At 42.2% G+C, this 118925-nt stretch overlaps 5 protein-coding genes and 1 long non-coding RNA gene across 8 annotated transcripts in view; 3 read left to right on the top strand and 3 right to left on the bottom strand.

Annotated features, from left to right (window-relative positions):
- Positions 1-10442: 10442 nt before the first annotated feature.
- LOC141008584 (uncharacterized) lies at positions 10443-12484 on the top strand. Its single transcript, XR_012180088.1, has 2 exons — positions 10443-10703; positions 12237-12484. It is a non-coding gene; the product is annotated as an uncharacterized lncRNA (long non-coding RNA).
- Positions 12485-17025: 4541 nt separating this feature from the next.
- pak4 (p21 protein (Cdc42/Rac)-activated kinase 4) lies at positions 17026-50887 on the top strand. Of its 2 annotated transcripts, none has more exons than XM_073482551.1 (11): positions 17026-17202; positions 34953-35189; positions 35705-35907; positions 35996-36200; positions 36474-36707; positions 37316-37774; positions 38152-38285; positions 38711-38837; positions 42741-42866; positions 42973-43107; positions 44746-50887. In XM_073482551.1, exons 2-11 carry the CDS (start codon positions 34989-34991, stop codon positions 44899-44901), a joined length of 1980 nt encoding a protein of 659 aa, XP_073338652.1. In that variant the 5' UTR covers positions 17026-17202; positions 34953-34988; the 3' UTR covers positions 44902-50887. The 2 variants fall into 2 exon arrangements, with proteins under 2 accessions (XP_073338652.1, XP_073338661.1); XM_073482560.1 differs by lacking the exon at positions 17026-17202 and adding an exon at positions 24718-24967.
- Positions 50888-53809: 2922 nt separating this feature from the next.
- On the top strand, positions 53810-68261 carry LOC141014368 (sushi domain-containing protein 6). Of its 2 annotated transcripts, none has more exons than XM_073488118.1 (5): positions 53810-53973; positions 60807-60913; positions 62830-63033; positions 65730-65874; positions 66059-68261. In XM_073488118.1, exons 2-5 carry the CDS (start codon positions 60820-60822, stop codon positions 66387-66389), a joined length of 774 nt encoding a protein of 257 aa, XP_073344219.1. In that variant the 5' UTR covers positions 53810-53973; positions 60807-60819; the 3' UTR covers positions 66390-68261. The 2 variants fall into 2 exon arrangements, with proteins under 2 accessions (XP_073344219.1, XP_073344211.1); XM_073488110.1 differs by having other exon boundaries at positions 53816-53973; positions 66056-68261.
- Positions 68262-71080: 2819 nt separating this feature from the next.
- hif1al (hypoxia inducible factor 1 subunit alpha, like) lies at positions 71081-86902 on the bottom strand. The gene is made up of 15 exons (XM_073462629.1): positions 86769-86902; positions 79909-80093; positions 79056-79213; positions 78081-78165; positions 77324-77439; positions 76064-76248; positions 75782-75888; positions 75365-75512; positions 75040-75269; positions 74770-74933; positions 74564-74656; positions 74228-74379; positions 73002-73113; positions 72623-72746; positions 71081-72397 (listed from the first exon to the last, which is right to left on the bottom strand). The coding sequence occupies exons 1-15, from the start codon at positions 86798-86800 to the stop codon at positions 72330-72332; spliced, it is 1959 nt and encodes a 652-aa protein (XP_073318730.1). The 5' UTR covers positions 86801-86902; the 3' UTR covers positions 71081-72329.
- Positions 86903-101099: 14197 nt separating this feature from the next.
- LOC141015053 (WD repeat-containing protein 20) lies at positions 101100-109606 on the bottom strand. The gene is made up of 5 exons (XM_073488956.1): positions 109346-109606; positions 108749-109194; positions 104006-104188; positions 101817-103226; positions 101100-101306 (listed from the first exon to the last, which is right to left on the bottom strand). Exons 1-5 carry the CDS (start codon positions 109422-109424, stop codon positions 101259-101261), a joined length of 2166 nt encoding a protein of 721 aa, XP_073345057.1. The 5' UTR covers positions 109425-109606; the 3' UTR covers positions 101100-101258.
- A 1306-nt stretch (positions 109607-110912) lies between these two features.
- LOC141015045 (mitogen-activated protein kinase kinase kinase kinase 5-like) overlaps positions 110913-118925 on the bottom strand; it is a 27657-nt gene continuing 19644 nt past the window's right edge. The window contains exons 14-32 of the mRNA XM_073488945.1: positions 118674-118726; positions 117741-117787; positions 117602-117646; positions 117338-117361; positions 117198-117243; positions 116588-116750; positions 116088-116188; positions 115788-115829; positions 114758-114836; positions 114589-114665; positions 114243-114303; positions 113891-113993; positions 113713-113771; positions 113361-113464; positions 112499-112676; positions 112269-112337; positions 111991-112077; positions 111768-111894; positions 110913-111531 (exon numbers count right to left, since the gene is read on the bottom strand). Of these exons, the coding sequence (XP_073345046.1) occupies positions 111435-111531; positions 111768-111894; positions 111991-112077; positions 112269-112337; positions 112499-112676; positions 113361-113464; positions 113713-113771; positions 113891-113993; positions 114243-114303; positions 114589-114665; positions 114758-114836; positions 115788-115829; positions 116088-116188; positions 116588-116750; positions 117198-117243; positions 117338-117361; positions 117602-117646; positions 117741-117787; positions 118674-118726 (1562 nt within the window). The 3' untranslated portion in view covers positions 110913-111434. The remainder of the gene's footprint in view (positions 111532-111767; positions 111895-111990; positions 112078-112268; positions 112338-112498; positions 112677-113360; positions 113465-113712; positions 113772-113890; positions 113994-114242; positions 114304-114588; positions 114666-114757; positions 114837-115787; positions 115830-116087; positions 116189-116587; positions 116751-117197; positions 117244-117337; positions 117362-117601; positions 117647-117740; positions 117788-118673; positions 118727-118925) is intronic.

Below are 118925 nucleotides of genomic sequence, written 5' to 3'. Positions count from 1 at the left end.
TTTGCTTGGATTTCATTCAGTATTGGATTTCATTCAGTATTGGATTTGTTTGGATTTCATTCAGTATTGGATTTCATTCAGTATTGGATTTGTTTGGATTTCATTGGATTTGCTTGGATTTCATTCAGTATTGGATTTGCTTGGATTTCATTCAGTATTGGATTTGCTTGGATTTCATTCAGTATTGGATTTCATTCAGTATTGGATTTGTTTGGATTTCATCAAGTATTGGATTTCATCAAGTATTGGATTTCATCCAGTATTGGATTTGATTGGATTTGCTTGGATTTCATCCAGTATTGGATTTGCTTGGATTTCATTCAGTATTGGATTTCATTCAGTATTGGATTTGTTTGGATTTCATCAAGTATTGGATTTGTTTGGATTTCATCAAGTATTGGATTTGTTTGGATTTCATCAAGTATTGGATTTGTTTGGATTTCATTCAGTATTGGATTTGTTTGGATTTCATCAAGTATTGGATTTGTTTGGATTTCATTCAGTATTGGATTCTTTTTGGATTTCATTCAGTATTGGATTTTTTTGGAGCAATTAAGTATTGGATTTGTTTGTATTTTATTAAGTATTGGATTTGTTTAGATTTCATTAAGTATTGGATTTGATTAGATTTCATTAAGTATTGGATTTTTTTGATTTCATTAAGTATTGGATTTTTTTTTAGATTTCATTAAGTATTGGATTTGTTTGGATGCCATTAAGTATTGGATTTCATTAAGTAGTAGTAGTAGTAATAGGACGTGGGATCTATCGGGACGTGGAATCCATTGCATAATAGGACGTGGGATCTATCGGGACATAGAATCCATTGCATAATAGGACGTGGGATCTATCGGGACATGGAATCCATTGCATAATAGGACGTGGGATCTATCGGGACGTGGAATCCATTGCATAATTGGACGTGGGATCTATCGCATAATTGGATATGGGATCTACTGGGACGTGGGATCTATCGCATAATTGGATGTGGGATCTACTGGGACTTGGGATCTATCGCATAATTGGATATGGGATCTACTGGGACCTGGGATCTATCGCATAATTGGATATGGGATCTATCGCATAATTTGATATGGGATCTATTGGGACTTGGAATACATTGCATAATTAGACATGGGATCTATCGGGACGTGGAATCCATTGCATAATTGGACATGGGATCTATCGCATAATTTGATATGGGATCTATCGGGACTTGGAATACATTGCATAATTAGACATGGGATCTATCGGGACGTGGAATCCATTGCATAATTGGACATGGGATCTATCGCATAATTTGATATGGGATCTATCGGGACTTGGAATACATTGCATAATTAGACATGGGATCTATCGGGACGTGGAATCCATTGCATAATTGGACATGGGATCTATCGCATAATTTGATATGGGATCTATCGGGACTTGGAATACATTGCATAATTAGACATGGGATCTATCGGGACGTGGAATCCATTGCATAATTGGACATGGGATCTATCGCATAATTTGATATGGGATCTATTGGGACTTGGAATACATTGCATAATTAGACATGGGATCTATCGGGACTTGGAATACATTGCATAATTGGACATGGGATCTATCGCATAATTTGATATGGGATCTATCGGGACTTGGAATACATTGCATAATTAGACATGGGATCTATCGGGACGTGGAATCCATTGCATAATTAGACGTGGGATCTATCGGGACGTGGAATCCATTGCATAATTGGACATGGGATCTATCGCATAATTTGATATGGGATCTATTGGGACTTGGAATACATTGCATAATTAGACATGGGATCTATCGGGACGTGGAATCCATTGCATAATTGGACATGGGATCTATCGCATAATTTGATATGGGATCTATCGGGACTTGGAATACATTGCATAATTAGACATGGGATCTATCGGGACGTGGAATCCATTGCATAATTAGACGTGGGATCTATCGGGACGTGGAATCCATTGCATAATTGGACATGGGATCTATCGCATAATTTGATATGGGATCTATCGGGACTTGGAATACATTGCATAATTAGACATGGGATCTATCGGGACGTGGAATCCATTGCATAATTGGACGTGGGATCTATCGCATAATTGGATATGGGATCTACTGGGACTTGGGATCTATCGCATAATTGGATATGGGATCTACTGGGACTTGGGATCTATCACATAATTGGATATGGGATCTATCGCATAATTTGATATGGGATCTATTGGGACTTGGAATACATTGCATAATTAGACATGGGATCTATCGGGACGTGGAATCCATTGCATAATTAGACGTGGGATCTATCGGGACGTGGAATCCATTGCATAATTGGACATGGGATCTATCGCATAATTTGATATGGGATCTATCGGGACTTGGAATACATTGCATAATTAGACGTGGGATCTATCGGGACGTGGAATCCATTGCATAATTGGACATGGGATCTATCGCATAATTTGATATGGGATCTATCGGGACTTGGAATCCATTGCACAATTAGACGTGGGATCTATCGGGACGTGGAATCCATTGCATAATTGGACATGGGATCTATCGCATAATTTGATATGGGATCTATTGGGACTTGGAATACATTGCATAATTAGACGTGGGATCTATCGGGACGTGGAATCCATTGCATAATTGGACATGGGATCTATCGCATAATTTGATGTGGGATCTATCGGGACTTGGAATACATTGCATAATTGGACGTGGGATCTATCGGGACGTGGAATCCATTGCATAATTGGACATGGGATCTATCGCATAATTGGACGTGGGATCTATCGGGACTTGGAATCCATTGCATAATTGGACATGGGATCTATCGCATAATTGGACGTGGGATCTATCGGGACTTGGAATCCATTGCATAATTGGACGTGGGATCTATCGGGACTTGGAATCCATTGCATAATTGGACGTGGGATCTATCGGGACTTGGAATCCATTGCATAATTGGACGTGGGATCTATCGGGACTTGGAATCCATTGCATAATTGGACATGGGATCTACTGGGACTTGGGGTTTGTTGCATCATTGTATTTCTTGTATTATTGCATTTTGGGTTTGTTGCATCATTGTATTTCTTGTATTATTGCATTTTGGGTTTGTTGCATCATTGTATTTCTTGTATTATTGCATTTTGGGTTTGTTGCATCATTGTATTTCTTGTATTATTGCATTTTGGGTTTGTTGCATCATTGTATTTCTTGTATTATTGCATTTTGGGTTTGTTGCATCATTGTGTTGTATTATTGCATTTTGGGTTTGTTGCATCATTGTGTTGCATTATTGCATTTTGGGTTTGTTGCATCATTGTGTTGCATTATTGCATTTTGGGTTTGTTGCATCATTGTGTTGCATTATTGCATTTTGGGTTTGTTGCATCATTGTGTTGCATTATTGCATTTTGGGTTTGTTGCATCATTGTGTTGCATTATTGCATTTTGGGTTTGTTGCATCATTGTGTTGCATTATTGCATTTTGGGTTTGTTGGATCATTGTGTTGTATTATTGGGTTTTGGGTTTGTTGGATCATTGTGTTGTATTATTGGGTTTTGGGTTTGTTGGATCATTGTGTTGTATTATTGGGTTTTGGGTTTGTTGGATCATTGTGTTGTATTATTGGGTTTTGGGTTTGTTAGATCATTGTGTTGTATTATTGTATTTTGGGTTTGTTGGATCATTGTGTTGTATTATTGTATTTTGGGTTTGTTGGATCATTGTGTTGTATTATTGTATTTTGGGTTTGTTGGATCATTGTGTTGTATTATTGTATTTTGGGTTTGTTGGATCATTGTGTTGTATTATTGTATTTTGGGTTTGTTGGATCATTGTGTTGTATTATTGTATTTTGGGTTTGTTGGATCATTGTGTTGTATTATTGTATTTTGGGTTTGTTGGATCATTGTGTTGTATTATTGTATTTTGGGTTTGTTGGATCATTGTGTTGTATTATTGTATTTTGGGTTTGTTGGATCATTGTGTTGTATTATTGTATTTTGGGTTTGTTGGATCATTGTGTTGTATAATTGTATTTTGGGTTTGTTGGATCATTGTGTTGTATAATTGTATTTTGGGTTTGTTGGATCATTGTGTTGTATTATTGTATTTTGGGTTTGTTGGATCATTGTGTTGTATTATTGTATTTTGGGTTTGTTGCATCATTGTATTTTGGGTTTGTTGCATCATTGTATTATTGTATTTTGGGTTTGTGGTATTATTGTATTTCAAATGTATTATTCATTTATTTTGTGCGTCTTTGTGGAGGTTTTGTGCGTCTGTGGTTGTTTTATGTCTCTTTGCAGTTGTTTTTTGTCTTTGTATGCCTACTTATACCGTTGTTTTGTACAAACTTGTAAGCACACCTGGTTGTAGTGAAGTTGTTCTGTGCACGTCGCATTTGATCAACTACATAAACCAACAACACCTCTGTTATGACAACAGAACCATGGGTAACAAAAAACTAAGTGCGACATGTTTTTTGGACAACCTCATAACTTCCTGTTAACAAAGAGAGCAGACAATGTTAATGGGAAAGTGTTAACAGAAAGCAAAGATAAACAGAAAGGCAAGGAAGGGCAGTGTGCATGCATTAAGGAGGACAAACAACACTGTGTAATTTAGGCATTCTGTTAAACTAAATCTGTTGAAAGATAGCTGATTTTTGAGTCTCATTCTCAGGTCATCAAATACCGACCCCTGCCTGCCACAGGTACACCCCACTATCATTTTCACTTTCCAGGCTACTAGCAGGATTCATGGAGGGTTGAGCTGGTTGACAGTGAGGAAATGGTTTTATATTTTTTATATGTCAGAAGTTTTTATATTTATTTGACATATTTTTAAATATCTATATTTATCCTGTTGCTGTTAAAACTTTCCTTTAAATCCTGCTGGTTTTGAGGTGGGGCCTAAGCTTGCTCTGATTGGTCAGTGAACATAGGCCTGAGCCACCACATATTAACACGTCTCCGGTGAGTTCTACTGGTGTTTTTAGCTCTCAGTTTGCTGCACTTCTACCATGAATATGACCACAAGAACTGCTTCTAAAACTAACCAACAACCACTGAAGAGAAACCTTTCCCGGGTTGCACTTCTTGAAAGAAGGATATATCTGCGATCCAAGGGAGTATGACCTGAGGAACATGACAAAGCTGGAGGCCAAGTTGACACCTTGAGTTCTTTGTCACGTTCCTCTGGTAATACTCTCTTGGATCGCAACTTGGCCACCAAATTCTCCAGATGCCGATCTGATCAGGTGTCCATGGGGAGTGCCGGAATAAATCCAATCCATTGAGTCCACACGGTGAATTAGACTTGGATCTGACCACTCATGAGGCCTCAGTGTGTAGTGTGTGGGTGTGGGTTGCAACATAAGTCTGCTCTGACATGTCAGTTCACACAGGCCTGAGCCACCACAAATTAACACGTCTCCGGTCAGTTCTGCTGGTGTTTTTAAGCTCAGAGTTTTCTGCACTTCTACAATGAGTATGACCACAACAACTGCTCCTAGCCAAAAACATCACCACAGCAGAATCGCATGTCAGAGAAGTTATATGATTCCTTATTAGTGGCCTGCTGGGCAGTGAGACAGAGGCTAATGTTACAGCTTCATAATGATCTTTGTATGGTGTTATCAAGCAGGATGCTGTGTTTTTAATCAAAGTTGCATACAGCTGCAAAGCAAATGAATTCCTGCAATATGATCTCTTTTTTTTTACTACAGAGCTTCACCATTATCTTCAAGGCAAAGGCGTCCACACTACCTTGTTACTGGGCTCGCTGGTGAACCAACACTAGCGACAGGTGAGGGCAGTGACTCAACTGCTGGCGTCAGGCTAGCTTCTACCGTGGCCCTGAGCTTGTCCCTAGCCAGGCCGACATGCTTCCACCTCGGCCCGAACTAAACACGCACACTTCAGGCACGCTTCTACCAACAAGGCCTCTGTAACCAGAGACTCTGTATGCTGGCGGGAATGCACGAGGGCTCATAGGATACGCTATTACCAATACCAGTCAGCTGATCAAAGCTCCTGCTTCTGCCATTGCCTGTGTGGCCACAGCTTACAGCGTAAAGGACAGCTCAAGGACATTTGCCATGCAAGATAACAGAACTCCAGCCAAGCTAGCCTGTAACTAACAATGATAACACCAGGTTTGCCCAGCAGACCACTAATGTCTGGATTGCCGTTACTGAACTTTTGCGCCTAGAACTCTACAGCGGTGAGCTGGTTGTCGTAGCTTGCCGGGCTAACATCGTTATCTGAGATGCTCCATACCACAAAGCCTCCGACAGATAGGAATGATGAGCATAATGTACAACAATCGAAAACAATCCTTCAACACACTCAGACGGACAACAACAAACTAACAAGCACTTCATGAAAGAAGGATATATCTTTGATCCACAAGAGCAGAATACTTGGAGGGGCAATCAAGGAGAAACAGACTTGTTTCTGAGGGCATCTGGGAAAGTCATGGTTCTCAAAAGAGACAATAAGCTAAAGAAGACGGGAGTCTCTCTTCAGTGGTTGTTGAGGCTGTCCACCAAAAGAGTAAAGAGCTATTGCCAGCCACATAAGCTGCACAACAATACAGCTGTTAACAACCCCTGAATGCTTTTATTTTATCTAATTTAAGTATGTAACATGCATTTACCAGCCACAACATTAAAACCACTGACATGTGAAGTAAATAACATTGATCATCTTGTTATAATGCCACAGTCTACTGGGAAACCTTGAGTCCTAGCATTCATGTGGATGCCTCTCTGACATGCACCACTCACCCAAACACTGTTGCAGCCCAAGTACACCCCTTCATGGCAGTGACACGCCCCTATGGCAGTACCCCCCCAGCAGGACAGTGCGTCTGCAACACTGCAGACCTGGTCAGGAACGACCCGAGGAACCTGACAGAGAGCTTAAGGTGTCGAACTGGCCTCCAGATTAACCAGATCTCAATCCGACTGAGCATCCAATGGATGTACTGAGCCAAGAACGATCCATGGGGGCCCCAACATGGATGGGACTTGGCTCTGGCACATCCCGCTGATGCTCAATTGGATTGAGATCTGGTTAATTTGGAGGCCAGTTCGACGCCTTGAGCTCTTTGTCACATTCCTCTGATCATTCCTGACCAGGTCTGCAGTGTTGCAGATGCACCGTCCTGCTTGGGGGGGGAACTGTCATAGGGGCGTGTCACTGCCATGAAGGGGTGTACTTGGGCTGCAACAGTGTTTGGGTGGGTGGTGCTTGTCAAAGAGGCATCCACATAAATGCCAGGACTCAAGGTTTCCCAGCAGAACATTTGATTGCAACGAAATGATCAATGCTCACTTCACCTGTTAGTGGTTTTAATATACTCTAACAATATAGCAATACACTGATTAGTATATGTTCACAAAAACATGTGATTTATATATGATCTTTTTTGGAATGGCTGGTTTACCTATTCAAGATAATATAATTTGATGCTGAAATGACAGTAAAAATGGTTGAGAACATTAAGTTATGCACAAATTCTTTCTCGTCAGGATTATGTGACGGTTTGTCATTTTAAAATTGTTTGGGAACCACTGCAGTTAAAGACACTGAATTGCCTTTGTATGTATGAAATGTGCTACACAAATAAAATTGTCTCATCTTGCCTAACATAAACTACTGTATCAGTCCGGCTGTCTCAACAGTGACACTGTAGCAGAGTCTGCCAACCAGAACTGTCAGTATTCAACAACCTGTGAATGAGACTCAATCAACTATCCTCCAGAATTACTTCCTGATCCTTGTGTGTTTATTAACAGCAACTGACGAATCTTGTGTGCTCTGCCTTTATTTTGCCACTTCCACAAACACATCCTCTACCAGTGGGATCCACTGCAGGCACTTACCTCTGATTGCCACACAGGTCAGAGTTCGAGCCACTTGAAGCTGCTTCTTCACCGGCTTTCTGTGCAGTTCTGAACACTACAGTCATCATGCCAGGGCTCACAGGATCACAGCAGACAAGTCCCACTGTTCACAGAGGGAGAGAAGAAAGCACTTTAATATAACATCACGACTACATGTCTCTACATCAATCAGAGATGTATTCAGGCCTGACAACATTTACTGCTTTATAGACAAGTAATAAGATTTTAAAGTATATGCTTCCTATCCACACAGAAAGCCAGTGCAGTGCATTAAAAACACAATAAAGCAGAACTTCTGTCTGAACTCATCTGAGACAAACACACAGAAACCGTTCTGTGTGGACTACAACAAAGCTGCACATTGTGTGTAAAAACTACTCTTGCTGCTCAAAATGACATTATACCTGTCTGCTTCGTGATTTTGCACATTTGGTTCCCTCGTCTCAAAGTCTATGAGATTTTTAAATTTTTTTAGGTTACATGCCTGAATCAGAAATACTTTATTGATCCCCGAGGGGCAATTGCTTGCGTTACAGCTGCTCCCATTCAAAGTCTTAGAAATATGCAGAAAAATAAAAACTATATATAAGCAAGAATAATAAAAATAGAATCAAAATATAAGAAATATACATTCTACTAGAAATATATTTATATGAACAGAAATAAGATCTGTGGTTACCACAGGCTTAAGATATTTACCCATTTTGTTTTATGACCTAAAATACATCATTAAATGTCCCACAATTTAATTTGAAGCACTTACGTGCCTTAAAAAAACAGTGGTTGCTAACAAGTGGCTGAATGAGACTACAGATGTTATCACTGACATTTGAAATAATTATTATATGGACAGCTTAGATTACAGCTTTTTCCTCCCCTTCATGTCCAGTGAAACCACCATATCTCCACATAAAATAAATAAAGTATTCAATACCCCTCTTGAATTAGCTGGAGAGTGCATGATCAAAACACTGAAAACAGGCTGTATTCCTGACTTTTTACAGATATGCGTCTCTCCCATTGACCTACAAACACATGATCTAAAACGCTGACAATTCATAGATAACAACACGGAATATTTTAATGATATATCGATCCTCTTGGTCACCTTATATTCAGAGTTTTTTTCCAGATATTCAGGGCTAACGGTGGTGTCATTAATGTTATACAGCAAGGTCACGGCTACACACGGACACACACACAGCTCAACTGACTATTTAGCTAACAAGCAAACCTGTTTGTAGAAACACGAAGGGGAAATAACTCAAAACAGCCCTTTACACTGTCAACACCCTGTTCATGTGTCCTTACTAGTTATTAAAAGCAGCTGAGCCGCTGGTTACGGGTTTACCAAACCCCACAGTGAAACTGCAACAACTTTAAAGGCAGCTAGCTAACAGCGATGATAACAACTCCATCCCTTCACTTCAAACTTTACATTCAACATTAACCAGGTTTCACGCCGACTTTACCAAAACGAGCGACTGATTCGGGATAGTGCCCCAAATTGAATTTAATGTGGCGTAATTCATGTAATAAACACGGCAGAAAAACCAACAAAATCACAATGGAGGTTTGGTGTCCTGAAAAAACAGCGTTTATCACCGACTTTATTACGATGTGTTTAGAGGATCATGTACAAGCCGAATTTACCTTAAACACTTTACAGTTTGATGAGAAGTCTCCAGCTTCATGTTCAGAGTCAGTCACATTTAAAGCGAAAACAAAACTAAAGATATGAGAGTGAGGCTGTGGTAACAGGAGGCGGAAGCACCGCAGATACTGTAAATTGTTCAACTACCTGGTTTAGCTCAGGTAATAAGCCAATTAGTGCAAGCTCACTGTCAGTAAAAGCTAATGTTAGCTTAATGTCACCTGTACTTGTTACTTTGAGAGGGGTGTAAACATGATCTAAGCCTTCAGGACTGGATTCACTGGACTCCAACTCCCACACAGAAATACATGTAGCTTTCCTGAGCAGGTAACTGTACAAATAAACCACATTAACACAGCAAAGTTTACTCACCTCAGGTCCTCAGACAGGCACCGCTGGATCCGCCGGCACAGCGGCCATTTTGGTATTTACATTTTTGGCGCCAATTGTCTGCCGTAAACCCAGAGATTGAAATTTTGGCGCGAACCGCCCGTTGTTGCCACTGAGCCTGTGGGCGGGGCTTACTTTACGACAGCACCTGAGTGACTGTTAATACTGCTAATTATGACTATTAGGCAACGTTAATTGTCTTTGGCGCCACACGTCTCATAAACTGATGATTAAGAAAGTTTTCCTTGACTTTTAATTACGACTAACGAATAGTCGTATGACTAATTAATTACGTTTTTTTTTTTTTTAATAATCCGCGGTAGAATGACATCATAATATCAGGATCCCCCCCCCCCCCCCCCCTTCAGTCTCCACCACATTGGACTATCCCATCTTACTGCGCATGTGCAGAAATGATTCAGTTAAAACTAGCAAAACAAACCGCGCGAAAATGACGTAAAGAGCTGCAGGTAGACGGAGGACGCGGGAGGAGAAAATGGAAAGTTTGTGGCAAAAACCACCGAAGATGAATAACGTTTTCACGTCGGCCACTTATGATGACAACATTCCTGACCAGCAGTAAGAAGCGGGCGCTGCTTGTGTTAGCTTAGCACTAGCGATGCTAACAGCGTCAGCCTAGCTAACGTTAGCAGGAAGGCTCGACTGGAGATGCTAACACAAGTGCCGCGTTCACTACATGACAACAACAACTAGTAAGTATTAAAACTGTCGGAATGGTAAATTATACTAAATATTGATCTATATTCACATTCTTTGATTAAGTGAGAGTACTTATACCACACTGTGTGAACATAATCCACTACAAGCTAAGGTTTTGGCATTCAAAACCCAACTTAAGTAAAAGTATGTAAGTATTATCAGCAAATTGTACTTAAAGTATGAAAAGTAAAAGCACTCATGCTGTAAAATGGTCGCTTAGTGTTTTTATATCTGATGATTAATATTACTGCTGCGTTCACGTGTGTGTCATCTTCCTGCTGTAGATGTTTAAGGTTGAGCTCATTTTAACTACTTTATCTAAGAAATTTAAATGGGGAAAATGATTAAAGACATTTTAATTTGGTATTTAAATATTTATTTGTCTTTGTAAGAATTCAAAGTACATATTTAAAGCACACAGATCAGATGCCTTTTTCTATTGTCAGTTGCTTCCTCTGGCCAGCAGGTGTCACTGCTGTCATGCTGGAAATACAGCACTCAGCTCTGAGTCACACTTTGGGCTTAAATTTCCTAAAAGACAGTCTTTCTTTCTCCGAAGTCTTTGAGGTTAAACTGGTACCATTAAGCTTATTTCTTATCATCTGGTGCAGGTTTGTTCAGGTTGTTTTTAATAATAACAATACGTGTAGAAACAAATGAGTCAGAGCATTCAAACAAAGCTCAATAGCCTTTAAAAAAAAAAAAAAGCAATATACTAAGGACAGGATTGAAAAATAATATAAAATCAGATACTAAAGCATCCAGATAGAAGTACACATGGCTCATACAAATAGAGATTAAGACCGTAAGAGTAAAATTTACAAAGCAGTCTGAAGGTAAATCCTCACACCGGCCTCTTTAGATTTCATATTATGAAGTCATGTTTTTTCCTCTGTTGCTGCACCTCGGTCGGATCATTGGGAGAATTACTCACACTTACTGAAGTAAAATGATCAATAGCACAGCTCACACATACTCTGTTACAATTAAAGATCCTGCCTTCAACAGTAAAAGATCAAACCTATGAGAATAAAAATACACAAAGTACAAAAAGTATTCATCATGCAGAATGGTCCATTTCAGAGTCATATGTATTAAATGACCAGATTACTGTTATTGATGCACTGAGGTGTATTTTAACAAGTTTACAAACTGCCAGGTTAATCCATTAATATCATTATTCATTTGTTAATAATATTTTAAATCTGAATCAAATGAATTTAGTTGAGTAAAAAGTACAATATTTCCCTCAGATATGTAGGGTAACAGTATATAGTAGTGTTAAGTAGAAATACTCAGTACCTCAAAGTTGTACTTAAGTACAGTTCAGTACAATACATTTAAATTTCACCACTAAGTATTTTTTTCCACTTGTATTTCATGATATAGTCTTTTATCCCTTTTAATAGTTTTGTTTTAATAGCTAAAAACTGCACTCAGTGATTATATTAGTTTTGTTTTATTTATTTATTTTGTTTGTTCTGTTTACATTAGTCTCTTCTGTCTCCTCTGTTGTTGTCTTTCAGGACAGTGTCAGTGAAGTTTCAGTGAAGTCAGCTTTCTTCTTCCATTTGGGAACATCTCTCACCCCGCTGTGTGTAGCTCCGCCCCGCCGGCCCGCCGCGTCCTCAACACACAACAAACCTCCACCAGAGACGCAGCTGCATCAAGATGGCGGCACTCAGCGAGGACCAGAAATACTGACGCATTCAAAATAAAAGCCACAAATAGGAAGTATTGAAAATCTGGAAAAAAATAAAGTTCTTCAAAATTCTTTTTGGTTTTATCATCAGTTTGTCAACCGTACAATCGAGTTTTGGAAAGGGGCTTCAAATGCTACATTAAAGCAGAACATTAGAATGATTTCAGTAAATAAAAGGTAAGATAAGTTAAATGTGCACATTAAACACAGTGTAAGATGCACTAAAGATGCACAAGAAATGTTCTGTTTAGATTTTGACATAGTCATGAGATACTACCAGGAGAAAACAAACTAATAAACTAAATATAAGAGCATTTCTTGTCTGCCAAAATGGAGAAAACCAGACGTCTGTTTACCGCAAATGGCTGTTGGCCATGGCAATGTGGATGTAAAATTCACCAAAAAATGGTTCGGCAGATCAGCAGCTGTATTTAATGGCAAATAGACATTACATTTTTTTGGTCATAACAATTATTGAATGTGAATATAGATGAATAAATAAACTCATTTCAAAGAACATCACGTTACTTTGTGGATGTATAGTAACAACAGATTTACAGTAAAGTCATTAAACAGATTTGTATTGCAGTTTGTCACATGGTATTCAGAGCTATAACAGTTTCTTATCTTCTTAAAATCTGTATGAAGCTTGTATGAGCCGCTGTCTTTCAGAATGATGGTTCTGTATACACAACCTGTTTTTTTGTGAAGTGGCTTGTTTTAAATAGAGAAAAAACAAATGAAAGAAAAATATAAAAGGCAGCACTATTTCACAATGACTGACACTGTATTGACTCAGTTAACCAGGGAACAGTCAATAAAATAACAGCTGTCCTGCTGACCTACAAAGGCAAACAAAGCATGGAAGGGGGGCGTTGTTGAGTTGTTTTTACCCATTAACATGATATCTAACGTGGTGTTAGCGGTAACAATACTCACCTAATAAATTATGACTTTATGACTTGACTAGATTTTATTCCTTTGACTTTGTTCTTTCTACAGGCTTTATAAAACAGTCACTCCAATTTCCTCATTACACTAATGCTCAGTCTGTGTCAGCACCCTCGCCATCATTGTCAGCTTCATCCTCAAGCAGCAGCTCCTCCATGTCAGAGTCTGATTCCTCCCTAAAATCAAGTGTCAGCTCAGGAGCGGTGTAACGATGAAACGCCCTGAACATCTTACAGGAGCCTGGTGCCCTGACAGGGCTTTGTCTGGTCTCTAAGAAAGGTCCCCCAACAGCTCTGTCCTTATGTGACAACATAATAAGCTCTCCATCCTCCAGGAAACATTTGTTCCTGAGCACCAAGGGGCTGGACATGAAGCACGGCTGCAGAGATTCAACAGCAGACTGACAAATGTGCAGGTTCTCACTGACCACAAGGTAAGGATGTTCTGATCTGGACTGGAGCAGCAGCTGTCTGAAGGACAACCATCTCCAGAAACCACTGAGAGGTTTGTTTGTTTGGGATTGGTTTGGAGAAGTTTTAGAGGTGTTTTTCCTCTGCAGCCAAACAGAGAGCCACCTTCTCCAGACTGTTCTGACTCTCCAGCCTAGTTGAGAGTCCGGTGGCTGCTTGGCGTCGCTTCCTGTAGAACGCTTTTTCTTCAGGATGGTAAGCATGCTGTTGCAGTTCTTGTCCTCCTCCCAGGCCTAAACTGGCAGAGAAGCAGCGGGTTGGGATGACTTGAAACTGATACTGAACTGTTCCTCTCTCCTCCCCAGCTTCAGAGGGCTCGTCCTGGTTGCATCTTTGTCTGATCAACCCATCTTACGGACTGAGAAGCCACTGCTCCTGCTCATCTTCACTGGGCAACAACATCTGCTTGATCTCTCTGCTCTTCCTCAGCTCCTGCACAAGGAACCACTCCACAGCGCTGCAGCATATACCAGAGGGAGGATTTCACGATGATCCACCAGCTCCACGTCTACTCCATGCATGACCTTCAGTAGAAGTCCAAAATATCTGCTCTCAGAGGTCAGTAGGGTGGTCCGTTCATCTCCTCTGGTCAGTCACCAACCAGTCCTGACCACTCTCCAGCTGTGACAGTGCTGTTTAATTAGTGATGGTAGAATAAAAACCTGACACTTTGTGGAGGAACTCATATAGTCAAGTTTTAGTCCACTGCTGATCCGAGTGTGGTCCTTCTGCCTGAGGAAGATAAATGATTGTCTTCTTGCGTCAGTACAGCTGGATGCCAGTCGCTCATGGTACTCTACTAATCTGTAGTTTGCTGTTATGTAGCGCAGCACTTGACACTGTACAGCAGATTGGCTCTGTGAGCGTATGTGGGGTGCAGGGTCAATCTATCATGGGACCTAAAAACAAATTGATTAGATGGAAAAGATCCCCAGGCAGATTCTGACCTCTGATCCTCTTTAACCTTCTTGTGTTAGTGAGTGTTAAAGAGTGTTAAAGCCAGAAGGTCACACTCTGAATGTGCAACTTTGTACAAAATATTCAAACTTAAATAACATTTTAAATGAACGGTTTTTCATTTGAAATAGTGAATGTCTGTTGGTGCACACCTTGCATAATCCTTGCATCAGTACACTTTATTAACATAGCAGCCTATGATGTAATACAACTGGATGTGAACTTGTTTGCTTCTTGTTTTCATGGTTTTACCTACAGACAGGGACGTGGATAGTCATACTCAATCCCAGGACAAGATGATAAGCTAAGGATTAATAACTACCAACGTTTAGTTTCTGTATCTGTGTTTGTTTACATCAGCAGCATGGAGCCTAGTTGGTCGATTCAGAATAATGCTGTTGCTCCAGCTAACTTAATTTGATATCAGTTGTTAAGCTTGCTAGCTTACTAGACAGGTGGGGTGTAGTGCCGAGAAGAGACTGCTTGCCGAAAAACGACTGCCCCCGACGGGAACGCGCATCAGTTCAGAGGAAGTGGGCGTAGGTCTACTACGGGTCAGCTGGCAGAGCAGCACCGAGAGAAATGTTTTCTTTACTGTGCAGTCCTGTAGCCCAAGTGAAAAGGCTACGGAAAAAGAACGGCGCAGATAAACAAAGTAACCTGATGTTTCCATAATGTAGGCTAGTTGTCAACAATTGATGGGGGTAGATGCTTTACCTTGCCACTTTTATTGTTGTTGTTGTTGTTATCGTTGTTGCAATGTGATTTTACACCGCTTTGATCTATAAATGAAGTCATAATTCAGTAATTTTATAACGAGGATTAGGAAATCAATGCAGAAAAGAATGCAGGAGTGTTTCCACGTCACATTAATTACATAACAAATAATGAGGAATTAGTAAGTGCTATGAGAGGTGGGTAATAACGATTTACATTTACTTCATTACATTTACTTAAGTAACTTTTTGGATAACTTGTACTTTTAAGAGCATAATTATGAATACAATAATGCAGTATATATAGAACTGTAGGCTGACTGTAACGGATTGCCTTTACATTCTGCATAACATTCTCTGTGTTTGCCAGGTGCATGTACAGTGAATTTGGTCAATATCACTCCTTGCAATACAGAGTTACAGTTTCCTCTACTATTAATGCTGAAAAGACAGAGAATGTAACCCCTCCCAATCCAGAGTTACAGGGTGCAGTCACTTTTCGGCAGGGCCTGCCGAAAAGTGACTGCACCCTGTAAGTCCGTATTGCAAGGAGTGATATTGACCAAATTCACTGTACATGCACCTGGTTTCCTCTACTATTAATGCTGAAAAGACAGAGAATGTAACCCCTCCCAATCCAGAGTTACAGGGTGCAGTCACTGCACAGTGACACAGTGATATTGACCAAATTCACTGTACATGCACCTGGTTTCCTCTACTATTAATGCTGAAAAGACAGAGAATGTAACCCCTCCCAATCCAGAGTTACAGGGTGCAGTCACTGCACAGTGACACAGTGATATTGACTAAATTCACTGTACATGCACCTGGCAAACACAGAGAATGTTATGCAGAATGTAAAGACAATCTGTTACAGTTCGCCTACAGTTCTATATATACTGCATTATTGTATTCATAATTATGCTCTTAAAAGTACAAGTTATCCAAAAAGTTACTTAAGTAAATGTAATGAAGTAAATGTAAATCGTTATTACCCACCTCTCATAGCACTTACTAATTTCTCAGTATGTGTTATATGATTGCTATCTAATGTGACGTGGAAACACTTTAAACGCATTATTTTCTGCACTGATTTCCTAATCCTCGTTATAAAATCACTGAAACAGGGATATTGAATTATGACTTTATTTATAGATCAAAGCGGTGTAAAATCACATTGCAACAACGAGTAAACAACAACAACAATAGTAGTTGTTGTACAATAGTACAATGCAAGAGTGATTACACTGTTCTGTAACCAGTGTTTTATATTGTAAAGCGTATAGTTTCTATGCTTGAACATAAATATAAAGTACATGTAGAGCATATTTAGTGTTTGTGCTTTGCGACCTGATGCTAACTCATTACATAAATGCTAACTCATTACATAAATGCTAACTCATTACATAAATGCTAACTCATTACATAAATGCTAACTCATTACATAAATGCTAACTCTGCCCTCTTTCCACTTTCTGTCCAGCGACCCGTCGCTGACTCGGTTGCCATGGTGCTTTGCTGCAGTTTCCCGGATGTAGTATTTCCCCCCGTTCAACATGGCGTCGGGAAAGTGAGACTTCGGCTAATGTTACACAGTTTGCCCAAAGTTAGTTCGCGTCTGCCCTTTTTAAAAAGAGGAAAGTTTATTTCCATACCGCAGTGGCGGCGGAGAAGCGTTTCCCCTGGGAGTTTCTGGGTGAGTACGCACATTCGGTCACAATAATTGTAGTTAAAGCGTGATGTGCGCTAGCTTGTGGCGCGTCTCAGCTGCCCGTTTAGTTGCTAACAGTGGCTAACGTTAGCTAGCTGCTTTCAAGTCTGGCCAGTCTGGGTTTAAGGGGACCAGAGTCACCTCATTCGGTCTGGTCTCTGTGTGTTATGTGAAGAATGCCTTACAGTGAGGTGCAAAGCGTGCAGTCTTCAAGGTATGGCCGAGTTACAAGTTGATGAGTCACTTGTGAAAGTCGATCAACAATTAAAAGCCGCGGCTGTGGCTGTCTAACCAAGCTAAGTTTACGTTAGGGCTGTGTTTCTTTGCTAAGACCCTGAGCTCAGTGCACGGCTTAATGGCAAATCCACGAGACAAGCTGGTTCTGGTAACATTGGCTTTTCTTACTGTCTACAAGCTACGAGACAAGGAGGCCAACCTGTCTTCACTCCCATTTCTCTATTAGTGATATTACAATGCTGAGGTGCGGGTAAGTCTAGCCAGTTCCTGTTAGTCACGACCATGTTAAACTTTCATTTTAGCCGTGGAAACCGGAATGGGGTTGTCTCAGCCTGTCTGGTCAGACTGTAGCATGAAAGGATATTGTCTGTCTTGAAGTTTGATTAAGTTGCTCTGTCCCCTCCTTGACCCCACTTTTGCACAAGTCATTTCTCCTTATCCTCTGGTCTTTAATGCCCCCCACCCCTTTCTTTCCTGTCAGCTGGCAGATATGTGCATGTGTGTGCATGAGAGAGTGGAAAAGAGATGTTGCGTGCAGTTAGTTAGTCAGCAAGGTTGTGTGATTAGTGCTGGGCACACCACACATTCCTGGGATGCCAGAGCTGTATGGAGGGGTCACTCTTCTCTCTCCCATACACACCATACCCCAGCACCCTTATCAAAATCAGCCTCCAGCTCTACATCATGCCCTGCGAGTTATTCAGCAAGGATACCTGTGTTAGGAAGGAAGTGGGTGTCACCGTGAACTACAGATTATATGACAAAAGTTGCAGTTGTAGATCGACTATCTCTAGTAGTGGATTAGTTTGGAAAGTTATGCATGTGTCAGGTAATTTGCCCTGCTGTTGTTTAGCTTATTGGGGAGTTGCCATTTTTGCGATCCTATATTCTAGGAATATGGTATAACATCTAACAAATTAACAACTAAGTGGGAGATGGACCCCTTAAGGATGGAATATGTGATGATTTTGTTAAGATTGGTAAAATGTCAATCTCTTAATCCAGTTTTACACTCATGAAATAAGTGTTAAATGCGATAGTGGTAAGAAAAACTAAATGAGTCAAACAGGAAAAACAGGCTGGCAGGTTTTCTTTCTCACTAATGTAGGCTATATAAAATGGATGTTTCATAAACCAAATTGTTATCTGTTACATATGCATTCAGTATCTGGCTGCTTACTGTCAAACAGATGGAAAAAGTACTAACTCTGCTAATAATAGACATAAGGCATATCGAGTCTGGATGAATGAGTATTAGGCAGCATGCTACTGTTTATTTTTTTTGCATTACCACATATTGCACAGGACACTGTGCATAAATGAGGGCAATATTCTTCTTTTACGCTCCTCCTTCTAAGAGGCTTTCTGCGCCCCTCCCTGCTCTCTAGAAACTAACAGTGAAGGGATCTGTGGTACTCTGGAGGCTGCAGAATGGACCTGAAAGTTTAAATGACACCTGTTGCTAGCAGTTGTAGCCAATCGCCACAAAATAGGCCTGTCACTTTTTATTAAAAATTTTAAGTTACATTTATACATGTGGTAAATTACTGTATGCCACCCTATTTTCTTTATAATTTCTCTGCAGGATTTACTGTGTTCACATTCAGGGTGCAGTCACATAGTACGACTGAACAACAGCAACATCCAAAATCCACTCAGGTTAAAGAGACCGATCGCAGCTGATTTTGTTCTTTAAAGTCAGCTTGTTTTGGAAACCTGTGTTTGGATCACAGTAGGGAAGAGGAGTCATTTAGGCTGAGACAATCAGGAACTGCTGATGACAGTTGACAGATGTGTCCAGCAGGGGGTGGAGCTAATGATGTGATGGATGTTGTTAGTCTGATACAAGCTGACCTGAGGGGTCCCTCAGAGAGTGAGAGAGACAAACACAGCTGCTGTTTGGGCATCTTCCATGAACGCAAAACAGCTTCCACATCGACTTACAAGGTGACAGCTAGAAGCTGAAGCTGTGAATGATCATGTTGGCCATAATCATTGTAAGCCAGCTACATCACCCTGCACATTTGGTTGCCTGTTACGTCTGCAGCCCAGTGTGGTAATTTGTTATCGAGCATTAAATTGTAAGTTTCATTTTCTGTGTTGGTTTGCTTGTTATTGAGAGACTGCTGAAAGAGAAAAATCACTTTCTGTTGTGGTCTGAGTGATGGGAGAGTAGAGGTTTATTTCCCCAAAAATCAATGATTAGCAGCCACTATGTTTCCTGCTATGAGCATATCCTGAGGTTTAGATTTTGTAAATTACTTTTTTCATATCAACCATATCAAAACACTAATAGGACACACAATACGGTATGTTCTAATATAGATAGAGCTGCAATGATAAGTCGATGAATGGATTAGTCAAAAGAAAGTTTATTGCCAACTGTTTTGTCAGTCGATTCATTGTTTATGTCAATTTTCAAGCAAAACTGTCAAACATTTGCTGGTAACAGTTTCGTAAATGTCAGGATTTTCTGCTTTTCTTTGTCACTTCTGACTGTAAATGAAGATTCTTTGGGTTTTTGACTGGTTGGAAAATTTGAAGACTGGATAATTATTTGATTAATTGTGATAATAATTGTCAGATTAATCTATAATTAAAATAATCATTAGTTGTAACCCTAAATAGAAGACATCCAGTTGTTAGTAGTAGTTCAGTTTTTGGACTGGCTGATATTCTGATTACATTTATTAAATGTGATGACATGAGGAGCATTAAAGAAACTAGAAAATGTGTTTGTTGTAATTGGTTAATTTATAAAGATGCAAGCAGTTAATTTTGTATCTATCAGTCATATTTGCTAGTTACAGCTTCAGAAAGCCAAAAGCTGCTTGTCTGCCGGTCAGACTAGCCATTTATGATAATTTATTACTGTACACTAACTTTTTATCATGTGAATGATACTTTTTTTTATGTGATTAAATTGATAATGAAAATCATCATTAGGTATAACTGGTTTGCTGTGATTTGTACCCTCCCATTCATTTTCTTCCATTTTGTTCTATCCTCTTTGTGTCCTTGCTGGTCGAGTTTATGCTGTAGTGGGTGAGCAAGCATGCAAACATTAAAAGTCTCACCTTTCTCCTGCTATCGGGTGTCTCAGAAAAAGATGGCATTGGGTTTAAAAAGACGGGGGGATGGACTGAGAGTGAGAGAGAGCGATGAGTCAAGTGATATGAGAGGGAGAGAGAGCAAAGATAAAAGAGGATAGTTTTTTTTTTGCAGCCAGGTAGGTCTGGGTGTTTGTGGACAGTCCAGAGACAGAGTCTGTGAAGGGGGGAGTCGAGAGAGAGCAAAGATAAAAGAGGATAGTTTTTTTTTATGCAGCCAGGTAGGTCTGGGTGTTTGTGGACAGTCCAGAGACAGAGTCTGTGAAGGGGGGAGTCGAGGTGCAGAGCCAACAAACCAAACAACCAGATCTGCAGAGAAAACACAGCAGTGGATTACTGCAAGTAAAACCCCCCGACTCCACCTCATATCAGTGATGGAGGGAAAAAAAACTGGAAGAGAGAACAAGAAGAACTTGGAGTGGATGAACTTTTATTCTCTGTTCTTGTATTTTTGGCTATTATCTCATTAAGTCCTTGATTTCTTTCTGCTTTTTCTCATTTTTTGACAGAATAGTTTATCAAACATACATAATAAGTTTTTTTTGTCTGCAGAAGCAAGAGGACTTCATGGAAAACAGCTACAGTTGCTCATTGACTAAAAATTATTCACAGACTGTAGCATTCAACCCCTCAAAAAAAAAAAAAGCTTAAAAGTGTCTGGAGACAGAAGATCAAGCTAAGCTGTCTGGATTAAATAAGCCCTGGGTGGGGAAGAGAAGGAGTCGGAAAAAAGAAAAACATGCTGAGGGTCATATCAGAGCCTACATTATGATTCTTCCCTGTAACAGGCAGAAAGGGCCAGGCTTATTGCCTTAGAGGAAAGAAAATCCTCTCTGGAATGACTGCAGCAGCCAACATCAACACAGCCCTCTAGGTGCTCAAGAACAGAGACAAGAACACCGTATGAATAAAAGAAATATTCAATTTCATAACAATAGCCTATTTTTGAGACTTAGTTCGAACCATTTAGTCTGGGTTTCAGGCCAGCTTTGTGTACCGTGTAAAGAGCAGTGGTTCTCAAACTGGGGACTGCCTGGAGGGCGTGGATGCCCAGGGGAAAAATCTAGAGTGAAACTAAGTTGAATTAATTTATGTAGGGAAAATAAACAAATCAGAGTTTGCTGATGCTATCGTGCTGACCTTAAATTAGAAATCCAGTATCGGGCTGGCTCTGGTAGCTTTTATCAAGGCCAAAGAATGACCAAAATAACAACTAAGGTTTTTCCAAGTTTTTCTCCGGAACATTTTTGTTCAAAGTCTTTAAACTTTTCCTCTTCTTCTCATTTTTGTTTCTGTCATCATACTTTGATGTTTATAGTTCATTATATGCCCTGCTTTTAGATTAATTAATCCACATGCAAAAAAAACGCAGCAACAGAGTGATTAGTTTTGTTCTTGTGTTTGCACGTACAGTTGGTTTATTCACAGCTGAAAAAATCAAGCTTGGGCCTGTACGTTCGCAGAGATATGGAGGTTTCACAAACACACTCACGCACACACACAGACATGCACACAATACAAAGATGGTTCTGGATGGAAGCGCCATGTAACCTCAGTAGCACTGGTGTTGCAGTGCTAGTGATTGGCAGTTTGTCATAAAGGCAGGTAAAACGAGGAAAAAAGCTGCATTTTTATTGATGATTTTTGCTTTTCCTTGATACTGGAATAGTCTGGGTGACACAGGTAGGACTGTTGTCTCTGCTCTCTAACTAAGTACAGATGCAGGTATTGTCTCTGGATCCTAACCCTTCGTGAAGTTTAAGTTTAAATGTTATTTTATTTACCTTTTTGTATAGAAAGTTATAGTTTTCTAAAGTGTAGTCCAAGTCATTATTTCTTAGTGACCCAGTGAATCAAGCTGGAATGTTTTTTGGGGTGAAAAGTCCAAACTTTGATGACAAGCCTTCAGTAGCTAATGAGCAACAAAGTGGTAAATGTTGTCACATCACTTTCATTGCCAATATTTTTACAGCTGATTACAGTTACATGGGTATTTACCAGCAGTCCATCCGATCACAATTTCTTATCTCCACTATGTTTCTAGTCTGAGTAACAGTCACTAATCTGCTGTATTTGGCCGAACTGTCGTGCAGACAGTAAATCTCAGAGCAGTTGATGGAGAGATGATGACTGGCCTCACTGATTACAGGGCACATTGATATGATGTTTGACTTCTTCACAACAACATCACCTCATTGTCTGTGTTTAGGACAACATGCCATCACCATGTAATGATGGTGCCGCAGCTGAATCATGTTTTACAGTATGCTTTGATGTTTGAAGTAACACTAACATTGTGCAGGAGCACCAACAAGTTATCATGGGAGTAGTTGAGTTCAAAGTAATGTAAAACTCAAACTCACAGAGCACAAGATCTTTGCATTTATTGTTTTGTATACTTGATCACTCTCTCTCTTTCACTAGATCTATGTAGTGTTTTTGTGTCTGCTGACCTTTGACACTATCCTTGAACTTGTAGGTAGCTCATGAACTCCTCGTAGTAAACATGACGTAACATTTGTGTGTGTCTGCCAGTCAGCGCAGGGGAAGCAAAGGTCTGAAGGTCCTGTGCTCAGTCGAACTAGCTGCTACTATGTGTGCTGAAATATGTGTGCGCTCTACGTCGTGCTCTCTCTGCCGTCTTTATCATTGACCTTTCCACATTCCACAACCTGCTCCTGGAAGTGAGCCCTCATTGGCTGCAACACTGCATGCTTTGTTTGAATTCGGCCTCGGCATTGGCAGGTTTGTGTGTATCTGGCTGGGATACGTTGAGCGGACCTGTTCCTGTTGTATTTTTACTTACAAAGGAATGTCACCGGGCCTTTTCCTGATTGACCCTGACACCTTGAAGTCTTTTACATAGTAGATAGATAAGGAAACAAAGACTCACTCAGACAGCTGTTATTAATTGATCCGATATTTGGTGTAAAATAGCTATTTTCTGTGGTATTAGATTTGATTTAGGAAGCACAGTATAAAACATGGAAGATACGTCTGTGTAATCAGTTTCAGGCATCTTGTGTTCACAATAATTCTCTAATATTCTCTGAAACAAGCATTTATTCTGTTTTTAAACTATGTAACTATTTGTGCTGTTTTGATTGGCAACAAGAGTAAGTAACCAACGCACAGCAGCGTGTAGGTATATGGCTAAAACAACATTGCTGACACAATTCATCGGCCATTGTTGCCCAAAGTTATGTTGCGTTTTTGTCAATTAGCCTTGACTCAGTCGTCTGTAATGTCTTTGCTGATGGACATGTTTATATTAGCATGCAGACATAGTATTTCACAGTCGCTTGTCTTGATCAGACTGCTATGAATAGCAATAATTTGAGGCATGCCGTCAGAGACTGTTGTGCTAAAATGAGTCACAAGCGAGTCATGTGCCAACAGTTGTGCTGCAACTAACGATTACTTTAATTCATCTGACGATTACTTTCACAATTAATCGTTCGGTCCATTAACTGTCAAAAAATTGTAAAAAAAAAAGAAAAAATGCTCATCATAAGACTCATTAACCGACATAAATGACAAAGACAAACAGCAAATCCTCATCTTTAAGTAGCTTGAAAATGTAATTGGCATTTATTTTCTTTCAATTGACAAAAAGATGTAAAGTTGATTGTTAAACTTTAACATATCCAGCCTCCAATAACCATATTTTAGGGATCATTGCAATATGTCGGACAGAATTATGACATTTATCGCTACTTTCTGACATTTCATGTTCATATTCATCAGTAATTTGAAAAAAAAAAAAAAAAAAAAAATCGGTGGATTAATTGAAAACGAAAGCAGTCACAGCCCTGAAATCATCCCAGAAAAAGGGAAGTGCTGCAGTCAGGAAGAAAACATCACCTGACAGGTGACAACATGCACACCGTGACGTCACGTTCATTGTGTGACAGGGAGGAAGGAGCGAGAAAAAGACTCGAGTGTCTTTTTTGTGTTTAACTTTTATTTGACATCACATAATGATGCTAACAGATCCGTGCTACTCTCTCGCTCTCCCTCCCTCCCTCCCTCCCTCCCTCCCACCCTCTCTCTCTCTCTCTCTCTCTCGGTGACGTCATGATACTGGGCCGCGTTTTGCTGAAACCATAGGAATGCGACACACTTTGTATTTACAGCCCGAAGCTACAACACTTTGATTTTTCTCCTGTGTTTTTGTCCGCTATCCGTCGCCGTGTCCGTGTCCGTGTCTTCAGGAGGACGTAACGACGCCTCCGACGGGTTGAACTGAGTTGAATTTGTTCGCGGAAACAACTTTGTTGCTGCAGGGAGTCTCTGTGTGTGTGTGTTTTTTTTCCCCCTCCTCGTCCTCAGCTGCGTTTCCGACATGAGATCAGGTGGATAGTGCGTGTTGCTGCTGGCTCGAAGAGTACCTGCGACTTAAAGTGAGTACTCCCGACGGAAAATAGATGTTTTTTGCACACGTTTAAATCGTCGTGTTGTGTGTTTTTTTTTTTTTTTAACTCGTAAGGAAAGTTAACACAACTTGTGGTGTGGCTGCTGCGTTTGCTGGCACCGAGCGAAAGTTAATCTGGGCCACAACAATAAAACTCTGTTGTTAAAATCTCACAGCAGGGATTAAACTGTGAGTCAGAAAAATGCATAATAACTTTATTGTTTGGCTTGTGTGAAAGCAGGCAGCCGCAGTGAGGGATGATTTTGTGTTTTACAGACAGCCCTGGGCTGCTGGGAACCGACTGACTGTGTGACTCTTATCTCTCCTCCCTCCTCCCTGACTGTTTCCATTCAAACCTGTTACTGACTGCTCATATTTGTGACTGTCAGGACAGCTGTTACCCTCAGCCACCCCGGTCATCTGTCTCTCTGTGCACAAGTGTTGGTGACACATGGAGACGAGGGGGAGACACTGATTTATTATTATCTCTGTAGGAAGTTGGCTACTTGTGCTCAGATGTGCACAAAGTTAGTTTTGTGCATTTAATGTTGTTTTGCAGCAAGTCGTTTGAAGTTCCTAGTCTGAGTTGTACAGAGAGAGTGTGCATTGTCGGTGCCTGATGTGCTGTTTGTTCACTTTTGAACAAGAGAAGCTTGTGAAGAATAAAGATTTTGGTTTAGATATTTCAGATCGTGTTTGTTATTGTAGGACAGAAAGTGTCTCAAAGCAAAAATCTAAACTGTCTTGCCAAACTTTCATATTAGCTCTTTCAATTTCAATCTCTATTTTAAGTTATTTTTATGTCATTAATGTTACTTTTTTAAACTAAAATTGATCTGATGAGCAATGGATGGGATTCAATAAATCAAATTTAAATACCACAAGTTGCAGTTATAGTTATTACAATATACAGTGTGGTTGCAGCGGTACACCGTGGTGTGAAAAGTGACAGCTGTCATACCATGTACATTTGCTTATGTACAGTATTAACTTCCTATAATAGAGCATTTGTTCAACTAAAGGGCTTGCGCCTGAAACATCACACATGGAAGTAATAAACATTCATTGGAGCATAGTGTGCAGACTCTATTTTTGTGTTTTTTACTTGTGCTTCTGTCCAGTACCCACTGTTTGACAGGCTTGGATGTGCAGGCCTCTATACTCACTGCAAATAATGATAATAATAATAATAATACTGTATGATGTCATACTGTGAATCTTTGAGAATGCAACTTTACGATAGATTAACTGCTGTCAAGTTTAGGCCAGAGTTGCTCACCTGTGTCGGTTGCCTCCAGTGTTGTGATTTCAAGCTGCTCCTCAGTGAGTGTTATATTTTCAGATGAAACTGTAGTGATTTAATCACAACCGCTCCTTCAAATGATAAGCATTAAACATACTCAGGGATTCACTTTTTCTGTCATAAATGTAGTTTTTGATATGCAGTGCGACCCCGATGTCTTAAGTCAAAGAGTGATAGCCAAAGAAAGCCTCAAGGTCTAACTATAGTGAGACTGAAACGCATTCTGTGTACACAAACTGTAAGAGGCAGGACATCCAGATGATCATAAGTGTAATCCATCAGAACAGTGTGACATTTTGTTTTGACCCGATTGAATCTGCTGTTATCTGCTGTAACATTTGAGATCTCATAATATAAACATCAGCTGGTTGTGCCATGGGAAGGAAGTGTAACAACCAGTTCTGTATCTACCTAATTTACTGTAATGGTGTACAGATGTAAGCAGACCCTGAGAGTGACACACACACACCCACACACACACACACACACACACAGTGCTGTGAACCAGCGGTGTATCAAAAGCAAAAGTATCCTGCATTAAAATGTCCCTTATGAGTTATGACATTATCAGATTGTTTGTTTGTTTGTGAAGCAGCTTTTAGTTTCGATGCTCCGTACCTGTGGAACCAGCTTCCTGAATACCTGTGGTCTCAGGGCTTCAAACATAACTGTTTAATGTGGTTTTACAGTTAGTTAGATATGAAATCTCTTTATAATCTGTAATTATTTATTTGCCTGCCTCTGTTATTGTTGTTTTAAAAGCAAAATTGTTAATTTATTTCCTGATTTACCGAAGTCCTAACAAAGCATGGCATTGGTGTACGGTTACAACCCGGATATACGAACAAAATCATACAATCAAAGTTAATATGAACAGCTGGTAAAATAAACAAGTGAACGTATAGATTGATTGCTGTGGGTATGTAGGAATTCTGTATATATTTTTCGCATTTTAGATGTGATAAGAAAGGCTGGACATTTTGTTCAAGATATCTTAAAGGTGCCTGAAATGTACTTAAATTTTACTTTTAAAAATCAGTATGAACCCTGAACTTAAGTACAGTACTTAAGTAAATTTACTTAGTTACTTTCCACCTGTGTTGTGAACAGGCTGATGGTCGTTAGAGCAGTCAGTAGCTCCAAGGTCATGTTTGCACAGCTCAGTATAAATCTGGGAAACGCTGGGAGAGAGGTGCTGTCCTGAATGTCTGTGTGATTGTGTGTTTGTGTGTGTGTGTGCGAGGTTGTCTGTGTTTGCAGTAGTGAAAGAACAGGCTATTAATTATCACCCCTGATTCAGCAGCAGCAGGCTAATGTAAGAGCACCACAACAACAACAGTGACCTGAGTACAGGTCGGTCTGCATCTCACTTTTTGAATCAGAAGCTCTGTGGTCTCTGTCACTGAAGAGCTACTACATGAGTATCTATTTGTTAGCCTTGGATAAGAAGAGCCATTAGGTATGTAGCATGTGTACATGACAGTTTCTATACATTAGTTAAACTTATTCCAGTGGTACAAAAACATAATTTTTGCATTAGACACAAGGGTTGGGCGATGTCTATGGAATTGCCATATGGCGATGTCCACGATGAAACATCGTGATGGACAATGACATTGTTGTTTTTGTCCAACTGTCCCACCACACCAAGACAACTGTCCTCTGTCACCAGTGAAGGGAGCATTCAGATCGACTCTCACATCCCTGCCGGGCAGGTGACTGACACACACCCCACATACTGCAGCGCACTTGTCAGATACTTAGGCTGCGTTCCAGACAACTTGGATCTTGTAAAATTCTGATCTCGTATTACAAAAGGTTCAATGGCAAACCGCTCAGAAGTGGGAATTCCTACTTGTTAACTTGGCAAAATCAATTTACGTCGACTTCACGAGGGAGCAGTTGTCTGATACAACAATGACAGCGGCCATGAGGATGTGAAGTGTTCAGACTATTGAAGTTAAGCGTCAATATTCATGTTATGTTTTGAAATATCAGAACTTGTAATACGGGTATTTTGTTAATATTTGTGCTCATGTGGAAGGGATGATTTGCTCAGCAAGATCTTGACTAGATGGCCGTTGCAGTAAAGATTTATTTTATTTATTTATTTTAAGTTTACTTGACCTTCTCAACCCCTGGGTGTTGTTAGTGTCTTCTTAGGGAGATAGTTATGCAAGGTATGCCTAAGTTGAGCCGCAGGCAGAAAATCATTATAGTGGAGAGAGGAAATATGTAACGCATGCTCTCTTTGTAGTGTGTGGTTTTCAAAGTAATGGTGTCTTATGCAAGATTATATTGCATTTATTTGCAACTGTTTTAGTGGAATTGGTAATACTTGCATTTGATTTTAACTGTAAAGAAAACAAACATCAAAATTACGTGTTTTCTGTACCAAACAAGCACGATTTGAAGGCCGGGTCATCTCTGTAGCACCACAAAGCTTCATTCATAATATTATGTAATGACAGTATACCATTTCTCAATAAATTGCAGTTCCTGTGATTTGGATACTGCACCTGGCCACATTGTGATTTTTTGATAATATTTGTTAATTTTTCCTAATAAATTCACAGCCTTTATAAATTTGGATCTGGATCCAATTCAGAACTGTTTCATACTCGACTGTATCATCGCAGCTAAATAATGTTGTTGTGGCTGGCGGCGTCTTTCAGAGAGTGGACCACCCATGTACAACACTTGAATCAGGCCAGAGACAGCAGCTTCACCCAGAGCTCATCAGCCTGGCTCTGGCCCACTAACCGGACAGGCTTTCTCACTGTTCAGCCAGGCATGCATGGGCGGCAATGGAGCAATGTGAAGGGAGAGAGTTGGGGAGAGAGGGTGAGTCGAGGAGAGAGAAAGGAAAAGTTTGGGGGATGGTGGGAGAGTGTTAACGGGGAAGGAGAGCAGAGGGAGTTTGAGAGTAATGGTGGGGCGGTGGAGGAGGGACAGTGATGAGTTAGTGATGGATTTTTAGTAGGAGGGAGGGGAAAGAACAGAAGAGCTATAACTACAGTGATTGTTGTGTTCAGGGAGGGACATGCTTGTTTTACTCTGTGAGAGGAGGGGCCCTTTTATAGCTTCTGGTGTTTCTGTGTGTGTGTGTGTGTGTGTGTGTGTGTGTGTGTGTGTGTGTGTGTGTGTGTGTGTGTGTGTGTGTGTGTGTGTGTGTGTATGTGTGTGTGAGAAAGAGAGAGCATTAGAGCGGATGGTGGTGGGTGCAGCAGTGTAGTTCGTCTCCTCAAATTAAAAGCCTACGATAAGATTTCTCTGTCCAAAGCCAAGTCCCACTTGCAAGACATAATTTATACCTTGACTCGAGGTGGGCACACCTTCATCTTTGAGTGTTGACTTTTATTAGCAGAGATGTAACAGTAATATTCAATAATAACTTTAACTTGATGCTGTGACTTTTTTTTGGAAGCATTTAAGGTTTGTTATTAATTCCTTGTTTTACTTCATCAGTGTCAAGTGGCTGCAGTAGTTGGAACAGGCTGTGTGCAACTCTTAACAGGTGTCATAGGGCTCCAGAGGAACTTTTTCCACTAGTATCACTGGAAATTTGTAGGAGTTGAAATGTAGGAGTTTTTTCCATATCAACGGTATTACTGAAGTGTTTTGTTAATAAATAGACAATCTGCTGTTCCTTTTTTTAGATAGTGCTTTAAGAGAGGCTAATTTTTCATGACCTTTTAAACACGGCTGCAGCACCTCCCTAAAAATAGTTTTTATATAAACCATCAATTGATAACAAAAAGTTTAAACTGTGTTAAAACTATAGTATTTAGAGTGTTTTGTTTTATTCTGTGAATTTTCTTTTTTTAATTATAACTGTGGTGGCCATGGCAGAAAAGTTATTAACGCAAACTCTGGTGCTTTTGTTTGATAGTTAGTCGTTCTAGTTCTTGAAATCTAACTGGTTGCATTGTCACACTCTTTCCACTGTTTTATTTGTGGGTGACTCTCTCTGACATTTTTATTTGCATGTAAAAAGATGTTCACAGGTCTTAAAAGTCATAAACTGAACATGCAGATGAATTCAACCCTGAGAAAAAAACTGGGAGTTTAGTCAGCTCTAAAACCTGTTAAATCTTTCTTTGTGTTTCCATTTAATTCAATGTTCCATATTTCATAAAAGCTTTACATAAGACAGATCATCCAAGGTGGTGAGGAGGAGCAGACACCTGTTGCCCTCATCCTCCTGTGGTTCTCACACAGTGTGTCCTGTTTTATGGCACTGGGATGTGGAGGGGGAGTGTGCTCAGTTGAGCCCCAGGTGCTGCCTGGGTCAGGGAGGAGTGACCATACACCTGCTGCAGCTGTTAATCACTCTCCTTTCACTGTATGCCTGGTGCTCGCCTGCAGCTCACCTGTTCCCTTAAACACCTGTCTGCCTCTCTGTCTGTCAGTACTGTCTAGTAATAATCTTCAATCTGCACTGATTCACATTCTCATTTTTAACAATGTGCTAGGCTGTAATTTTCTTCACATCTCTTTATTATTTCCTGAAACTGCATGTGCATTTATCATCCACTGAGTAGTATACCCAGGCTCACATTGTGAGTCAAAACCCTGCATTTGCACCCACACAGTTGTATTTATTCGTGTTACAAACAGTCAACGACATCATGCCACCTAGTGAATGAAGTTCTCTCAGATCAAACAGGATCTTTGAGGTCAGAGTAATCTCTCTGCTGTTTGTTTCACTGCCTCTGTTACATTTAAACCTTATCGTGTCTTGGCTCATAACAGCAGCAGTAAAATCTTGTTTTTCACTCGGAGCCCTTGAGCTAAGAGTCCCAGATATCTCCAGATGAAGGAAAGGGCTCAGGATTTGAAAGCCACAATCCTCCATGATTCACAGCCAGACCGCTGTCTGGGAAAGTAAGACACTCAGTGTCATTCTTAATCCCCACATGATGATTTTTGTCCTGATTTACAGCCTGTTGAAACTCTTTATGCTTTCAATAAGTTTATTACGACCCAGGTCATAAAGTAACGGCTCTAACTGTTCCCATCAGTAGATCTACTCATAGGGTGCATGTACATATTGGTTTATATTATTCTGTAGGTGATACTATAATGTCTCCAGCCACCTCCTCCAGTCTTCATTAATCTCACTCTTCCTTAAGGCAGTAGTTACTATCTGTGGCCCAGATGCATTGATTGACCGTATTGCTGTTTCAGCCGAACACTAATGATGGGCCTCTACAGTGATTTATTCGCCTCTTCTCTGTTGTCACCAGACTCATTAGGACTGGAAAGAGGCATTTATCACCAGTGTTGCAACCTCACTGTTATGAGTTGTACTGACAGTTATAAAATCCAGAGTTGGTAGCTGGGTGGAGACGAACCCTGTTGTTTTTTGTTTTGTTTCTTTCCAGAGAAGTCAGTGAACATGTATCTTACTATGGGACTAACTTCACTGCTCTATGGTAGCATCTTTTAGTGCTGATGTCACTTTCAAGTATATCCAAGCCAAAAAGACCAGGGGCGAAGGTGAAAATTAGCATAACAGGAAACAAACAGACAGCTCGAACACTGCGGAGCTCCAATATCCACATTTTTTAATGCACCAAGGTACCAAAGTTAATTTGGTGCATTAAATAATTTGGATATTGGAGCCCTGCAGTGTGTGAGTCGTCTATTTGTTTCATGGTGATTATATTTTTGTCCTTTGTTCTCATTAAAATGCGATGACAACAGATATAAATTTATAAAATAAAGCTATTAGGTTACACAATAAACACTATGCCTCAGGATAAGAGCTCTGCTGTTTTCTTCCATCCTAACCAGTTTGATTTGCTTGAAAAAGCATTTGGGTACTTGTGCATGAGTGCAGGGCTGGTAAAACAATATTATGATTTAGACATGTGGGAATTTGTATCAAATGTATACGTTTTACTGAAGAAAAACTATTAAATCGATGATTATGTGACATTTCTGGGGATCTATTCCAAACAAACATGTTTTCTTACATCTAGAGAACAGGATTTGTAGGGCAGGACATCTCTGCAGCACTACAGTATGACATTAGTATCCTGTGTTATATCAAAAAATTGTATCCTCTTGAGTTTTCGTTAATGCCCTTGGCCATACTGCAATTTGTTGTTGTTTTTCACTCTCCTGCTGGCTTTGCACCACGTTGTAAATTACACATAAATATCCATTTTGCCATTTTATCCTGATGTCTTTGCACTGTTAGCAGGAGAGTGTTGTGTTGTGTTGAAGTTCTGTGTTGGTGCAGAGGCTGTGTGTGAACTTGGCTCTTCTTGGTGTGTTCCTGGGCGGGTCCTGCTCGACTTCAAACACTCCTGCTGTGAAAGGCTTTATTAATACTGCAGATCGTGAGCTCGGCAGCATGACTCATGCCCTCTAACTTATGACCCACCCAGATCGCCCTCTCACTCAGCACATCAACCCACTGTCCCCTTCTGGCCTTCACATTCCCTGTATCTTTTAATTGCTTTGTTTTTAACTTTCCTTGTTGTTTTTGTTTTTGTTCTTTTCTTTTCTAGAGTAACTGGGCTGAGCTGGGTGCAGTGTTTTGTAGAAAAACAAGAAGAGAAGGCTATGGCAGACTTTAGCAGGCCAAATGCCCCACCACTCCTGTTGCCCCCTCTGGTCAGCTGCCCAGCAGGGCCTGGTCCTGCTTATAGCACACTGATCAGTAGCAGGCGAGCTTCTGTTTGACAACTGGGAGTGTCTCCTTTGATACCCACCGACAAAGCAGCAATGTCGAGAGGGAGATTGTTCAGACCCACGTTAAAGTAGTGAGCAGTGTTTCAGAGGATAGTTTGGAAATCTGTGTTTTTCCAGGTTTTTGCAGGGTTTTTAGTCCTGTCAGCCACATTAGCAGCAGATTTTAATGATTTTCACTGGTAGAGCTGCAACAATTAGTCAGTTAGTTGTTGAAAGGAAATCGACTGCCAATTATTTTGATAATCAATTAATCGCTTCTGGCATTTTTCAAGAAAACGTATCAAACATTTGCTGATTCCAGCTTCTTGATTATGAGGATTTGGTGCTTTTCTTTGTCATTTATGACAGTGAATGAGGAGTCTTTGGGTTTTGGACTGTTGTTTGGACAAAAGAAAGAATCATTAGTTGCAGCCCTATGAGCTGGGGACAACATTGATGGATTGCACTTGTCTCTTTAATTGAGTGACTGTGAGTGACTCAGAGTGACCAGAAAATAAATTCAGAACAAGAAAACTATTTTTCTCATTTTTCACTGCAGACATTTTTGACTTGAAGTTCAGATGTTACTAAAAACATTGAAGATGGTTCAATCTGTGTCCTTTTTTAGAGTGTCTCCTGTGAAAAGACCCATGTCAACAATCTGATCTCTCATTTGATCAGTCTTTCACATGTCCAGTATTTTGTCTCCTTAGTTAACATTCAGGGTAAAGAGTAGCAGAAATATTTTTCATACTGCTACTTTGGTTGGGACCACCATGGATCCCAGTCCTGTTGTAGTCATCAGATATCAAGTTCCCCTTAAAGAAAAATGTCACCAGGCAGCATGTTTAGACACCAGGCCTGAGAAAAGTTCCTCTCTGTTTCCCACTCTGATATTTGTTATTTAAATAAAGCAGTCCATGCATCTGTTTTATGGCAGAAAGTGAGCTGTCAACAGCAGACTGGACTGTAGTCAGTGTTTTGTATACGACACAGTGATACCTGAGCTGTGACAGTTACAGTGTGGTTGAGACAGCGAGACAAGCAGTAAGTGACCGACTGAAGGTGCTACTCTCATGTTGTCCCCTCGGCTGATTGTGTTGTGTCCACTGGTGTTTGAGCAGGAGCACTTGTCCTGTCATTAGTAATGAGAGACCAGCAGTGAGCCTATTGTTGATCCCTCTGATGACCTTCAGCTAAAGGTCACAGCTGCTTTAAATTCAGTACGTCGCCAAATGCTCAATGGGCCGAAATAAGCCAGTTGGGCGTGATTTATTTGCTGAATTAAACACACACACAGCAGAAAGTATTTTTATCATGCTGATGCGAGTTTGGGAAATAAGGACTTGATAGTCTTTTACAAGTTTGGTTGCTGCTTAACGAGCTCAGTTGGGTTTAAATCGTTTTATTCTTTCTCAGTCAGTGTTTGCATTTTATAGAAAACTACACCCAGCCTGCCCTCCAGACTAATTTTAATTGATATTTTTTAATTCTATTTGGACCAAGTGTATTTTTACGTACACACATTTGTCATTTAGAGTTGCAGCGGTGTACTGGTTTCAAAGTTTTAAGGAAACTGGTATGGAAATTCTCAGTAATCATACCATGTACATTTGCTTATCCACAGTATTGAATTCTGCTGTATCAGTGTTTATTTAGTGTTTATTAGTTTATATAAATGTTCATGTTTGTCAGGACACATTTTGTGAAATATTAGTAAAAACCCTTTCTTGTTTTAATTCTTTAAGGGTCATAATAAATTTGTAATGCTGTGAGAACGTGATATTTTCTGAGATCACGCCATGGAAATCAAAAATAAAGACAGTAATTTGTCATTTTCTGAAGTTGCTGTCTCTGCCTGTCTGCATGCTTGTGTGCATACACGTGTGCTATGTTTTACATACGCCACTTGCAAGTTTTACATTTGCATTTTTTTCCCGCAGTCTTTCCTGCTAACCCTCTTCTCTTTCCTGCTTCCTCCCTGCAGGTCTGATGCTAGGCTGCAGCTGCCTCAGCCGCCATCATGTTCACCAAAAAGAAGAAGTCTCGCATCCAGATCTCCGCTCCGTCTAACTTTGAGCATCGTGTACATACCGACTTTGATGAGCAGGAGCAGAAGTTCGTCGGGTTGCCGCGGCAATGGCAGTCGCTCATCGAAGACACGGCGAAAAGGCCCAAACCCTTCATCGATGTGACTGTCATCACTACTGTAGAGCCGCGCAAGGTGGGATAAGTGAAAACGACAAACAAGCTGTTGCCCGAGGAAAATGATCTAAAACCTGAGTTGTGTTGAATGTCATGAATTATGTTTATTAGTTCAGTGTTTTCCTTTTCATCTATTCAGGGGTGGTGGAGCATCAGAGTAAGAACAGTAGCACCACAGCTAGATAAAATGTAAAATTATAATCTAGATGACAAAACAATATGGATGGATGGAAATACCAAAGAATTACCCCCCTGCCACCTCTGTGAGGAAACACTGTAGTTTGTGAATTTTACATTTTTACTAAATTTTAACCTTAGATACTGATGTTGAGAGAAACTTAAGTATTTTCAAAGCCAAATGTAGGTAAATTCTGTGATTCTGTTTCTGGGTCTGCTAAACTGACATTGAATAGATATTTTGACGTAAGACAAAAAACAATTTAATAGAATAAAAGTACCCATATATTCACAAACACACAGTGATAATTCTCACCAGCTTTGTCCATTATTTTTCTTTTCTCTCAAAATTTCCAGACAATCGTACGTGGCAGCAAGCTTGGAGCAGACGGCTCTCTGACATGGCTGCTGGATGAGTTTGACACTATGTCTGTGACTCGCTCCAACTCCCTGCGACGAGGCAGCCCTCCCACCCAGCCTCGCAAGGACTCTACCTCTTCACTTGGAGGAGGGCAGGAGAACGGAGATCCTCACCACAGACACTACTCGCATTCAGACAGGTAAGGATTGAAACTGCAGCGCCAGGTAAAATAATAACACAGATTTTGTATGCATCTGTGCTGATGTTAGCATCTCTCCCCCTTTCAGAGACCGGCCCAGACCAGACCACCAGAGTGGAGGTGACCCCCGCCAGAGTCAGCGTACGGTCCGTCCTCAGTGGGACGAGGGAGGCCAGGCTCGGCCTCAACAGCAGCCCCGGGGCCAGGAGCCCAGTAGGGCCCACAGGGACAGGCCTGGCTCTGGCCCTCCTCCTCCCCCCCACAGAGACAGAGAGCATCGTGACCGGGACCAGGTAAGGACTGAAATGAACGCTGGACCCAGAACCTCATCTTCATATTATGAATACGTTTAAATGGGAAATAAAAGGTCTTAAAAACATAGAGTGCATTTTGGTACATCAAATATCTTCAATCGGATATTTTAACTTGACAGTGCAGCAGGAAATACACCATGTAGTGTTTGTTCTCTTGCCAACTTGATTTTTATCCAAATTTCCTCAATCCATTTTTCTTGCATGCTTCTCAATAATCCCTCCATCTCTGACCTAAATCCTGCTTTTCCTCAGGAGCAGGCGGTTCACAGGGATCAACCCAGTGACCACAGGCCAAAGTCCAGCTACATGCCGCGGGATGGCAGCCCTCAGTCTCCCAGGGACAAGAGGCCGCTCTCTGGGCCCAACATCCGCACCCCAAACCTGCCAGTATCGGAGGGGGTGATGAAGACTGCCCAACAGACCACACGGCCATTTAACACCTACCCAAGGACAGACAGCGAGGGTGGACGCAGTCCCACGGGACAGGTAGGAACCACAGGCGGCTGTTTGTAGCCAGGACAAGCACAAGGAGAGACAGCAGCCCCGAGGGAAGTTACTGACTGAGAGAAAAGGGCAGGCATATTGAGCCACTGGCTGATTGATGATAGCTCTCACCACCTTGCTGTTTTTTTCTCCAGGTCAGATTTAGCTGCTTCTGTCCTGGTTGACTCTCCTGAAAGCAGTTAGTGATGCTTCTGTGATAATATCAAGCTCAAGTTCAACTGAACAACTTTGATCCAAAGTGCTTTACAGAATTATGTAATGAGTTAAAAACTCTCCAAAGATCTAGGCTTGGATTTCAATTTGACTTTAGCTTCATTTGCATTTTAGATATAATATACAGTAAACCAAAGTTTTTCCCAGAACACTTGTACTGTAGTACCTATTCCTTTAGTCTCTCTGTTTATTCTGCCATTGCAGGCAATCTTGTAAATCAGTGAACAGGACCTCCTAATGACATTGTTGAATTTCCATATAATTTTTGCATCAATGTGATTAGGCACCTTGTTTTACCAGCTTATTTAATTTGTAAGATAAGTCGTACTTGGTGTATGTTGAGTTTTTGAAGACGTTCTCCTCTCTTTTTCTTCAAGCCGGTTCGACACCATGAATCCTCCCCTCAAAACGGCCCCTCCAGCGGCTCTGCCCGAGGTTCCTCTGGCTCCAAGCCCCCTATAAGCCACCCGCACCCTCATCACACTTCCCACCCGAGCCTGACCCCTGAGGCCTCCCAGCACCCGCACACGCCTCACCCCAACGTTCCAGCCCCGCGGCCCCCTGTGCCCTCTGGGCCCCCAGCATCAGGTGCTCCACCTCAGGGCCGCTCACCGCAGAGGGAACCCCAGAGGGTTTCCCATGAGCAGTTCAGAGCGGCGCTACAGATGGTGGTGGACCCTGGCGACCCACGGACCTACCTGGACCACTACATTAAGATCGGGGAAGGGTCCACGGGGATCGTGTGTATCGCTACAGTGAAGACCACGGGGAAACTGGTCGCTGTGAAGAAAATGGACCTGAGGAAACAACAGCGCAGAGAACTCCTCTTCAACGAGGTTAGAGTTCATGATGAAGTGAACGATATGATTCAAAGCACCTCAACATCTGAACGCACTGAGTGACTGATCTTATAGAGCAAGTCATAACTGCTGCTGTTAGAAATGAGAGGTTCACTTTCATGTAGGTGGCAGGGCACACAGCTCTGTTTCACGCATTAGTTGCTAATAACCACTTTACAGTTTAGACACTTGATTCATTTTATGAGTAATGAGGCAGCGCTTCCTTGTGTCTGACAGTGTTAATGGTGGTTGATTGATGTAGAGTCGACCTCACAGATACACAACAGTCTCTCTACCTGCGAGGCCACCTTGCCTTTCTTTTCAGTCTAATGAGTAAAGTAACTATACCGCGTCTGTTTCCGTGGTTACTGTAGGTGGTGATCATGCGAGACTATCACCATGAGAACGTGGTGGAGATGTACAACAGCTACCTGGTGGGAGACGAGCTCTGGGTTGTCATGGAGTTCCTGGAGGGAGGAGCTCTCACTGACATCGTGACGCACACCAGGTGAGTAATGAATATTTTCATGTGATTTCAGCCTTTTATGTTCTTATCTAACTTTTTATGACTGCGTCACCATGACTCTGAATCCTGCTTTACATGTCCCTCATTAAATCCCACCACATCTCTTTTCTTACACAAGAGGGCAGTGTTTCCCATGTCTTCTACACATATATACCACCATGGCCTGTGTCATTTCACAATTTTTCACAACAGCACATCATTAACTGATTGGTATGACCGTTTTACAGTTTCTTTCAATTGTTTGGCTTCTTTCTGGTCTGTTTGTGGGTGCTACACATCGTCAATATGGTTTAATAAATGATCTCACCTGACTGTAGAGTAAAACAGAAAAACACATCACTAATATAACTGCAAAACCAGAGGTGGTGAAGCCTAAACTGACATGTCATGTCCCCTTCTCTCTCCAGGATGAATGAAGAGCAGATTGCCACCGTGTGTCTGTCTGTCCTGAAGGCATTGTCTGTCCTCCACACACAGGGTGTGATCCACAGAGACATCAAGAGCGACTCCATCCTCCTCACTCATGATGGACGGGTATGTACAACAATGTTTCTTTTCCTGATCCACATTAAAATCTTTTTTGTCCCATCCCTACACAACTGATTTACTCTCCTCTCCCATTACTGAAGCTGTCATTACAGCCAGACTTGTGATTTTCACCTTTTATGATACCTACTGTGCCGAGGTGATGGCAATGTTGGTGTTGGTGACATTTATTGTTCGAGATGATCTAGTTCACTGAGCAGTTTTATACAAAGCAAAATGGAATTTTACTATCTTTACGACAGACTTTCTTGACTTGCATAATAATCCTGACACTGACAAACATCATGTGTAATTCATGGGACAACTCAAATGAGATAAAAAATGTTTTTATCTCTCGCTATTGACTACGGTACAATTTTTTTCTGAAATGAGTGGGATTTCACCTCTGTAACACCAGAACAAACAGCTGCATCTCCATTCTTTCAGGCAGGAAGTGCACTGTATTAGAGAGTGGCATTAAAAAACAAGCTATTTTTGTATGGATTTTGAAAAAAGTCCAGTGCAGAAAATGTCTTTGTGTGCTGGCCAGTCACACGACAGAAGAGACGAGTGTTTGGTTTGTGGCATCACAGAAACAAAGTGATTAATGTAGTTGACTTTTCAAATCTGCAGCACACATCTGCCTTTATATGTCAAACCACAACACTGTGACTGAGGCAGCACTTTATCAGCATTGCATTAAATGGGCCCTTTTCACAACAGACAGCTCAACCAGTCATAGCAGAGCTAACACACATGTTGCAGATAGATGTTCCACCTAAAGGAGCCAGTATGCATAATACGAGTGGGTCTGTGATGGCTCATTTATGTTATTAGCTACACTTGTCTGCTGTGATAAGACCTCTGGTGTGCACGTGATGGACGGAGAGGTTTGTCTCACAGTATGCACAAACTTAGCAGGGCGCTGCAGCCACTGACAGAACTTGACCTAGTTTTACAAGAATAAAGGAACATGATGGTCGGAAAGAGGAACTAAAAGTTAACCTCCACTGTAGAGCTGAGGCTGGTGCCATATTACTTCCTGCTTGTTGCCAAGTTTCTGCTTTCTACAGAAAATGAAACCAACAAGTGTTTATAGCAAGATCAGGGTAAAATGAATAGTCAACATACATGGTCTGTGTCCCTGACAGTCGAGTCTGTACTGTTTACTTCTGTGTCATGCAGTTCTGCTGAGCTGAGGTTTCAGCCACACGGTAACCATGCATTTCACAAGGCTGAGAAGTAATGCAAGCTTTCTGCTGAATGTCATCGGTGCTCTGGTGTGGCTCATGAGTTTGTCCACATTGTGCAGATCATAAAGATTTTGCATATTTTATGAACAATTGGGTAAAATCAAGGAATCAAATTGAGTACAGTGCAGACCGAGATCACAGATGTCGTGTTAAGCCTTAACACTTGATAGTTGTTTGGTAGCAACCGTTGTTACCCAATTTCTCAGTATTTGTCAGACTGAGAGTCTCTTTGACTTTTTAATTCATATGTTTAAATTAGCACTGAGGGACTTCTGTGTCGTGCTGGAAGCCGGCCATTTCTAAGCTAACATTAGCTACTGTTGCCTCTCACTGAGGCACTGAGACAAGGCGCTTGAGAACGTGCATTAAGTCACATCCTTTGGACTGTCGTAGAAAATCCATCACTAAAAAGTCCTTTACAAGCAATCCACAGTCCAGCAGCTTTAAACAACTTAACAAATCATGCACAGGCATGATAAAAAAGTGATCAATACTTGTGATTCCAGAAATCGTTACATAGATAACATTAGGCTCTAGTTTGTTTGTTCATTTACTCACTTTTGTTTTTAAATTATCGAGTTAAAATGTGGGCCTGTTGAGGTTTTTTGCTGAGTCTCTCATTCTGACGTCAACATAGATTATATGTGCAAGTCACACATGTGTTGCTATAAACCACAGCGCAGTAGATGACAGCTGAGGAGTGTTTGTGGTTCGATCGCTTTATGAGCTGTGGTTTCACCCATCGCCTCGCCTCGGCCTCCAGCAGCAGCATGCATGACCAGACAGGTCTCGACAGTGGCGCTGAGGTGCTTCTTCTGCATTGTTATGCTCTGCAGGGACTGCATAATGTAGGTCATTACTCCTGCTAATGAGTTTCTCAGAGGACGTCTGTGTGATCTGTGTCAATAATTAAAAATGAATTGAAAGTGTCATCTGTGTGCAGTTGTAAGTGTGTTTTAATTTCTTATTGTTCATATTACTTGGAGATGCATTTATTTTTAAACACTGAAAGACAACATTTCTAATTTAAAGGTGTGAAAACTGAGGCTAATTTTATCAGAAGTGTTGGTGTCATTTCAGGAAGACCTCTGATCTCTGGCCACACACTCACACAGAAAGCTTCCTGCTGTGGTGTGTTAGTGCTGGGTTGGGTTGAGTTTGTGCATGTGACTTTGGCCTGGCAGGGGAAGCAGACTTAACCAAGCCTGAAGTGTTTACCGTCAGTGGGGTGGGTGTATTTGATGTGTCTGAATGCACCTGTTTGCTGAGTGATAAATGTGAGAGAGTCTCATTTCTTAAAATGTAGGTCAGAGCATTTTATCTCTGTTCTAGTTGACTCCTGTATTAATGTCCGTGTTACATTTATAATAAGGCTTGTAAGTGAAAAGTTCAGTCAGTTAGTGGCAGCCATCATGTTAAAGTGTCTGTGTATGTGAGTGTTCATACATGTGTGCATCACTTCTCATAGCAAGTTTGTTTCGTTTCTCTTTTCCGATCCATCTGAGGCTTACAGTCTGCCTTGTGGGCAACTTCTCGGTCAAGATACCCAGCCATGCACAAACATTCTCAGAAAGAGGGGTGGATGTTAGCCAGGACCCTGGCACACATTTCGCAGACTCGACTATTGAAGCATAAGATGCAAACTGTGCAACATTTTCATGCTACTGAGCCACATCACAAATATTTGTTTTTCTTGAACTTTGCTACATCTGCCCGAAATCAAAAGTAAAATGTTCTGTGATGAAAGCTTTTAATATAACATACACTGTGAGGAAACCACTTTACTTCAGTGCTGGACATTCCTCTACTTTGTTCTTCAGCCCTGTAACAGCATCAGGAACAGTTCACGATTGCTTTGTGAAGCTGTAAAATGTGTGAATAGAGTGGATGGATGGACACATGCCATGTTCTTTGGTTCAACATCGATGTCATCGGTGCGGGCAGGCATTGTTCTATTTTAAGGTTTATTTTCTCATATGTAGTTTGAAATTTTGCTGTAATCATCGTTGAGTTAATGGGTTTCCAGCTGCTGAGTGCCCTACTGAACCCTCCTCTCTGTGTGTTTGGTGCAGAGTCTTCATGGTGCCCTGAGTAGAGCATGGACTCACCACTGTTGAGTTTAATCTGCCCTGACTGCCATCATGTTTCATACAGTCCCACTTGAGTTATTTTGTACCTGCTATCTCCACTGCTGTACCTGCTTTCCTCCTGTATGTATGGTCTTGACGTTCCTTATTGTAATGTTGGTATATCGTCTCGGTGTCAGAAGATTTAGATGCACTGTATCCTGGCAGTTTTTCACACTGCAGCACGTATGTTTTGTTTTTGTTTTGTTTTGTTTAGTTTATTAACCAAACCCAACCTTCCACTATTTCTGGTTTCTGCTGTATTTGTGATGTGGTTTATTAGTCATCTCCCCTAGCCTATTGTCCTCCAGGTAATGGATTACAGTCTTATATCACATGGGACCAGCTTGTCTCAGCATGTCAAGTTTACCCAACTCCTGCTTCTCTGTTATGAAAGTTGTAACCAGTACAGTCATTTCATTACAGCAGCAGTCATTTCATTACAAGTCATGATCACTATGTTGTGCACTTTCTGTAAAGAAAAAAAAAAAAAAAAATGATGTTTCCTCTTTTCATCTCTTGTCTGTCTCCAGGTGAAGCTGTCAGACTTCGGTTTCTGTGCTCAGGTGTCTAAGGAAGTGCAAAGAAGGAAGTCTCTGGTTGGAACACCGTACTGGATGGCACCAGAACTCATATCCAGACTGCCTTATGGACCAGAGGTAGTACTCACACTTTTTTTTCCTTGAGGATTTTACTGTTGTTTGATTTTTTTAACATTTATACTAGCTCTTCTACCTGCTGACTGTCTCTTCTCACATTGTCCAGGTGGATATCTGGTCTCTGGGTATCATGGTCATAGAGATGGTGGACGGGGAGCCGCCGTACTTCAACGAGCCGCCGCTCAAAGCCATGAAAATGATCCGAGACAACCTGCCTCCCAAACTGAAGAACCTGCACAAGGTACAAAGACAGAGCAGCTTGTCTGAAGCACCATTAGCAGATGTCAGAGATGTCCTTAGGCCATCAAAAAAGGGTCAAATCATTTTTTTTTTCTCTTTGGTGTTGTGGTTACCCTGCGATTAAACATGTAAATCACACCAGCGCAACACCCATCAACATGTTGACACTCCAGCCAGTGATTACTAAATTATTACATGAGTACTCAGTACTTATGGATCACACCACACCCATCGTCCAACTCAGCCTTCATTTTGATCACAACTACACACCAGTAAAGTCTCACATGGTTGAGATGCTATCGCAGTGACAAAGTCTGTCCACAGACAGACACAGATGGCAAAACACTCAAAACCACGTCCGCAACAATCAGCGCAACCGGAACCACATTCTGCAGCAATGACACATATGCACAATGTGAAAACTGACGCTGTCACAGCTTGTTATCGTTAATCGTTTGGTGTAATAACATGAATCCTTTGTGTCAGCTAGTAGTTGGTCTTGTTTGTAACCACACTGGCTGTGAGGAAAGGTTTGATTATGACCTGTGTCATTTTTACTGCAGCAGGTATTTAGATGCCTCGAGGTTGAGAGACATTAAAGCAGTCTTGAGTGATCTATGACCTTTAATTGACTTCCTCTTTATTGGCTCCTTTGAGGAACAGTGACCTGGCACAGATGCATGTTCTACTGTCACTATGTAGACTTATGATGGCCTGTAATTCATAAAGGCAGTAGGATGAGAAATGTGTGGCATAGATCGGAGTAGCTGAAGAGTAATAACACTCCTGACTCACTATGACTTGTGTAAGTATTCTCGTCTGACCATTAAGCAGTCAGAAGGTAGTTTGGGTAGATTGTCTGGGTTTAAATTCTGTTTGGTGGAGAGTTGCAAAACAAACAACAAAGAAATGAAATAAAACAGGTTCTTACAAAGTCTTTGAAAGTTTGGAAAGTGCTTGATTTAGTTTACATGTAAAACAAAATGTTTTCATATTTGAAATGAAATGATCCCACACGAGCACAGTTAATAGAAACAGCTGGTAAAAACAAGAAGTGACAACATACATTGATTGGTGTGGGTATAAAGGAATTCTGTAAACTTAGGGGGGTTTTTTGTAATAAAATAGGCTTAAGAGTCTGGAAATCTTTGGTTTAGGTACCTTGAAAGTGCTTGAATTCTTCTCTTAAAAAGCTGCGCGAGCCCTGAAGAAAACTGACCGCAGGTGCACGTTAGAAATCCATTTATTTCTGCGTTCATGTCAACATTTCTGATTACAATTCTGAAAGTGATACTAAAATAAGCAGGTACAGTCTGTGTTTCAGTTTCTGCCATTGAGCCTTCAATCGAAATTCTCTGTCTAGAAAAGCGAGTTATTTTCAGTCTGATTCACTGAACAGGTCCTGATATTGAGTTTATGCAAACTGTGGGGGAGATACCTGATTGCTGATAAAAGACGCTCTTTATTTCACAATCAACTCTAGTTTAAAACCACCTGGTTAACTGTCTTCATGTGGTTCAAAACTGAGCCATTTCCCATGTTGTGCCAAAGAGAATGAAATACATTATCCCTTAACAAGCCTACAGGGTGGTATCATTAACACCTGACTGACTTTGACTCTGGATGATTTCTCTCCCAGGTGTCCCCTCTGCTCAAGGGCTTCCTGGACAGGATGTTGGTGCGAGACCCGGCTCAGAGGGCCACGGCCAGCGAGATCCTCAAACACCCCTTCCTGACGAAGGCGGGTCCGCCATCCTGCATCGTCCCTCTGATGAGGCAGAACAGGATGAGATGAGACATGTGACACTGAGACCTCCGGACAGTGGAGGGCAGCGTGTGCAGGTTCAGATGGAGCAGAATACTCCTGCACACAGAGGAGGGGCCCTCAGAGGTCAGAGGTCACAGACGAGAGGTCGGGTAAAACTCTGAGAGCTGAGCTGCAGAGTGTAAACGGGTGTGCAGGAGTATTCTGTTTTTCTTATGTGAATCACTGAACTGTGGGGAGTGTATCCCCTCAAAAAGAGGCAATAAGGCGGTGTGTATGTGTGTGTGTTTGTCTGCCAACATATGTTGCTGACACTGTTAATGACGGTGTTTGATGGCTCATAAGTGTGTGTGAGTGTGTGAGAGCTCTCTCTCGAGGAGAGACGAGCAGAGAAGCCACAACCTGCCTGTCAAGTGATTTTTGCCGGTTTGTTTTGATTGAAGGGCCTGACCTGGAAGAAGCTGAAGGACTGTGGCTGTTTTTATTTTTCCATTTGGATCTTACCTGGATTTTAAGAGTGACGGTGGGGTTTTGCACACCAGTCGGATGCTTTGAAGGAGCCGTGAGCCCATTGGCTGATTTAAGAGACGTTTTAATCTCACTACTCGACACTCTGGAAGCCGAATTTTCTCACTACAAAGACGTCTGATCCCGGACATGGACGTTTTCCTCACCACGCCAAGAACTTAACTACTGAGGGAGGAAATCTTTTGACTCACAAATGAGTCAAACAGACTTTTATTTTGTAGCCATATAAATACTAGCTTCCTGTTGTAAACAAGCAAACATACACTAAGTCAAGAGGTAAACACTGGAGTTGTGGTTTTTTTAACAGATGAATTTTTCTCTTATTTCATTCCTTTCTTCCTGTGTAAGTACAATGAACATAGAGAGATATATCAGTTTTGATGTTTTACTATCTCTATTTTGTGATTGTTTTTATTATTATTATGATTTGTTTCCTGGTTTATTTTAGAGAGAGATGTGATGATTTTCAAAGCACTGTCGATGAGAGATAGAAGCTGCACTCCCGGTTGATTCCTGCACGCAGATCATAGACACTAGACTTTTTATTTTGTTGTTTGTTTGTCTTTTTAAAGACTCGACCAGACGGGACCTTTTAATCACAAAACCTCAGCGGCCAAGATGTCAGTCGGGACGAGCAGGAAAGGTTTTACAGAAACATAAAAAGCAGAAAAAAAGAGAACAAGAGTACAACCCCAAAAACAGATGAACATCATAAAATCAAACACCAGTTTCTTGTTTTAGAAGAGTAGGCTCTTTTTTACTATTTCTGCTGATAGAGTTGAATCACTTCCCTAACTAATGATTCTTCTGAGGTAGAAAACTAATATTAGCTGCTTTCCAGGCAATCACAGGTTGTTTTTACTCTGTGGTACATGTCCGCTCCCTGGTAACATCATCACTCTGCTTCAACAAACACTCAGCTGCTGCTGCTGCTGCTGACGTGGAGGAGCGCTCGTCGTGTTCTTCTACTGACCCAGTTTTCTGATTGAATCGATTAATGTTTGATTGGCTGGTTAATGCATCCGGCAGAACGCTCCTGAATCCACTTCATAGTGTAAGGGCGATAAACGACAAAGGAAAACTCTCTGCAAGAAGCGATCAGCAGGAAAAGTGGCTATGTTTAGATTTATACCTCCGATGAATAGTGTCGGTCATGCTCCTAATGTGTGTGTGTGTGTAAAGATATGGGATCTGTTATTATTTTAGTGTTTGCATTTTAGTCGGTGTGAATGTGTGTTCTGTGAAAATGGACCATTAGGCAGAGGACAAAAAGATAACAGGAGTACTTAGAAGGCAGGAAACACTTAAATGAAAATCCAGTCTGAATTCTAGTGAGTAAAAGCTGCTAATGATGTACAAACACACGAGCTAACAAAAATATCAGACCTGTGTCAAATTGCTCAAGTGAGTTCTCTGAAGCGGCTGAAAACTGCTCTCACGGTGGAGTTAATCACTTTATTGCAACTTGTTTGGAGTACAAGGTGTTTGACTGATCGCTCGCTGCAAATCACAATAAATTCACTTTCCAATCGCTTTCAAGAAATCACCCACAGAGCGCCTCAGCCGTCTAAATGAACCCACGGAGAATTAATTACAGTTCAGTTTGGCCCAGGTCTTGTTATTATCCGCCCACTGGTGCCCTGATGTTCCTCAGGCTGGAACAGGAGGCGTCTTTATCAGCACACACATCTGTACTCTCATACTGTACCTCGTCATTTAGACAGAAGATGAAATCAAAGATAAAGCCGTTACAGATTCGTCCCTGTCGAGGTGACGCGACACAGAGATGCACATAAACAAAGCCTGCAGACACATTCCTCTCTCTGAGCCAAGGCTGCTGTTTCCAGTCCTTCTATGTCTTCCAGTTCAGCTGCTGCAGAGAGCCTCCTCCCATCAGACCAGACCTCAGTCAAGTAGCATTTTTTACAATGAGTTTTCAGTTCTGAACCCAGAACACTTCTGAACCAGAACCACAATCTGTTTTCTCACACTGTTGGATGGCGTCTCCAGTCAGGGATACAAACTGTAACTCTACAAACGGAGGAGTAGTCTGGATGGAGTAACACACTAACTGTACTTTATGTGCACAGAGCTTTGTCCTGTACTTTTCTACATACATATACACTATACTGTAGCTGTAGGTGCACTGTGTTAGAGATGCAACTATTAATGCAACTATAAACCATCAGTTTATCAAAGAAAATTAGCCACCAACTATTTTAAAAAAACAAAAAATCTGATTAATAGTGTCAGTTGATTTTCAGGTAAAAATGTCGAACACTTCCTGGTTCCAGCTTCTTAAACGTGAGGGTTTGCTGCTCTTCTTTTTCATTTATGACAGTAAATGAAGAGTCTTGTTGTCGGTTGGACAAAAGAAACAATTTGTGGTCACGCTGGGCGCCGGGAAATTGTGATGAGCATTTTTCACATTTCTTTGGCTCTTAATTGAAAAACAATTCAGTTAATCATTGGGCTGGGTATCGAACTTCAGTACTTTGATGCCTCCTAATCACGCAGCATGCTTGTTTTGCCAAGATCTAATTTAATAAAACCGTCATCGAAGTGGAGGTCTAGGTATCGATACTGGTGGCCTGTTATTGCTAAGAAATGTTTAAGATACCCAGCCCTAATTGATCGTGAAAAAGTTGATAATTCCTGATAAGCACAGCTAGCTATGGATGAGGGCTGCATTTAATACTCGCCAGCTGTTTGATTAATCGCCCACTATTTTGATAATCAATTAATCGGTTGGAGAAAGTTTTTTAAAAATTCTCTGAGTCCAGCTTCTTGAACATTTTCTAGTTTCTGTCCTCCGACTAATCTAAGACATTCATCTGTGACCATTTTCCAACATTTTATTAGACGAGATAATTTAAAGATTAATCGACAACAAAGTAATCGTTAGCTGCAGCCCTGCTGTGGTTTGAAGAGTGTTCAGGGGGCGTTTGTCACCGTGGTAACCGAGATGATGCTGAATCTGTTTTGCTGCATTTTAAACCACAGTGAAAATACTTCCTTCCCGGCATCGCTCTCTGTAGCTTCAAGCTGTAGTGGTATTTTTACAAAGTTGAGCTGTGCTGTCTCTGGACTGTGCATTTATAAAACACTATTAACAGAATGTAGTCTCCCCCTCCTACAAACACGTATTATCAGGTGAACGTTCCCAGGCTGAACGTAGGTTAATGGTAAACTTTGTCTCTGCCTCTTTTCTTCCTTAACAAAGACTCTGGTAGGCGTTTGTACTTTGTCTCTTGGCAGCTCTGCACATAGTAAATTTTCAGCTGTGTCAGTTTGTGGATCCGTTTGTCGTCAGAAGTGGGACAACCCGATAATGACTCACTGATTATGAAACGAGTTGTGATGTTTTGTGTTTGTGGCGTTTCGCTTCTAATCAGAGACGCGACGGCCGAGCTGAACGAAACGATCGACTGAAAGACAATCAGGAAGTTCGAGTAATTTAGTTTGTGATATTTTAAGATGAGACGCTTTGAATTTCCTTTTTTTTTTTTCTTCCTCACAGTCAGAATCTCACATCTGGAATATTTGATCACACTAGTTTCAGACTGCTTGTGTTTTAAATAATTTAGTTTTTCAGGGATCGACAACAAAAAGACTGCTTTGTTTCTGGTGGTACTTTTTGAGAGGACCTGCAGTAGGCGGCGGGCGAAGTGGTAAAAATGACCAGCAAATATTGGGATTTGTACATTTGACAGTATCAGAGCTACTGATGGGAAGAAAACAGCAGATGAAAGACGTTTAATGCACTTCATCCGTCTCATCGGGAGTTGACTGTCTGGTGCTCTGTGTGAAAGGCGAAGGCCTGATGTGAATGAAGCAAATGGACTTCGGCAGCAAACTTAATTTAAGGACTCACATCTGGAGAGTCTTCATCAGAGTTAAAGGCTCGTTCTCACCTTCACTCAACTGACGTCAAAAAGTTAGTGCTTCGAAGAATTTCCCAACAGGTCCACACTGCAGCCTACAGTTTATATTCTTACTTGTGTTTGACCGTCCTACACGTCTGTGCATTGACTCATCCACCCACCGGATTCATTTTCATTTCATCAACTTAAAACCTGTGATAAGAAGCTGCTCTGTAGTCTGGTGGTACAGCACGAAAAACAAAGTTTACGTGGTTTCACCATCGTCACCCAGAATCAAAGAAAAGATCATCATTAAGTGAAAAATATCACAAGTTTCACTTTGACAAGACATACAGGTCCAAACTGCAGCCTGCAGTTTCTCTTTTGACTTGTGTGTGACTCTTTATCGACTCATCCACCGAACTGCCTTCATTTTCCTTTCAGTATCTGAGATAAGAGGTTGATTACTGGTCAAACCCACATCGGTTTCTTGTAAATCTTCAACTTTCATCTCCAAACATTTTGACTTCTAACAGCAACACTAAAACGATGTTTTCTGTCTCTGTTCTTCCTGCTGTCAGGCCGAGTGTCATCAAACGCTCTGTGGTTTTATTGTTATGACTCAAACCATTGATCTGTTCTCATTTCATTATCAATGTGAAAATCCCAAATCTGATCACACTGCGGGTGGACTGACGTTGCTCTTTAGGTCGACTGTGATGGACCAGATTCAACTGCTGTGTGTGTGTTTGTGTGTGTGTGTGTGTGTGTGTTTGTGTCCTGTGAGAGTGTGTTTATATGAGTTCATGCCTTAACATTTACAATCACTACTTGACGGATAATTCTGACTTGACACTACGACAGTTGGAGAAGGTGAAAGGAGTCTGTGACGCTTCTCATCTCACATTTTTAAAAATGATTTTGATGTAGTTGTTCTGCTGAGGGGTGTTTGCATCTTCTGGCTGACGAGTTTAAAAGCTCTCTAACATTCCTGACAGTTTAAATAGCTGAGACCACTTCAGACTGAGGGTTTTTCAGGGTGTTTTTTATTTTAAAATACGTTTGAGTGCCTCGACGTCGGCGCTCTTCTCACCTTTCTGAAGCAAGAAGCAGGACCGCTGGGATTAATTTCTGTCAGCGCCACAGAGCTTCCAGAATATTTCATTATTAGTAGCCAATGAGCAGCTCCGGTGCTGCTCTTCAGGGTTTAGTGCCTTGCTTAGCGGCATCTTGTCAGACATTTTTAAAGATTGTCCTGTTTTGTGAGTCGTCTTGCTTCTTGGAAAAAAAACCCTGCAGGACTCCGCAGTGAACATGTGGTGACTGAGGCTCAGATCTGGTGTCACTGGACCACTACTGACCAACCAGCAGCCCGCTCTGTGAAATCTGTGACGAAAACAAACAAGAATTCTCCTCTGATGGATCGTTAATGACTCTCATTGACTCGCCTCTTGTGTAAAAGCTGATTTTGTTGATCTGTTGCAGCGTTGACGTGTTTTTGTCAAACATCAGATTCCTGCACCGTCTTGTTTTTGTAAACTTCACTGTATTGTATTGTAAAAACATAGACTTCACTTTGCAAATTTTACTTTTTCTTTTTGCAAATACAGATTTTGTAAAAGTCATCCATGGTGTCTGTTTTCTGTTCGGCTTTTGTTTCAGATGTTCCCAAACGTTAAGAAGCAAAACATGGACGCACGTGTTGTAAATCACCAGATTTAGTCTCTGTACGGTGGCCTTTTGGGGACATCTCGGTGTCTTTAATCAGGCTCGACTTTCATCAGTCTGAGCTGCTACATGCTGCTTCATCTTCATCTGGAGTGTTTCTTGCTGCTCTTCCAGAAGTCATAGATCATCTGTTTGATCACTGAATGTGCAGAAAGCAAAGAAATCTGTTGATGTTTCGGATCACAAATCAGATTTAAAACTATTTATTGACAATTTAAACTAAATACCTATTATTCTATCATACCACACTCCTTTCCCTGCCTTGTATTTGCTCAGCACCAAAACAATGATGCAAACTGATCGGTGCGCGAGAGCTGTTTAGTTCTTGTATCATTATTTGCAATCTTCCAAAACCGCCTCTTCCTTTAGAAATGTACAGTAGATCATAGAAGATTACTGTATCTGTGGCTGCAGACCTTTATGAACAAACTTGAAACTGAAAACCACTTTGTCTCGCTGCACTGACTAACATTGTCACATCCTGTCTTGAATGTTGTTTAAAGAAAACTGCAGTGCTCTGTGGGATTTATAATCACAATTTAGGCACTAAGTAACAGTGTTATAGGGGTTTAAAGTGCACGCTGTTGCACCTGCAGCTCAGAATCGACTGTTATTCACAGAAAAATACAAAAACAGGCCAAGAAATACAAACCAACAGTTGCTGCTCAACTGTTGATGGAGCATCTTTACTTTAGTCGTCATTACAGGACGAGGAAATGATGCACCGACATCCAATAAACTCGGCTCCACTGTGTCTGATGTTGTCATGATGAGGTCTATATTGAAAGTCGCCCTTCAGTCACCACCTAACTGTCTAATTACAGGCCCGATAACGTTCCCACACGCTTCCTGATGAGGAGTTGATACTGTAAACCAGCCATCAGTGGAAACCGTGAAGAAAACCCTCTGCACGTATCACAGCACGAGTCAGCACCGTTGTATTTTTAGCACTTCCGTCAAAGTCAGTGGAAGCAGCAGACTGCAGCTCCTCAGCTTTTACTGTAAACAGTGCGACTGGAGGTGGGACGCCACAAATAATGAGAGCTAATACGGCTCACAGGACAGCTGTTTGTGGTCCACATGTGAGGTCATGTCTTGTTTTTACCTCGGCAGCAGAGAAAGTAAAGAAGAAGGAAGAAGAAAGTTTTCTGCTGCTTCAAGAGTTTGTTGTTAAATGTATATTTTTTTGACAACAACACAGGATAGAGATTTTTATTGTTTGTAGTGTTTTTTTTAAAAGTCAAAGTGAAAATGATTTAGTTTGGTCACATTACACATGAAACTAGGTCATCGCTTACTGATATGGCAACAGAGACACAGCCCATAACAATGTGACAGACAACACAGGGAGGACAAACTGCTTATTGTTTACTGGTAAATACTGAAAGTTAAAGTGAGGAAAGTGATAACTGGATATGATTTCTGTGATATATGATATGTATTGTAATGACTCTGTGATATCTTGAGGTTCAAAGATTCAATTAAGGAAAATAAAAACAAACAGTTGGAAGATATCTCAACAAACACTGCCATGACGTGCATAAATACCAGTGAGTGTTCGCCTGCTATCAAGTTAAAGGGACAGTTCACCCTAAAAATCTAAAATACATATTTTTCCTCCTGCCTGCAGAACTTCTTATCCTTCCTGATTGTTTCGGTGTGAGTTGCAGCGTGTTGGCGATGTCAGCTGTCTTCTCTCCGTTATAACAGAACTAGCTCGTGTTGCTCAAAGCGCCATAAACTTGGCAACTCAACAGTAACGTCTCTCTCCTGAAACGACGGCCTGTTTACTGAGGACAAACCACAGACTTTGTTGTGAGCAGTTTCATGCAGGGACTATTTCCTTTCCGTATCACCGCACAGAAGGAAGCGTGCATCTACTTATGGATGAGCTAACTAAGCTAACCGGGCTAGCTAATGTTACGACTTTACAAACTATATCGGGCTCAGACGGTGAAACGAGTCATTTTGGGGGTTTGTGACGCTCAGAAAATGTATCCACCGTTTTACAGACACTTCTTTCACAATATAAGCTTATGGGAGCATCACGTGATGATGTAATTACACAGTTTGGCCCCTTCGATTCACCTAACCCTAACCCCGAGTGATCTCACACCCAGGAAGCTGAACGATTTTGGCCTCGTGTGCCACTGAGCAGCTCTCTGAACGGGGCCATGCCTCCGACACCGTGTCCAGATCGCCCTCATTAGATCCGCTGTGTAGATGCTCTGAGTTAACTGAGTTATCCTGCACATTTCCTCCTGCTGTCATACGGTCGGTGAGCGTCGTTCAGCAGAAACTGAATAGTTCCTGCATGAAACCGCTCACAGCGAGGCCTGCGGATGATCTTGAATAACTCAGTCATGCTTTCTGGAAAGACACGTCACTGTTTTAAAAATTTAACAACTTTTTTTGACATCCAGTGCAGCAACCCACGACAAAACATCACAGACGGATAAAAAGCACAATGGGTCAGGTGAACTTCAGTGTGTCAGCGTGCTGGTGTTAGCATTGGTTTTTACTTGTGTGACTCAGTTTGTGTTTTTCATCAGAAAAATATTTCCAGGAATTTTATTTGTGTTTTTAATGATGCTTATCTGTTTATAATCTATTTCTGTGTGGAGACAGGCCACAGTTTCCCTTTCTCTCACTAACTGTGGAGTGTGTGTGTGTGTGTGTGTGTGTGTTTGTTTCCAGAACATGACGGAGCCGCGCAGGTGGGCGGTGCTTGGCTCCCCTCAGCAGCCAATGGGAAGGCAGCGTGTCGCTGTCAGGCACAGCTGATCGATGAGTCAGGGCAGAGCAGCTGAAAAGCTCCCACTTGTTGCTGAGCAGGAGCAGCGATCGGAGTCCTGATCCACCTTCGCGCCTCCTCACGCGCACATCTGCCCGCCAACGCGACCCGAACCGAACCTCCGCTGCAGCCCGGGCAGCCTCCACGCGCTCAGGATCCCACCGCCGCTGCCTCCCTCGCGGCTCTCAGGTGAGACGTTTTCTTCCGTTTTTTAACCGCTTCACGCGCCCCATTCAACGGGAGGAGGTGTCGGTGTTTTGACTTCAGCAGCTGATCGATCGAGGTGATCAGAATCAATAACAGATCGATGTGATCGACTGTGTGGAGACAGGAGCGCTGCTCGCCTGTTGCTCTGGGGAAGCAGGTGGATGTGTTGGACTTCACACAGCGATCCGACATCATAAACATGAAGTCGGTGCCGATTAATTATTGATCCGGTATTGATAAAGACTGGGCCTGATAGTTAATAATCACAGAGATCTGATCTGAGATCTGATCTGAGCTCATCAAGCTTCACTCATTCACCTGCTGAGGAACAAAAACGGCCTTTTACATGATGAACTGTGTGAATGTATTCAGCTCAAGGTTTCCAGGAGTCCTTGAGAGGCATCCAGGTTCTTCAAGGATTCATTCAAGGAGGAGTTTCAGGCTCCTTGGAGAAGCTTTCAGAGGTTTTCAGAGCTCGTTTGTGTCGTGATCAGATCTGTTAGCTGATTAATCGATAAATCAATCTGCAGAATAATAATCTGATAATAATCTGACTTGTGATTGATTGTTTCAGTCTCTGTCCACTCAGCTGTTCTGGTGTTGAAGGCTTAACTGTCAGATTGATCGATAATAGAAATAGTTGCCTGACAGGTGTGTGTGTGTGTGTGTGTGTGTGTGTGTGTGTGTGTGTGTGTGTGTGTGTGTGTGTGTGTGTGTGTCTGACTCACAGCTCAGACTGTAGGCTGATGACTTGTTCCTTTAAGTGCAGTTCAACACAACTTTATTTACGTTTGTCTTTAAAGGTTTAAACACATTTAAAAGCGATAAACTCACCAACACTTGTAATAAATACATTAATAGTGCGTCACAACGTTCTGTTGATACTAATTTTTTAACTTAAATTCCTACATAATGCAGCTTTAAAGCAGCTACAAAGGACTTTCTGGCGCCCCCTGTGGACACAAGCGGTAGCGTTTCCACCAGCACCTGTGGTAAAGATGGTGGTCTGGCTTGAAAGCGAGTGAAAGGAAGACGCAGCTGTGGTCAGTAACTATGTAAGATTAAGATTAATAACTGTAATATGATCCGCTGCAGAGCAGGCGCCTCAGTTCATCCTCAGTAATCTGCCTTAAAAGATAGTTTTCATTTTGTGAGTCATCCGACCCGACCCGGTGGCAGGAATAAAACATAACTGTAATAATCACACAGAAATAGCCGGTCTGCTCTCCGACGGCCACACAGACGCGTCAGCATGAAACTGAGACTGTTCAAAAGTTCCTTCCATGTTTCACCAGCACTTACTTTGAAGTATTGATTAAGTCATGAGGGCGTTTAGGCCTTTGTTTCATCACATTATAACAACACACACGCACACAGACACACACAATGTAACTCGTAATGCAACATCAGCACTCCCACTGTGTGCTGCGTGTGTGTGTGTATTGTGTTGCAGTCAGAGCATCACAAACCCTTCAACCTGCTGCCTCACCTCACCTCACCTCACGCTGCCCTCCAGTTTACAGTCAGTCTGTTGGTGTAAGAGGAAGTTTTCAAGGTGTGGTCCGTGGGAAACGTTTGTGTTATGTTGAAATATGGTTAACTTCCTCACTGCTGAGTGTTTTTAAGATGATATGTACTCACTGAGCAGGTCCCCGAGGTGTGAGAGTGATCCACAGTGATCCACAGTGATCCACAGTGATCCACTCAAGGCTTCAGCTGTGGAGGTTTGCAGTCATTTCACAGCAATGTTAACAATTAACTGATTAGTTGATCAGGAGATCTGGTTTCAGCTGATAGCAGCCATTAAATTAATCAAATATTCTGCCTCCAGCTCCTTTAAATGTGAATTTGTTCTGGTGTCGCTCCTCGTCTGTGACAGTAAACTGAATATGTTTGTGTTGTGGATGAAACCTCTCGCTCTGATGATCGTGTGTCACCATGTTCTGGACCAAAAATAATCCAAAGATTAATCAATAATGGAAGTAAATGTTTGTTGCAGCTCTATTTAAAGCCCCTGACTGTAGATCAGTGTTGAACCCTTCACCTGTCAGCTGAACTTCACACCAGTCACAGATCAGGTAGAGACTCAGACTCAGTCCTCATAAAATTAGGAAAGATGAAGAGTTGTGCTCGGTTTGTTTTTTGAGCGGTTAAAGATTGACACTAAACATCAGGGTTAATAGTCACTGACTCACTAACTAGATGTTTTCCTTTAATAAAGAGAAAACAACACCCTGACGCTCTGCAGGGTTCATCCTCTCTGCACCTGCTTATTTCACACCTTCAACAATCAGCAGCAGCAGAGCAGAAAGAACAAAGTTCAACAAGTCGGATCAGAAGTCACTGATCAACCAGACTGACTCAGATGTGGTTCAGTGGGTGAAGACACTACTACGACGTGACTGAGTCAAAGCAGACTCCCAGTGGTCATCGTCATGTTTCTTATCTTCCTGCCTCTTGTCTTCATTGTTCAGCGATGACGATGACGCTTCCTGCAGCAGGTTTTTCTGGGATTTTCCCAGTGGAAGTTTCTCCTGAAGGTGCTGGTTGTGCCCTCGTCGCTCTGGCTGACGAACCAGCTCTTCCTCTGTTTGCGCCAACAAATGGCTGCTGTGGCTTGAAACATAAAACGCATCACTTCCTGTGTGCCAGAAAATATTTCCAAGAAAGAGCTACCAGGCAGCGTGTTTACAGCAGCGAGCGTCATTTAACGAGACATGATTGGTGCCATGGTTTGACCCTCTTATCTGAGTCACCGCTAAGAGTGTGCACACGTGAGCTGCCAATAAATCTACAATCAGTTTAACATCAGTGACCTTTTATACAAAAGAAACAGCTTTGTGACTGTTGGGTCTTAAATCCACCTCAGTGGTGGGACAGAGGCGTACGCGACAACCCTGAGACCTCAAAAATATGGAGGATTTGGAAACAGAAGCAGGTGTCTGGGATCCCTCCACAGGAAACGTTGAGATCCTCGAGACACTTCATGACCGGCAGTAACCCTAACCCTCTGGCATTTGCATGAATTTCATTCATTCATTCATTTTTTGTTCCTCTCTCCATCCGTGCAGGCCACCTCCCTACGTCTTGTTACAAAATGCATCCTTTTAAAACCTTATATAAGAACTGGGAAATCCTCTTTCCGGGGCGTCTGAAATCTGCTGAAGTGTTTGTTTCTCTTCTCCATTTCTTTGTCTGCATCCCTCACTGAGGACAAATCGGAAGAAATAAAGGAGGAACTGTGAACCTCAGAGGGAAAACCAAGAGGGTTGGCAAGTATGAAGACGATGGAGAGGAGCTCTGAGACACAGACGGTGTAAAACCTCCAGGAATTATTCTTGTTGTCAGAAGCTAAAAATGCAGCTGCACCAGAGGAGGACACCTGAAGTGTGAAGTCACCTGTAGTGAAGCTGTCAGTCAGACTCTGCCTTCACAGCCCTGCAACAAAACAGAGCCAGATTGTGCCAGCTGACACTAAAAGCTGTGGGAACGCTGACATTTAAGCGTTGCCAGAATGATGTTTGTAGTGATTCTGATGGTGGCGGAGTCGATGCGTCACATCTCTCAACACAACTTTTATCAATACGCTCGTGATGCTGCGGTGCGATTGAAGCCAAGCAGTCTTTTTTTTTCACAGGCTTTATTACGTAACGGCGGTTTAAAAAAAGGAAACAAAGAAGCCAAAATCCTCCAGCGTTACAACCTGCAGCTCTCTCATGAGAAGCAGCCGAACACATTTGGAAGAATTTCTCTGTCGTCACGTTAATTCTGCAGCAGCTCTGTTTCCAACTTGACAAACATTTCAGCAGAAGTTATAATATCGCAGAGGGCCACGATGACTAAGATTCAGATCACCCACGCAGATTGTGGTCACATAAGAAGGAGCTGTGAATGTGTGTGTGTGTTTCAGGGGGTGTGTTTGTGTGTAAGTTATGCTTTAAACCAGCTTTTTGTGGACACTTTTCCTCACAACTTTAAAGACGTGCAACAATCAAGCAATAAGATGTCAACTACTGAATTAATCACCAACTATGTTCATCATCTATTAATTGGTTTAATTAAACAAGTCTAATTTCTCTGATTCCAGCTTCTTAAATGTGAATATTTTCTTTCTTCTGTATATTTTTATCTTTGAGCTGCGAACAAAACAAGACATTTGACATTTCCACCTATCGGTCCCCAGAAATAATGCGGCACATTTCATTTGACTTTGATTGCATATCCCAATATCTCTAACTGGTTCTGAGTCGTGTAATAGACCAAACAATCAGTTACTGCGAAAATTGACAATGAAAATAGTCACTATTTGCAGCCCGTCTTCAAAGGACCGTTTGAAGATTAAGACTTGGTTTCAAGGTGAAGGTTAGAGTTAGGTTTTGGGCTGCAATCGATAAATTACTCATCACAATTTCCCAAAACCCAAAGTGGCGTCTTCAAATTGCTTGTTTTGTCCAACCAACAGTCTCAAACCCAAAGACTCTTCATTTACTGTCATTAATGACATAGAAAGGTAGTAAATCTGCACATTTAAGAAGCTGGAACCAGAAAATGTTTGACAGTTTTACTTGAACGATGACGACGATACTTGCTGCTGCAGCTCCATTCAGGCTAGCTTTCAGCATTTAGCTGTGATGGTTCGAGTCAGGAGCGAGGGGGATGCATTGTGTCGACGAGGGCCCTCACAACTATAGGAGGCATGTGAGTGTGTGTATTTGTGTTTGTGTGTGTGTGCTCATCCGAGCGTGACTGCCATGTTGAGGCGGGGGGCCCTCCCTCGTCGCTCCAGAGATGACTGGCATCTCTCCTGACATGAAAGCACCAAACACACACTAAAGGCAGCAGTGCAACACCTACACACACACTCTCACACACGATGGCATTTAGACGGGCTCTCTGGCAGAGCTTTGGGCTCTGTCGGCACTTGTTTCTGACAGGAAGTGCGTGTCTGGGGCGAACCAGAGCGAGTCATCTGGAGAAAGAGTTTGAGTTGTTGTGGTTTCAGAACGAAGAAAGTTTTGGTGCTGCTCAGCTGTCGGCTGTCAGATGTGATGATTTTGGTCAGTATGGTCAGCGCTGACACAGAAAACAGTGAGGTGATAGTTTCAGTATCAGTCGACTGAAAGGTTGAAGTCAGGACAGGGTTACAGTCATGCTGTAAAGGGTCAATGGGGAGATAAGAAGAAGAAGAAGCCGAACACAGGAGCAACGAGCAAAGGTCTATTTATTGTCAGATCACAGTACGTGCTGCTTCTTACTTCATATCAGATCATTTACATCTTGTGCCAGCAGATCAGATTTCACTAGCATTTGCTTGATTGTTTTAAAATATGGGAAGCCGTGGTGACACGTAGTTTAACTTTAGTCAGGTTCCAGTGAAATACTGACTGAGTCTTACTGGTATTTAAATGTACAGTGGAGTTCATCAGCAGCTGCTTTATGGCACAAAATGGAAAGAAGGCTCGTCTCTTCTGGTGAGAAATGCTTTCAGATAAATAACTTCCAGCGTAGACCTGGAACAAATAGTTTAATAATGGAACAAACAATGGAAACAAAAGATGGCATCTGAGGTAATGAAGGATCATGGGAGTTGTTGTCTTCATTAATACACAAACAACATTGCTGAAGAAAATCTATCGACGTGACTCATGCAGAAATGTTTCCAGACGAGGTCGTGTCAAGTTTAATTCACGTTTTATTACCAACTTCGTCACTCGCTGAAGCTTCGTTTGGAGTTAGAGCGACCAAAGGAAACTCACCGTTAACATTTATTGTGGAAATGTGTCATAATATATGTGAAGATTTATTGATTATGTATAATCAGAGCTCTATTACAATGTGTCTCTGGTCTATAGTAAAGTGAAATAGGAACATTATTTTATTTTTATAGTGATGCGTTGATGTTTTATACATTTTAAATGAAAACACACGTGTGCGTGTTGAATGCTGCTGTCAGAGTTTATCCTGGAGGTTTTGGAGGCCACAGACAGGAAGCCAGAGGTTCGACTGTCAGGTGTTGTTTGTAAAAATCAAAATGAAGCGCTTCATCAGTGCAGCTGCTCGGTGACCAGCAGGAGAAGACAGCAGCGGTGAGTGTGGCGGCACTCAGCAGCTGACAGGTGTGAGTGAACACAACGGCAGGACGGCTTTGTCAGTCTGCTCTGGATTAAAGCAAACAACAGGCTGGTTCACAGCTGACAACACAAAAAAACCCCTTTTCTTTCACAGCTGTGATGTCACTTGTATTTTCAGAAATGTGCCGCAGTTAAAATCTTTAAAGAGAGAGAGAGGTGTGACTTCTGCTTCCTGTTCTAAGATACTGACCGGACATTAGCTCAGTGTGAAGTTAAAAATATAATACGTAAGACTTCTGCGTTAAACTGGAGAAATTTACTCCGAGTAACAGTGTGTTTTACTTGGAATCAGAGAGTGAGGACGAAGTCAGCGAACGAGACGTAACATGAATAAAAATAGTGGTTGTTTAATGGTGTGTTCGAGACCAGCGAAGCAAAATGAGCACCGGTCAACATCACAGAACAGAAACACCCGACAATGGAGGTGATCACTGCTGCAGTCGGGCTGATAAACAGGAGTGAAGATACATCAGCTTTTTAATCCTAAAAGTTAAGAGTCATCTCTGAGCGGATCAGAACAGAATCTGATGTGTTTATTCCTCCAGAAGGTCTGGATCTACAGGCAGGAGGTTCATACTGTGTGTGTAACACTGATGCTTTTATTGTGGTTGTTTTATGATCTTACCTGTCTGCTACGTGGTGATTCTGCACTTTATTGACTCTTCATCTCTGTTGTGTTTTCAGGAAGTCTGGTTTGATGTCTGGCTCAGTCTCGTATCCATGGCTGTGTGGACGCATCAGTCTGGTCTGTGGACTCCTCCTCCTGGCCTCCTCGCCGCTCCTCGCCGCAGGTACGACCTCTGACCCCACCTGTTCACCCCTCACCCCTCACACCTCTGGGTAGTTTAGTTTCTACGATGGTTTCACCTTCATTTTTTGAGCAAACAGGTAAATATTTGCCAAAATAACTGCTCCATGTAGACAGAAGAGAATAACCTCCACGTCACCATGTGGACAGAATTGAAGTGACGATTCAACCACAGCGGTGAAATCCCGAAGCAACCTCAAAACCTTCGTCCCACAGAGTCTAATAATGTTCGCCGGTGGTTTGGACTGAAGCTCGCAGTGTTATCAGCTCTTTATGATGACTGATTGTGAAACACTAAATGAACTTTAGGCAGCCTGTTGCAGGATGCAGCCGCCGTACATGTTTGAAACGTACTCTCGGCTTCTTCCTCTTTTTATCAGAACTGTGAACTTCACACAGAGTTTATTTTGTGTTAAAATTACTTCTCTGGAGCTTCGGTCAAACTCTTTTCTCTCTCCTTCCCTTTTTCTAACCGTGTGAGTAACAAAACAGTTCAATTTAAAATAGCTTCTTCTCTAATCGTGTGAAACCGTCAGATGAAGTTTATCTTCTAGTTGAAGTTGTGGCTTCACTGGCACATTTTCTAGTGAGTTTCCACTCTCACACTTGACCTACTCTTCTCGTGTTGATGTTTGGGGTTGAGGAGCGTGCAGAGGCAGTGGAAACCAGAATTGTTGCAGACGCAGACTTTTTTTAGGCGAAGAAATGGAGGAAGTGGGTAACTGTGTGGCTGCTCTGGCAAAGCTGCCCATCGGGTAAAGCTGAAGTGGGTGTGGATGCTTTTCACTAAATGAGAAGTGAGTTGCCGGAAAAGCTCATTGTCAGGCACGCGTTCACATCAGCATGTGTGTGCACAGTACAGTACCTGGTGTCTGGCAAGCGATACAGAAGTATCTGCTGCTGTACCACCAGACGACATTGCAGCTTCCATCCTCCACTCCCTGCTGCAAATAATTAGTTTTTTATTTCTAAGATTTATTATCAGGTCATTCAGGTTAAACTGATCTTGAATCTTGTGTCTTGAAACGTAGTCCCAACCCTCTATCGAGCCTTTTTCTCACGTTTGTTGACAGAATCAATATCTCCTCACTGTCGTCTCACCCTGTACCAGCTGGTGTCACACTCACTCGACATCATGTCTGTGTGCTGCTCTTCTCAAACAACAACATCGACGATGACAAAAATCGCACATTTAGAATTTTGGGCCTTAATTTCCAGAGATTCACAGTTCAGATCTCGACTGTAGAGGCTCACGCACACCTTCAGTTCCTCGAGTAGCTGTGTAGGAGGAAAACTCAAAAGCAAGAGAAGAAATGGCTCATGCACACTTCCTTTAAAGATTATAGGTGATACAACTTTTCTGCCGTTAGATCCTCATCAGGTCAAACCCAGTAATGTTTTTGCAAGTAACAGGAAGTGTGCAGGAGCTCGCTCTTCTCTTTTTCAAAATTGCAAAGCTGCCCAGTAAATAACCAACGTCTCCACCCTCTTTTTATTTCCCTAAAATATCACCGACATGTGCTGATTGTGACATTTTAAAATCCAGGAATTATTCCCACACCAATTACAGGATGGTGATACAATTACCTCAAACAGCTGGAGAACATCTGAAGGGGCTGAATAATTACTTTACAGCACAAAATGAGAATAAATCATTGTTCTTACGATGCAAACTGAGCTGAAGCTATCAGAGCTGCTGGAGGTGGCAGCATGTGGAGGGAAGGAGTGTGAATATCACCTCCAGAGTGGTTAAAGAAAACAAATGCATGTGAAGAAGTGCTGCAGAGAGGGAAGAGGGCACAGATATAGACCTTCGCTGATAGAAATAGTTAGACTTGACTAGACTAATAATCCTGAACATCACCTTTTCTCATCTCTGTGTTTTGTTGATCTCTACAGGCCGGCTAGGTAACTGCTCTCACCCTCTGGTGCCCGAACATGGAGGTTTCCGCTGCGACCCGTCTCCGTGTCGAGGGTTCCCCCACAAGAGCTCCATCCACTTCTTCTGTGAGCCCGGGTACCACTTCAGCACCAAGGTCCGCATCTCCAGGTGTCGCCACGGCAAGTGGCAGAGCCCGATACCGGCCTGCGTCCCCAACAAACGTAAGAAGATCCTGAATCTGTTTTATTATGGGAGCATGTTTGAGTGAGCGTTTACAAAATGTCCAGCCTGAGAGACTTGTGATGAGGTGTGGATCCACTGACTGACTGTCAAAATGGAAATGATCAATCCATTCATTGATTAGCCGATCAGAAAAACGAAAAACATTTTCTGGTTTCAGCCTCTCAAATGTTAGAATTTGCTGCTTTCTTAGTTTTTGTTTGGTTAGTCGGACAAAATAATTCTCTTTTGGCTCTGGAAAACTGTGACAGACATTTTTCATTGTTTTCAGACATTTTGTAGAAGAACTAATTAAGACAAACAGTTTGATCTACGATGACAATAACTGTGAGTCGCAGTCTTACAGTGACTCAAACGCTGCTCGCTGCCAAATAACACTGTACTGGGAGTCTCTTTGTTCTGAGAGGAGCCTCAGCAAACAGCAGGCTGGAGAAATAAGTATTTGTCAAGGGTTGTTCTTTTTATTGAGTTGTTTTTCTCAGACGTTTGTGTGCGTTTATGTTATTAAAAGCCAGTTACTGATGACAGTAAGCTCTTCGTTCAGCTTGATCCCTTTATAACTTGAAGATGTGCTGATGAGGAAACAGAGAAAAAAGGAAACTGTCACTTTTTCTTTTTGCTTTTAGTACGAACAGTAGCTGCAGCATGAATACGACTTTGTATCTTCCTTCTGTGCAGAGGCTTGTATACTGCAAAAAGCGACCAGTCGCAGTCAGACATCCTGGTGTTTTTGCCTCACTGCAGATACGTTACTATTTATCGGGACATCCTAAATCTTTTCCCGGCATACTCAATATATGGTGGTGTGGTTTATCGGATGTTGCCGTGCTGGAGCATCATTTCAATTTCAAGTCAGGACTCTCACCCTTTAGACTGAGGTTCATATCCTGTTAGGAACATGTAGCTGGGTAGGTTTTAGATAAGATGGTAAACAGCGGCTGGAAAGTCTGACTTCACCCGTGTGAATGTTTTTCTGTTCCATGAACTTCTAGTTTTAAGTCAATGTTTGGGCGTCTCAGTGTTTAACCGCTCCGGGGCTCGTATCATCACACAAACCTTTTAAATTCAATATTTACCTGAACAAAATGCTTTGGGTGATTTGTAGAGGAGAGACTATTTCAGTCATGTGCAGCACAAACAAACAGGTTAGTAGATCAGCTCTCTGCTCTCCCTGAGTTTGGAGTCATGTGACGTTAGATTTTCCCTCCGTCATTATTAAGCAGACGTTCTTCAACAACTCCAAACATCTTGTGACATTTCCCAGCAGCCCCGGGCGTCACAGCATTCCTCAGTAATTACCTCATTTTATAATGTGTTAATGACTCATCACAGCGTTTTGAAGGCCGATTAGTCGCTTTATGATGGTTCCTTCTTGTTTCGGGCGTTCAGGGAGCAGACGGCGTGTCATTTCCAAACCTATACTTAAAATATGTGCCGTGGCCGATTCCAGACGTGAGATGCGGTCCGGCTGTGTGAGACTTCTCAGAGGAGTTTTACTCTGCAGCAACATTAAACACTCTGACTCTTTGTCTCATCTCACAAGTGAATGAAACTCCCTGTTATCACATCTGATTCTACATGCTGTGTTTCATCAATAAGATCAGGAAGAAGAGTCGACCTTCATTTTGCGTCTTCGAGGGTGGTGTCAGGCGCCACCTCGCCATCACAGCGCTAATACTAACCCAGCAGCAGCAGCAGCTCGCGTTTGTCTTTGACCTATTTAACAGAAACGCGGCTGCAGACGCTCTACAAGCTTTACTTTCCTCAGACCAGTTCCGACTTCCTCTGTCGCCATTCACTGAAAACCCGCTGTGACAGGAAGTCAGAGCGCAGAACGAGGAAGCGGGCGAAGCCACCATAATAACCAATAAACATTTCCTCTGCGTCGTCGCCGTCAGAGCCTCATGGAAAGCTACTGTTGCCGTATTGTCACGGGCACAGACAAACCACATAAGTCGATAAAGAGCTTCCTCTCATAGATCTTTTATTTGATTATTTGTGTTTGTGCAGACTGTGGAGCCTGAGTAACTGGGATTTTCCACAGAGGTGCAACACATAAAGATTTTATCTCACGGCTTCAGATCATCGTCTGAAGCTTATATGTACGAGGTGAATGCAAACACCAGATTTATTTTGTCCCAGGGCTGAAATTAATGATTAGCTTCCATGTTCATTTATCGATTCACCATTTAAATCCAATACATTTCAAAACAAAGTAAAGAAAATGCAAGTGTCAGTCCAAGTTGACGTCCTCAAGCTGCTCGTTTTGTCTGACCAACAGCCCGAAACCCCAAAATATTCCATCTACATGTCTGTAAAAAGGGAAAAAGGCAAAAAAAATTCAAATCTGTGAAGCTGGAACCACAAAGTGTTTGTTCTCTTTGCTTATTCTGCTAACTTCCTGTTTACTTCCTGTCACTTTTACAGTGACGTTACCTCCAATTTTCACAGCATACAAAGCTAACGCTAACTAAAATAAGGGTGAAAAAGCCCTTAAAGGTTACGTAACGTTGGTCACTTCACTTTGGCCTGTTAGCTTTGTAAATATTCTTTTATAGTTTTTATTGTCCATCTTTGTTTATTTCGAGCTGGTTCTTTGTCAAAGTTTAAAGTAACTGCTGTAGACTGTCTTCAGAAAGCTGTTTCTGTTCTCAACGTCTGTCTCTCTCCTCCTCAGAGGGTCCCAACATGAACTCTGACGACAGGGTGAATGACTCGATGCCCAGCATGGCGACGACAGCGGTGGGCGTGTCCATCTTCCTGCTCACCACCACCGCCTGCCTGGTGGTCAAGTCCCGCCTCTACCCCTGCCAATCACACGGGTGAGAAGATTATTTACTGCAGTGATTCACAACACGGGGAAACTTCTGCTGTTATCGGAGGACATCCCCCCATTTCAACCCTAAAAATGATGATTTCTTTATATTATAAGAGATTCAGGTTCCTATGATGTCAGGATATACATCACAGCCATGAAATAACTGTCTCTCTCTCTCGTCCCAGCAGCCGTCGCTCCTCAGACCAGCTCGACCTGATGGTGGACGGACTTCCTGTCTCCCTCCCGTCCTACGAGGAGGCGGTGTACGGCAGCTGGGGGCAGCGCCTCCCCGCCTGCTCAGCGCCGGGCCCCACGCAGCTCCTGTTATCTCAGGAGGCTCCCGGCTGTCACCAGACGTCGCAGTCGGACGGCAGCCATCGCCCCTTGCTGTCCAATCAGAGCCCCGACAACCCCCCACCCCCTTACGAGGAGATCCAATCATCACATCCCAGAGACAGGATGAGTGACGGGGACGTCCGGCAGCTACGTGTTGCACTTTCAGACGATAAGGACACTTGATTGACAGACTGTGGCGTTCATACGTGGCACACACGGTGCAGGTGTTTGGCAATGAAGGCTCGATTTTGATTGACAGCTGATTGCTGCAGCGCAGTTCAATCTGCAGCCCGACGACAGCTGACAAACATAACAAACAAGACTGACAGCAGATTCCTGTGCTGAATGCACTTTTCCTGGTTGGCTGCAGCTCACCAGCATCAGGACGCTCTGTCCTATCACATGCTATTTAGACCAAGCTGATAAGCTCTGATTGGCCAGTTGTTACGTCACAAAGACCTGAATGAAGAGGACTAAAGTTCATTTATAGATGAAATGTTGATTGTATCGTGTGTTGTGTGAATGTTTGAGGGGGAGTTTATGTGCTGTCAGGTGAAAACCTTGTATCAGAATGTCTTCAGGAAAAAGAAAACTGCCTTTTTTATACTTTGATTACAATTAATTTCATTGTTTAAGAAGATTGATTGAAAATCTTCAGTTTAAAGCAGCTTCAAGGAACTTTTTATTTGTGTTGATTCTGGCGACCCCTGTGGATAAAAGTGGTATGAGCACCATCTTAATCTGGCCAGCGAGTGTTCAACGGTTACAGCTCAGTCATCTCCTCACCTCCATGTTGATGGAAAGTCAGGTGAAGTTTCGTAGTCCAGGAAACATTTCTGGAGCTTCACAGCAAAAGCAGTGTTTTCAGCAGCATCCTCCTAAACAACTGAAGCAGCTGGAGATTTGATTTAAAATGTAAAAAAAACAACCAAGCCGAGCAAACTGTATGGAGCCATTTCATGTTTTTTAAAGGTTGTTTTTTTAGTCTCCGGCTACGATGCTGCAATTCTGTTTCGCTGTGAAGCTCCAGAAATAGTTTGTGGACTACGAAACTTCACCTGACTTTCCATCAACGTGGAGGAAGGAGATAATGGATTTTACATTTTGGGGTGAACTGTCCCTTTTAAATTGAGACTGTTTCATAACCAGTTAAAAGTTCCTCGTAGTGCTAAAAGAAAATCACCCAAACTGAAATTATGAGGTTTTCACATGAGAGCAGTCACATGACGTGTAAGTGCCTGTGTGTGTGTGTGTGTGTGTGTGTGTGTGTGTGTGTGTGTGTGTGTGTGTGTGTGTGTGTGTGTGTGTGTGTGTGTGTGTGTGTGTGTGTGTTTTCAGTGTTGTTCTGGAGACGTGGTCCATCCTTCCCGTCAGTGACGGGCCTGACCGAGGCTTCTCTGTGAAGTCCGGTTCATGCTGTTGTGTTTCTTACCTGAGACTCGTGCACGGCGTTTCTCTCGGAGTCTAACTGGACCGTGGTGTTGTGGATTCACAGTCGGACGCTCGGGGAGCAGACGCTGATCGCATGTTATATGTTAATTTAAACAGATTGTTGATTTAGTGTACAGCAGATATTTAGAGACTTTAAATGCTTGGAAACCAAACAGTCTGTAAAGTGTTTCTCCTGTGGTCATTCAGTGCTGAGATTCATTTCAATGTGCAGTGAAAAGACTTTCTGAGATCATTTTATCGCCCTGGTGGCATCGCTGCAGACACGTAGGTGCTTTTTATCCAAATGATAATTTTCATTTCACAGCCTGCAAAAAAAATAAATGTATAAAATACTCACAGACGTTGGACCAAACCCCCCCCCCCGATCAGCTGAAAGTGATCAGTGATTGATCGTCTCTCCACCTGCTGCCTCCCTCTCTGTCACTCTTTGACCTCTGCAGAGCAACTGACGCCTTCACAGACCTTGAATGTATTCTGTTTTATTTTGTGCCAACAAATTTAAATATTATATGGATTGTAATACTTACAGAAAGATTATTTGTACATTGTATTATTGCACAGAAATTATATGATGAATAAATGTTGAGACGTTTCTTTGTTTGACTTCTCGGCCTCGTTTGTGTCTTAATTGAAGTTAATCTGCGTCACCTGAGTGTTTGTCAGTGTGGCAGCAGGATCAGGACGGAGCTGACGTGTTCAGGACCGCAGACGAGTGAAGATTTCAGCCTAAAAAATGGTTTAAACGTCTTTTCTAAACAATTTGGGATCTCAGGGCTTCTGGAGACTTGGATTACTCTGGACAAACTGTATGGAGCCATTAGTTTTTTAAAATTTTTTTATGTTTTTTATGTTTTAAAACAAGTCTCCAGCTACTTCAGCTGTTTAGGAGAATGCGGCAACGCTTTTTTGCCGTGAAGCTCCAGAAATGTTTTGTGTACCAGCATCAGCATGGAGGTGAGGAGATAATGAATCTGAATTTTCATTTTTTTGGTTGAACTTTTCCTTTTTTTACCGGCTTTACAGACATGCAGCTGCTAAAATAATGTGAATTTAATCATCATGAATAAAATATTTATCACATTTTTTGGGACAATTCTTCTGTTTTCTCGGCTGAAAAACTGCAAGAATCCAAATCGAGTCTCTGTGTTGCAACACGTTTAAAAAACATTTCACTCTTTTTCAGATCATAGTGATAAACCATTTTTTCCACGTGAGACACTGAGGTGTTTTTCCTGCTCTGATGGAAGTTTCCTCTCCACCTGCTGCAGGTCAGTCTGGACACACAACAACACCGGGCAGTGAAGTTAACTGTTCACTTTTGTGTTGATGAGAAAAAGTTATGAGGAAACAACACTGAGTTTCTTAATTTGTGAAATCCCGTCTGCTCACTTCACCTTCCCTCGATGACAAAAGACCAAAGTTTAAATGTGTAAATGAAACTGAAGTGATTTATTGTTTCAACATACAACAGTTTATTTCCAAAGATGATAATTCAAAAATGAGGCGTTGTATTTTCTTTCTGCCGTCTCATTATCCTTCCAAATAAACTGCTCACTTCCTGTGAGGCCGGGGAATTTTCCTTGGAAACGAAGACAGTGACTCAAATGAAAACTCACAGGAAAACAGCTGTTTGCTGGGATGTGGTGGCGACGTGATTGTGTGATGGAGGTGATTAAGGGTTAAAACTCTGACACACTTCTTTATTTTGGATCCTGTTTCTAGTTCGACCCGAAAGGAGAAGTTGGTTGGAGGTTCAGGTGTGAGGAAATAAAAAGGAGAAGAGGTGGTGCTGCTTCTTACTGTAAACAGTCAGCTGTGGTCGGATGTGTGGATGAAGAAGACGAGTCATTGATAAAGACAAACCAGAGTGTCCCAATACTACTGCAGGAAAATACCCCAAAAATACATTTACTCAAATACTGCAGGACATTTATTACATACACTGACACACTTCAGTTTTAGTTCTGAGTTACTCTGATTGGTAAAATATGGCCAGAATTAGAGTTTTAAACAGAATGTGAAAAATCACAGACGTCTTTGTACTGCGTTGCAGAGATGTCTACTGAAGTTAGCATGCTAACCAGCTAGCCCCGGCCATAGTCTTGCTCAGAGCTGTAATGTGTAATGCAGTGACACGGCTGGAAAATGTCCCGACGGCTCCTTTTAAAGATATCTAGTGGTTTCATGCCTATAGATGTTGAAATGCCACCTTGTGCAGTGGTCTCACCTGGTGATGTCTGCACAAACAGCTTGAAATGTTCCTGATGTCAAACACGATTGGAAAATATAAGTGTCACGCTTACAAATGTTGAAACACCGCCTCGGACAATGGTCTCTCGCTCAGCATCCGTTCAGCCATCTTACCTCGTTCTGTTGCCACAAACACGACTGGAAAATGTAATAATATATAAATAATTATCCAGTTTCGTTGCCACAAACAATATCCTGACATCTTAGAAATATCCAGTGGTTTTGCTCTTTAAACGCAGTCTCAAATAGTGGCCTGTTCCCTCCTCGCTCTGCCATGAAAGTCAGCTCATGTACACGTGAACATGATATAAGATATATTGTAGATATGCTGATCTGAGTCATACGGTTTTCATGCCAACGTTTTATTCTGATTCTCACATTCGTAGGAACATGTTGTTTTGTTAATTTCAGTCGCTTCAGATTTCTTTGACCTAAAGAATTTTTTACATTTTCAGTTGAGAAACTCTGGACGGCTCATGACTCATTTATCAGCCGGCGTTATGTAATCAGGAGCCATTTGACTCCACTGCCACAGTGTTTAAGGACATCGCATCACAGACAGGAAACGCTGAGCACAAGAAGTGACTGAATTACAAAAGTCCTAACAACAAGAGAGGAAACACGGCGTGACGCTTTGAAACCCTTAGAACAAAATGTCTCACTGCAGAGAGGGAGGGGCCGGAGGATTTCCCTCCTCCAGTCAGATTTGTCACTGAAATGTTCAGTGATTTTCCTTCAAGTGACCTGCGAGTGACACCAGAATGAGGTTGTGCAAACGGAGTACACTCAGTTACTCACTCAGGGTCGTCTTTCATCTAAACTGACTGTTCAGGATCGTCCGGCTTCCAGCTTTAGTGTAAACGCTGGGTGTGTTTGAGGAGTTTGACCAAAATGAGAAGTTAGTTTGAGGTTCTGTCAGGCAGTAAAAAGGAGAAGAGGTGGTTCTGTTTACTGTAAACAGTCAGCTGTGGTCGGATGTGTGGATGATGAAGACAAGTCATTGAGAGACGGGCCAGTTTCCTGATGCCGCTGCTGAGAACAAACTGTGAAAAGTAAATTTACTTCAGTACAACGAGTTTTTATTCATTTACTAAATGTCCGTTTCTGCTACTTTTAACTTCACCTCAGTTTCTGAACGAGGTGCACGTTTCATCTCAATAACGCACTTCTGATTTTGTTTCAACATTTTTATTTATCTTAAGAATACATACAGGATAAACATTAAAAACAAAGTCTTTCTTCCTAATTTAAAATCACCTGGGAGTCTAAGAGCAGACTCTGTGTGTAGGTAACAGCAAAAGGCACAAGAGCTGCGACGAGTGATTGATTGATTAGCTGTCAACTATTGATAATCGATTAATCATGATTAATCTGATTCCAGCTTCTTAAATGTGAATATTTTCTGGTTTCTTTCCGCCTCTATGACGGTTAACTGAATATCAAGACGTTTGGCAAAATGCTGATTGACATTTTTCACTTTTTTTTTAGACCAAACAACAAAAACTGATCGAGAATAATAATCGACAGTGAGAATAATCATTAGTAGCAGCCCTGCGGAGAACTTTAGAAGAGTGAACATGCTTGGAATAAACCAAAACAGCCCATTTTACATTAAATTCAGGCAGTTTTATGGTAGAAATGTAGAAAATGACAGAAGTGTGGCCGAAATAAAACGACCCTCCGCGTCTCAGTTTAGTAGCACCACATACTTCATCAAACACGGCAACTGAATATTACAAGTTAACTTCTACTCAGACGCTGAGGCACAAATTCTTACAATCATTAAACACTAGCGTTTAACTACATTTCTGATAAGAACATAAAGAAGCCAATCTACCGTTTGTCTCGTGAATAATAATGAATTCAGAAGTTAGTCAGAAACCCACCAGGCACCACAGGAAGATTGAAACAGTTTAACACAGTAATAACGTTTCAGAAAGCGTCTTTCTGATCTTTTTAAAAAGGTTTGACAGAAGTGTATAAAAAGACTTAGAAATATGTCACTGAATTAAATGATGCCACTGATATTACGCTAGTTCGTTTGCTGGCGACAGAAGCAATGAAACAGATTAAAAGTGATGAAAGCTGCAACAAAATTTCACTTAGCTGCTCAGAGATATTTCCAGATTTGTCTCTTTCACATCCTGAGGAACAGACGGACCACAACAATTGTGTCTCACATTAATTAATTAATGCTGAAGTGTAAATGCAGAAGGAAAACAAGTGACAGGGAGAGCGAACAGCACCTCGTTCCAACAGGTCACCCAACAACCCGACATGAGGGAGCGTCCTGGTTCAGCTACAGGCAGCGAGGTCACGTCCGACCTCACATCGTGGTTACGCAGCGTTAGTGAGTTTATATTCGTGTGCATTCATGCTTGTGGTGTGTTGCATTGATTTTTCTTGCTTTTAGGGCTCCGTTCAGGTCATAGGTGAGAGAGGCGGCGACAGGTCCGGTGGGCGATGTGTGAAAATGTCCCTCATCAGAGCTGCAAGAGAGAAACGAGCACCGTGAGACTGAAGGAACAATCCAGAAGTTTAATGACGACGTACAGAAGCTGATTTTAAGAGCTGTGGGTCTCCGGTATGACCAGCAGGGGGAGTCATGTCACCAGGGAGTAGCAGAGCAGAACAGTCAACAGCTCATTCATCGCTGACTCTCTTTAATGGTTTGGTTTGTGAACTCAAACTTGACTGTGTGTTTTTAATCTTACCTGCAGTTTCACAGAGTCCCTGAATGCCTCCTAAAAGTGGGTCTTTGTCTGTGAGCAGTCGACTCGTCCCTGCCAGTCCAGGGCCAAGGTACAAATCTGATTGGTCGGTTTCTTCCAGACAGCCCTGAAGATGGAGTTGAAAAAAACGGTCAGAGGAGCCACAGAACAAACTTCAACAAGTCAGCGTGTCCTGTGTTCGCCTCTCTGACACTTTCATTTGTTTCAGTTGAGAAGACTGGACATGCTGACTCGGAGAAAGTGTTGGAGGCAGACAGATGATCCGTCTTTGGTTCATTTCATTCACTACAGCATTTTTTTTTTAAAAATGTGCTGGATAAACAGATTTTCTTCTTCTTTTCCCTCCTCCTCCACCACTCACCAGTAACCTGTGGCTGAGAAGAAATTCCTCTTCTATCGAGGAAGCTTCTTGTTTCTTTCGCTTGTCCTGAACCATCAGCTGGGACATCAGCTCTTCATCTGGGTTATGAGTCCTACACATGAGGTGGACAGAGAGAGAGATGATGGAAATAATTATTTATTATTATTTTTTACATGCAGAACATTTAGACTCACATTATAAACTTTGAACAACCTGCTTCTGTTTTTCTTGCATTATGCAATATCGATATTACACACAACTCCAAGAAAAATTTCATAATCAAAGTGATGTGTACAATTTGCTCTTTGCACACTTTGCTTGAGATCATTCTGCAGTATTAACAGTTTTGAGGTTATGTCAAAGACAACTATGTTCTGTCATGCAGAGACATACTGAAGTTAGCATGCTAACCAGCTAGCCCCTGCCCTGAAAACCTCTTTCTCCCAGCCGTCCAAAGCTCCTGTACTAGTGGTGTAAACACCAACACTCCCCTGGTAGTCTGGAGCTGCACAGCTAACTGAGCTAACAAGCTAACAGTAGCTACAGTCATGGATGAATCAAAATAAAAACACAGTTGGCAGCAGTTAGTAGTTAATCTGGTAATATGTTGCAACTATGTTTTGTTGTATTAATTCAAGCTGATTAATTCTTACGTATTGCACCTTTATATTTTGCATACTGAGTCCAATTGCTTTTATATTATTTCTATTAAGTTCTATTGTTTTTATTGAATACTCTTAATACTTGTTTTTGTTGAGGCACTTTATTTTTCTGCACTAGAATTCCCAACTTGTCAAATACTGACACTTGGTGATGAAGGCCGACCCTCGTCAGTATCTGACAAGTTGATTTTACCAACATGGCTGCTCCTCTGGTGCCACCCTCAGGAGAAAACAACTACATGCAAGATGAGCAGAGTTTTCACTCACAACAATGTTTGTTGGTGTGTAAATAACTTCACATTAATTAGCCTAAACTTGGAAAAACCTTTATGCCAATAGAGAATTTATGTGATCAGCCAGTATTTCCAAAATAATTATTTAAACTGGTTCGAAATGTTTATTATACTGGTTCGTTCTTTCATGTTGGAGTGAAATGTTTAAGTGATGGCTGCTCTCAAAAAGAACCACGACTCAAGTCTCCCCAAAATTAATTTAGTGATCGTTGACTTATCAAACGTGATTATTAAATTGATCCACCTGAGTAAAGGAACTGGACTATCGTACCGTTTTCTCCTCTCTCTGACTGCCGGGGTCACAGACGAGGGTTCAGACGACCATTTCTCGGCTTCCTCCGGCAAACTGCTGAAGGTCAGCTGGAAGTCGTCGTCCATCGAGATGTAAGGAGCCAACATCTCCAGATCCATCGCCTCTGTTTCCTGAGAGAAGACGGACAGGAAGTTAAAATTAGTTAGGGATATTGGTGCATATATGCGTGTGCATGGATACGCAATAAAAGTCAAATGAAGTGTTTCGCAGAATAAACAATCAAGTGAAACACTTAAATACCCCTAACTAGTTTTGAGTAGTGTATTATGATTGTTGTTATTGTGCTGCTCTTACCTCCTGTCCTTTCTTCTGACTGTCTTCTGTCCAAACAGCGAAGAACTTCTCCACCTCAGTCATGTCCATCACCACCTCGTCCTCATGGGAGCTCTGAGGAAGGCCGACAAACATCGGGACAAAAATAAAGACGGAGTAAACGGTCAAATCAGATAAAAAAATGAATACTTTCAAAGTTTTAAAAAAGATGTAAGGCTCCTATTTACCAGCTCAAGATCAGGTGAGGCGGCTGGTGATGATGACGATGATGATGGAGGTGGAGTGTTGAAGATGGGTGTGAGGAGCCGTCGCAGCTGTGGAGTGCAGAAATCCTGAGGGTTCTCTGCTGAAGCCGGACTGGACGGGCTGAGGAACGAGAGCTCAACAAAATCTGACAGAAACAAAAAGAGTTCAGAAAACTGTGAAATCAAACCAACAAATATATTTACACAGGCGATGAAGAAAGTTTCTGTAAAGGGATTTAAAGTTAGTCTCACCTTTCAGCGGCACGTCAGTGTCTCTGGCCTCAGGAGCCAACTGGAGTAGCTCCTCTGGCTTCTCCTTCAGTTTGAAGAAGAGATCCGAAGCTGCGTCCTCAATCTGACTGGAGCTGGTGAGACTCTCACGGTCAGAGTCACAAACCTCAGACTCCTCTGCTGAGCAGAGTTCAGCCTGACCACTGCGGATCTGCTCCACGGAGAAAACAACGTCCGGCTGCTCCACAGCACTGCAGCAGAAGACCACGATGTAGTTTGTCTTCCAATTTTTATTTACCACATCGTCACGAGTCAAGTGATGTGACCTGGCTGCTTTTTAAAGTACCTGAGTATGAAGTTGAGGCAGACGACGGCCTCGGGCTGCGACGTCTTGCTGCTGTAGAGGATGGTCGCCTGCGTCTCGGCCCAGACGAAGCCGCCGCTGTTCGCCAGGAAGCGGTAGTGGCTGGTGTTCACCTGACCTTTGGACAGCACTACAGAGAGACCGGGACACCGTCTGGTTTGTTCACAGACTTATGTGTGCAACACCAAAACTCTGATGTTCAACTTCTAATTAATATTGTATGCACTCCACTGCCCTTTACATTTAGAAGACACAATGTTCAACATCTGTTAGAGATAAACTGTTCATGTAGTTTTTGATGGACAGGTCAGGTTTAGTAAGAAAGGTGCATCTTTGTTCACGGATCACTGTAAGTACTGATTTATCTTTTTTCTCGTTACCAAACACACTGACACTCACGTGTGTGCAGGCTCTTGTTGACGTGATCAGAGTCCAGTGCGTGATGAAACTCGTAGGCCGACCGGCCAATCAGATCCTCGGGTTTGTATCCAACCAACTCTGTCACCCTGGAAACAGACAGATGGAAGAATTAAAATTTTAACCAGACATCTCCATCTCTCTCTCATATTCTGTTCCTTTTTGTCTTCCACAGAGGAACCTCCTCTTCCTCCTGCCTCCCATCCAGAGAGGTCAAAGGTCGGGGTCAGTTACAGCCCTGCATCAGGTGATGAGTCGTCCTACCTGCCCTTGCAGTGTGTGAAGCGCAGGTCCATGCTGTGGCGGGTGAGGAAGGTGAAGCTGTCCAGAGGGAACTCCACGCTGGACGGGTGAGGGATGGGCTCACACAGCAGAGTCGTCACTCTGGCAGCAGGGGGCGACGAGGAGCCGTCGCCAAACGGACGCATGTGACCTGTACAGTGGAGAACCTGGAGGAACAGAGGAGGCTCGTTAGAGAAGCAGGGATTTTAAGTTTTAGATATAATTACAGTACCATTTCTAGCAAAATGCACTCTCTGATCCGAGCTTTCATAGTCAAAAGTTTCAGGTTTCTGTGTGCATCAAAAAGCTGTTTCTTACATAACTAATGCAGAAGCTTGATAGTCAAAGAGCTGCGTGGCTCTTCCAAAAATATATCAGTAAAGATCTCAGTGATCCTGGGGTTACCTGGGGTTAGATCAAAACCAAATTTTGTGGTTTCTCCCACCTCTGATAGCCAAACAGGTCAAGTCTTCTTCTATTACTTGACGACACTTGAGTCTGAGGCTTCGGTCTAACAGCTCTGCTGCCAACAAATATCTCTGACGGAGGTGGATCCTTCCAGAACTTTATATCATCACAAAGAAAATGCTCCTGTTCGTCATTATATCAGACATTAGTAAACACAAAGCGGACATCTGTTGCTCTGCAGAAGGTGCATGAGTGTGCATGTACTGTAATAAGTAAGTGTAAGTGTGTGAACCAAGTACACTGAAGAGACCTGGGCCGACTGCCAGACATGGACTGACGCTCGTATCTCCGTCAGGCTGGACTTCAGTCCGGGGGTGTGGCTGCTCTTGGCTGGACAGAGCGATCCGTGTGTGTGTGTGTACGTGTGTACGTGTGTGTGCGTGCGTGTTTCATAAGTGTTGTCAGAAATACTGGCACATCAAACTTTGGGGTGAAACACTTTTCACATGTTCTGATCTGCTTTGACTCAACATGGAGAATTTCATACACGTGATTTTCTTCCAGGCTCAGCAGGTCCAAAATCTGTTTTACCAAATAATACATCATCCGTTTCTTTTTCAGACTCTCTAATATGAAACACTCTTAACGAATTTAGAGAGCTCCTGTTTCAACATCACTGAAGGATTAAAACCAGATGGTTCAGTAAACTCTCAGTTTTGTGTCAATTCCTCCCTGTGGCATCAAACATGGCATTAAATAGATATTTTCCAAAGTCAGACATTCCAGTATCGTGACACCACCCGTCTTTATACAGCGTCTCTGTTGATATTGTACCTTCCAGGCAGCAGACTTGATGTTGACGGTGCGCCCCCTGTTGGTCAGAGTGCTCTTCATCCGCAGGAAGAAGTTCCTCTCACTCGACTGCTCTGTCTGCAGTTTCTTACTCAGACCTGAAAGAAACCGGACGTTAACACAGCGAGCTCGCTGAAATGTTTCACCCTGACCTATATTCAGAAATTATCTAAAAGCACAAAAACAAGTACAGCTGGTAACTCTGCTGCTGGCTGACAAAACAACCCCCTCTGTGGTGAAATGACGGCCTTTAGTGGATGACAGAGCGAACGTATTTGACTTTCATTTATAACGATGCATGCTGATGGTTTAACACACTAACTAGCCCAGTATAATGTTGATCATTTTTGCTCCCATTTTTGAGAAGTTGAAGTAAAAGAATAAATGGAAAGAGTTTTATATCTCTCAGATTTTGAGCACAAATTTTTGTTAAAATCTGTGTTAGTGAGCCAAGATAATCCCTCCACCTGACAGGCGTCATGCTGATTAAACAACATGATTATTGCACGTGCGCTTTGAACTGGTCACAATATGGATTTTAACAAATTTGTGCTCAAAATCTGAGAAATAATTTTTTGTTCATAAAAGAAGTCTTAAATCTTTGACTTCAAACTTGTGAAAAATGGGAACAAGAACAGAAGTGTTGTTTATATTTCTGTCTTGGCCAAAAAGTGTTGAACATTAACGCAGGTCGAGCTTCATGTTTGGTTTTACTGTAACAATAAACAGAGTGTCTGACCTGGACGTGGGGACAGCAGGTCTCTGAGCTCCTCCTGATCGCAGGGATGAACAAAGTCATAAACGCTCTGACCCAGCAGCTCCAACTGTCGGAACAAAGACACATTTAAAGTTACTTTTCAGAACTGAATCACTTTGGTTTTATTGTCGAGCTGTTCAATGGGTGGGAGTTATGAAATCATGGCAGGACAGCACATTTCAGTCTGCGGTTCGGCATGCAGTTATCGTAACGATGTGCTTCAGTGATAAACTTGATCTCAAACAGAGCTCAGAATAGATCGAAGGGACGGCTTCTCTCTCTGCTCGAGTTTCTCAGGATGGGTCACGTACGATCCCTGAGGCTTACAGTAAAACAGCCAGTCTATTTAAAGAAACAGGCAGAAACGGTTTAGTAAAATCTACTTTGTGACCGAGAGACAACAATGTTTTCAGTTATTTTGATGACAGTGGGGTTTTTTTGTAAAACGAGTGCTTACACTGCTGAAGCTTAAGAGGCTGTTTCTGTCGTTAAAGTGACGACTCCTCACATTTACATCTGCTGCGACTCACGCAGGCTGAAGTGGCACTTCATGTGTGGACTGAAGCCTGACAACCAGCTCCAAAACACACACAAATACTTAATATTTAAATGCCTCTGCAGTGATAATGAAACTGAGCTATACTTCTTCACTTCACCTCCCTCTAAAGTTTCCCAGATTAAATGAAATCAAATCTTAAGCCTTTACAAAATGGCGTCGTCACGAGGGAAATGCCCCGAGCTGCTCTCACTCATTAATTAGGAGCCGGTCTCCACAGCTGCAACACAGGTGATCTGAGTCACCTCCAATTAATCCAGAGCGACTTTGACTTTCAGCTAAAATAAAAAACACAGCAAGCACCAAACAATGGGACTGCCTCAGCAGACATGTTGATCCTGACTTTCACCAGAGGGCTTAAACCAATCCTTCTTCTCTGCTTTTTCTTTATTCTGATGTACCTGCGCGATGCCGATGTGTTTGCTGACGTTTTCCGTCAGGTAGATCATGTCTCCCTCCTCTGTCATCACCATGATGAAGCCGGCCAGAGCCTCAGGATAGAAAGTATCCATCGGATCTTCCTCCTCTTCTTCCTCTTCAGACTCTTTCTGTTTCTCACCTGATGGAAACACGACCAGGTGATGTTTACAGCGGACAGGTTGAAACTTGTATCTCTTTCAGTTTCAAGTCTTTATTTTGATGCATCATGTCTGGATGACAGTTTACTTGTGATACCTTTGAACTACGCCAGTTTTCCAGTAACTGGACATGTTGGCGCCATATTTCCTGACTCAACTATAATAAATTGAATCAACAGTTGAGTAAAATAAACTCGTCTTGTCCTCTAATGAATCAGTTGACTGTCAGCAGAAGCACACCTCCACATCCTGATGCAATTTTCATTTTTGCTGCCTGAGTAATAAAAATGCTGGTTTGTCTCTTTTATTATTGATGAGTTCATTACTTTGCTTTCACACTTGAGGGAGGTTCTTTTCCCATTAAGCAGCCTGTGATGCCTGATTGATTTCACTATTGAAACTCTATCACTCATGAAGGGGAGATGCAGATGGACAAAAGAGACGTGTCTGAGACTGACACTACGTACTACAGAGGCGCGTCTGCCAGGTGCTCATTTTAAAACATCTGGATATCAAACAAAAGGAGTTTTTTGCCTGTAAAGTTAAGATATGTTAAGTTTTTCTTACTTTACAAGAGACGATCTGAAGCCTACATCTGAAATTTATATTATCAAAACAAAAAATAAGTCCTGAGTGTTTGAGAAAACTGGACCCTTCAGGTCAGACGGTTTCTTACCGGGCCGGAGGAGGCGTTGCATCTGCAGGAAGCTGAGGGAGACTCTCATGATGGCCGATTTGTCCAGGTGGGTGGACACTCGGCGGGGGAGCGGCAGAGTGCGAGCGAGCTCATAAAACACCTCCGTCTCCTGGCTCCGCCTACATCTGGCCGCATCACGAGAACGCAGCTTCCTCTGCTCCGAACTGGTCCGAAAGGAGGGAGAAAATGGACACAGGACACGATTAACAGAGATGAAAACAGGGACAGATATGATTGTGTGTTTACAACAACAACAACCTAAATGACTGCCCTTTAAGAGTCTCAAAGTCTGGAGTCTTTCTCTGGAGTCTAAACATCTCTAACCTCGACTGCCCTTCAGGAACCACAGCAGTCATACATGTTTCCTGAGAGTTTCAGAGTTCAGCTCAGAACACATTCCTCCATGTTTGTTTTGTTTTTTTGTGGGAACAGAGGTGATGTCCAAAATGTCCAAAAGTGAAGAGAACAGAATGTTATTTATTTCATCTACTGGGAAACCGTCCAGATCCTCCCTCCCTCCCTCCCTCGCTGTCTTTTCTTCCCTCTCTCTTAATCCCCCCGTCAGTCCGCCCTGCTCTGCTCTGCTCTGGCCTGAGTCAGAAAACGTGCTGACGAGACAAAAGCAGGGTTTATATGCATCACATCAGATTGGAAACAACCCAAACAGCTTGAATACAGCGTGTCAGCAGGCCGAACTACTGCCCCTTCAAACTTAAAACTCTTTCACGTGAAGTCATCCAAGAAATGATCACTAAATCACCAGCAGATCTTCAGATTTCTGACGTCAAACTGGACTCCAGATAAATAAATAAATAAACACATCATAGAACAAGAAGAAGAAAGGACAGCAGCTGAACAACAATGTCTCAGCTGTGACTCTAAAGCAGCAGCTGCCAGACAGCCTGACAACACCTGACAGGATATAAACTGGTGCTGTACAGTGTGTTACATACCAACATATACAACGTGCCCAGAGGAGAGGAGGCGAGTATCCTCATCACACTTGTATTGTATCGGCACAACAGATAAATTACCTCGAGGCCACGATGTATGAGTCATTATCTCCTTCCACAACCAGCCCGTCCTCATCAGAACAATTATTACACATATTTACGTTTCCCGTTAGGTGGTGGTCATACGACAGCAAAGGAAGACGTCAGGTGAAGATAAGATAAGAATCCTTTATTAGTCCCACCACAGGGGAAATCGCTTTATTACAGCAGCGAATGGGATCGCAGAAATAGAGAGCAATTAAAAACTGTAATAATAAATAAGTAAAAAAAGCAGTGAGAGCAAAAACTTCAAAAATATTTACACCATTGCACATCGACGAAAAAGTGAAGTGAAGTAGTATGAAGAGCAAGAGAGCCAGCGAGGAGGAGGACGGGGCGGATTGCAAACATAAGACTTCTACCCAGAATACCGCCGTTAGTGTCGCGTGTGAAACCAAAAGTAAAGTTATAAGTTAAATACTTATTTAACACTGTTATTTTAACCGGAACAACAAACTTCCTCCTAACCCTAACCAGTGAGTCGTCTAAACCTGACAACAGAGAGTACGACAGAGAAAATGTGTCATAATGTAAATGTTTTAATCAGTTTGTTATTGTCCATATGTGAGCGGACTGTAACGTGACGTGATAAATGAGACCTTCCCGTCTCTCTCGGTCGTCTCTACGAGCCTGTGCACGGCTTGTTGAAGTTGTTTATTGCTGCTGGACAGTGGATTTCTCTGTGACGGACTTGGATCAGATTTTCTGTGACAGTCCAAAGGATGCGACTTTATGCACGTTCTCGACTGCCTCGTCTCAGCGATTCGCTAATGCTAATGTTAATTTAGGAAGTCTGCCAACATAAAACAAACAAACCGGCCTGCAGCCCAACACAGAAGCTCCACAAAGCCTCTTTAAGTAAAGTCTGAATGAATGAAGCAATAAAGAAATCAAAGGGATCCGTATCAGGACTGTTACTATCAGACGATGTAACATTATCTCTAGTTAAATCTGTGAAACAACAAACAGTGTAATCAAACCCCACTGAGCGGTGCTGCCACAGTGTGTGTGCCCTCTATCCTTCAGTCGTCAGACGGGAGGACACAATGTTCCTGCCAACACTGAGACACTCCCTAACTGAAGCCTCTCATTCATGAGGCGGCAGAGTGAACAGTTAAGCCACCTGGGATGCTCAGGACCGCCGCAGGAATATTTGTGGTAGGATTAGTGAAGTTTGTGAACATAAGCATGTTTTCAGTGCAGCTCCATCACGAGAGAAAACAGCGAATCTCTCACAGCATGAAGAGGCAGCAGACAGTGTGTCACTGAAGACATAAACACAGAGGAACACGTCTATTACAACACACTCGTCTTCAGTATGGCTCGGATTCAAACACACACACACACACACACACACACACACACACACACACACACACACACACACACACACACACACACACACACACACACACACACAGAGTATCCAGCGTCACAGCAGCCAAGACGTTTCTGGAAGGAACAAAACTCAACCTGTTGTCAGAGTCGGCCATGTTCCTCCTGTTTCAGATACAGTACATGTAGAAATACGTATGCAAACATTCAAGGCAGAGGGATTTGGTTTGATACCAATATATTTTGGATTTAATTCTGTCAGATCGACGATAAAATAAAATAATTTTAAAAATGTGTTACTTTGGCTCTAATGCAGGATCCTCGCCCACGACAATACCTGACTGGCAACACGTCACAATTAACAGCCTACAAACACTAAACTATATGTGAATCTGCAAAGTAACTAGTAAAGTATAAAGTATCCGAAAATGGAAGTACTCAAGTAAAGTACCTCAAAATTGTACTTAAGAACAGTACTTGAGTAAACTGTACTTTATTTCCTCACTGGTTGTTTGAAATTTTGACACAAAGATTTTCATTTTTACTGCAAATTAATTTCGGTCACAAATATCAGTTTTCAGTCTGCTTGATTTCTAATAATCGGTATCGCCCCCAATTTTTACAATATTTTTTTTTAGATAAAAGATTTTTTTTAAAACTGTCTGAAAGTATTGATGACATCAAGGGATTTTGAAGATTTTCACTAAAGTCAGAATCCAAAATCACTCCCTCGTTCTCACATTCACTATTTTCTACATCAGTGGTTCTCAAACTTTTTCTCGCAAAAGATCCTAAACTGATACAAATCAGAAGACAGAGCCCCACCTGATGAGAGTTTTGCTTTTAGAGGTTTTATTACAGAAAGTGTATGAGAATCATGACCAAAGTACTAATAAAGTTTGTCATTGTCACGTTTTTGCTGGGGACACCCTTGAACCCCATCAGTGGCCCCTGGCGGTCCCTGCTCTTGATTTACAGCTCACTACATACTAAACTAGTGATTGTTTGAGATTTTGGACACTCACAAAGACAGAATTAACACGTCACGAAGGAAAAGCATTGCATTGTGGGACTTTAGTGCAATCAGCTTGTACTGGACATGTTAGCGTCAGGGCGTCATTAGGTCCTACCTGCTTGTAAAACTACTATTTTTGTTTTAATACATCAATGATACAATTATTTATTATAGATTCCTTTTTTGCACTGAACTCCTTGGCATATTTTATTTTATTGTATTTTATTCTTAATTGTATTTATTTTATTATTCATCTGTTTTTGTGTCTACATGATACTGTATGCTTTAGGATGTGTGAAAGGCGAGCTGTGGGATTAATAAAGTCTGAATCTAGGTAATAAAAAAAACCGCCATCATCAGCAACTATTTTGATTAATGATTGTCGGGCAGCTTGTACACTGTGAAGGTTTGGTTATGTGATAACAACTGAATATTTGGACCGTTAATGGACGTATATGCATATATGTTGACTAACTGCTTTTAAAATAAAAATGATGGGCAATGCTCACAAAGCTGCTGCTGCTACTACTCATGCATACAATGTTACTACTGCTGCTAATAATACAACAGATCTGTCAAACAGTCACAACACTGTGTGTCTGCCAGCCGGGAGGAGCTTCAGAGGACACACTGTTCTGTGACCATTTCTAATCAGCCAATGTGAGTGTGCGCTTGTGTGTCCTGCTCTGTACCAACACAAAGGTGTGTGTGTGTGTGTGTGTGTGTGTGAGGGAGAGAACAAACTGTGGTTACTGAATGTAAGCAGCAGTGTTTTTAGCAGGAGCAGTTCTGTGACAGGGTAAACACACTCAGACATTCAGATAAACACACGCCTTCAGCTTCTTAACGCACTGCAATCTGTACAGGAAGTGTGTTATGTGTGTTATGTGTGTGTGTGTGTGACCTGCTCTAGGATAATGAGCAGTTCAGTACACAACGTCCTCGACTGTACTCGACCACAGCGAGAGAGAGTCAGTGTGTCAAGAGTGAGAGGAAATAAAAGCAGAGATTAAAACAAGATGTACAGTAGAAGAAGAAGGAAGGAAAACTAGGCTACACAACACACACACACACACACACACACACACACGATGTGTCATATCCCTGTTTACATGTATAATAAACTGAGTAGCTCGGCCTGTTTGGGTTGGAACAAACTGTTCACTGAAACAAAGAGTGTCGAAACAGAGAGGATTTATAGTGTCGACGTGTGTGACCGTACACAGTGCACTGCTGCTTTTACACACACACACACACACACACACACACACACACACACACACACACACACACACACACACACACACACACACACAACCTCACATGTTGAAATAAGAACATCTTTGGACTGAATTTGCCATGAGCTGATATTTTGTTATATTCAGCAACTTTTCAAATGCCTCAATTTAAAAACAACTGGTAACTGTGTTTCTGCATTTTTACAATACTCTTTTCTGGATAAAAGCTACATTAAAATAAGTGTCTGAAAGTATCGATGGCGTCTTTGAAGTCTCCCTCGTTCTCACCTTCACTATTTTCTACATCAGTGGTTCTCAAACGTTCCTCGGCAAGAACCCTAAACTGACACAGATCAGAAGAGTCCATCTGATGAGAGCTTTGCTTTTAGATGTTTTATTACAGAAAGTGTATGAGACTCATGACCAAAGTAGTTTATAACATAATTTGTCATTGTGTCACTTAAACAACTGTCTCTGTCAGTGTTTCTGCTCTGTGTAACTTCAGTGAGAGGTTCAGGGGTCACAGCGTTACAGACATGTTTACATCAACATACACGTTTTTGACGACACATAACTTTGTTATGACGTGACGTGTTTTGTTCATATTTAGCTCCACATTACGTCTGACAAACTGTTACAGAGCTGGGACTTTTATGTACGACAGTGGCGTTGCACTCAGAAACTGTGGGGGGCGCCATTTAGCACAAAATGCCAATTTCTACATATTAATGCTTTAAAAATGGAATAATAGTGAAAAAAACACTAATCCTGCTTTTTGCCGGAGACACACTTGAACCCCTGGTGGTCCCTGGACCAGACTTTGAGAACCACTGCTCCTAAATTATCACCAGTTTAGCATGTAGTGAGCTGGAAATTGAGATTTTGGACACTAACATGTAATTTACACGTCTCAAAGACCGTGATGAAAAGTAACTGAGTACATTTACTCAAGTATAACTTTGAGGTATTTAGTACTTGAGTATTTTCATTTTTAGCTACTTCATGACGTTTTGGAGGAAGATTTTGTACTTTTTTTTACTCCTCTACATTTATTTGATAACTTTAGTTACTACTTCCTTTGCAGATCGCATACAACATCTGAGTCAAAGCAGCACATTACTAAATTAATTTATAAGCGGCTGGATAAAAAACAGTTTCTGATAATCAGAAAAATGCATTTAATGTCAGACGCTGTTTCAAGTGGAAATAATAAGAATAATTATCATCCACAGGGAGGAACTCATATTGTTGCTCTGTTTTGGTGCCTAGAGCTGCGAATGCATTTTATAAGACTCGAACATGAACTCACTCCAACTATCGCTGGTCAAAAATCACACTTAAACCCGCAGAGATCGGGCTTTTTTTGTGCAACGGGAATGTGTAAACTCTGCACTCACACCCGGGTCAACTGACCCTGCAGTAGACCCGGGTTTTTATCACCTCCGCTCGGCTTCGATCTAAACGTGAGACCCAGGTGAAACATGGACCTATAAGTTCTGGTCACAGGCCCCGTTCGCTCCTATGAAAGCTGCTCAGTGACATGAAGCCAGGAAGGCTCCGGGTTCTTCCGCATAGCGCGTGCGCACTAGAGACTTCCGCTGACCGAGCCTGCTAACTTCCGGTTTAGCGCCCGGCTAACTTGGATGAATGGCTCAAATTATGGTGATGAAACGAGTCATTTCGCGGGGTTGTGACGCTGAAAACAAAAAAGGTATCCACCATTTTACAGACGCTTCTTTCACAATGTTAGCTTATGGGAAAAAGTCTTTTTGGGGCTATAACTGGCATAAATAAGAGAATTGGGATGGCCTGCAAGATGGCGGACAGGAACGACTTCCGGTTCAGGCGAGGACACGACAAACGGGAGACGGGAAGGACCCACGCATGGCTGACAGGCTGTCCTGCCTGCGGGAGGCGGGGATGGGGTCAATAGGCGATTTTTTAAAAAGCCCGTGTAGACGTTATGAGCCATACAACACGAAATATAAACCCACGAAGCAGAGCACCATCTGCGGTGCACTGAAGCCCGTGTGGCACAAACAAAGGCTGGGCAGCTTTAATAAACAACACTGCCGCTAAATCATTGTGCTAACTAACAAGAAACCACGTGTGATTGCAGAGAACAAACAATGAACAATACGACTGACGAGACATCTCTGATTAAAAACACACTAACTGTGTGAACTAAACCAGGCTTACCGTTTGAGCGACACTTTCTCCTCCTTCTCCATGTTCAGTCTGCGACTCACAGCAGCGACTCGGCTTTTAATGGTTGTTTATGCTGGCAGCGTGTCAACACTGGGGACAACACACACACACACACACACACACACACACACACACACACACACACAGTTTAGAGAAGGTTACAGCTGTCAGGACGGACTGTTTCCGTTCAGTTTCAAAATAAAAGCCTCATATCAGCTGACATGAATAGGGCACATTACATAATTTATTAATACTCCTGTACTTTCAATCAAGTAAAAATTGTGTGTGTTGTTAAAATTAGTCTATGAACAGTAATTCCTCAATAAGAATTGATAGCTGATCAACTGTTTAAGTCATTTATCCAGAAAAATGACCAGTATTCTCAAATGTGACAGAGGACTTGTTGATTTGAGAAACATTTGAGTTTTGTGACACTTAAAAAGAAAGTCTGGTCGACCTGTTATACAATAAAGAATCCATTAATTATTATTTACACCAGTGCTTAAAAATGAAAATACGATGTGGCTGCAGCATTAATAATCACATTAGGTGTAACTTTAGTAATCCTCATGGTGGTGATAAAGGGCTGACAGATCTCAAAATCTTTTTTCTTTTTCTTTTCCTTAACTTTCTACCTGGTCAAGAAAACTATACATTTAATTAAAACTGCGTATTTAGTTTTTCTTTTTTTTTTTCCCAATTTCTTTATTGAGTTTTTGCAGACAGTACAGAACAATACATCAGTTTCACGTTGTGTTAGAGCGTCTGCATTAGAGTGAAGTACAAAAAAAGAACAAGACAAAAAGAGAACCCCAACATGAATCCCACTATCCCTCCCAACAACCCATGTCAGATGTAATCACAGTAAACGGCTCAATTATTACACAAATAAATTTAGTACAGATAAGACAAAAAAAAAAGGATAAAGTATCAAATGTATCAAAGAAGAAATATCAAATGTAAGTATATATACAAATATAAATAAATATCAAAGGAGAATAGAAGAAAATAAATAAATAGAAATAATAAAAAAAAAAAAAAAAAAAAAAAAAAAAAAGGGGGGGGGTACTCTCTCTTTCCGACAGTTAAGAAGCGTCCTCGGCATCATCAGGAGTAACATTAAGACTGTTACTAATATAATCCAGCAGTGGGCCCCAAGTTTTATGGAATGCTGTCAGAGATCCCTTCTGTGAAAACCTTAACTTCTCTAACTTTAGACATTGTAAAATCTCCCGTATCCAACTGTTATGGGTCGGTGGGGAAACATGCTTCCATTTAAGTAGAATGGCACGCCTGGCTATCAAGGTGGTAAAGGCCATGACACGCTGTGTAGAAACAGGGAGATTTTTAGGCAGAGGAAGACCAAAAAGAGCAGTCAGGGGATTTGGTTCTAAATTTGTGTTGAGAGCCTGTTTGAGAGTTTGGAATATATTGGACCAAAAGTTGGTCAACCTCGGGCACGACCAGAACATGTGCACATGGTCGGCTGGGGACTGTTTACAGCGGTTACAGGCATCACTGTGACTTGGATATATCTTTGCCAATTTAGCGTTAGTGAAATGGGCTCTGTGAAGCACCTTCCACTGTAATAGACCGTGCCTGGCGCAAATCGACGAAGAATGGATTAGTTTTAAAATATCTCTCCACTGGACATCAGTAATGTCTACCCCCAAATCCTTTTCCCATACGTTTTTAGGCGATATAGTGGGGGCTGGGCTCAGAAGTGCAATCTTATTATAAATGACAGATATCAGTCGCTTTTGTTGCAGGTCGAGAGACAGCAGTTGGTCTATTTCAGCTTCAGGGGGGCGGTTTGGGAAATGTGGGAACTGCTTTTGGATAAAGTGTCTCATTTGAAGATACCGAAAAAAATGGCTATTAGGCAGGTTGTATCTATCTGACATAGATGCAAAAGACGTGAAAACACCTTCTTCATACAGGTCTTTAAGTGTTCTGAGGCCCTTATCCGACCATATGCGGAATGTAGGGTCAGAGCGGGAAGGGAGAAATGCATAATTATTCAAAACCGGGGAAAGAATCGAAGCCCTATGGAAACCGTGCTGCTTTCTGAACTGGATCCAAATTTTAATTGTATTGGTGACGACCGGATTAGGTGAGACATTATGGGCACTTATGGGGAGCTGTGAACATATCATAGAATGTAGAGAGCAAGAGGAAGATGAGATCTCAGTGTGAGCCCAGGGTGGACAGGTGTCTGCACCTTCACCATGGAGCCAATATATAAGTTTATTAATGTTGCAGGCCCAAAAATAGTGGCGAAAATTTGGCAATGCTAGCCCACCTTCAGGTTTGGGAAGTTGAAGAATGTTTTTCTTAATACGGGCTGGTTTATTATGCCAAATAAAAGTATTAAATTGTTGGTCGAGATTAACAAAAAAGGATTTATTAAGACAAATTGGAATGTGTTGAAAAAGATACAAAAATTTCGGAAGAACTACCATCTTAATGAGATTAACTCGGCCTGCAAGAGACAGGGGGAGGGCAGCCCATCTGGACAAGTCCGACTTGCATTTATCTAATAAGGGCTGAAAATTCTTCTGAAAGAGTTCCCTGAAGGAGCTGGTAATAAACACCCCCAAATACTTGAATCCCTCTTCAGCTATTTTGAAAGGAAACACGGATTGTGGGAGAGATCTCGCCAAATTATTAACAAAAAATAGCTCGCTTTTCTGAATGTTTAATTTATACCCTGATAGGTGCCCAAACTGATCCAGAGTTGACAAAATTGGGGGGAGGGAGGATGTGGGGTTTGAAATAAATAAGAGAAGGTCATCAGCATATAAAGAGAGTTTGTGAACTAGACCGAAACGAGAAATGCCTTCAAACTCATTCTGGTTTCTAAGCCAGATGGCTAGTGGCTCGATGGCTATATTGAACAACAAAGGTGAAAGCGGACATCCCTGCCGGGTCCCACGTTTGAGAGGGAAGTATGCTGAATGGACGCCGTTAGTATTTACAGAAGCCGAGGGGATGGCATACAGAAGTTTAACCCAAGAAATAAAATTAGAATCAAAGCCAAATTTCTCTAAAATAAAAAATAGAAATCCCCACTCCACCCGGTCAAAAGCTTTCTCTGCATCAAGCGCCACTACAATTTCAGGAGTGTTTGACGCGGGTGAGTATATAATGTTCAATAGCCTTCTGGTGTTAAAGAATGGATGTCTCCCCAATGTGAAGCCTGTCTGGTCTAAGGAGATTATTGATGACATCACACTTTGGAGGCGGAGGGCGAGAACCTTAGCTAGAATCTTATAATCTATGTTTAAAAGTGAGACAGGTCTATAGCTACCACAGGAGGTAGGATCTCTATCTTTCTTCAGAAGCAGTGAAATAGATGCCTCATACAGGGTCGTTGGCAGTCTGCCTTCAGTAAAGGAATCATTGAACATTCTCACCAGGATGGGGGCTAGTAACATCGAGTACGCCTTAAAGAACTCGACTGTAAAACCGTCGGGACCGGGAGATTTCCTGTTTTGCATAGAATTGATTGCTTCGTGCACCTCCAACAAAGAGATGGGTCTGCCCAATTCTCTGGCGATATTTACTTCAATTTGAGGATATGTTAACCGGTCTAAAGGGTTGGGGGTCGCTGCAGTAATTGGGTTGCATTCAGAAGTGTACAGTGTGGTATAGAAATCAGAAAAACACTTATTGATAACTGTTGGATCAGAAGCGAGGCTACCATCAGGTTGCTTAATTTGAGAAATCAATCTAGAAGCGCTAGCTGCGCGGGCCTGCTGTGCCAATAATCTTCCAGCCTTATCTCCCTGCTCAAAAAAGTTTTGTTTCGATTGTCGCAGCTGTCTCTCCACTACGCGTGTCATTAACAGGTCATGTTCCGAATGTAGCAGTAACCGTTTCTTATAGAGGGTGGGGGATGGGGAGGTGGAGTAGGTTCCATCAAGCTGTAAAAGTTCCTCTGCAATTTCCACCAGCCTAGCCTGCTCAGCCCTTCTCATTTGGGAAATATAAGATATCACCTGTCCACGAATAGTAGCTTTAAGCGCTTCCCACAGAATGTTACTGCTGACATCAGGGGTGTCATTAAACTCTATGTAAGAACGAATTTGAGTCGCAACAAAATCTTTGAATGTATTATCTGACAACAAGTGCGAGCTGAACCTCCATCGTGAGCGTGGAGTTGTATCTCGTGGAAAACTAATGTCAACTGTGGTGGGAGCATGGTCAGAGATGGTTATTGGGTGATACTCACATGCATTCACGGCGTCTAGGAGATTATTATCAAGCAGGAAGAAATCTATTCGGGAGAACGTGTGGTGTACATGGGAAAAAAAAGAAAAAGCTCTACCATGGGGGTTTTTAAACCTCCAAGGATCAGAGATTCCCAACTGCGATACATACGTTTTTACTACATTCGCTGATTTGGATAGTGTGGTTTGTGTAGGGGAAGATCTGTCGAGAGTCACATCCTGCACCAGATTAAAGTCCCCACCCATAATAATGCGGTGACTATCAGCGTTTGGAATTTTTGCAAAGAGCCTCGTAAAAAATTGGTCATCGTCCCAGGTTGGCGCATAAACTGAAACTAAGACCACAGGTATATTCTGAAGCGTGCCCGAAACTATGACATAGCGGCCGTCAGTGTCTAGAATTACATTTGTTGGCTCGAACAAGACCCTTTTATGAATAATAATGGCTGCCCCTCTAACTTTATCTGTAAATTTTGAATGGAATAAGTGACTCATCCACGCCCTCTTAATACGTGGGGTGTCAGATGTTTTGAGATGTGTCTCTTGCAAAAATATCACGTCCCCTTTAAGGTGTTGTAACTGTGTCAGGATCTTACCAATTTTAATCGCATTGTTCATGCCCTTAGTATTCCAGGAAATCAGACGCACTCCGTTATCTGTCTTCACAGCATTAGCCATAGAGCCAACAGTAACAAGTTAGATTGACACTGCATGACCTGTATTCTGTACTGTAATGAAGGGAAAGAGAATGGGGAGGCGTTGAAAAGGAGAGAAGAAAGAAGGAGAGAGAGAGAAGAGAAAAAAACAAAAAGGAGAAAAAAAAAAAAAAAGAAGGGGGGGGGGGGGGACAAAAAATAAAGACAAAGCAGTGATAACATTTGTGACCACCTGAGGGCTACACCCACAATAAGGAACAACATCCGAGCTCTCCAGCTCACAGCTAACAACTAAACTAAGCTTCCGGGGTCTCCCTCCCTTGCATTAACAATAATTGACCCCATAAGTCACAGAGAAAGACATTAATAAACATATCAAGTGCTATGTTCCAGACCAGGTATATGAACTTCTTTTCTTTTTTTTCTTTCTTTCCCTTGCGGAGAAATGAGCCAAAGTATAAAATATTACTGCATAGGACTTGCACATCTATGGCTTCATAAAACGTTTAAAAACTCTAGAACATCCTGTGAGAATAATAACGTCCAGGACCAGGAGGTAGAGCTTGTTAAACTTTGCAAACACATGTGTAAATTAAAAAAAAAAAAAAAAAAAGAAAAAACTTGGCAAGAGAACGGGTTGAAGATAATCCAAATTCTTAAAGTAGTGTAAACAACGAGAAGAAAGAAACATGAAAAAGAGGGAATTCAAAAAAATATTAGCGAATATCGGATCTCAAATCAATGTGCAGGTAATGTAATAAAATGTCCAGCCAGTGATTATTGTTTAAACCTCTGCACAGTCAAAACACCAGCAGTCCGTCGGGACCGTGGTCTGTAACTACTAATGATGCAGTCTGAGAATTAACTCCAGGCCCGTCCGGGGCTGGTGAAGACAGTTATATAGTTGGCATCATATTAACTCACGGTTATCCAGTAAGCATAACAGTGGCTCATCATGGTGGGCTTACTGTAGTCGCTCATGGTCGTCAGGTCTCCTCCGTGCGGATGGATGTTATGAAGCCTCTAGCCTCGGAGACCGAAGAAAACCTCTTCCTCTCCCCATCCTTCATCACGATGACAAGCCTGGCAGGGAATAGCAATGCAGGTTTGAAGCCCATGTTATAGAGCTCCGACATCACCTCCCTGTACTTCTGGCGTTGTTCCACAACCTCCGGCGCGTAGTCCTCGTAAATGGAGATGGGGGAGCCTCTGTACTGCAGCTTGCCTCTCCTGGTTCGGGCTTCACGTATGATCCTCTCCTTCACCTGGTACCTGTGCAGCCTGATAATGACGGGCCGTGCTCTCTGCCCCGGCTTCGGTTTCTCAGATAGCGTACGATGAGCTCGGTCACATTCCGGCGGTGAGTCCAGGACGCCTTCGCCAAAGACTTCCATGAGCAGGTCTGCAAAGAAGGCTGTGGGTCGCGGTCCCTCCACTGACTCAGGTACGCCGACCACTCTGATATTGTTCCGCCGGCTCCGGGACTCCAGGTCACTGACTTTAGCTAACGGCTTAGCATTGCTCTCCGTTAGCATAGCACAGGATGCCTCCACTGTCAACAGGCGTTCGTCTTGTAGAGTAGCATTTACCTCGAGAGAGACTATCTTCTGAGCGTGGTCAGACACTGTGGTTTGGACGTGGTCCAGCTTTGTTTCGAGTGTTGAGATGGCGGCTTTGAAATCAGCGGAGAGGGCTTGGCGGTGTTCTTCCAAAAGGTTAGCAATGGCTGCCATGCTAAACTCATCACTTGCCTCGTGTGCGGGACTGACCTTAGCACCCTGCTCTTTTACGTTATGTCTGGTCGCGTACGTCGACATATTTCGGGGATATGTCCGTCAAAAGAGATGAATACTACCCTTTGTTGTGACTTTCGGGGTCTTGAAACGTTAAGTTGACGATAGTTGCGGGAGCGAGACTCGACACGCGTCTACTCCATCGCAGCCAAACCGGAACGTATTTAGTTTTTCTTGTGTCATTAACAATTAATTAGTCGAAGAACAGTAATCTATCGATAGCAAATGATAACTGATCAACTGTTCAAGTCATATATCCATGTGAGGACACAACACAGACTATAATATATATTTTTTTTTTCTTGACAGGGCTTTTATTTTATTACATCTACTGACTTCCGGTGTTTGTGACGCAGTGGACACGCCCACGATGACGGAAAGGACGGAGGCGTTCCGAGGACACGCCCCTCGTCACGTCGGCAACCTTCATGTTTTTGGGTGAATCCTCTTCTTCCTCCTCAGCTGAAGAGGCAGAACAACTGGCGGTGTTGGTGTGTAGCGCCCTCTGTCGGCCAACATGTGAGCGTGCAGCCTCTCAGAGAAGTTTTGTTTTCTGATTTCAAACCTGAAATAAAACAGCAACTCTGAATGTTTTTATTCTTAACGACTGACAGCTCCTTGTACCGAGTCCTCCCTTCGTCCAGAACATTATCAGCTCCATAGAAAATCAACCGCAGGCAGTGTAGTTTTCAATCTGATCTACTGTTCCTGGGTTAGTAACATAACTTTAATTAAAATAGATTTAAACCTGATGTTTGACAACTTAAACAAGAGTCTATTAATAAATTTTACACTAAATGGAAATGAATGGAAACCGATGGATACCTAGGACAGTACAAAACTGTCTAATATAAAGTGTATATGACTTGTATTTAAAGAGCAAAAACATGTAAAACAACTGATGTGTTGCATTTTAAATACCAGGATAGAAGTGAGTAACGTTTAATTATACTACTACTCAATAACCTTTTATCTGACCATTTCTACACTGATCAATGTCAGACAGTGATCCACCTGAAACAGTATTCAGAGCAGAGATAATCAATTACAAATTGAATTGAGACAGATTTTAAAAACAGGGCGTGCAGATGGGCCTATTTAAACCTTTTATTTTCTGCTTTGGTGATGACAAATTTAAACAAATTCAAATTAATGTGGTAAAAAAAATCTACAAAGTTAGTATATTACACCGTGACATCAAGTCCTTAAGCATACGTGTGTGAGACACTATATACTGTATGTAGTTTACATTTTTTGGTGTATATCAGATTTATTTTTTAGTTTTAAAACAGTAAAACTCAAATATTCAAAGCACCAATTCATAACTGTTAAAAATAAGCAAAATAAATAAACTTATTTTTCATTCATGTGTGGCTGTGATCACTGGATACTAACGGATCACAAATATAAGTCAGTATGACATATATTTATATATATATATAATCATCACACATCACACAGGACAGTTTCAGGTTTAATGTTTTAATAACAGATCTCCATATACAAACTGGATACAGTAACGTCATTCTGCCGTTATAACTTCCATCAGAACAGGCATAAAGTGTGTGAAAGCGTGTGTGACGCTGTGTGTGTGTGTGTGTGTGTGTGTGTGAGCAAGTGTGTGTGGGTCCGTGCAGTCGGGTAGCTGTATGGTGATATAGATAATGCATATTTTATACACACATACGTACACGCAGAGATATAAAAAAAACAAAGTGTCTTGATTCAGCCTGAAATGTCAAAATAAACACAAATTAAATGTTTGTTCCCGTCAGACTGAACGTTTGTTTCTGTGCAGAATGAAGATTTAAGAGGAAAACTTAGACCGAGCTTTAAGTTCTCAGTGAACTGTTGCATATAACTTATGTTTTCATCTTTATCAGCTCACGTTTTTGTCTCATCTGACTCAACACTGTTTGTTTCTGAGGTGAATAATGAAATCCTCAGGTGGAAACACTCGGCTGTGACGAGCTGCAGCTGCTCCTGTGATCACAGCTTCTGCTCACTTCAGGCCTCTAATACTTGAACACGGTCACCTTCCACTGATATTAACTGTTCTTTACCGTCACCTGTCAGTCGGCTCGGTAGACACATAAAAGGAGAAATGCATCTTTGCTCCACAATCAGGTTAAATGAGAGCTTCTTTCACAGTGAAGCAAGAAATTCAAACAAAACTTTCAAAAAAAAAAGTAAGATTTTTGTTGTTTTTAAGCAGGATGGTGTTTAATGAACATTTGTCAAGTTGATTCTTGTTTATTAGACTTTGAAGATTTGCCTTTTCTGACCACCTTCAGCACCGACAGTAACATTTGTTTGTCAGAAGTAAAAATATCTGAGTTGAAGAGTGTTGTGAGGAGATGATGCAGCACAAAAACAAAACAAAACAATACATAATGTGGGAAAACAGAGATTCTTTGTCTCTCTGAAAAGTTGAATTATTGAACTAACTTTTCTTCACTTCAGGAGCAGAGCCATAATTATTCTCCTCCTTTGTTTTTCTAGTGCCTGAATACATTTTACAGGATCCAAGTCAATAAGAAATATTAAAAAGACTTTCCAGTCCAGTATTTGTCTTCATAGTTAGTTGGCTCCTTCTTCTCTCAAACCAGCTCACACAATTAAATGTTTATATCCCATTACATCCCTCCCGACAGCTTGTGCAGCACTGTTCAACTGTTTTGTGGCTCGACAAACCAAAACACATCGAGGAGAATCACAGTCAGTTAGTTATAGTTCTGTATTTTACATTTTTAATTTAATTTAAGTCAGTTTAGTTTCCCGAGTGGGTTTGCTCACTTCATTTTGGTTTTAATTGTTTAAAAATGTTAATTTTTAGTTTATTTAATTTTTTTTTAATATGGTTATATTTGTAAGGGGCAAGATTTAAGAAGATCAGAATATTTATTACAATAAATCAGTTTGTGGAGGCAACTGACTTATAGTCATGTCGACATCTGAGTCTCAGTAAACGTGCACTCATAACACAAAGCCAAGACTCAAACTAAAAACATTTCCTGTATTTTAGTTCATTTTGGAATTATATAATATTATCAAAATTAGTTTTTATATCAGTTAACTACAATGGGTTTTTTTTTACACCTAGTTTTAGTTTTGGTAAACTATAATAACCTTGGTAAGACGGTGTGAGACTCTCTGGACGCCTACATTATAATATGTCTCAACCTTGTTCGACCTCTCGTGATTTGATTCTGATTCTCCGCTCACATTTCGTTTTCAGACCTGAGCTCACTGATACCCAGAGAAAACTCATACACACTTACATGTACTGAAGAGGACTGTGATCACTGTTTATCCACACAAATCCCACCGGAAAAAAATAGAAAAAGTTTTGGAAAAACAAAAGAAAGAAAGAAAAGAAAGAAAAGAAGTGAGGCATCATAATGAGAAGGACGTAAAGAGAAGATAACTCACTTGGAGTACAGGCTGAGTTTGGCAGGCTTTGCATGCTGTATGAATACTAATAACTTGCAGTCAGGAACACATTTGCATTCATATGCCAACAAAAGCACCCGGACCACCAGGATGTGGCCTGAGACGCTGAACCAGGATTCACACCCGTTATTACGATGTCAACAAATGATCAAATGAATTTTAACGTGAAAGTGTGAACAGGACCTGCGAGATCAACAACAACAGACTGAACCCAAACACCAGACTAATAAATACTTGGTTTAAGCTGCACAACCTGTTTGGAGAAATTAAAGAGTTTGTTAAAAACTATCTCAGGAGTGAGTTGATCTACGGTTTAGTTCATTTTTCATATCAGAGTGAATTATAATCCATCCAAAGAGAGCAGATCTAGTTTGTTCTCTCGTCTCAGACCTCGTGATGAAGCATTAATTTAGCCTCAAAGCTGAGATTGACCCCAGAGCTCGCTCAAGATACGCTCGGCAGACATGCTGTTGCCACGGCAACGCAGACGTGTACACGGGCTGCAACAATGCCGTCACACCGGCTCAAACGCAGAGCGAGGAACCTGCTGGTTTGTCTGTCTGTGGCTCCAAGGGCACAACCTTGGCTCCTGCAGTCCTGGAAGTTGTTCTGCTATTTATAGGATGAAACGTCAGACAGGTAACTCGAGAACTCACTAAAAAGAAAAAGCAATAAAAAACAGAAAACGCTGATACAAATACTGCCAGCTTCCTGCACCGTGAGCTTTCAATTTGTCCCAAATAAGAGGTATGTTAAGAGAAGAGAGATCCTGTTCAGAAACACCTCACAAACATTTAGCTCTGGTTGATAGTTTAGAAAGAAATGTTTTGGCGTTGACTAGTTGGGCATCAAGAAATTGTTCTGAATTCAAATCAGTTTGAGAGCGCTGCAGGTGTGAAAGGAGAATTCAGCTTCCTGTTTCAGAGTCAGGAAGTCGGGATAGAAACATCTCCACAAATATGGAGACCAGAAGAGTGAGATCACCACAGCGGCACATGTTTTTATGAGCAGACTTCAGAGTGTGGCTACCCCAGAGCTATGCTAGCAGCTCTGGGGTACTTTACACATTAGCATGCTAAAAAAAAAAAAAAGAGAGACTGACTGGGGGCTAGCTGGTTAGCATGCTAACTTCAATAGATATCTCTGCAACACACAACAGAAATGTCTCACAAATAATGTCAAAACCATTGTTTTGTTTAGCATGTTAGCATGCTCACATTTGCTAATTAGCAGTAAACAGAAAGTTTTGCAGGTCATGAACCAAGGTACTGGGAACCATGAATGATGACCTGATGATGGCGCTGCATTAAGAGTCAGTTTGTGTCATCCTCTGGTAACCAACAACATTTCATGGCAATCCATCCAAAAGTTATTTGTTTTCAGTTTAAGACATCTGTTTTAACAACCCTTAAAACATGAACTGCTCCGAACTGTTTCTGAAGCTTTGGTGCTGAGAGCAAAATAACAAACAGAAATCAGATGAATGAACATAATGCCAGGATGAATAATGCAGTGGAAGTCAGAAGGGACTTTCAGTCTGATTATCAGGCCAGGAAGTCTGTCGAAGATGAAACACGTCATGCAGCAGGGGTTTTTAATGTCCTCTTTCATGTTTATGATGCCTCAGAATCTGTTCATCTTTGCATGTTAAGCAGTAAAACAAATACTAATTAAAAAATGTAAAAAAAAATCACAGAGAACATTTGTCAGGCTCGTGGCAGGAAGCCCAAATCTGCAAAAACAAAGGTGGTTTCTGCCTGCAACATGTTTTGGATACTTTTGTTAAATATGACCAGAATCTGAACAAAGATCCAACGAGCACCGGAATCAGTGAGCAGAATCAGAATCACAAGGGGAAACAAAATCAAATCATGACACAACACCTGTTAAATCCTCTGTACCAAAACTGTCAAGTGAGCGGTGGGGTTATAGGTAGAGCTGCAACATTTAATGGATTAATTGCCAACTACATTGCTGATAGATTAATCTTAAATATCTGTGGATATTTTCTGCTTTCTTTCCTCCTCTATGACAGTAAACTGAATTTCTTTGGGTTGTGGACAAAACAAAACATTTGTGGACCCCATCTTGGGCTTTGGGAAACACTGATCGCCATTTTTTTCCCCCCATTTTCGGACATTTTAAAGCCCAAACAACTCATCGATTAATCGAGAAAATAATCGTTAAGTTGCAGCTCTAGCTATGGGAGCTGTGTCCGCACAGAGGTCAGATGAAACAAGACAAAAACACCTCTCGTGTCACTCATGGCAGCTCAGGATGGACTGTGGATTTATTGTATGTGCAAATTCTTGCAAGAGGCAATTAAGGTGCAACAGGAATGGAGTCCAAGACACAGTAAATATGATGCTACACCATCAGGGGATTGTGTGTGTGTGTGTGTGTGTGTGAGAGAGAGAGAGACAGAGCAGTTGTAGGTTCGGAATGTGCAAGAGTGTGTGTTTGTTCGTGAGCAAGTTATTCATTAAGACGCCGTTTGTCCACGTATGACGTTCAGGAGAATTCGGATTATTCAGAACCGTTTCACTCGGACAGTCAGCTGAGATTTTCAGCCGAGCAGCCGCTCCGAATATTGCTCTCTGTGCTCGACTCGGGTCAGTCTCTCTAAAAAGTCACACTGGACCCAAAAATGCTTGCGCTTCAGTCGACAAGATTAAACCCAGCTCGCTCTCGGGGACAAACTGGAGAAACTCTATCACACGAAATAAAAACACATTGACATCTTCAAGTTCCCTAAAACAGCAGACATTCATTTTTTAACTGTGGTTGCTATGTACAATAGAAGGATCTTCATATATTAATATTCTTCATCTTTCCTCTTTTTTCTTCACTTCCTTGCTGTCAAGTCATTATTTCCATACATGTTTGTCCTTTTTGTATTTATAGAGTATTTTCAGTATTTACATTATAAATAACTACACAGTCTTGTGATAAAATAAATAACTTAAATACAATGGCCGTGGCTTTTGCAGTGTCTTTCGCATGAAGGGGAAAGAGGAGGGATCGGATGAAGGACGAATGAAGTCTGGCCTGCTGTTCGCTCCTTCAGGGCTGCAGAATGAAGAGATAAACGATCTGTTCGATGCAGTCTTTCTGCATAGAGTCACAGAGGGGCGACGTGAAGGCAGAGGGCCCAAGAACTGGGAAGAAACTTTATTCCCACAGTGGCAGGAGGTGGGAAACTCTCCCTGAAGACAGTGTGGTGCTGCTCTACTGCTGACCGCCATGATAACATCAGGAATCAGACAGAGCATTTCAGATTTCTTACTCATGTAAGGAACAGAAAACCGACTTCATCTTTGTACTTGGTGTACAAAAAATAGTACCGCAGAGTTGTAAAATCAGCTGATCTAAACACTGAGAATGAACAACTGAGTCAGGAAAGTTGAAATTTGAACGAAACACTTAAATAGTTAGTAACTTCTGCATTTGTAGGCAGATCAGAACCAAGGTTCAAGTTTAAATACATTATATGGCCAAAGGTGTGTGTACACCTTTATATCATTGTTGTTATTCCAAAACCAAAGAAGTCCTTCGCTCGTTTGTAAAGGCTATAACAGGAACAGGGCGTTGGGCCCAAAATGTCGTGCCAAGTAACGCAGTGCCACTTGCTGCCGGTTAGGTCACTACAATAGAAAACAATGAAATCAAGCTGGTTATGTCGCTGACACTCGCTCGCATTGCATCGTTAGCGCGTGGTCAGGCTCACAGTCGGTGTTAAGTTCTTCCACCCCAAACTTTGAAAATCTTTAAGAGCCTGCCTTTGTGCACGGGGGCATCGTCATGTTGAAACAGGAAAGGCTGTTGGAAGAATGCTATTGTTTAAAATATGTAATGTACGCTATGTTAGTAAGATTTCTCTTCACTGGAACAAACTGGTCTCACCCAAACACAGAAAAACAAGCCCAGATCAAAGGGATGTCCACATACTTTTGGCCACATCATGTATATTATCAACAAGGGCCCGGCCTATGCTGAATTAAAGGCTAACTACCTGATATGCGAGCTAGGATCTATGCTATTTTCAAGCACTTGTGATTCACCAGCGAAGTCTATCTGAAGACTTCATGTTAGTTTCATGTGTCAATGATTCAGGAAGTGTTTCCCACCAAACTGGCGGCTGGGAGAGTAAAATCATTAGGGAACAGGATTGGGTTCATGGCAAGTACAGAGAGTAATACTGAGGGTTTAATACTGGAGTGGTAGGTGGGGTACGGTCTCTGGTTGTTGGCCCCTAACATGACATTTGAAGATCAGTAGAGACGGTGTTGGACAGAGGGAAGCGACGAGGAGATGGAGGGAGGGATGAGTGCAAAGCTTCTCCTCCAGCTATACCACTGTACCACTCGGAGAGTTCCCGTTCTGTGCTGCCAAGTTCTGAACAGAAAGACAAAACATGAAAGAAAGTTTAGACACTAGAGACGATCAGACCAAGAAGATCCACACTCCACTTTAAAGTGCAGGAAGATAAAAACAGCCGTTGTTGCTCAGGAGAAAACAGGTGAAATCACCTCCAACTGTTGAGTCATTTCTGTAGCTTTTGAAGAGTGCAGCCTGAAATATCCACCAGCTAAAAAATCTACTCTCAACAAACTGTTGACTGACCTGTGAGGAAAATAAACTTGTGCTCTGAATATCACGGTGAACTTACGAACTTGCCAAAGTTCATAGTTTCACTGACAAAACAGTAATATTTTACTAGCAACTAACAGCAAATAGGTTAATACCTAATTACCATTTCATGATGAATCTCCTGAGACAAGGAAAACCACACTACTTTCGACTAAATGATAAATCAACTAATCAACAGACAATAATTGTAAGTTGTAGTAAAAGTATTGACTGTAATCCAACATCGTTCTTATAAAGAGTAAATATAAGACGTACCGCCTTCCCCGGCCGTGCCCAGGTGCAGATGAGACCCTCCTGGCAGGCTGTGATGATGCAGTCGTCCATGAACACCAGCACCGTCAGCCTCTCATGCGCAATCTTCTTGCACACCAGCGGCTCCAGCAGCGGCACCTCGTGCATGCGCGGGCACAGCGTGGTGCCCAGGACCTTGGCAGCGTCCAGCCGGTTGCTCCTCGGCGCTACATTGATCTTGTCGTTGCTCTTGCTGATGTTGCCCAGGCTGTGGTACCTCTTGTGCTCCTTCTCCACCCCACTGCTACAACCGGACTTGTCCGACTTGCGCTCCTGGAGTGACAACGTGGCAAAGCGACCGATGCTGAAAGGGGTGCTGTTTCCTGCGCTGCTGCTACCTCCCCCTCCTGTACCTCCCCCGCCGCCCTCCGAGGCACCCTGGCCCTTGGAGGCGTTTGCCACAGCGGGGTGGGGCAGAGAGTTGGAGCGAGAAAGGGAGCGAGGAAGCGGTAAGGGAAGCGTTGGCGGGTTGGCGGTGCCGGTGTTAGTGTTAGGCGGGTGATGGTGCCCCTCAACCCCTCCACTTCCTCCCCCAACTGTAGTGCTGTTGACCCCGCCGCTGCCAGAGTTGGACAGCGAGGGTCCAAAAGTGTTAGTAAAGGCACGGGACAGCGGCAGGCGCGGGTACAACACGTCATCCGTCAGGTCCCACAGACAGAACTGGGTGTCCTGCCCCACTGAGCCAAACCGGTATGTCACCGCTGCCGAGCCGCCACCTTTAGAGCTGTGGCGGGAAAGACGCGACAACGTGCTGCTTGTTCGGACCCGGCCGAAATGCATGGAGTTATTTGGGGCCCCCTGGTGGAGGTCCTCCTCGCTGCCGCTAAGCTCCATAGGCTCTTCATCTTCTAGGGAAGTCGTGAAGGGGTCGAATGCCACCACATTGACCCAGGACTTGTGGCCGTGACCTCTCGCAACCACGCGGCTTTCTGCAAATGACCAGACAGTAACCAGATCATCCTCTCCACCTGTGGCGAGATATTTCCCATCAGGGCTCCATGACACGCACAGCAGCCCGCCAAAGTAGCTCTTCATCACCCCCTGCAGCTCCATCGAGTCAAAGTGGAAGACACGGAGGCAGCCGTCCTGGCCCACACATGCCACGTGCACACCATCCGGGGAAAACGCAAACTCGTTGAGGCCTCCCTCGCCCACGGCCCATCGTAACAAGGGGTTGCGGGGTGTCTTGGTTTTGCAGGCGTAGACGGCGAAGCCTTCACCCTGCCGCAGGAGAGAGTACTGTGGGGCCGTGGTGCCACATGGGTGGTCCACGTTGTAGAGGTAGAGGTGGCCGCTGGCGTGGGAGGCCAGGAACAGGTTCTCCGACTTGGGAAGCCATTTTAGGCACGTCACCTTGGATTTGTCTATCAACCTCTGGAAAACAGGAAGGAGGAAAGGACGAGGAAGGGTGAGGAAGTGGACCGAAGGAGAAGGAAAAAGAGAGATTTTGATAATAATATGGAAGAAGAAATGGTGGAAGAGGTCAAAAGGATGGATGAGAAAAGAGAAAAAGTAAAGATACAGATCTACAAATAGTTTGATTTTAGATTTTGCTGTGCTTTTGTGTGGACACTATATAAGGTCACCTCACTGCCAGCAAAGTGGGTGAAATAGAAACTATTGATAGAAGAGCACGCAGGAAGGAAGCTTGGGAAAAGAGAGAGGGTCTGTAGAAATCAAGAGCCAGGCTGCAGCAGAGACAGTTTGGCGGCGGTGGAAGCAACAGAGAGAGAAAACCAGGCGGTGGTAGACGAGGAAAGAAAAAGGATTTAGAGAGGCAAATCCCAGTGAGGTGAGCAGATTCAGGGACACACAAACACACAGTCAGCATGCAGCAGTGCACACATACACCCCCAATCTCCTAAATTCAATTGAGAATCCCATTAAAGAGAATGCCATTAAACAGAGAGAGGCAGTTCAGAAGACGCATTGAATGAATGTGAGAACAACAAAGCAGAACGACGAGGACAAGGTCTGAATTTCATGGCTACATCACAGCATCCAAACTGGGGCAAAACAAAATCGATACAAGAATGACAAATTACTTGTGATGTATTACAGTAAGGGTTTAATCACAGCAACACAAAGCTGCAACCCTGGCCAATTTCCCCAACACAGAGGAAAACAAATGCAAACAGAGTTAAATATCATACCTCCTCATTGAAGAGTTTACTGGTTTCCTTCTTAATGGGGTCGAGATACTGGACCTGTCCGGCTGAGAAACCCACGATGAGAGCGACACTCTCGGCTGTGGCGGAGTACTGGTTGAAGTCGTGACATGTCGGCTGAGTCCCTTTGTAGATTCTCTTGTCTATCGGCTTGCTGAGGTCTACAGCCTGCAGACAGAGAGCCGTGACACACAAGCAAAACATCAGCCAGGAAGAGCGAAGTTTCAGGGACCTTCAGAGGTTTTTTAAGAGGGAGGTCATTTGTCCCACTGGACTAATTTGAAAGCAAGACTCGCTAAAACTATTCACCACAGTCACAAACATCCGCTGACAATATATTGTACATTTCTGGGCCCATTTATTATTCGGTGATATGTTTTTATTCTTTTGACAAATGATCGCCAAGCATGGGCTGAGAAAAAGTCACATTGAGATATTTCCACGGCAGCCGTCTCAGAGTCTGATGGAAAAAACATTTTTCATCCGTACAAAAGATCAATGGTGAACATCAGGTTCTGGTTTCAGAATAAAGGAGATTGGGTTTCTTTGTGAGCTGACATTCAACAGTCATTCAGCGAGAAATCCATCAAACAAGATTGTCCCCTCTTTTCATTTCTCAGTTTGTACATCCTCAGTTCCTTCCCTCGCCTCGTCTCCTCACATCTTAGTCCTGAGAGGAGTCGAGGCAACAGGCATTCAACAAAATGAGACGTCCAGGCTTCAGAGCCTCATTTTAAAGTGAGCTTTTTACAGCTGCTTCATCGTTTTGTTACAGCAGATGAGCAAAACAGTGTTCACGACAACTTAATATTTACTTTTAATGTAATTCAAAACATGTCATAATGTGACAAAGGTGACATCAAGGTGAAATGGCTCTACACAAACTGTGACGAGCAGAGAGTTTGATGATCTTAAATAACTAATACAACAGCAACATTTGTAGAGTCCTGCTCCCGCCACCGTTTGCATATTCCAGCTGTCTGTCACACCTCATTTATATGTCACAGGGGTAGAAAAGACTTTTGCAAAGGATACACCTGTGCATCCTCGCTCACAGCTCCTCCAGCGAGCCTCTTCTCCCCTTGAGGAACATTTTAGGAATTGAGACATCCTTCAATACGACACACTGAGATCCATTTCCAGGGCAGGAGAACGGAGGAGAGAGGAGGCACAACATAGAGAGAAGATCTTTCTTTCCACCAGCAGTGGCCACAAAAGACCAGAAAGCAACATGGCTGCAGGAATATTTCTAGACTGGAGACAGACTCATGTTTTTGTTCTTTTGTGCAAACTGAAAGGTCACACCTGATCTCTGCTGAAGTCACTCTGGATTGCACTGTAGTCCGTCCTGTCAAGATCTAAATATACATGAAGGGAGCCATTCATTCATCACGATGAATAAAACATAATTTACTGACAAAAGATCTGCAATTATTGAGATCAAAACAGGACTGATTCACATTGTTTCATGTCCCTTTGAACACTGAAGAAGTGTTGCTTTCACTCATTATTCCTCTTGTTCATAGAAGTGTTTTGTTCTGCATGTAAAAATGCATTCGATAGTTCAGATGAAGCTAAAATGAGGTTGCAGCAGTCTGTCAAATTAAGCATGGACACACTGTTTGGAGAGAAATACAAAGATTTCATTAGCCTCAGATTAACATGGAAAACATTGTTGTATGCACATTTTGTCTCCATCTCTTTAAAGAAAATAAGTGTTGTTTTGGAGTTGGTGTGTGCAGCCGTTACTGTTTCCATCAGTGATTTCTACAGGGACATTCTGCGAGAGGAAAGCCTTCTAGGAAATGTTGGATGTCAATGGGTGAAGGAGAAGCAGATGAGGCAACCCAGTAAGCAATGATTAGCGATTTGCATATGAAAAGATGCCTCGACCTCTGGGTTTAAAAGCAGACTGTGTTGGAGAAGTAAAGAAATGTGAAATGCAAGTCTCCTTCGAAAACGAGCCGAGGGCACACTGTTGGACTTTTTAAAAATGTGTTGCAACCAACACAGGTCGTTTGAGACCATACACACCCATCCAGTGAGCACTTCATAGTACACCTGCACTGTCCAGACATCACCTGTATGTATCCATCAGTCATGGCAGTACTGTTGCAACACTGTTATCTCTAAAAAAACACTTTCAAACAAGCAAACGTGTTGGATTTTTAGTAAGCAGGAACCCACCAAAAAGCTATTTACAGTCTACATCAAAGAATACGTTCTGAGAGGCAGTGTGCATTAAAGGTGGGATCTGTAAAAAATATGGCCAGAATTCAAAGGTAGCTTCAAAACCACAGGGGGCAGCACGTCACCAGAATAAACGTAGGACTCAGCGAGGATTAGCAGCCTGAAGACACAGCAGGAGGCAGAAAGAGAGAGAGGTGGACTGTTCTGGTGAGTTTTATTTAGTTTCTGTTTGTTTTACGATGAGTTAACAAAGCAGTTAAGCTCGTCTTAGCTCAGTAAAACAGAGAAACTTAAATTCAGATGGTGTACGGTTGTATTTTTCTGTATGGAGTATTTCCATTCTGGACATTTTGTTGAGTTTATTTTATCAATTTATTGCACTAAAAGCTAAGAGAGCGTGTGAGATGTACAGCTGCTCGCACACCTCTCTCAGCCGAAGCTATAGAGGAGATCACCTCGAGGTACGAAGTGATATCAGGAGGCAGCGCGGGATGCAGCTGGCTGGTCAACGCTGTTGCTTCTTCACATTCTGCAGGTCATTTTACTTCATTTTTTAAATGTTTTAAACTTCTGGCCACATCTTACAAATTGCTCTTTAAGATCAGTAATCAGCACCACTGCAGATTTTATTAAACAGATTGTGTATCTACCAGATGTGACTGATCAACATTAAACAGTTTCTTTATCAATGTCATTATAAAATTCAGTGTTTCCTCCATAAATGTTTCCATTCATTGCCATTTGTTTTCCTTGTATTGACCTTCTGTTTGTACGCTGAGCTGCTCCTCTGACATGTTACCGTCCTGCCTGAGTGAGTTTTGGGGTTGTATGTATGTTCTGGGTAAACTGTAAATGGGTTGGCCTTCATGGGATCAATGAAGTTGTCTGAATCTGACACAATCTACACAACAATGTCTTACATATCACCATGCCAGGCATCAGATCACTGCTCACCTGGTGCTGACAAATATCTTAAGTTTTGGTATCCAGAGAGGAAATATCGGATCACTTGCATGTTGTGTATCATCCCGACTGATTACGTGTACAGTAAATGTTTTTTACCTAAATCACTCACTGTGTTGGCAGCAGGGAAGCTTTAATGTGTAGACAACTTCCCTGCCCGACTGTTTCTAGGTGCTATTATTGTCTCAATTCAACCGGGCTGCTTTCTGTTGTCCTCTGAGTAGCAACTACCGACAACACATGAGTGTATTCATTCATTCAGTCTGTAATGGAGACATGAAAGCAGACAGAAATGGCAGCAGGCTGGATCAGCAGTCAGCCTACATTTTCCCAGGAGATTCGGTGCCCGGTGGCAGACGAAACAGCACAGTGAGAGACGGTTTCATTGTTCTTTCACCGTGACATAGTTTAATCATCTCCTCATGAGGGTCCCTGACATGAAGAGGGATGTAAAGTGGTATAAATTACTACATGTTATGCTCCTCGAATTGACACACTGACTGAACGCTGCTGACTGACGATGATGTGTCTTCGATCTGCTGTACGTCTGTCACTCGCATGTGAATACAAACATGCGATTTCCTGCAGAAAAGACGAAAACTGCATCACACACATCTACATCATTCCCAGCATGCTGACGACATTTACTGGACCTGTGTGGAGTCGTTTCATTATGACTCAGAACATAGAAAACAATTAATCTGCAGGTGCGTCTGAGACTCGCAGTGATGCCATGACATTTTTAAAATGCAGTCAGTTTCCCTCATTGATCCGAGCCACGTTAGAGGAGGAGAAGCTTCTTACATTCGTCCTCCAGCTCCTCCTAAATGGGTTATTAGCATTCCTCATTAAGAGGCGAGCGGTGCAGCTAGCTGCAAGCAATTTCAGATCTCTAAAAATTCAGTGGTGCATGCTAGCAATGCTAAAAACAAGCTCGGTGAGGAGAAACTGGAGGACAAACGCAGACACAGGAATCAGATGTTAGATGTTCACAATGAAGTCTGACTTTGAACATCAGCGTCTCATCTTCTCCATGAAGGGCCAGAGAGACACGGGGCCACGTGATGCACACTGAGGGATAAAAAGGGGTTTAAGTTGTTTAAAATGAACAGTATCTTCTGCTGGGGACTGACTCGCCCTGCACACAGCCCTGATCAGCAGCAGCTCCACACACAGAGAGCTGATCTGAGGTCTGTGAAACACTCATACTAACAGTGGAGAAGAAGCAGCCCTCAGTTCACATGGTCCCAATAAAAAAAACGCAGTGAATGGAGAAGCTGTCAGCTGTTTCCTGCTCGTGTAGTAACACTGAGGATGCTGCACCATCACTGCCTGCTCAGCCAGAGCAGCAGCATCTCCATCTCACACCTCACAACACGACACAAGTGAGACGTGAGTCTGTTTCCGTGCAGCTGCAGACACCCAGAGAGGCTCACTTTGACATGGTGACGAAACGGCATCACATTAGCAGTGCAGCTAGCATGCTAAGCTAAGCTAAGCTAGGCTAGGCTAAGCTAAGCCTGACCATCCGATCTGTCACTCCGGGCAGCAGCGCAGGAGGAGGAGCAGGCTCACCTTCTTGATGTTGGTGTACGTGTAGAAATACAGCTCCCGGCCGATGTTGAAGCAGACCCGCTCCGACTCCTCGCTCGGGTCTTCGGGCTGCAGTTTGACCATGGAGACCCGGACCGGCGGCAGGAAGCCCGCCGGAGAGGAGTTGGCTGCGGCATTGGAGGAGGAGGAGGCGGCGGCGGCGGCGGCGGCGGCAGCCCCGGGCCCCTGCAGCAGCCCGACCCCTCCGCCGGGTATCGGACCGGGTCCGGCCCCTGGGCCCAGCGTGGCTCCGGCGGACGGACCCCGCGGCAGCCCGCCCCGCTGCTGCGAGTCCGAGAGGGTGAGCAGCTTGTAGAAGCCCTCTCTGGTCCGGAACTGGGATTTAATCTCATTGATATCCTTCAGAGCGCCGCCATCTCCGGCCATTTTTAGTACAAACAAGCCGCACAGGAAACTGAGATTCTGACCTGGAAATAATAAAGATACAATAAAAAGTCCTAGAATAGAAATGGGAGAGGCGACGGCGAGCAGCAGCAGCCGAGCTCAGCTAGGCCGACCAGCACACCCGGTCCGCTCCAGTGCATTTTACACCAGCACCGGCGACCAAACCACCGCTACCTGATGGATGAAGCCCGAGAGAAAGCCCTTCTGAGCCGGCGTGAGCATCATCTTCGACCGGGTCTCTGCCTCCGTTCATCCACTGTGCGTAAAGTACGTGCGTAATGCGTCGACGGCGGCTGCTGCTGCTGCTGCTGCTCCTGCTGCTGGCCCGGCCCGGCACTGCGCACTCTCCAGCCTCCACTGATGTGTCAGGGGGGGGTAAAGAGAGGGCATCCGACCAACTACACCTACCTCCCTCATTTAAAGGCGCACTGTGCAGTTTTAAAGAGGAAATTCAAACTCATATTTATTAATTTTTTTCCATAGGTGAATAAACAAGCTGTCCCAGAAGGTCCCCGGAACACTGGTGGCAGGGTCCGCCACATAGAAACACAGTAAAACAGCATGAAATCATTTTGTCCTTTAAGGTCAGTTTGTTTATTCAGTTTATTCAGTCGTGACAACAGAGAGAGTTTGATTATTGAGTTTGTCAATGAAGATCTTAACATTCGTCCCCAAAAACTACAGAGTGACCCTTTAACCTCACAGCCAGCCGCTTCATTGTTCTCCCTCATGAGAAACAACACTATAATACATCTATTTGGGAAGTTTAGCCTCTTTTTAAAATACGACACAGAATAACTCAGGAGTGTCTTTATGGAGGGAGATTAGTGCCACCAGGCTTCATTTGAATTACAGAAATCTGGTCCTGTCATGCTCACAGAGCTGTTAAATATCAAAAGGAAAATTGCTTTCCCAAATTAAATTAACTCATATTGAATATTTGTAATGCACAATTTAAAAAAAGAAATGATGTGGCTTGAAATGAGATGTTATTGACTAACTGTGATTTGCTCTATTAATTAAAATGTTCCCAACACATTCATGCCTCTTTATTTGCCTTCAGACGGCTGAATGAGATTTATTATAAAATGTTTTGTTTTTGCATTCAGCACTTTAATAGGACAGATTTCTGCAGCTCAAACACAATCTGTGCAGACACTAATCTCCTTCTGTACTTCTCACGAGGCAGTCACGACTTTGAGTGAGCTGAAATAATATACATCATCTTCTCATAGCAGTTCATGAGGGCTTGGACGCACAGCTCACACTACCTGAACACCCCCCGTAAGTGTGTTCAGGAAGTGTTTCTTAAAGGAAAATGTCAGGTGAAGTTTCATAATCCACAAAACATTTCTGGAGCTTCGCAGCAAATCAGTGCAGCGTTCTCCTGAAATGCTGAAGTGGCCGGGGACTTGTTTTAAAACGTAAAACAACAGGAAAAATAAACATGAAATGGCTCTTTAGTAGGCGAGCTGTATGGAGCCATTTAATGTTTGTTTTTCTGTTTGTTTTTTAACGTATTAAAATGAGCCCCAGCTCCTTCAGTTGCTGTAACGCTGTTTTGCTGTGAAGCTCCAGAAATGTCTTGTAGATGCTGAAACTTCACCTGACTTTTTCCATCAGCACGAGGGGGAGGAGATCATTTCATTTTTGGGTGAAAACTTTTCCTTTAATTAACTTTCACCTTTCATCAACGGTAACAAAATGTGTCTGGTGATCTCAGTCATTACAGTTAACCTCATCGTGTGGTAATTAACTTTATTACAGTGTAACGGCAGTAACAAGTGTGTATTTAAGATCCAACACTGACATTAAAAAACTCAGGTTACAAAACACACAGCCTGAGCAGCAGCAGTGCTGCTCTGCTCCAGTCCTTTATGCTTGTTTGTGGCATCGTCATATATTTCAGTCCCTGCAGGCGGCTGCTTCTGTGATGGACAATACTGTGGCAGAAGAACAGGTACTCCCCTTTAGTGTCAGAGGAGGACCTTCCTTCACTATTCAGTGAGGGTTTCTCAGCTGTCTGGGTTCTGGAGATTGTTCTGGATCTCACAAACCAAGTTGAAATTAGCATAAATAAGAGCCGACTTCTCCAGAGATTGAGGAACAAAAGCTACAACACAAGGATCCTCTCTCCCTCTGACACACATCTCCTCTCCTCCCATCAGAAAATGAAATACTGCGGCAGTGACGTTTCCATGCCGGTCAAAGTTAATGATCATGGAGGTTTTCCCATGATGCCTTGTGCCAGCAGACAGGTGAGTCAGGGTAGCATGACGTAGTTCTCGGCAATTTCCAGGACATAGAGGTTGGACATCCCTGACTGGTCCTCGGTCTGACGCGTCTCCATGACAACCATCCTGCAGCGAGAAGGTCAGAGGAGTTTAAACTTAAACTGCTTAATCTCAATGAAAATCTGACTGGGAATGATTCTCAGCCCCAGATCTCAGTTTCTCTTTTTTTAATAAACATAGTTTGTGCTGAATAGTTACAAAGGAAAGAGCAGCGCCTGCAGAAACTTGCAGAGACCTTATCAACAGAAGATCTACCCTAACCAGGCGTGAACACCGCAGCAAAGAGTAAACACATCCCGTACCTGTCTGACTGCACCAGTCTGTAGATCTTCCTGTGGTCTGTGAGTTCCTCCAGCACCTCAGTGAAATCTTGTCTTCTTCTCTGCCAGCCGTGACGCCAAACTGCCAGCAGCGTGTCCTCAAAATACACTGGACAGACAGACAGACAGACAGACAGACAGAGAGTCAGTGCTGAGCTGTAATCATCTACAATATCAACCTTCACCTGTCAGTAGATGTTCTCACCTATGGACTCAACATCGTGAGAGAAGGTGTTGTCGTGTGGCCACTTGCTCTTCAGCTCCCCTTCCAGACCGACTATATGTACTGACTCTGTGGACGAGAGAGGCTTCGTGTGAGAATACCACCATCGTTCACTTCAGCCCATGACTGCAGTGGGATCCATGACTGCACAACCTTTATAGGAACATTTTTGGGGTTGTACTTTCGACATGTTAGTCCCAGATGGAAACGAAAAGCCTAGAACAGTTAGGTCAGATGTTAAAGGAAACTCAGTTGCTTACTTTCTATGAGGACGAGCAGCGAGTTACTGTCCAACTGGTTTACTTGAACCACGTCTGGGCAAGGTTTCTCTGTAGGAACACACACACAAACACACACAGACAAACACAGACACGACAACAAACAACAACGGTGTCAGAAGTGAAATGTAGAAAGTTTGCTGGTGATTCAGATCACGTTGTTGTGTTTGTAGCTCCTTTATAATGGTCATGATGATGCAGTGTGAACCCACCCAGGCCAGAGTTGGTGAACCAGGATGTGTTGGAGTTCAGGTTGATGTATTCTACAACGACTGGCAGGTTGGGGCTCGTCCCTCGAGACACGCCGATACACACCAGCGGGTACTCCTGCTGGGGCACCACCACCATCTCAAACACCCGCACAGGGTTGGGCAGGGGGAAGTCAAAATGCTGCAAGCATGAAAGCAGGAAGGTGTAAGTCAGGAGTTTAATCTGATTTTAAATGTTTTTGGATGTTGAACTGTGGTTTTTTAACTGTGGAGGCTAAGTGTTTCATTCAAGGACACTTAAACCTGCAACCTCTCAGCCACAGCATGGTGTTTAACTGAGGCCACCAATGAGTCTATTTTCAAAACCATAACGACTTTATGGTTCAAAGCTAACTCATAAATTTAATAGAGACCATAAAATGCTTCATTTCCCTGCCAGGAGTCTTTTTATTAGCTGCTGTCCATGTTAACAGTCCAATAAAAGTGGTAACAACCAAAAGACAGACAAAGTAACAAAGACAAGCCCACAGCATCAAACTATACATCATCTTAACCTGCACATATTGCTGTTGTATTTCCTTAATTAATTATCCTGTTGAGCATTCATGTTTTGTTTCTTTATCACAGTATGTTTTAGAGTTTGTTTCTTTCTCCTTCGTTTAATAACGACTGTTAGCTATCCTTTTGAAACCTGAATTTAGCTTTTCTGTTATGTTAAGGAAGCTTTACTGCAGCAACATGATGCTAGATTACATCTAACAGAAAATTCAAGATGTCGTATGCATTTGAAATCATTTTCTGTCCACAACATCTGCAGCCGTAATGATGGATCAATCATAGGATTTTAAAGGCTTCACACACTCACCTTAATGAGCATGAACTTGTGCATGGGCTCGTACCACTGCAGCAGCACGACACTGGCCTCCAGACCACAGCACAGGAACACACAGCCTCGATGTGGGTTACCTGCTACAGGAAAAGACACAAAAGACAAGATTTAGTCGACCCAGTCAACACTGACAAATCTGAAATCTGCCTTTTAAATCCTAAATGTAGCCTGCGGTTAATTTGGTTTCAAACAGAAAGCAGAGAGGTGAACTGCAGCTAACACACACTACTGCAGTGTAGGGAATGAATACACAATACACAATACACAACTATATGTATATAAATACTTAAATGTATTTTATTGATTGCTTTTTTGCGTTTCGTCTCACCAACTGAGCAGGTCTTGCAGCCTTTGGTATCAGGTATTTTACACGTCACTGCACATTTCCTGAAGACAAAATTAATTATAAAAGTTTTTAATTGGCACGAGCACATATGGTGTTCTGAGACAAAATGATCGAACCAAACAAGACGGAGACGGAGCGACAGAAAAGAGTCCAGCGTTACCTTGGTAACAGTCTGTGAGTCGGCAAGGAAACCATCCTCTGGTCTTTCCGAGCCTGTTCGTACAACTCCTTCAGCGAATGGGAGTGAAGCTGCGATGATTTACCTGTGAACAGGATCAGACACAGTTTGAAAGTTACATGTTTTGTCAGCTGGTTCATCCTGCAGCCAGCACAGCGTGAACAAACACTCACATTCATAAATGTTCTTAAAACATGTCCGCTACTTTGTTCGCATCTCCTCGATGTGCCTTTTAAACTAAAAACTACAGAGACTTCTGAGTGTCTTGTTGTTTCTCAGATGGCTCTCAGGACAGAGAGCCACTCAGCTTAATGAGCATCTTCTTTCAATTTACCTGATACAGACATGAGGACGTTATTAATGGTGTAGACCCAGGTACACTTCCCAGGATACAACTGAAAGAGAAAGAGAAGAAAGAAATCCATTTATTAACAGCATGTTTGCTGCTCCAGCGTCTCTTTCAAAAGCTCTTCTTCTATTCAAGCTTTCTGTAGCAACAGAGCTCTTTGAGACTGTTGGAAAGCCTCACATCCAAGTATGACTCTCTAAAACATCTTTCATATTTTGCTCTGGTAGTTTTCACCAACACAGGAACCAAAACTAACTAAACCAGACCTGTTGTTTCCAACCTATGGTTTGCAAAACACTGAAGTGGCTCTTGTGTTAATCAGAGGTCTTACCAGTTCCATCGTGGCCTCGGAGCCGTTCAGGTTCAGGGTGTAGATCCCCTCCTCGGCCGCCAGGATCAGATGCTGGTCTGAGGAGCGAGAGGACACACGAGCTGGTCAGACAGATGAAACACAGGTTTGATGAGATGGATTTACTGTGAGCTTTATTCAGTGATACAACCTTTGGTCGCTGGGTTTTCCCAGGATGTGGCGGAGTTTACTTTAAGAGGACAGCCGTGGAAGATCTTTTTAAAGTAGACCTGGAGAGACAGAAGTAGTTTATATCAGTGGTGATACTTCTTACAGCATTTATCTGCCTAGTCTACAAATAAACACCTGCAGCACTCCTGCAGCTTTAACGATAAAGGTCAGTGAAACAACACAATAAAACTGTGGTTATAAAACCACAGGAGTGACATTTAGAGGTCTGATCTGACAAACAACGCGTTGCTAATATAAACTGACATGCATTTAAAAATCTATCAAAATGTTTTTGGAAGATATTTGGTAATATATGAATATGACACATTTAATGACACATTGCAGCGACATTATTATTATGAGGATCATTTCAAACATAAGCTTGTGTCAACTCTTCATAAATGTGTAATTACAAAGTGAAAATATTGTCATAACAATGTTAAACCAACATAAATGATGACAGAGCACCTGGGAAATCAGGGAAAATATAATTCAATATAACAATATGTTGTATTGATCATTTGTGTGTTAACAATACATAAATATTAGACTGTATGTGCATGTGAATGTTTTTATATGCAAGTGTCTGTACTTCAATTTTACTTTATATTTTGTTATATTTGTCTGAACATCTTCTTTTCCTCATCGTATACATTATTTATCAATATGGTTTAAAAAAAATATGAAAGCATCAATTCAAAATAAACATCTTTAAAAAAGTTTCATAAAAAGAAACATTTTGCTGTTAATATTTAAAAAGTTTGAGTTACACAACAGTCTCGTCTGCTGGGGCTCCTTGAATCTTTGATGCTGATCTCATCCAGCCTCATTATTTTAAACTCCACATATCTTAATAAATACGGATCCTGCTGAATTAAACTTGTTGATAGTTTCCCTTTGGTAACTCTGTACACACATGAAGCATCAAACACAACCCAGCATCTCAGACACTCAGCAGAGTAGAGCTGACATGAAGGCAGGAAAAGTTTTGGGAAGTAAGAGAAACTCACAGGAGGTTTCTTCATGAGGGAGCTCACACACTCTGCAGGGTCCTGAGAACAAAACAGAAAACCTCATGATCATTGTGAAGAAGAGAGGATGATGATAGTTGAAGAGGAAATGGAAAGACTATCTACAGCTTAATATCAGCTTCTGTAAACCATGACCATCTCATTCCTGTTATACCCGCACTGACTTTCATCTCTTCATTAGTCTGCTCACTCTTATTGTAACATCACTTCTCTGTCTGGGATATTTCTTCCACATGACACTCAGCAGGTTGTGTTCAGGCACTTTCTTGTCTTCTGTACCTTTAAGGCGGGTTGCCGTCTGCGTATGCCTTTAGGGGGGAGCTCAGGAGGAAGGAGGTCTGCTGGGTTCTCGTTGAACTGGACAGGGAACGACGCAGGATCTGGTTCACAAACACCGAATAAGAAACATTTATTCATATAAAAAGACACATTTTTTCTTCTTGTTGATGTTATTGAGTTAAAAAATCTCCCACAAAAGCTAAAAAACATTTCTCTGGACTGATAATGAGTCTTTGATGATGACTGAGGATGATATTTGACAAACTAACACCTGAAATGTTTCTTGTTGAGCCACTTCAGTACATTACACAACCTTGGCTTCAAACAGTGTATTAGACTAAAGCATTATAACTGCAGTGTTTATACTAAACAGCTTTACAAAAGACATTTCCAGTGCTGGTGGAGGATAAACTTAAGCAAAAACATACTCAGGTTTACTGCTAATATTGGCATTTTGCTCCTTCAGCTGTGATATGATGCTACGACCATGACTGTCTCACCTGAGTGTCGTGAGTGTCGTGAGGTTCGTGGCTGTGGCGTCGGTCTGACGTGCGTCCCACTGGAGGTCCTGATGAGAGGCGTGGGGGTGTACAAAGTGTGGGGTTTCCTCGCCCGGTCGTCCTCCCCGGCCATGCTTTCCTCCGAGCTGGTCCGCGCTTTGGGCTGCACACACAAAAAACATAGAGACGTGGTGAGTGTCTGATCTGCCTGCTGATGCTCTTTAAAAACGGCGGAGGAGTCGTTTGTTAATCAGTTATGCACAAGTTTCATTCATCCTGATGTCATCTGTATCCTGAACTTTTAGTGTGAAAATGATTTTGGAAAATACTAAGTTAACATGATAAACTACTAATTATAATAGTCAATAACGCTGCTAACTAAAGCTGCAGGCAATTAATCAGAAAAGTCAAAATTCTCTGATTCCAGCTTCTTAAATGTGAATATTTTCTGGTTTCTTATATTAACAGGTAATAACTGTTTTAACCACAACTCAACAAGTTATTTCGAGAGCCTTTGTGCAAAATACACTGTCACTGTAATAAACACACACATAAAACCTTGTATCATGTATAGATTGAGTTTTTTGTCTCTTGTCCAGTCAATAATCACCTTCGGAGGAAGTGGAGGTGGAGTTTCATCAGCTGTCAGGATGAAACTGTTGGCAGAGAGAGTGTTGGGTCAGTCTGGTGTGTGTTTAATGATGCAAATACACATTAATGCAGATGTGAGTTTGTGGTCATTCAGCTCACCTGGTGGCTTGTTGCATCGTAGGGCTGCGGTGGACAAAAGGCGAGAGAGAGAAAGTGTCAGTGCAAACTATGAAAATGACAAAACATGAGGAAACGACTGCTGGAAATGAAGTCAAACATGCTGTTAAATAATCCTGAGGCTGATCCTGAGCCTTAACAATCAGTTTTCACTCCTCTGAACTCACTCTGAACATCACACAGCAGTTTTAGGCTGGACTGAATCATTCATATGCTGTTTATATGTATTGTGTGAGGTTTTCTTACATATCCACATCATCATAGTCGTCGTCTGAGTCCGTGTCCTGATCCCTGCGAGAGAGAAAAGAGAAAAGACAGGTTAGATACTTTATTAGGATATTTAATGTGACTCCATATCTGTGATGATGCTTTGTGACCCGGTTACCTCATTGGACTCTTGCTACTGCCGGTTGACCCCGGTGATGGCCTTAACTGTAAAACAAGGGCAATATTTGTAAGGTAACAGTCAACATGTTTAAACTAATATATGTACAACAGAGGACCCAACAGTCACAAATTACCACCCACGCTCTTCTATTTGTTGTGTTAAATTACTGTTTTTGTTCGCCTCCTGATAATTATAAACTGTGTGCTCAAAATGATGCTGCAAAGACAACAGAGACGTCCTGAACACAGAGTTCACCTCTCATGAGTCCTGTGGCTCTTGTTGACTGTTACAGGACATAACACACTCTGTTTATTTTTGTGTGTCTGTCCCAAAATCAGTTATGTTGACTTTTCACAGATTGTGATGTGAAAATATAAAAATATTGACTTTGCAGTACTGACAGAGATGGAGACGGGCTGCACGCTTCACCAGCTGTGTCCTCTGAGTACTGATGTACAGTGTACTCTGTGGCTGTGCTCTGCAGTTGTGTGTTAATTTCCCACCCTAGTAATGATTTCTGTTATAGAGAATTGTGATTAACTATAATAGCTTACATACATACATTAAAAGTTTGTTTATAATGCAATAGATACTTTGGCATCACAATGGTTATATGGTTATTTGCATGTAAGTATGCATTTATGAAAGTAAGTATAGTATTAATTTATGCATGCATTCTGAACAAAAGTACAAATATATGTGTACATGCAAATATATACAGTATAGTGCATGTTTTTATGTATGTATTGTACATGTTTGTATGCATGCATGTAGGTCCAAGAGGTCCCAGGTAGGTGGGTTGTTAGGTACCTTATTCTCTACATACAAGCAGACAGAAGACATCAAACAACAAATACTTCAACACACTCTGTGGCATCAGTCAGTGTGTGTGTTTGTGCTGTAGTCACACTGAATGTGTCCTGAGCTCACCGTTGTGTTCGGTGAGTCTGTGTTCGTGGGCCTCCGAGTGTAGATCTGTTCCACTGAGCAAACACAAGTGAAAACATTTAACACAGTGACACTTTTCACATTAACGTCTGAGTCATTCTCCAAAATGTCTTCTCCGGAGATGCTTCATTATGAGCGCTGGCAGAATAAACTTCTATTATTTCACCAGCGTAATTATCATCCAATAAACACGGAGCAAACTGGGGTGAAGCAAATGTGCCAAGACATCAGGAT

Source organism: Pagrus major, chromosome 2 (assembly GCF_040436345.1).
Source record: "Pagrus major chromosome 2, Pma_NU_1.0".
NCBI lineage: Eukaryota > Metazoa > Chordata > Actinopteri > Spariformes > Sparidae > Pagrus > Pagrus major.
This window is presented reverse-complemented; position numbering and strand designations above follow the sequence as displayed.

Coding starts and splice junctions, on each gene's coding strand:
- pak4 (XM_073482551.1), top strand. CDS start 34,989: ATGTTCACCAAAAAGAAGAAGTCTCGCATCCAGATCTCCGCTCCGTCT. Junction 42,867..42,972: donor GACTGCCTTATGGACCAGAG/GTAGTACTCACA, acceptor CACATTGTCCAG/GTGGATATCTGGTCTCTGGG. Junction 43,108..44,745: donor AACTGAAGAACCTGCACAAG/GTACAAAGACAG, acceptor TTTCTCTCCCAG/GTGTCCCCTCTGCTCAAGGG.
- LOC141015053 (XM_073488956.1), bottom strand. CDS start 109,424: ATGAACGGAGGCAGAGACCCGGTCGAAGATGATGCTCACGCCGGCTCA. Junction 104,189..108,748: donor CGTACACCAACATCAAGAAG/GTGAGCCTGCTC, acceptor CTCTGTCTGCAG/GCTGTAGACCTCAGCAAGCC. Junction 101,307..101,816: donor GGGCACGGCCGGGGAAGGCG/GTACGTCTTATA, acceptor CTTTCTGTTCAG/AACTTGGCAGCACAGAACGG.
- LOC141014368 (XM_073488110.1), top strand. CDS start 60,820: ATGTCTGGCTCAGTCTCGTATCCATGGCTGTGTGGACGCATCAGTCTG. Junction 60,914..62,829: donor CTCGCCGCTCCTCGCCGCAG/GTACGACCTCTG, acceptor TGATCTCTACAG/GCCGGCTAGGTAACTGCTCT. Junction 63,034..65,729: donor GGCCTGCGTCCCCAACAAAC/GTAAGAAGATCC, acceptor TCTCCTCCTCAG/AGGGTCCCAACATGAACTCT.
- hif1al (XM_073462629.1), bottom strand. CDS start 86,800: ATGGAGAAGGAGGAGAAAGTGTCGCTCAAACG. Junction 74,657..74,769: donor CCTCACCTGATCTTGAGCTG/GTAAATAGGAGC, acceptor GGCCTTCCTCAG/AGCTCCCATGAGGACGAGGT. Junction 73,114..74,227: donor GTCAGAGAGAGGAGAAAACG/GTACGATAGTCC, acceptor CCTCATGTGTAG/GACTCATAACCCAGATGAAG.